This window comes from Lontra canadensis, unplaced genomic scaffold (genome assembly GCF_010015895.1).
Source record: "Lontra canadensis isolate GAN:19392208 unplaced genomic scaffold, GSC_riverotter_1.0 scaffold25, whole genome shotgun sequence".
Lineage (NCBI taxonomy): Eukaryota > Metazoa > Chordata > Mammalia > Carnivora > Mustelidae > Lontra > Lontra canadensis.
The window spans coordinates 22,933,279-23,075,472 of NW_022631019.1; the positions used below are offsets into that span (position 1 = coordinate 22,933,279).

Here is a 142,194-nt window from a genome sequence, read left to right on the forward strand (position 1 = left end):
CCTGTTGGTTCCTTCATTAATGACTTAAATAAGTCTTGGATGTGTGCTCCCTTAGAACTATCCTCAGTCTTACAATGAGATAAACAGATGATTCAGGTTTGGGAGCTCAATGTATAAACCATACACGTTCCAAACAGGCGGCAGGTCTGAAGACCTCTGTGTAGACACAGGAGGTTCCCAGAAGGCACACACCACGCCCCCGCGCCAGCTGGAATCCACCAGTGCCGGTGTGTGTGCGCTGGGCACAGTCACCCAGCAATCCAGGGAGACAGTGACCTGTTCTGAGGGTAGAAAGCAACTAACAGCGTTTCTCAATGTCCTTGTCAGTTTAGGAAGAACAAGGAAGCAGAAGCGCAAAAAAATCTCAGATGCTGTCCTAGTCCAGGTACCGCACAACTTGCTCCTGTTCCTTCTGAGCTGAGTCTGCTGCAGCATTCCAGCCCGCCACTCCTACCGGCTGAGGCTGCCCCCAATCCCGTGCCCACTCAGGGAACCTGACTGTAGGGACTGCTGCTCAGAACAGTGTTTTTGGCAGAAGGCAGAGTAGGAAACAGATCCTGTTCCTTAAAGAGCATGTCAAAGTGTACAGAAACTAGGTTCTTTTAGACTTTACACCTCTTGACTGCTATGCATCTAGTAGGTGAGAAACTGTTTCTTATGGATAATTATTCTCTGGGAATAAATCTTCATGGGAGTAAATCTAAAAAGAAGAAAAAGAGGGGAAAACCCTAGACATCCCTATAAACCTGTAAATAGCATCTTCCCCTGGCCACATCATGCCCAGCTCAGATTTACAGCGATCAAGCTTCAAAGGCAACAATAAGTCCAATCCACACGGCTCTTGTAAAAAGACATATTTGGTTTTTAATATAAAATGACTCAAAGAAACACAGAGAGAAAAATATCATACAAGCCAGTTATTGAATTAAAAAAAAAAATCCCAATAAACAAATTTCAGTCACATTCCCTGTTTTCGGTCTGGATTAGGAAACAGGAAACTACAAACCAATCCATGTCTGTCTCTTTGAAAAACTCTTACTTAAAAAAAAAAAAAAAAAAGGAAAAGGAAAAAACCCAAACAGTCCCTGAAATCTGGCCAGTGGTTTTTAGAGGCCACTGTCAGCTTGCCTTAATCATCCTGGTGGAATGGGATAGCAGTGGTTGCTGGAATATGGCCACCTCCTCCTTGCTTTTTGCTAGGAACGATCTTCATCCGAAGGGAGGCTGCTGGCCTGGGCACCGCTGGATGCCACTCACGCCGCCTGAGGTCTCAGGGTCAAGCAGCCGGTGGTTCTTCCATCCTGTGTCTTCACTGAATCTCCCCCATATACAGTCTCTTGTCGCTGGACGCTGAGAGGACTGGGGTGAGGAGAATGGAAAGATAACTGGAACTAATGAAGGCTCAAGGAGACTCGGTGCTCAAGGGCTCTTGTGTCAAGAGCCAATTTTGGTATAAAAGAGCAATTGGGTTTAGTTTAAATTCCCCTCCTCTTCAACACTGTTCACAGGAAACGGTAGCCTGGCTTTTCAATCCAAGTCCTCTTGAAACCACAAGGGTGGACTGTGCTATGGGAAATGCATTATCAGGGTCTAAACCCTGATGTCCCGTGTCAGCCAAACCTTGTGAAAAAGACCTTCTCAGCCATTCCAGGGAAGAATCAATGTCTGTGTCAGACATTCTGCAAATGTGTTTCCGCTTGTTATAGTTAGCCCGGGAGAAAGTTGCGCTCTCTCCTTAAATTCAAGGTCCACTGTTTAATTAGCTAGTCAATAAAATGTTAAATTGCAACTAATAGTTGAATATTAAGAAATATTATTTATCCAAATATATCACTGCAACAGACTTGAAGCACATAAACTCAAGAGAACTAGAAATAGATTAACCAGTCTCCCTTTGAGATTAAGAAGATGGGACGTGTTGTTCCTGTCACCATTTAAAACCATGGTGAGACTGTCAATGGATGGCCATAAAGCCCACATGGAAATTCACATACAACAGACACCCACCTCTGCCTTGGTATTTTCAGGGCCCCCTTAGGGAGGTTCCCATAGTTTCCCTTACCCCAAAGTCAGGACAGACTTACTGATGGGCTCATCCGGGTGAAAAGCCACTTCATTGATGGAGCCGGCATGTCCGGGCAGCTTGTACAAAATCCTCCGGCTTGTGGTGTCCCACACATACACGAACCTGCAAAGTACCGTGATGCATAATGCTAGAGCTTCCTAGAGCTCAGGGGAGGGCAGAGGCCCAGCTTTTTAAGAGAAATGGAAGCAAAGATTTACTTATTACCCTTATTTACTCAACTGTGTTTTGGAACTAGCTTTAGAATGTAGAAATTTAGAATTTAGAAACTAGAAATACAGATTTTGAATAAGGGATGGACCCTGCCTCCGAGTAACTGAACAGAGATACAGGAATAACTAAAATCATAAGCATTACTGGTATTTCAAATGTAAACTTTTGAGACAGGAAAGAACATGGAGAAGAAGGACAGTTTTTCCTATGGTCCCCACACAGAAATCTTCAAAGAGCACCTGCTATTCGTCCAGGAAGTCTTACAGGTAACCTAACTACGGCAGGCTGGGAGCCTAGGTTGCAAATCCACTAAAGCTTCTCAGTATTGCATTCAAATCACAGAGCCCAGAGAAGGGACAGAACATTTCTGCAGTATAACACAACCCAAGTATATACTTGACCAACCTTGCACTGAACTCATGGGAATCCCATGACCAGACCAGCTAGTCTGAACTCAATTTACGGATAAGAAGGCTAAGAACAATGACTCTTCCAAGGTGACACAGTTCATCAGTGGCTTAGCGACAGAACTAAAATGAGAACGCCAGTATTCTCCTTTCTCTTACCACCCTCACATCTTCTACTTCCCCTCACCCCTCAGAAGTTCTTATGACCTTCAGCTTTGCTTGGGTAAAATAAAGAGACATGATCTTCATATGACCATGCAAAAATGATCTGTTGGTAAATTTAAAGGGCTGGTGGTTTTCAAGCAGGTTATAAATATCATTTACATATTTGTTTTGTTCAGTCAACCCTAAAAGGGTATAGTCACCAGTACTTGATTATAAAATGCCTGGTGCTGATGTGACATTCCATTTTTGGTCTAAAATACAACTAAATACGAGCTTCTTACTTGCACTGTTTAGCTCTCAAGGACTCCACAGGAACTAAATAAAAGTTCCAAGCAAGATGGGGAGGAAGCAGGAAGCTCATCTGTCTCCAGACTCCTTGGCTCTGATGTCCATGTTCTTCCTACGGTCTTCTTCCTTGCTAAGAGCAAATAATGCCCCCAAGATGATATGGCAGAGTAACAAAGTCTGAGCTCAGGAGTCCGAGACCTGGGCTCAAGTCTCATGTACCCATTTACTCATTAAGTAACCTCAGACAAGTATTTAACTTAGCTGAGCTCCTCTCTCCTTCATTGTGATGATGGAGACTACGCTGAGCCCGCAGCGTGGTTGAGAAAAGTGATGAGATGACATACGTGAAGCACTTGGCACACAGAAGGACAGCTGCTGTCATGATGAGTACATTCATCATCACAACAGATGAACACCAAGACAATAGGCTGACTAACTCACGGCAGACAGACTGGCCAGTCTTCCCACAGTCCTGGATAGGAACTGTTGAAGGGTTTTGATTTTGAACATGAGGAGGGAGGTGATTTTCAAGTAGAGAGGGGAAAACTTGCCAAATCCAGGCCAAGCTGAAAAGCAATTTTCTGAGGACACATTTCCCAGGCACATAAAAGCCAGCAAGATCTCCAAGGGTTTACTTGAAGGCCTCACTCTCTATGGCCACCAGTTAGATGCTAAATTTAGAGGGGCTCCTTGTCCTCCCCTTACTTTGGCACGGCGACATTTGGCAGGAACCAGGTTCCTTATATAACAGAGCTGCTTGTTGACTTGGGGCTAACTGGAGAGGTGGCCTGTGAAACGTGGCCAACCCCAGCATGGAGACACAGGGCCTGTGCCCAGGCCAGAGCCATGAGGCCCCCATGTAAGGTTTAAAGGGACAGTGGGGAGGGAAAGAAGGAAGAGGACACTGAAAGTCAGAAAGGGTCAATGGCAGAAACAAACTGCTCAAAAGAAAAGCTTAGGCAAATATCATGTAAAAGCTTAACTACATAAAAAAGTATCACTGCTGAAAATGATGTAAAAACACTTAGATTGGTTCTTACTCTGTCAGAACGCACCTTAGGCTGTGGGTCGGTTTCTTAAGGTCTTCCTTAGCAACCTGCCTACTAAAAATCCCTCAGATTCCCTCTGCAAGGCAGCTTTCTATACCAACAGGATGCAAACCTGTTTGCATGTGGACCCTTGACCCCTAGAAAACACCCCTGGTTTTTCTGGTTCTCAGGACCCTGGGATCACGACCCGAGCCGAAGGCAGACACTTAACCAACTGAGCCACCCAGGCGTCTCAGCTTCCTTCTCTAATTCATCACTGAATGGCTGAGCCAGTTTAAACTGACAGCTAGGAAAGTCTCAACATCTCTGAATTCAGCCGGGGGCTGAAAAACACCTAGCTCACATGCTGACATAACCCGCATCTAGCAATCATGGCCCTATTGTACTCACACCCTGCTCTGAATCATCCTCAGCACAGGCAGCCGTTACCAATAGCTGAGTTGATACGCAGGCTAAGAGCTGACTGCTGTCCTAGAGCTAGGAATTCATTCATGTAATATTCACTAAGTGCTCAGAATAGGTCAAATACCGCTCTGGGTTCCAGATGACTAAGAGTCATTGCCTGACCTCTGGGAGCAAACAACTTAGTGAGGGTGCCCCGCTGTGTTTGTCTTACTGTAAGATGTGATGAATGCTGATAAAGGCTGGATGTGTAAGGTGTGACGACAGAGCAGAGAGGAGAGTGATTAGTGCTACCCCACAGGAAAGGGAGAGAGAGGGCAGGGGAAGGTTTACAGACAGAACACAGAGGCGATTTCTAGAGAGATACGCAAGTCTAGAGAAAGAGGGGACATGAGAGAGAAGCCTGGAGGCACAGGGGTGTAAGGACAGGGAGCGCTCCACGGGACTGAAGCGCTGCGGCAACGGTGGGGAGCCGAGTACACAGCCCGTGTTTGATGAACTGAAGCACCACGGAAGACTCTGAAGAGGGAAACGGGAGCCAGGTTAGGAGCCTAGACTTCACTCTGATGGCAGAGGGAATCCAGCAGAAGTGAGGAAAGTGTTTACCCTCCCCGCTGAAAATGCATCCACAGGCTGGCAACGCTGTGCCTGTCTGATGTGATGCTCAGGCCCCTCACACCGCACGCGGCTCCCTCTCTGAGCACAGCCGTAGCTCTGTGTCGGCTCCAGCTCGGATCACGCACAAGGGACCTGCCGCTCCGTCACTCCTCACCTCACACCCGGCAACCCTTACCTGTCAGCTGAACCAGCTGCTATCTTACTTCCATCAGGTGACCAAGAGCATCTCAGAAGATTCTACAAAGGTGAATAAGCAGGAATTCAACGAATACAGTAATGTACCAAGCCCCTCTTTACTAGACTATAAAATCACTGGAAGGCTTTTAATTTTTATTTTTAACATTTTTTATTTTTTATTAACATATAATGTATTATTAGCCCCAGGGGTACAGGTCTGTGAATCGTCAGGCCTACACACTTCACAGCACTCACCATAGCACATACCCTCCCCAGTGTCCATAACCAACCAGCCTCTCCCAAACCCCCAAGACTTTAAATTTCTTTCTTTCGTTTTTTCTGTTTTAAGGGGAGGGTCAGGGAAGAGGGAGAGAGCATCTTAAGCAGGCTCCACACCTAGTGCGGGGGCCCAGTGTGGGGCCTGATCCCACAACCCTGAGATTATCACCTGAGTCAAAATCAAGAGTCGGATGCTTAACCCGCTGAGCCACCCAGGTGCCCTGAGACTTCAAATTGCCATTATTTTATATTCTGTGGCCTAAGACCACATATTTTATTTCATATAACATACAAACCAATGTTAGAAAATGTTTAATTTATAGTAAATTAAGAGAGGACCTGGCAACAAAGTTTTATTCCGCCTAAAAATGGAGACTTCCTTTGCTCCATATTTATTTTGATCCTCATTAATAATTTTATCTTGAAGGAAAATAAAAATAAAACCAAATTCAACAAAAAATAAGAATTATTTAAAACAATTTTTTAAAGATTTATTTGAGAGAGAGTGAGAGCGAGCGAGAGAGAACCAGTGGGGAGAGAGGCAGAGAGAGAAGCAGACTCCCTGCAGAGCAGGGAGCCTGATGTGGGACTTGATCTCAGGATCCTGGGATCATGACCCGAGCCAAAGGCAGACACTTAACTGACTGAGCCACCAGGTGCCCTAAGATTTGATTTATAAAGTGAAACTGAATCAAACAGACTCTCAAAAGAAAACCATATGTCTCTATTAACAAATTATCTGGAGGAAAAGCTGCTATTAAGAGCTGACCTAGTACAGAAAAAATTCTCTCAAACTTTGGGCCATGATCCATACTGAGAAGAGGGATGTATTCTCAGGGCCCTAAGAGCTGGGCACTGGGAAGGTGAGGGAAGCCACCTGGGTAATAGCCAGGAAGGCTGGGTTCCATATGGAACACTGGCCAGAAGGTCAAAGTTGCCAAAGAACTAAAAGGATAACACTATCTTGTTGAAGTCAGAAATCTTAAATTAATCTTAAAATTTATAAAAAGGGGGTCCCATTACTACCTACCTATGGGCCTTCCTTCCTCCCTATGCTTCCATTAGCTTTATTTCTGGCAAGAACAGTTATTTATTTATTTATCTGACAGAATGAGAGGGCAGGAGAGCACAAGCAGTGGGAGGGGCAAAGGGAGAAGCAGGCCCTTCACTGAGCAGGGAGCCCCATGTGGGGGCTCGATCCCAGGACCCTGGAATCCTGACCTCAGCCAAAGGCAGTCACCTAGTTAACTGAGCCACTCAGGCAAGAACAGTTTTTTTTTTTTTTTAAGATTTTATTTATTTATTTGACAGAGAGAGAGATTACAAGTAGGCAGAGAGGCAGGCAGGAGGGGGCGGTGGGGGAAGCAGGCTCCCCGCTGAGCAGAGAGCCCAATGTGGGGCTCGATCCCAGGACCCTGAGATCATGACCTGAGCTGAAGGCAGAGGCTTAATCCACTGAGCCACCAGGGTGCCCTACAATAACAGTTTTGATGGAGAACAGTGTTAACTGAAATGTAGCCCCTTCTTAGTAGAGCTACCACCCTCTACCCTTAATGCCACCCCCTTTTTTGCCCCCTGAACTGAGATATAATTGACATTGAACATAGTTTTAGTTTTAGGTGTACAACATAATGATTTGATGTATGTAAATACTGCTCTTAGCACCATCTTAAATGTTATGTTTGAGTCAAATGGACAGTAAAAGTCTTTGCCATGCAGAACTTACCTTCTCAAAGTTGTGCACATTTCCTTGAAATATCTTCACACACCTCTCTTTAGGAGCAAATGGCCGGACATCCCAGACCCGCACTGCAAACAGAGCAAGAACAGTTATGGGCCAGAGGTCTCCTGAGAACTCTGCTGCAATCAATGTCATGTCAATGACACATGCTGTTTCCTGGTGAAGGAAGGCCAACACGGTATATTATAAGGTACATGATAAGGCTCTTTTTTCCCCCCTAAACAGGCATAAAATGCATTCAAATTTCATTAACAGGGTCTAAGCGCACAGTGGAAAGCTGAGCGGGCAGAAAGGGGAAATGCCAAGCGCACTGCTGGGGGTCTGCAACGGAAAGTAGCTGGGTGTGACATTAACAAAACATTGGCAGATGATTCCTCTGCCAACCCAAAAAAGCCACATTTAACAAAGCTTTAATATGACAATCTAAATACCACTGACTACTGTGACAATCAATCTATAAAAACCAAACACAGGACTAATTTTGTTCATAGGGACACCTGACAGTCTAGACTTGAGCAAGGTCAAATTATACTAAGAGAGTATTATACTAATAGTTAGAAAATGTGAACTCTGATTTCTCATTCTAGCTGTTATATGTATGGGTGGTATCAGGTAAAAAGTGAGGTTACAGTTTAGTCTCTGTAAGATGAGAATACCACTTGTTCTTTTTCTTTTTTACAAGAGTACATTAAGGACCAAATAAGATGATACATGTACCATGGCTCTAAAAGAATAGAGGCAATGGATAAAAATAAGGATTTTGTCATTTTATTATACAGCCATAACAAAAAATTCTTATTACTTTAATAACCATTTAGGGAACCTCATCATTCCTTACCGTGAACAACGCTAGAATTTGTCAATGGCAAATACATCAAAATCAGGATATAAACAGCACAGTAAGCAGTGGCTACAGCTGTTGGTAACAAATCCTTTATCAATAGTGGAATTCAAGGGATGTCATTTTAACTGCGTGTAATAAACAGAACAATCGGGATGCCTGGGTGGCTCAGTTGGTTGGGCAGCTGCCTTCGGCTCAGGTCATGATCCCAGCATCCTGGGATTGAGTCCCACATTGGGCTCCTTGCTCGGCAGGGAGCCTGCTTCTCCCTCTGCCTCTGCCTGCCACTCTGTCTGCCTGTGCTTGTTCTCTCCCTCTCTCTCTCTCTGACAAATAAAAATAAATAAATAAATAAACAGAACAATCCTAGGATTCAGATAGGCATGGAAAGTGAAGGTAGGTGTGAAAGTTTGTTATTAAGGTGAGAATACAGTTAGAAGGTAAGGGTGTTCATTCATTCAAGAACTACTTACTCAGCGCCCGCTGAGTGCTAGGCACTGTCTTCATTACAAAAATGTCAGTGAAAGCATGTCTGTTTCTGACAAGCCTATGAACTTGTACAGAGGCGGGGGGGGGGTCATCTCTAAATCCTCCCAATATTAAGCATATAATCCACCTTCTTTTTTGTTAATAGTAAACCCATCCTCCCATATGGCCACTCAAAAACAAGCAGAGAAGAGTCTATCTGTGTGAATGCAGAATGTTGCAATGTTTTACTGTTCAATTCCCATCCCACCAGTGCTTTGGAGCTGGGAGGGAGGACACACTGGTGGACAGAATGCAACTCTACCAGCAGCTCTACTGGTCATTCAAGTTTGGTGCTCTCTGTAATGCTCGAGAACTGCTTTGGATGGATCTCAACAATCTACTAATCACCAGGAGCTTCTCATACACTACCTGGCTCCACAGCATACCAGAGCTGAAACAGGTCTTAAAAGCTATAAGCAAAGTTGCCTGAGGATTAGAGTAGGCAGATTTGGGACTAGAATCCTGGCTTCTTGACTACATCTTCTAAAGGTTTTTCTATTACAACGTGTTCTCCCAGTTGCCCTGGCAGAAACCTGTGAACCACCCTTGACTCTTTCTTTTTGTTTTGTTTTTTAAAGATTTATTTGACAGACAGAGATCACAAGTAGGCAGAGAAGCAGGCTCCCCGCTGAGCAGAGAGCCCGATATGGGGCTCGATCCCAGGACCCTGAGATCATGACCTGAGCTGAAGGCAGAGGCTCAACCCACTGAGCCACCAAGGCGCCCTGACTCTTTCTTTGGATCCACATGTATCCCGGTACACATTTCTAGTACCCAATGCCCACTTTCCTTGCGGACCTTGAGGTCCACAGTGTCTGGACCCTTGGAGAGCTTTCCTTTCCATAGTTACCTGTATTATCCATTGCATTTGACAAGAGATAAGAGCCTTCAGAACTTAAACTCAGGCCAGTCACCGAATCTGCATGGCCTCTCATGGTGTAGGTTAGCTTGTTTTGGCGCAAATCCCAGACCTACAAAAACAAAAAGGTGCTCCCAGAAATCAAATTGAGAATAGCAAAGAAACATAGTCACCAAAGAGTCAACTGCTTGGAGAAACTGGTATCCCCTTTCCATCTGGCTGTGGGCCCAGTATTTAGCATAAAATAGAGGATTTCCGTCAGGAGGAAAAAAACTCATCTTTAAAAAAATTTTTTGAGAGAGAGAGGATGAGTGCGGGTAGGGGTGGGGCAGAGGGAGAGGGAAAGAGAGAATCTTTTTTTTTTTTTTAAAGGATTTTATTTATTTGACAGACAGATCACAAGTAGGCAGAGAGGCAGACAGAGGGAGAGGAGGAAGCAGGCTCCCTGCTGAGCAGAGAGCCGGATGCGGGGCTCCATCCCAGGACCCTGAGATCATTACCTGAGTCGAATGCAGAGACTTAACCCACTGAGTCACCCAGGCGCACCCCCCTTGTCTTTCTAAAAAAGGGAGTCAAACTTACTATGTCTGACTAAAGGGCTATAAACTTACATTACTTTTTTATATATGTAACTACATATAAATTACACATAATATAAACATATTTAATATATATAATACATAATGTTATTTATAATAGTATAATAAAATTTAACAAAAGTTAAGAATTTGCAGGGGTTATTCTTAAATCATAACAAAATATATTAGGAATTAAAAAACTAAGTGTCAACTTAAAATACTTAAACTATGATTCTTAGCAATTGTAACTAAACTATTAGAACTACAGAAAAACAAGTGAACACATCATTTGAAAAGGGCATTATGATTATACGTAAATATATATAACAAGATAATATACAAACACAGATGCTTAAAATTTTTCATTTAATGTTATATGCACACACATACACACATATACTATGGAAAAGCACATTTATTAAAAATAAAGATAAATTGTAGATTCACTGTTGTCTGGGTGGGAAAGGTAAGAAACAGTTTGACTAAAAATAACCTAATGTCAAACACAGAAAATAAATGGTTCATTAAGTTACGGCCCATAAACATACTGCAACACTATGGGATCTCCTGCTAGAGACAGTAGAGCATTGGCGCCTGGGTGGCTCAGTCAGTTAAGTGTCTGCTTTTGGCTCAGGTCATGGTCCCGGGGTCCTGGGATGGAGCCCCACATCGGGCTCCCTGCTCAGCGGTGAATCTGCTTCTCCCTCTGCCACTCTCTCTTAAAAATAAATCTTAAAAAAAAAAAAAAAAAAAGAGTACAGCAGAGTGGAAGAGTGAGGAGTTAGAGTCAGACTGCCCAAGTCCTAAGAGTTATTGGGCCACCAACCCTCTCTAAGCCTGTTTCTGGTCTATAAGATGGGGATAACAACATTACTTCCTATGGCTGTTGGGAAGATGACAAATAGAATGCGTAGCAGATGCCTGGTACACCGCAGGCCCTCAATACTTGGTAGCTGTTATTAAGCAACTCCTAAAAATAACTCTGAAGACCAAATGTAAAAGTGTTCCAATAATAAGCTATTAAGCTAATAGGAAAATACAAAACACTATATACATTTACATAGACTGCAACTATGTAAAAAAAAAAAAAATTAAAGCCAACAGAAATGGTGTGAAATGTCAAGGCAATTTTGTTAAGGTCATTGGTATTATTCAGAATTTCCTCCAAATTTGATTTAATACTGCCATGTAGTTTTTCTAAGTGGAAAAAAAATTTTTTTTTCCCTCCCTGTTTAAGGTACTTCTCTTACCTAGAAATGATTGGTGTTGTATGTCAAAGCAATACATAAGGCAGACAACTCCACTTTCCCCATCAATAACTCACTCATGTGTGGAACCCAACATACTTTATATACAGTGATTTTGGTGTCAGGATGTTTGCTGCCTCAATAATCAGGAAAGCTTGAAATGGCTGACGTTTTTGTTCAAGCTATCGTTCCTTCTCTTCAGAGAAGGCATTGTTGAAGTCTTTAGCTTTTTTAGGAGAGAATGAAATGTGCCATCCCTTACAACACTTGGGCACCATTTCCAGACCTTCCTTCTTGTGGCCTACACACATCATTTGTGCACAACCAATGTGTATCTGGGATTTGCGGCAGAGAAGAACTAATTTAAGCAAGATATTTTCCAAGCGCCCAAATCAGTTGTTCAGTGAATGTTTGGGTATCTGGTTAGTGGGCATCAACAATATGAGTTTTCATGCTAGAAACAGTTGAGCAGAGTAGAAATTTTCCCCAAATTTTTGGAGTACTGGGTACATTCTTTTTTTTTCTTAAAGATTTTATTTATTTTATTTGACAGGCAGAGATTACAAGTAGGCAGAGAGGCAGGCAGAGAGAGAGAGGAGGAAGCAGGCTCCCTACTGAGCAGAGAGCCTGATGCGGGGCTTGATCCCAGGACCCTGGGATCATGACCTGAGCTGAAGGCAGAGGCTTTAACCCACTGAGCCACCCAGGCGCCCCTACTGGGTACATTCTTAAAAAAAAAAAAAAAAAAAAAAAATTTCTGGGGTGCCTGGGTGGCTCAGTTGGTTGAGCGTCTGCCTTTGGCTCAGGTCATGATCTCAGGTCCTAGGATCAAGCCCTGCATCAGGCTCTTTGCTCAGTGGTAAGTCTGCTTCTCCCTCTCTCTGTGCTCTTGCTTTCTCTCAAATAAATAGTTTTTTTAAAAAATGATGTTATTTATTTATTTGACAGACAGAGATCACAAGTAGAGAGGCAGGCAGAGAGAGAGGAAGGGAAGCAGGCTCCACACTGAGCAGAGAGCCCGATGCGGGGTCGATCCCAGGACCCTGGGATTATGACCTGAGCTGAAGGCAGAGACTTTAACTCACTGAACCACCCAGGTGCCCCATCTCTCTCAAATAAGTAAATAGAATTTTTTTTTTAAAGATTTTATTTATTTGTCAGAGAGAGAGTGCATGCACGCACAAGCAGGCAGAGGTGGAGAGAGAAGCAGGCTCCCTGCTGAGCAAGGAGCCCGATGTGGGACTTGATCCCATGACCCTGGAATCATAACCTGAGCCAAAGGCAGCAGCTCAACCAACTGAGCTACCCAGGTGTCCCAATAAATAGAATCTTAAAAATTAAAAAAAAAAAAAAAAAAAAATCCTGGAAACAAAGCATTGGCAGAAAAATTTGAATATTTGTAGACAGAATAGACTTCCTATTTACTTATTACCCATTTATTTATTTATTTATTTATTTATTGGAGAGAGAAAGAAAGCATGCACACACACACATACTTGGGGGAGGGGTAGATTCCCCATTGAGCAGGGAGACTGACATGGGGCTCCATCCCAGGACCCTGGGATCATGACCAGAGCTGAAGGCAGACACTTAACTGACTGAGCCACTGAGGCATCCCGCATGTGACTCCTGACCTAGGAGTCATGAGTTTGAACCCTACATTGTGTGTAGAGATTATAAAAAAAAAAAAACAAAACTTAAAAAAAAAAAAAAGAGAAGAAAAAACCAAAAAAACAACACAGTTATAGTAAGTAGGAAATAATTCACCAAATTACATGAAACTAGAATCAGGGAACTTCTCAAAGAAATATGAAGGTCATTCATTCATTCATTCATTTTCTAAGTAGGCTCCACAGCCAACATGGAGTCCAGTGTGGGGCTTGGACTCCTGACCCTGAGATCAAGACCTGAGCTTAGATCAGGAGTCAGATGCTCAACTGACTGAGCCACCCAGGTACCCCTGAAGGACATCCTCTTAGAAAAAAACCTAGTGACATATGTTATTACTGTACTTATAGAACTTTATTTGCACATTCTCTGTGAGATAAATTCGGCCTTCAGAACAGAGTTGAGATTAGCTGTCTACAGAAAATGCCTACCCTGACAGAAGGTATAACATACAGTGCGTGTCTGAGAGGTCATGGAAAACCTTCAAATCCTAAAAAGGGATCGGGTACCCCTTAAGGACTATAGTATAATTAAATATATCTGTTTAGAGAAGACCCAGGAAGAGTCTAGGATAAAGAATGTGGAATAAGCCACACTGTATGTCATAAGAAGGCTTTCCTAGCACAAGAGTATTACTCTTAAGCTGATCTATCCTCATAGTGGAGATGAGGGCATCAAATTCTCAGACTTAAAGAAAAGAAGCCAGTCTCAAAAGGTTATACATACTGTATGATTCCATTTGTATGATATTCTACAAAAAGGAACTACGGGACAAAGAAGAGATCAATGGTTGGAATGAGTTAGGAATGGAAAGAGGGTTTGACACAAGTGAACATTACAAAATTTTGGGAATGATGTAAATTGTTCTGTACCTTGTTTGTGGTAGCTACACAGATCTATGCAACCATAAACATTCAAAAACTGTATACAAAACAAACTTGATTTGCCATATGTAAACTTTAATAATTATTTTATTATTAGTTTTTAATGGGAATTCTTTTTCTTTTTCTTTGTAACCTCTATGCCCAATGTGGGGGGCTTGAACTCATGACTCTGAGATCAAGAGTCACATGCTCTACCAAGTGAGCCAGCCAGGCACTCTTAATAATTTTAAAAGTATGAAAATTATAATAGCTTAATGACACTAACCTACTGTCATGTGTATGAGATGCCCTCTAGCGATTCTAAAGCTAATGGGCTCCCAAACTTCTCTCTGGGAAATACTGCATTAGCTATTAAGATGATCTAATTAAGTTCCCATGCCCTGATTTGACATTCTCCATACAGTTATAAGATAGAAAAAGGATGGGAAGTTAAATTTTGGAAATGGTCAATTTTCAAGTATTATGGGACATCTAAGCGGGGGAATGTTGAGAGGTTGGCTGTATACAGGGGTCTGGAGCTGAAGATCTGGGCCGGAAATATAAAGTCAGCATACAGATTATAAAGTCATGGAGTTAGGTGAGAACTGTCCAGGGAAAAGGGATATATGAGAAGCACCTAGGAAAGGACCTTGGGGAATAATGACATTTCAAATATGTATGGAGAGTTTGCATAGTATAGTGGTTATCACGTTCGCCTGACAAGTATATATAGAGATAATGGCTCTCAGAGGTATTTGAAAATGATATGCCAGAGGGGTAGGAGACTGTAGGTACTGTCACAACTATTAAAAGATTAAAAGAATCTACTGAATTTAGGAACAGGGAGGATTATTGGTGACCTTGAAGAGAAGGTCACCAATGAAACAATGGAGGCAGAAGCCAGACTGCTGAGGAGTGATCAGGAGACATGGAGTGGAGGAATGAAATGGGGTGGAACTGAAGACAGTGAGTGTAGAACAATCGTCAGGGGGCACTTCTCATAGGCATTAAGAGCAGGACTCTGAAACCCGAGTCTGGGTTTTACCGGGCTTCTTTTAATTCAGTTTCTTCATCTGTAAAATGGCATGAATAGCATTTATTTCATAGGGTGCTGTGAAGCTTAAATGAGTAAGAGAAAGCTCGAAGAACAAGGCCTAACACTGACAGTAAGGGTCCCATGGTAACGATAACATTATTACTGTCACCACCACGAAAGAAGTCTGGCTGTGAAGGGGAAGACGGACAAGGCAACAACAGGAGGAAGTGGAATGGAAGGAAGACTCCCCACCCTAACGCCAAGAGCTGAGCACAGTGGAGTGATGACGCGAAGACAGAAGAGCAGACTGGAAACAGGATCTGGGAAAACAGACGGTATGAGGGCCCAGTCAGGGAAAAGGAGCTGATATCCTTCCACTGAAGGGACTACCTTTAAACAAAAGCAAGGACATTTCATCTGTAGTAGCAGCAGAGGAGGCAGGGAAGGAAGGGCACACAGCATAATTTTTAGATAGGGACAGTAGGAAGCTGGATATTTACCTACAGTTATCACTCTAAAGGTAAAACAGAAGGTCAAAAATCTTTGAAACACTTAAGGAAGCCAGTATGTAAAGACAGATGCAAATTGTGTAACCCCCAAAACACTTCCCATCCACTGGCATTTGCTATGTCCAGAAACTGCAACGTGCTCTAATGCATTAGGTTCATTTAATCCTCACTACAACCCCATGAAGTAGATGTTATTATTGTGGTTATTAAGAGGCTGTTAAAGAACTTGCTTGCAGTCCTAAAAAACTAGAAAATGACAGAACTGGGATTAGAAACCAAGTTAATTGGTCAAAAGCACGAGTACGCTGTGCTGCTGTGTGGACCACTGCCACTCTCACAACATCACCGCCTTCCCTCTTTCTTGGCTGTGGATTCTCTGAAACTTCCTTTGTGCAGTCTCAAAGAGAAAGACGCACTGAGAGATCAGAGTTGAGAATCACAGGGTCATTCGACGCTATCTCAGCAGGCCAACAGAATGAGGGGGAAAAAAGGTTGCAAATGTCTTTAGCCAAGGAACACATTCTTCACGTTCACAGACTCCACACATGGGCCTCACTTCACATGAACTGTCTGGTCCCTGATGGCATTTATATGAGCTATAATGCAACCCTTGACTTAGAAGTCAATGAGGATAGGGCAGAAAGAAAACAAGATTTAAGTTACTATCTTCCTTGTAGTTGATATAAAGTACAAAGCTATCACAAACTCAGAAGTTTGAAAAGACTACCATCTGCGAATGGAGACAGGTGAAAGGAAGGTGTAACGCAAACATTAAACATACCTTGATATCATTGTCTATTCCACCAGAAATAATCTGGTCACTTGTGTCATTGAAGGTCACAGCTAACACCTGGTACGTGTTCTGAAATGTCTGGATGGCTGCTTTCTTCCGGATGTCCCACAGCTGAAGCAGAGGAATAGGAGGGTCTATGGTCAAATATCATTGTAAGTAATTGCAGAGTACATCCTGAAGTCTTAAGGATTTTGTAGAGGTAAATACATTTTTTTTCTTTTTAAAAAGATTTTATTTACTTATTTGACAGAGAGAGAGAGTGTGCGCACAAGCAGAAGGAGTGGCAGGCAGAGGGAGAGGGAGAAGCAGGCTCCCTGCAAAGCAGAGACAGCCCGATATGGGACTTAATCCCAGGACTCCGGGATCATGACCTGAGCTGAAGGCAGTGGCTTAACCGACTGAGCCACCCAGGTGCCCAGGTAAATACATTTTTAACAGTGACACCATTCAGAAACTTGTCTGGATATTCTACTAACATGGTGAGAAGTGACATAATTTGGCCAATGTATCTGAAAGTTGGGATAACAAATCACTTTGGTTGTATTTTCAGACACCTTTGTTAAAGTATGAATAATCATAGTTCATCAACATGCCTTAGAATGAAAATCCTCTGCTTGCTTAGTTCATATGGTCTTTGCACAGCAAGGATGTCAGACCAGTGCTTTCAAACTGCAGCATTAATGGGCTATGGCTCACATTAAAAAATATACAGAGAGAGGTTACATCAATGAAAACAGCAGAATAGGAAATGCTAAAAGGTTGCCCCTCTATAAAAGCAGAGAATTATGTGGCAAAAAACCTGGCAGAATTAACTTTATCAGAACTCTAGAAACTATTCAAAACTTTGTAGCAACCAGTAAAATGCTTATGAGGAAAAAAACCCTCCTGAGTCTTGGTAAGAGTTTTATAGTGTTTTAACTTACCCTGTCTCCCTCTCCTACTCAGCAAGAGCTCTGAAGACAATGGCCCATATTCCCAGTATAGGTTCCCATACCAGAGGGACCAGAATGGACCTTATTCTCAAAGAACTGTGGTTGTTTTTAACTTTCTGGTGGCTCCCTGAAGGATGAACTTAAAAGGTTTGACTTCATTTTGCATAACTTGGAACTCTGCCAGGGCAGAGGCATTCGTCTAAAACATTTAAAGGCAAATGCATTAGCCTCTGCTGTCTGGGGCCAGGGATGAGAGTTGGGGCAAACTGTACACAAACCAAAAAGCTTGGGAGAAAAGCTGAGGAATGACACAATTTGGAGAAAAAGAGCTTTGAAAAGCTGACGTATTCCTAGGACTCTAGAAGGCCGTTTGCATGCCCATGTCTGGCACACGTTCAGAAAAGACCTGAGAAGGTCCTAAGTGCTCTCACAGACCTGCAAGAGCTCCGCACAAGCAGGAAGTGAAGGCTAACAGAAAGTTGTAAACTGACACAAAGCTGTAAACTGTCTGGTAAAGACAGACCCCCCCAAACACACACAATGAGTCTGCAAAGACTGGGGAGAGGTTTTTATCCACAAGTGATTAAGAAAATCTCTGTCAAATCATTAGTGAGCCACCAAGCTAATGCAACAGAGATTTCAGTGGCTACACATGGCAAATAATACAGACTTTATAAAATTAGCTCAGAAAATTCACTTAATAGGAGTGCCTGGGTGGCTCAGTTGTGTGGCTGACATCTGGTTTCGGCTCAGGTCATGGTCTCAAGGTCCTGGGATTGAGCCCTGTGTTGGGCTCTGTGCTTAGCAGGGAGTCGGCTTGAGATTCTCTCTCCCTCTGCCTCTCCCCCTGTTCATGCTCTCTCTCTCTCTAATAATAAGTAAATTCTTTTAAAAAAGATTTTATTTATTTATTTGACAGAGATAGACATAGTGAGAGAGGGAACACAAGCAGGGGAAGTGGGAGAGGGAGAAGCAGGTTTCGCGCCGAGCAGGGAACTTGATGCAGGGCTTGATCCCAGGACCTTGAGATCATGACCTGAGCAGAAGGCAGATGCTTAATGACTGAGCCACCCAGGCTCCCCAAATAATAAGTAAATCTTAAAAAAAAAAAAAAAAAGAAAAAGAAAAAAGAAAGGTGGGGCACCTGGGTGGCTCAGTCATTAAGCAGCTGCCTTCGGCTCAGGTCATTATCTAAGGTCCTGGGATTGAGCCCCACATCAGGCTCCCTGCTTGGCGGGAAGCCTGCTTCTCCCTCTCCCACTTCCCCTGCCTGTGTTCCCTCTCTCGCTGTGTCTCTCTCTGTCAAATAAATAAATAAAATCTTAAAAAAAAAAAAAAAGAGCAAGATAATTTACTAAACAAGCAGCAACAATAAACCCTTGGGAGAAAATAATTTCCAGTTAACCACATTATAATATTCAAATGTTTTCAACAGGAAATTATGACACACACAAAAAAGCAAAGTATGGCCCCTACAGAAGAAAAAAAGAAATTAAGTCTTTTCAAAAAATGATGATGGGACAACTGGATAACCATACTCAAAATAATGAAAGCAGACCTTTATCTCATACCATATGGAAAAATGTACTCCATGTGGATCAAAGACCTAAATGTAAAAGTTAAAACTATGACATTCTTAGAAGAAAACACAGGGGTAAATTTTCATGGCCTTGGATTTGGCAATGAATTATTAGCTATGAAACCAAAAGAACAAGTGACCAAAGAAAAAACATAAACTGAACTTCATAAAAATGAGAAACTTTTGTACATCAAAGGATAGTATCTAGAAAATGAGATGAGAAGATAACCAACAGTGGTAGAAATATTTGCAAATCATGTATCTGATAAAGATCTAGTATCCAGAATAAAAAACCCATAGTTCAACAACATTGCAAATAGCCCCGAAAATGGGCAAAGGCCCTGAATAAACATTTCTTTTCAGGAGCTGTAAGCACAAGAAAAGAGGCTCAGCATCATAAATTAGTTGGGAAAGGCAAATCATAACAACGATTAGAGATTGCTTCACACTCACTAGGATGGTTATAATTAACAAAAAAACAAAAACAAAAACAAAAAAGGAATCACAGAAACTAACGAGTGATGGTGAGGAAAAACTGGAACCCTCGAACACCACTGGTGGGAATATAAAATGATCTGGCTGCTGTGGAAAAGCCTGGATGTTCCCCAAAAAGCTAAAGCAAAATTACCATACGACCCAGCAATCTTCCTCCTAGATATATACCCAAGAGAAATGAAACAAAAACTTATACACCAATCTTTGTAGCAGTGTTAAAAAGGAATGAAATATTAATACATGTTACAACAAGGATGAAGCCTGAAAACATTAAGCTGAGTGAAAGAAACTGAACACAAAAAGGCCACTTACATGATTCTATTCTATTTATATGAAATGCCCAGAAGAGGCAAGTACATAGAGACAAAAAGGAGATTAGTGGTTGCCAGGGGCTGGAAGGTAGGGAAAAAGTACTGACTGCTAAATGGGTATGGGGTTTCTCTTTTGCCCTCCTTATCTTTGTCAGTCCCCGTCTCCCTGTAATGGACTGCTCCCATCCTTTTCTAATTTTATTGGGGGGGGGCAGTTTTGGTATTGGATCATGGTGATGAGTACACATATTGTGAATGTACTAAAAGCCCTGAATTGTATATATTTTAAAATGGTTAAAATGGGGGGCGCCTGGGTGGCTCAGTGGGTTAAGCCACTGCCTTCGGCTCAGGTCATGATCTCAGGGTCCTGGGATTGAGCCCTGCATCGGGCTCTCTGCTCCACAGGGAGCCTGCTTCCCGCTCTCTCTCTGCCTGCTTGTGATCTCTCTCTCTCTCTGTCAAATAAATAAATTATTTAAAAAAAAATGGTTAAAATGGTAAATTTATGTTATGTGAATTTTACCCCAGTTAAAAAAATATAGAAGAAAATGTCCCCTATAGAAAGGGTTGATTCATAAACACAGATGTATTGAGGGGAGTATATTCTGGGTGATAGTATAAAATGTATTCCTTAATGCAGATTGTGATTTAAAAAATGTTTAAAAGTTACTATGTTTAGGCCATCTAATTTAATCTCAACTTTCATGGATGAATAAACTAAAGCACAAAGATAGAACTAACTTGATGAGAAACACCCAGTAGGTCAAGGGCAAAACAAGGACAAGAATTTAGTATTGTCTGATTCTATTACATTCATGTTGAATTTACTAAAAAGTGTTAATTTCTTATAAATACTAAACATATGTTTGTTTTAAAAAGTTAGTATTTATTTTCAATAGCTGTTTGACTTATTAACAATAGAAGGAAATAAAGATTAGGTACAACAATTCTACAACCCTATATTCTATAAACAATTAGGCTCTATTTAAGAAAAAAATAAACTTACATAACATGGATCTACATTAAAAAATTTTTTTTTTAAAGTTTATTTATTTTTAGTAATCTCTACACCCAACATGGATGGGGCTTGAACTCACAACCCTGAGATCAAAAGTCCCATGCTTTGGGCACCTGGGGGGCTCAGTCGGTTAGGCATCTGCCTTTGGCTTGGGTCATGGTCCCAGGGTCCTGGGATGGAGCCCTGGGTTAGGCAGACTCTGGAACCACGACCCGAGAGCTTCATCACTCCTAAAAACCTGAGTGTGTTTGTCCTATGAGATACATATAATAGCGGTGTCTGGTGGCTCAGGTGGCTAAGTGTCTGCCTCTGGCTCCAGTCATGACCCCGGGGTCCTGGGATCTAGCCCTGTGCTGGGCTCCCTGCTCAGTGGGGAGTCTGCTTCTCCTTCTCCCTCTGCTGCTCTCCACCCCCGCCCCCTGCCCCTGTTCATGTGCTCTCTCCCTCATGTAAGTAAAATCTTTGGGGTGCCTGGGTGGCTCAGTCCTTAAGTGTCTGCCTTTGGCTCTGGTCCTGATCTCAGGGTCCTGGAATAAAGTCCCATATTGGGCTCCCTGCTCATCAGGAAACCTCCTTCTCCCTCACCCTCTGCCCCTTCACCCCACTCAAGCTCTCTCTTGCTATCTCTCTCTCTCTCTCAAATACATAAAATCTTTAAAAAAATCTTAAAAAAAGAGATACATATAATACATACATACATATGTGTATATATGTGTGTGTGTATATATATTCCTATAAAATCTTAACACAACCTATCAAAATTAACACCAATACATTATCATCATCCAATCCTCAGGTTTCATTCAAGTTTCACAACTTGTCCCAATGTCTTTTATTGCAAAGAAATTCAGTTCAGATTCATGTGCTGAACTTATGGGTCATGTTTCTTTAGTCTCCTTCAGCCTGGAAGAGTGTCTCAGAATTTTCTTGACCTTGATGCTTCTCAAATAATAGGATAGTTATTTTGTAGAATGTCCCTCAGTTTGGGTTTGTCTGGTATTTCTTCATGATTAGAATCAAGTTATGCCTCTTTGGCAGGAATCTCACTGGAGTGATGCTGCGTTTTCATTGTATTTTATTGAGTGGCTCATGATTTTGATTTGTCCCATCATGGATAATGTTCAGTTGATCATTTGATTAAGATGTTCTTTTGACAAGCATTATTGCATAAGATGTTCCAGGTTCATCTTGTACTTTCCCTGCACAGTCCTGAAATAAGGAGTCCTGGTTTCTTTAGTGGAAAACGGTATTGAAAGACCAAGACGTGCCCAGTAGATGTGCTCACTGCTTTGGGGATTTTGTTCCTAAACGCTCTCAGTGGACAGTTGCCAATATATGCACACACAGGCACATGCACATCTGTTAAGCATACGCTTAATCTCTTGTTTTTTCTATACCTATCTGTTTTATGTGTTGAATCCCACGAGTTCTCACTGATACACCCAGTTCAATGCCAACAACACAAGATGCACTTTAGTCCTCTCTCCTGTATTGGTAACTCCTTTCTCTGACAATGAGAAGTATGCCTCCTGTTATACTTATTATACTTACCTGATGAAGATTCCTGTATGTAATTAATCTCCCATATCCTTTTCTACCCTTCCCCTGCATGAATGTCTTCCTTTCTCTGTTTGAACTGTGATTCACATTTCCTGTGTGGAACCCCTCTTCACCCCATTTGGGTTATCCCTTTGTATGAATGCTCCCTTCACTCTGCTCTGGCTCTAATATCCCTCTCCAGGCTGCCTTTCCTCAGGAATGCTATCCTTAGCCTCAGACTTTGGACCTAAACTGCTCTCATCCCATGTGGACACTCAGCTCAAGCTCATACCCATACTTTCTTCCCCACCAATGCACAGATGAAACTTTTACTCTGCTTAGGCACTGACTCTATGTTGGGCTGCTCTCCCCTCCAATTCCCCATACTGGGCTACCTACTCTGTGTCATGTGGATGCCATCCTTACCCTTGTCAGTCCCCATCTCCCTAAAACGGACTGCTCCCATCCTGCACGGATGCTTTCCTCACCTCACCTGGGCCCTGACACCACTTTGGGCCACGATGGCCCACCCGCACCTCTAACCCAAACACCTTCCCTGCTTTGGTCTGTGTAATGGCACGAGGACTAAATTGTTTATAAAAGGGAACAATCTTTATTTATATATATGTTTACATATATAAAAGATAATAATATGTATGCTTTAAACCTATATACAATATAAAAATGATTTCCTTTAAAATTTTTTAAAAGATTGTATTTATTTGAGAGAGAGCGAGCATGTGCACACGAGCATAAGCAGGGGGAGGGGCAAAGAAAGAGGGAGAAGCAGGTTCTCCCCTGAGTGGGGAGCGGACACAGGGCTTGATCCCAGGACCCTGGCATCGTGACTGGAGCCAAAGGAAGACATTTAAGTGACTGAGCCACCCACGTGCCCCTAAAAAATGATTTCCGACTTGCTTTATTAGAAAGAATGAATTGTTAAAAACAATATGAAAACTACTAGTATGGGGGCACTGGGTGGCTCATCTGGTTCAGCATCTGCCTTTGGCTCAGGTCATGATCCCAGGGTCCCAGGATTGAGTCCCGCATCAGGCTCCTTGCTCAGCGAGGAGTCTGCTTCTCCCTCTGCCTCTGCCCTTTCCCTTTCTCATGCTCTCTCTCTCTCCCCCTCTGAAACAAATAAATAAAATCTTAAAAAAAAAAAAACCCACACCAAAAAAGCCAACTACTAGTTTAGAGAATGCTCAGGCTGCCAATTCTAGACTGAAAATACAAGAATTACTGAAAGCTTTGTTTTCTATTGAGAATTCTGATGAGTAAAATGCAACACAATGTTTTCCCCCTTAGATAAGCAAAGGTTATTAAATTCCCACACTTACAAACCTAGAACAGAAAACAATAAAGCATTCCAATGTGGCAAGTAACTAAAAGGCATATGTAAGAGGCTGTTCAACAAAGAATTGTTTATAAATAATATGTTGAAATTAAGAATAAGGAACTGGTTAAAAAGCAGTCACTTCAGGTGATGTGACATACTGCACATTAAAATAAATATTATTTTCAGTAATAAAATATTTATTTCAAATCATTTTTTTAAAGACTTTATTTATTTGACAGACAGAGATCACAAATAGGCAGAGAGAGGGAGGAAGCAGGCTCCCCGCTGAGCAAACAGCCCGATGCAGGGCTCGACCCCAGGACCCTGAGATCATGACCTGAGCTGAAGGCAGAGGCTTTAATCCACTGAGCCACGCAGGTGCCCCTCAAATCATGTTTAATAAAGGGAGAAGAAAAGTAAGAAACTAAAAGGAGAATAAAAAAGACAGACATAGGGCGCCTGGGTGGCTCATTTGGTTGAGCGACTGTCTTCGGCTCGGGTCATGGTCCCAGAGTCCCGGGATCGAGTCCAGCATCGGGCTCCCAGCTCCATGGGAAGTCTGCTTCTCCCTCTGACCTTCTCACCTCTCATGCTCTCTCTCACTGTTTCTCTCTCAAATAAATAAATGAAATCTTTAAAAAAAAAAAAAAAGACATACAGGGGTGCTTGGGTGGCTCCGTTGGTTGAGTATCTGACTCTTGATTCTGGCTCAGGTCATGATCTCAGGGTGGTGAGATGGAGCTGCACGTAGGGCTCCACCCTCAGCAGGGAGTCTGCTTCTCTCCTCCTCCCTCTCACCCTGCCCCCCCCTTTTCCCCTCGTGCTCTCAAATAAATAAATAATAATAATAAAAAAGACAGATATTCACAATGGAGAGTAGTTGAAAAAAGAAAAGCCAAGTAAAGGCAGAAAGATAAACATGAGGAAAGAGATAAATACATAAAGAAATAAAGTCAGAGAAAAGGTAAAGGAAGTGAAGCCGGAAACAAACATGAGTAAGTTCCTAGGTGTTTATCATATAGCAGGCCCTTGATGAATATAAACAAAATTCCTTAGGGTATTTTCATCTCTTACTGCCTTTTTTTTTTTAATGTAAATTTTTATTTATTATTATTTTATGTAAATTTTTATGTAAATTAAAGTTGTTAACATACAGAGTTATATTAGTATGTACAAGATAGTGTCTTACTGTCTTTTGAAAAGCCAATGAGCAAATAAGTTACTGTTAAAAGACTCTCCAACTATGGCACATGTAGGTTAAGAGCTCCGGGCTTTGGAAACCATTCCTAAGCGGCAGCCTCTCTACCTAGTCAAACATCAAGGGGCCCCAACTGATTGGGTTTATTATAAAAATGATTTAGTAGAAAAAAAATGATTTAGTAGAAAAATATCCCAAAGCAGATGATTCAGTATGTTAGTGTCACAACCTTTAACTATGAAAAGAAAAAAAATTCATTTAAAAAGCAACAATCATAGGTTTAGTGTCGTTTCTCAGATGTACTCCTTCGAAATCCATCCTGATTTAATCATTAAAGACTACCCAAAGGGGCACCTGGGTGGTTCAGTCGATTAAGTATCTGCCTTTGGCTCAGGTCATTATCCCAGGGTCCTGCAATTGAGCCCCTTTTCAGGCTCCTTGTTCAGTAGGGAGCCTGTCTCTCCTTCTCCCTCTGCCTGCTGTTCCCTGTGCTTGTGTTCTCTCTGTCAAATAAATAAAAAGACTACCCAGAACCCAAAATTTGTGCCAAAGAAAGAATAAAATGATTGGTCCTACAAAGTAGTATGTCATTATGTGCCCCTGAAATAAAAGTCACTATTTTTAGGCCTCATTTTCCTCATTTGAAAAGGAGGGTGCAATGGTGAGTGTAGCATAATGCATAAATCTGCTCAATCACTATGCTGTATACCTGTATCTCATTTAACATGCATCAACCATACTCAAATACAAATAATGATAAAAGAGTAAAATGACGATGCTGGATGAGATCAATGGCTGCTGAACTGTCAGACCTGCTACATCAAATCAGAAGAGGAACAGGTTTAAAAATTCTGGTTCTTAAAAAGAAAAAAAAAAAAACCCAAACCATTTACATTAGCACCCAAAAAAGAGGTATATTTAGATATAAACTTAACAAAATATGTACAGGACCTAAATGAGGAAAACCTCAAAACTCTGACGAATGAAATCAAAGAACTAGGGGTGCCTGAGTGGCTCAGTCATTAAGCGTCTGCTTTTGGTTTGAGTCGTGATCCCAGGGTCCAGGGATTGAGCCCTGTATTGCGCTCCCTGCTTGGTGGGAGGCCTGCTCCTCCCTCCCCTACTACCCCTGCTTGGTGTTTCCTCTCTCGCTGTCTCTCCTTCTCTGTCAAATAAATAAATAAATCTTTAAAAAACAAAACAAAACAAAACAAAAACCCAAGTAGATGGGGTGCCTGGGTGGCTCAGTGGGTTGGGCCTCTGCCTTCAGCTCGGGTCATGATCTCAGGGTCCTGGGGTCAAGTCCCGCATCGGGCTCTCTGCTCGGCAGGGAGCCTGCTTCCTCTTCTCTCTCTCTCTCTGACTGCCTCTCTGCCTGCTTGTGATCTCTGTCTGTCAAATAAATAAATAAAATATTAAAAAAAAAAACAAACTTAAAAAAAAAAAAACCAAGTGGATAAATGAAGAGCTATTCCATGCTCATGCATAGGAAAAGTCAATATTGTCATTCTCAACTTCATAAATTCAATGCAATTCCAACCAAAATTCTAGTAAGTAGTTTTGTGGAAATCAACAAATTGATTCTAATATTCATATAGAGACAAAAGACCCAAGATTGCCAACACAATATTGAAGCAGAAACCAAAGTTGGAGGACTGATGATAACTGACCTCCAAGACTTACTGTAGGGGCACCTAGGTGGCTCAGTTGGAAGAACATGTGACTTGTGATCTTAGAGTCGTGTGTTTGACCCCAGGTTGGGTACAGAGATTACTTAAAAAAAAAAAAAAAAAAAAAAAGACTTACTATAAAACTACAGTAATCCAGAGAGTGTGGTCCTGGGGAAAGAATACATCAATGGAAGAGAACTCAGAGCCCAGGAATAGACCCCCATAAATACAGTCAACAGATCTTTGACAAAGGAGAAAAGGCAATGGAGCAAGTCAATTTCTTCAACCAATGGCACTGGAACAACTGGACATCCACATGCAAAAAACATGCATCTAGACACAGACCTTGCACCTTTCACAAAAATTAACTCAAAATGTACCACACAGAAGAAAACACAGATGACCTGAGGTATGGCAATGACTTTTTAGATACAACATCAAAGGCACAATTCGTGAAAGAAATAATTGATAAACTGGATTTCATGAAAGCTAAAAACTCTGCCTGAGAAAGACAATGTCAAGAGAATGAGAAGATAAACCACGAGACAGTGAGAAAATATTTGTATATCTGATAAGGGACTATTATCCAAAATGTACAAAGAACTCTCAAAACTAAGCAATAAGAAAACAACACAATTAAAAAATGAGCTAAAGGGGCACATGGGTGGCTCCAGTCGCTTAAGCATCTGCCTTCTGCTCGGGTCATGATCTCAGGGTCCTGGGATCAAGCCCCACGTCAGGTTCCCCACTCAGTGGGGAGCCTGCTTCTCCCTCTTCCTCTGCCTGCTGCTCCCCCTGCTTGTGCTCTCTCTCAAATGAATAAATAAAATCTTAAAAAAAAAATGAGCTAAAGATCTTAACAGACACCTCACCGAAGAAGGTACACAGACGACAAAAAGCATATGAAGAGATGCTCCACCTTATGTTATCAGGAAAATGTAAATTAAACTAACAATGAGGTATAACTACACACCTATTAGAGAAGCCAAAATCCGGAGCACTGACACCACCAAATGATGATGCGGAACAACAGGGATTCTGGCTCATTGCTGGTGGGAATGTAAAATGGTACAGCTACTTTGGAAGACAGACTTGTGGTTTCTTTCCTCTTTTAAGATTTCAATAATCTCTACATCCAACGTGGGGCTCAAATTTACAATCCCAAGATCAAGAGCTGCACGCTCCATCAACTGAGCTGGCTGGGCACTCAGACTGGTGGTTTCTCAAATATTAAATATGCTCTTACCATATGATCTAGCAATCGTGGTCCTCAGTATTTACTCAACAGAGTTGAAAAATTTAGGTCCACACAAAACTCCCACATGGATGTTTACAGCAATTTTATTCATAACTGCAACTCTGGGAAGCAACTGAGATGTCCTTTAGTAAGTGAATGAATAAACTGTGGTATGTCCAGACAATGGAATATTATTTGGCACTAGAACAAATGAGCTACAAAGACATGGAAGAATCTTTTTTTTTAAGGAGATAGGAATTTATTAGACACACTACAAGGTAGCAGTGGGCAGGACAACAGAGGAGAGGCTGTCTGTAAGACATCGAAGACTCTTAAAATGCATTATTACCAAGTAAAAGAAACCAATCTCAAAAAAGACAAAACTATGGAGACAGTAAAAAGATCAGTGGTTGTCAGGGGTGGGAGGGATGAACAGAAGGAGCACAGAGGATTTTTAGGGCAGAAAAAATACTCGGTATGATACCACTGTGATGGATACATGTAATTATATGTTTATCCCAAAGCACAGAATGTATAACACTAAATGTGAACCCTAATATAAACTATGGACTTGGGTGATTAGGATGTGTCAATGTAGGTTTTTTTTTTTTTAAAGATTTTATTTATTTATTTGACAGAGAAATCACAAGTAGGCAGAGAGGCAGGCAGAGAGAGAGGAGGAAGCAGGCTCCCTGCTGAGCAGAGAGCCCGATGCGGGGCTCGATCCCAGGACCCTGAGATCATCACCTGAGCCGAAGGCAGAGTCTTTAACCCACTGAGCCACCCAGGCGCCCCTGTGTCAGTGTAGGTTTATCAATTGTAAAAAATGTACCACTCTGGTGGGGGATCACAGGAGAGGCTATGCATGTGTGGGGGCAGTGGGTATATGGGAAATCTCTCTATCTTCTCAATTTTACTGTGAACCTAAAACTGCTCTTTAAAAGTCTTAATTTAAAAATAAAAATTCCCATTCTAGACCTACTGAACAAGAATCTTGAGGTTTTTTGTTTTTTTTTTAAGATTTTATTTTTTATTTGTCAGAGAGAGAGAGAGAGTGAGAGTGAGCGCACAAGCAGGGAGAGCAGCAGGCAGAGGGAGAAGCAGGCTTCCTGTTGAGCAAGGAGCCCAATGCGGGATTTGATCCTAGCTCCCTGGGATCATGACCTTAGCTGAAGGCAGATGTTTAACGGACTGAGCCACCCAGGCGTCCCGAGAACCTGGTTATTTTTAATAGGTTCTTCAGGCAGTCTGACGTGAAGACAAGCTGGAATCACTGAACTAAATGATCTTGTTACTAAACCATATACTGACCTTTATATATAGTGACTATACTTTTACAACAGCTTTGTAAGACATGTATATTGCTGTCACTGTTCTAAAGACTGAGAAACAGGTTCAGAAAAGTGAACTGCCTGAGATCACATAATTAGGTAAACAGCTCAGTCAAGAATCCCAGGGAATGCCTCGGTGGCTCAGTTGGCTAAGCGGCTGCCTTTGGCTTGGGTCATGATCCCAGTGTCCTGGGATCGAGTCCCGCATCGGGCTCCTTGCTCGGCAGGAAGCCTGCTTCTCCCTCTGCCTGTGCACATGCTCTCGCTCTCTCTCTCTGACAAACAAATTAAAAAAAAAAAAAAGGATCCAATTCAGGTGGTCCATTTTATTCCAAGTCATAAAGGTTCAACATGGTTCTAACATTCTACAGGATCCTTAAAAATACTGCCTGTTACTTTAAAAAACCTCTGTTTTTGGGGTGCCTGGGTGGCCCAGCCAGTCAAGTGTCTGCTAACTCTTGGTTTCAGTTCAGAGCATGAGCTCAGGGTTTTGAGACTGAGCTTTGCACTGGGCTCCATAAGCAGCATGGAATCTGCTTGTCCCTCTCCCTCCCGATCTGCTCCCCTTCACCCCCACTTGCTCTCTCTCTCTCAAATTAAAAAATCTTAAAGTAAAAACAGAAAGACCTCTGTTTTGGGAAATGACTGTTAAAACAAAGTTGTGGAGAGGAGGCTACGCCATAGATGGAAGGCAAAGTAAGTTCACATTATGGAACCTCTGAACCAGCAACAACATACAGACAGACAACACCCACCTTAACTGTCCCATCATCGCTGCCAGTGCAGACAAGCTGGGGGCCCCTCCTGGCTGGGTAACAGGAATTCACAAAGGAAGTATGTCCTTTCAGCCTTTTAACCCTCTCGCCTGTTTCGCTATCCCACACTGCCACCGTTTTATCTGTGGATGCGGAGAAGAGCATACTGCAAGAGGAAGAACAAAAAACAAGTGAGTGAAGACGAACAACAGCCATCCATCCTCCCCACTTGCCAAAATGTGCCAAACTCTTTAAGGCCACTGACACGTTGTACTGTTGCCGGTCTGACACATGACGTAGGCATGCCTCACCCTACCTACCAAATCCTACTGGTGCTCTAGACCGGGTTACGTGGTCTACCCCATGAAAATGTATAAAAAAGTCCTTCTGCAGTCCCCATGATATATCCCAACCTAATACAGCAGTTTCCCTAATCTCTTCCTCCTTTTTGAGAGATGACGCTTTAAACACTTTCCCATCTGGAAATGTTTAACCACTCCCTGCTACAGTGGGAAGACAGACTGTGGCAATTCTTTTTTTTTTTTTTTTTTAATTTTTTATTTCTTTTCAGCATAACAGTATTCATTGTTTTTGCACAACACCCAGTGCTCCATGCAATCTGTGCCCTCTCTAATACTCACCACCTGGTTCCCCCAACCTCCCACCCCCGCCCCTTCAAAACCCTCAGATTGTTTTTCAGAGTCCATAGTCTCTCATGGTTCACCTCCCCTTCCAATTTCTCTCAACTCCCTTCTCCTCTCCATCTCCCAGGCTGTGGCAATTCTCGACTCAGTGACTCAGTAACTTTAACCCTTTCTCTAAAATTCCAAGTTTCTTATTTCATCTCTGAAAATGATTTTTTTTTTAAGTTTTATTATTTAAGTAATCTCTACACCCAACAAGGGGCTTAAACTCCTTACCCCAAGCTCAAGAATCATATGCTCCTCGGACTGAGCCAGCTGGGTGCCCATGACAATGATTTCTAAGTTATAATTGATTTTATAAGGCTTTCTTTATTCAAATATTAACAGGAAAAATGCATACAGGGCTATGTACCAGTTGATTTAGGGACCTTAGGATTTTAAAAGGTCAGAGGTATAAAACTATGAATGTTCACTGAAATACCTAATGGATTAATTAACTTTGCATAATCACATTTCTATATTACATAGATATTGTAGAATTAGGCAGTCATTAAAATGTTTATGATAAACGTATGTTATAATAAATGATACATTAGGTGAATAATGTTAAAGGAAAAAAGCAGCAGAAAAGATCATACATGAAGTTCTAATGTACACGTAAAACCAAATAGTTTTAAGCAGGAAAAAAACTTGAGAAACACTAACAAAATATTAACAGTGATTATCTTTGGAGTGGTAGGAATATGGGCTATTTTTAAATTTATATATTTTTGAGTTTCTCAAAGTAAATATTTTATTGCTTATATAGTAAGAATAGCTGATTTCTGCATATAAAATTATGTTTTATGTCTTAAAAAAGAAATTGGGCTATTGATGTTAGATAGAGATGTATTTATAAATGCATACATGGAACAAGAGATTGGGTTGACAGTGATAGGATAATAAAGTAACTGCCGAAAATGCGGTTTTTGACAGCAAAGTCTCCAGAGAGACAAAAAACTTATGGACGAAATGTGAAAGGATGCCAAGAAAAATTAGTATGAAAGCAGCTGTCATTCTGTCATGCAGACTACTTACTCACCTGCCATCAGTGTTATAATGCAGCTCCATCACGGCCCCACTGTGTCCCTTCAATGTAGCATAGTTATCACAGTCACCATAGACATTCCACAACACTGTTAGGAAGACACGAGTTATATGATCATTACTACACAAAAGAAAACTCTTCATTAGCCATAGAAAAGGTACTTATAATTTACCACAATGGTTTTGAGATTACACTCCCTTGGAACACTATTGGCTCTACTGGCTGGACCGATTTTCCTGACACCAAAAACAAAAATAATGTAATATTTTCATATTTCATAAGATTGATAAAAATTAGTTAATAGATATAATTTGGAGGGGCACCTGGGTGGCTCAGTTCACTCAGCATCTGCCTTTGACTCAGGTCATGATCCTGGGCTCCTGGGATCAAACCCCACATAGGGCTCCCTGCTCAGTGGGGAGTCTGCTTCTCCCTCCGCCCCTCCCCTATTCCTGCTCTCTCTCTCAAATAAATAAAATCTTAAAAAAAGTAGGTATAGGGGCACCTGGGTGGCTCAGTGGGTTAAGCCTCTGCCTTCAGCTCAGGTCATGATCCCAGAGTCCTGGGATCGAGCCCTGTGTCAGGCACTCTGCTCAGCAGGGGGCCTGCTTCCCTGCCCCCGTCCCTGCCTGTTTCTCTACCTACTTGTGATCTTTCTCTCTCTGCCAAATAAATAAATAAAATCTTTAAAAAAAAATAGGTATAATTTTTAAAGTCTTAAGCTTTCTGTTGTAATTTTTAAAAAGTTGGTACTCACTACTACATGTTGATTGAGTGTAGAGGCTACAAAATGATGGCACTTACAGAAAACCCAGGAAGCTAGAATTGACTTGAAGGTCACATGGCAATGACTTTATACTACATTTTTTCATTCCACATGTACCATATACCTACAACATGCCAGGTGCTAGGATAAAATGAGATAACGAATAGACACAGTTCCTGCCCTCAGGGAACTTGGTCTAGCAAGGAATGAACTTCGATGAGTGTTATTAAGGAGCACCTCTATATATTATAAGGTACATACATATTGTAGTTATTTTTCTGTTGATAAACTGTTTTTTGCTTGATGAAATAAGTGTATCGATTCAAGAATGTTCTGCAAAATTGCAAGTGTTCCAGATGCTTGGCCACCGTTAAGTTTAAGGATCACAGTAGTAGAACATCTAAATTAAGACAGCAAAGACAGCTCTCATCTATTCTGAGGTACAGACTTATAAGCAAAGAACTAAAGGACTCACTTCATCCCATAATGCAACAAATGATGTCAGAATAAAAGACAGTCAGATGCTCCTGATATCTTCTCTCTTGCTTTTTTCTCATGACTCCTCTAAAGTGATTTTTTCAACTTATTTCTCAAAAACGGGTACTGTCAACTAGCAGCTAAGAATCTGGATGCAGAGGGTTTTTTTTGTTTTGTTTTGTTTTGTTTTTTAAGATTTTATTTTTAAGCAATCTCTACACCCAATGTGGGGCTTGAACTCATGACCCTGAGATCAAGAGTTACATGCTCTACCAACTGTTTTTAAAAAAAATTTTAAGTAGGCTCCACACCCAACATGGAGCTTGAACTCAGCCCCAAGATCAAGACTAGCATGCCCTACTGACTGGGCCAGCCACGTGCCCTGAACTCTTTTTTTTTTTTTTTTAAAGGATTTTATTTTTAAGTAATCTCTATGCCCAACATGGGGCTTGAACCCACAACCCCAAGATCAAGAGTCACATGCTTTACTGACTAAGCCAGCCAGATGCCTCTTGGATGCAGATCCTAATGACTTACAGGGAGATTATCCAACTGAGTTGTCACTTTACCATCCCCACCCCCCCTTCTTTCCGATATGCTAGGATTCTACGAGTGGATCAAGAGGAAGGTCTCACATCCGGGAAAAGGAAGCTTTCTCTCCCCTCATTACTTCCATTAACCTGGTATGCCTAGGTCTCTTATCTGGCTCAATCCACTCAAGATTTGTCTCCATGAGGAAGATATTCTCAAAGTAGGGCAACTCACTTTCCAACTAGTAACACAATCCCTTTTATATTTACCACATGGACCTTGAGGTCTATACCCAAGACCATTCAATATTCTTATTGTACTGTTTTAGCATATTAGCTATGTAGTTTGTGACATGACCGATTCAGACTGATAACCTTCTTCGGCACTGGAGGTTTTAAAAAATAATCACAACTTAGCAGACAACAATTATTCCAACTTCAGAAACTATTCTTACATATCAGTCGATCAAATCCTGCAGATGCTAAGGTGGATCCATTGGGGTGAAACTTGCAGCAGTACACTTCCCCTTCATGTCCTGAGAGCAGCATGATTGGGGCCTGAAGGGAGGAACACCTTGGAGGTCCCTGAACAAAAGACAGAAGTACAGAGTAGTCACTACATACAGGCAAAGGAGGGTGCAAAAGACATGGGTAACAATAATTGAGGAGATTTCTCCTGATTTAGAGAATGGCAACTCTTCTTATACTAACTTATGCCTCCAATTTGATCCCTTCCTGCTGTAGTGTCTAGTGTTTACCTGTTTACTAACTACTCGCTCACTCTCCTCTGGTCCCATAGCCAACTTTTAATTGCTCAAACATGTTAAGCTCATTTCTGTCCGAGGATCTTTACACTTGTTGGTCCTGATCAGAATCCTCTTCCCTTGATCCTCCTGTGTTTAGCTCCTTCCAATGTTTCCTCTTCAGAAGGTGTTTCCTTGATCACTCAAACTCAAGCAGCACCACATCTCCCCTCAGTATTCCATTACTCCTACTGTACTTCTTCACAGCACTTACCACTACCTGAAATTACCTTAAATATTTGCTCACACATTTTTTTTTCCCCCAGTAGAAAAACAGCCTTGTAAGTGTAGGGACCCTGCCTGTGTCATTCAATACTGTTTTCCCAGTCTCTAGCTCATTTAATGACTGGACTGTGCTTCCCAAACATCCTGCAGGGTACATATTACCCAGCAGTTTTGATTATGGTCTTGACACCAAGCCTAGGCTTGGACAATTCAATGAAACCCAGGCTGATACTCTTTTTCAGAGAGAAGGATGGGTGCACTATTAATGCCAAATATCTTTAGTAGTTTCTGGTTTAGTAAAAAAAAATATTACGTGCCGGGCTATTTTTCTAGGCACTGGAGAAGTAGTACTGAACAAAATAAACAATGGAGTTTGTGTTCTAGGAAAGGAGGAAGAGGAGAGAGGGAGAGAGAAAACAAAACATACAGCAGGTGGAAGGTGCTATGGAGAAAAAAAAGCAATGTGGATTAATGCATATGGGGTACTGCAATTTAAAGCAGTGTAGTCAGGAAAGTCTTCCCTGAAAAACGGGACATCTGAACAAAGATTTGCAGGAGCCGGAGTGTGTAAACCGTTTTGAAGAGCATTCTGGTAGAGTGCAGCAAATGCAAAGGCTTCGAGGCAAGAGCACGGAAGCCAGCGAAATGAGCAGCATCAGCAATGGAAAACAGGTAGATTTGAGAGATAAACGGAATATGGGCAAAAGATTTTAAGGATTTTGGTTTAACTCTGGCTGAAGTGGAAAGCCACTGAAAGTTTTCAGCTGAGGGAAACATGATCTGACCTTTAGCAAGGTTCTCCAGTCGCCGGACTGACAATAGACTGACTATACAACAGCAGAAACAGGATTACCTTTTAGGACCTCACTACAATAATGCCAGATGAGAAAATAATGGCTCAGACCACGAGTTAGTGGTGGAGGTGGCAGAAGGGGGTAGCAATTTGGTATATATATTTTGAGGATGGTGCCAGCAGGATTTGCTCACCCGCCAGTGGAAAGGTTGAGAGAGGACACACATATTTCTTGATCTGAAGCTAACAGCACAGGAAAAGAGATGTGATCATTACCTCTATCTTACAAGAAATGCAGTTAAGACTACGGATTTGGGGTTTAAAGTCTCTTTCTATCACTTACCGGGTAAATTTACAAGAGACTGCACGAAGAGTTCCTAACTCTTAAGCTGTAACCAAGATTAATGGAGTTTTCGCACACAAAGCCCTGGGTGCAGGGACTCAATGAATGTCAGCGATTGTTCGGTTGTCGTTAATAACAACACGAGTGCTGAGAAACAAAGGGGAGAGCAACTTGCCCAAAGTCCCAAAGCGAGCGGGTCTCATTCATTTCCTTCCTCCCCTCATTCATTCATTCTTTCATTCATTCATCCATCCATTCTACCACCTTTTCTGAATGTTTACTTTATGCCGGATCTCTGTGGAAGATTAAGTATGAAAAAGCCCTGGTATCGGTTTTGAGTTCAAGGTCTGTAACTTTAATTCTAACGCCCCCTCACAGGGTGGTCGAGATGCTGAAAACAGGCGTCCAACCCGGGAACGAAGGGAGCATCTGCGGGGTTGTTGACCACCTCCACAGTGCTCCCCTACTTTAACTGCAGGTAGCTATTCTCGTTCTGCCCTCGCAGTGCGGGATCACCGGGTGCCAGGCTCTCAGAGAGGAAGATGAGCGTAGGGCCGAAGGCTGTCTGCTACTTCACTTACCGCTTGCAGCAAAGCGCCAGGCGCCGTAGGCTGCTGCCCGGCTCCGGGGCCCGACCCCGCGGCTCCCAACAACAATTCATGCCGCTGCCGCTTGACTGGAACCAGTGGCAACTCTGGGCCTTTGCGCTTTTGCTGCTCTATCATGGCGGCAACCACTCTCCTCAGCGCCGCCACTGACCGCGCCGACACACTCAGGCAACGCGCGATTGGTTCCAACTTAGTTCTTCCCCTAGAACTTCCGGCTTCGAGAAACCAATCAACTTCCAGTATTCCCTTCTGCTCCGCCCCCTGAGTGCTCTCCTTTTATTGGTCAGATCTTTCTAGCGTCACGAGAGTACGGTGCCAGGATTGGTGGGTGGGGCTGGAGTCCCACCTAGGCGCGCTGTGTCTTGTGGGTGGGAGCGCTGTCTGGTTTCGGCGTTTCGCGCAATGCTGCGGCGGGGAGACCGGGAGCTGACACAGAGTAAGTGGAAGGAAGGTCGGGGGTGGGTGGCTGCGGCATCTGGAGGCAGCCCCTCGGTTGTGTGGCCTGAGTCTGGCCCTTCTCAGCTGATGGTTTTCAGGGGGCATAGGCGGGCCCCGAGGTCCCAGAGCCTGCACGTAGCAGCCTGGGTTCCCCTTCTTGGCCGAAGCAGAGCTTTGGGGTCTCTGCGGCCGCCTGAGGCCCTCGACCGCTGACTTGTTCGTCCAGCGCTTGCCTTGTCCAGCCCTGTGCCCAGGGAGGAAAGCCTTGTCTCCCGGCTGCACCAGGCTCCTCTCTGGCTGAGGAGGCCGACTTGTTTCTGGCAGCGATTGTGCAGTCTTTGACTAGGGCCTGCTCAGTCCTCTCAGAGAGACGGAGATGAGAGGAATATCCGACCCCTGCTTCTCCAGAGCACGGTCTTTTGAGAAATTTGAATTCATATCTGGGAACTAGGTCTCTCCTTAATTGTCCAGCTGGTACTGGAAAGGGCTTTGAGGATACATGGTGAACCAAAGATGGTCCCAGACCTCAGGGGTTTGAGTCCGGGAGGGCAAACCTGTTAAACGGTGATCTCACTAAAGAACTGTAAAAGACCTGCTGCTTAGGAGACGTGCCTGATGCTATGAGTGCCTGAAATAAGCAGAAAGGCGTCTGTGAGGAAAAGATGCCTGAATGGATACCTGAAGGAAGGATTCTAATTACTTGGGTCAGGGGAGGAAGGCAGAATATCCCATATAGAGCAGCATGTGCAGGGGCCCTGTGGTGAATCAGAGGAAAATGACTATAAGGCAAAAAAGAGGCCACTGTGGCCAGTACAGAGGGAAAGAAGGAGAGTCTCCTACAGGTTGCAGCGGGAGGTGGGTAGAGGTGCAGGACTTTTACTTCAAGACCGATGAGAAACCACTGCGGCGTTGTTGTTGTTGTTGTTGTTGTTGTTGTTGTTGGAGAGAGTGGTGAGGTGGGAGAGGTGGCTTGATCCCTCAGTCTCAGTAGCATAAACAGGTTGGAGGAATGATAAATGCAGATAGACCACTTAGGTGAGAGAGATAAGCAATGAGGACTGCAGAGAACTGGACAGATTCTAGAGATAAGGAGGTAAAATCAATAGAACTTAGTGATGGATTAGATTCAGGGAGTGAAAGAGAAATCAAACATAACTCCTGGGTTTCTGGCTTATGCAACAGGGTAGTTCTTTTTTTGGATGTGGAAGGGAGAGGTCATTCATGAGATCCAGGAGGCAGTTTGAAATACAGCTTTGGAACTCAGAGATGTTTTGGGAAATATTTAGCTGGGAGTAATTTGCAGATGGGTGATAATTGAGACATAGGTGTGGGTAAGATCAACTGAGAGAACCTCGCATGGTCCCAGCATGTGATGGCCAAGAACAGGAACAGGACTCCACAAGAGAAACAGAAGAGCTAGGGTAGAGGACCAGAAGAATGTTGTCTCAGCAGCAGGAAATTGTCTGTGTTAGGAACTCCTGGAATTCAGGGGTGCCTGGGTGGCTCACATGGTAAAGCGTCTGCCTTCGGCTTGGATCGTGATCCTAGGGTCCTAGGATCAAGTCCTGCATCGGGCTCCCTGCTCGGTGGGGATCCTGCTTCTCCCTCTCCTTCTGCTTCTCCCCTCTGCTTGTGCTCTTTCTCTCTCTCTCTCTGTCAAGTAAATAAATAAAATCTTTAAAAAAAAAAAAAGATATCCATGAACTGATCCCATTAAAAGAAAATCCTGGAATTTAAGTATCATCAGAATTGAAAAAAGTCTGTTGGCTTTATCTTCATGGAGCTTATGGTGTCCTTCATGAGAGTTGGTGTGATGGGACCAGAAGCCAGATAGGAGGCAAAAACTCAAGAGAAGGAAATGAAGCCAGTGAATCTAGGGAGTATTTTCCATACATATGATTGTAAAGGAGAGGAGAGGATGTGGAAGCTAAGGGAGATGAGAGGTCATCAAGGACCCAATTTAGAGGGCGATGGAGAAATTGAAAATGCAAGAGAGAAATTGAGTCATTGATAGTGTTCTGAGAACATGGGAATGGATGGGATCCAAAGTACAGTTAGAGCAATCTTAGGAAGATGGGAATGAAAGAAGTTTTTCCAGTTAATAGAAAGGAAGAAGAAAATGAAGGCAATAGGCACAGGTTGTTTCTGTGTTTTATACTGGTAAAATGAGTTTTCTCATGGCTTCTATTTTTTCTGTAAAGCAGGTGATGGGATCATATACTTAGAGGGAGAGGAGGTCAGAGATTTGAGATTGTAGAAAGGATGAAAGTCATTGTAGATTGTGGGAGAATGAGTAGACCAGAGAAACGTAGAATTTTCTTGCAGAATTAAGGGCCCATTTGAGGGGCGCCTGGGTAACTCAGTCGTTAGGCATCTGCTTTCGGCTCAGGTTACAACCCCGGGGTCCTGGGGTCGAACCCCACCTCGGGTTCCTTACTTGGCTGGAATACTGCCTCTCCCTCTCTCTCTCCCACTCCCCCTGCTTGTATTCCCTCTCTCACTATGTCTCTGTCAAATAAATAAAATATTTGAAAGGGAAAAAAAATACAAAGAGTGTCTTTATAGAATTGTAGTATGTACTTAAAAAAAGGTCCACTTGAGGTTGGAGATTGTATTTTTTTTTTCTAGGAATATTAGGCTGTTCAGTGTAGGCATGGAGAAGACATATCCAGGGATAGTGAGGACCGGGGATTTGACTTGCTCAGCATACTTTCCACCTCTTAATGTGCCTTCTCTTACTGAAAAGTTTGGGATGCTAAAAGCAATTTCCTAGACTCCTTTGCACCTAAGGTGAGAATTAAATTTGGAACTGAGTTAGATGTGGAGACAAAAAGGGTGAGAGCCATCCAGTTTCGCTGGCAAGTATCATAGCAGAGGCACTGGATTTCTTTAGTCAACAACTTTCTGGTTTAGTGACTTTCTGCAATGATAGCCATAACTTTCTTGATCATGGCAAAGACTTATTTTGTGGGTTAAGACTTGTTCCTGTAAGTTCTAAGGGAGCCTTCTCCTGTAGCCCTTCAAGTAATTTTGTAAGGCACATAATACCTGGCAATAACTCCTTTTCCACTTAACTTAGCTAGCATGGGTTCTGTTGTCTGCAGTTATACTCCACTCATGCCAGAAAGGTGAGCTGTAAAGACATGGAGTTAAAGGGAGGTCATTCTAATTATTAAAATGATGGGCCCTGGGATCCAAGCTGGAGAGGGCTAACAGGTTGGAAGAAAGTAGAGTTCAATAGATTAGGGTTCTAAAGAGGTCAAAGAACAGTATTCTCTGCTACAGGACTTCCATTTATCCTTTGGTTGTCACCTCTTAAACTTCCCTATGTCCTCCAAACCCTTGCTCTCTCTTGTTTTCTCAGTACTTTGAACCTAGCCACCATTTTTAGCGGTGATCACACTTGTAGTTAGCTAAGACAAGTAAAGCTTTTAGGTTAATGCATGGCAAATAAACACTGACGTACTAGCTGTTGTTATCAGAGGTCTTGGAGAACCTCCAGGATTATTGATTGTAACAATAGTGTGGGATAGAGTACTGGCCATGGGGTCTAGTGCCAACATGGTTAGCTGTAAGCAGCCTTTGTCAAGTCACTTGATGTCTGTTAACCTCATTTTCAGCTAAATAAAAATAACATGCTAAATGAACTTCATAATTCCTTTTCAGCTTTCACGTTTTATGAGACCATTTTTGTGTGTGGTGTGTTTTTGTTTTGTTTTGTTTCATTTTACTATTTTTTCTCTTTCCTGCTTTTGGACATTTTCTTAACTGATCCATGACTGAAGTTCAAAAAGGAAGAATCATCTATCTAAGATAGTCATTCTAGTAATTTGGTGGGGAGGAGGAATTTTGGCTCTCAGTCTCCCACCTTCTGAACTCACCAATATATTGGGTGGAACTAATTTCGTCTGCATTCTTTAGGGCAGAATGCTTTCTCCCTTCTTTCTTTACCTGTGTTTAGCACATAGTGAGGCTCTATTCACTCATTCAAAAAGAAAAAAAAAGAAAACAACAACAACAACAACAACTTTGAGTACCTATTGTATACCAGACACTGGGAAGAGAAAAACCAAGTAAGAAATGGTCCTTGGTTGCGTGTTTGGATGAATGAATCCAGACCCAGCTCATCATTACCTCCTCCAAGACTGATGCCCTTCTGATGCTGACTCCCCATTGGAATCTCTAATGTTGGGACTTAGTTTGTATTAGAAATTATAATAAGATTTAGGTGTGGGTTGCATATTCTTTCTGAGGCGGTGTAGAATAGTGGTTGAGAATGCAGGCTCTGGAGTCATTATTCTGTCTTTGTTGATACCCCAGTATTTTTACTTTTCACCGGATTCTCTCAATTCTTATATACAGGTTAAAGATAAATTAGAATTCCTTTAACTCTCAGGGTTTTTTTTTATCTAGTTAGTATTGTTCTGTAGCAACCACAACAAATCCAAATCCAAAGAAACAAATACAACGAAAAAATCATGGCCAGATCAGTAAGGTGTCACTTGAAGTTCCAAAGGTGCTTTAAGTATCTTACTGATGTAGTAATTGTTCTATGGACTTCTCATTGCTTGAGAGAAGAGAGAACAGGGTTTTTTAAAAATTTTTTTTCTTTTTTAGTTGCATGCACATTAAAAACAGCTTTTAAACGATCACAAAATTGTGGAAGTACAGTACAAATAACATTTTTTAATGAATTATTTGAGAGTTAAGTTGCTGACTGGATGCCTCATCATCCCTGAATACTTTAGTTTTCCTATAAAAAAGGACATTCTCTTATATAATCACAATATAACTCCTGTAATCAGAAAGTTAATATTGCATTACTACCTCTACTCTCCAGGCGCTGCTTCTCATTCTTGGCACTGATTCATCATTCTGGACAGCCCAATATGTGGATGTCGTCATTACCCTGCTCCTTTCCACACTGGGTTGCTCTTTTTATTTTTTAAGATTTGATGGAAAGAGAGACAGCCAGAGAGGGAACACAAGTAGGGGTGTGGGAGAGGGAGAAGCAGGCTTCCCACAGAGCTGGGAGCCTGGCGCCAGGCTTGATCCCAAGACTTGAGCCAAGACTTGAGCTGAAGGCAAACACTTAATGACTGAGCCACCCAGGTGCCCTGCTGAGTTGCTCTTCTTTGCAAATTTCCTCCTCACCCAACATAGGTTCTGTCCTCACTCTGGGCCACCATTTGTCTGCTACACCTCTCATTCCCACAGTGTATTTTTCTTGCTCTGTCCCTTGCTTTGGGAAGTGGGTGGCTAGTAATTGGGTCCATGTTGCATTCCTACATATTCTATTATTGTTTAAAACATTCAAAGAAAACGAAGCACTTACGGTAGATATTCTGTTTCTAGAATTATTGCAAAGCAGCTCCAAATGATGTACCTTGATCTTTATCAGTTTACTTGCTCTTTGACGTCTACAGATGTGGTCTTATTTGACTGGACTATATGTATCTCAATGTTTGTTCGTTTTTTTATAAGATTTTATTTATTTATTTGACGGAGAGAGAGATCACAAGTAGGCAGAGCAGCAGTCAGAGAGAGAGGGGGAAGCAGGTTCCCTGCTGAGCAGAGAGCCCGATGTGGAGCTCAATCCCAGGACCCTGGATCATGACCTGACCCGAAGGCAGAGGCTGAATCCACCGAGCCACCCAGGCGCCCCCTCAAATAAATAAATCTTAAAAAAATAAAAAACAACCTCGGATTAACTGAGGAGCTTCTGAATAACCACCATCAAACTCTAGTATCTTTCTTACTTTTTTTCCCCCCTAAGATTTTAGTTATTTGAGAGAGTGAGAGAGAAAGCAAGAGCATGAGCACACACACAGGGAGAGGGAGAGAGAGAAGCAGACTCTCCACTGAGCAGGGAACCTGGTTCGGGGCTTGATCCCAGGACCTGGAATCATGATCTGAGCTGAAGGCAGACATTTAATCAACTGGGCCACCCAGGTGCCCCCAGAACTCTAGGTTTCTACAGAATGTAATTTGAAAGAAAATTTTAAGTTCCATTTTTTAAAAATGGCAACCCTCTGCTTTCGTGAAATTGTAAACCTGTTACTGTTACGTTTCAGGATTTCCCTCAGTACTGCATACTGCTTTCTTTCCTGAAGAAATGCGCAGGGTTTCTCAGGGTAGTGTTCTATAGAAGGAGCCAATAGGAGAGCTTTAAGTTACGTGGTCATATACTTACCACAGCAGAAATCTGTAAGAATCAACTTAAGATTTTTTCTACTTTTATCGCTCTTCCCATGACCTTTGTGTAGAAGGAACAGGTGATCAACTAAGACGTTTGAGCTCAATTTAGGTGTCCTAACCGCTGATGCCTCTATGGATTCTATACCTGACTGTATGGATTCTATACTTCACTAGTGTTCCCAGAGCTGGAGGAATTAAGGTCTCTTGATAGAGCCACTGGCCTCAGGTCAATAACCTTTATTCTAGGATGTGAGGTGAGAAATGCTGGTTAGAGGGAGGGAAAGATTGGAGATGAGCCTGCATAGCTGGGAAGTGGAATAAGCAGGATCTAACCAGGCTGTGATACATGGATTTAACCTGTTTATCAGCCATTTCTCAAGAACTGACAAATCTGACTCCATTCTATGTTCTATTAGTAAAGTAATAAAAACCACCTATGGCTGATATAAGCCGAAAAGCACAAGTTTATTGCAAGGATACAAAGTTCTCTTACAGAACTCAAGGAGAAGGATGTAGGAACCTGGGGATGATACTAGGACCAGGATTTGGAAGACTGATAGGATTTTCTCTCATTTTTGTTTTAAGTGAGGCAGTTCAATTAATGGATGGTCCTGTAGATCAGGAAGACTTTGCAAAACTAGGACCCAAAGTCGTCATATGAAAGTGAGGGGGTTGAGGAGAGAAGAAGGTATTTGGATATGAAAATCTAAGGAAAACAGAGTTTCAAGTCTTATTGTCAGGAAGTGTAATTGGGATGAAAAAGATACCCGAGGGCAGTACCATTAGATTTATCTTCATGTAGCAGTGATTTATCCAGCAGAATAAAGTGGCATGGTTAAGAGCCACTAGACTGCAAGTTCCCTCTCTGTTTAAAACAGGAGACTGAGCAAGAGTATCCATAAGGTCCCTTCCAACTCCAAAGTGGTAACGTTTTACTCAGGCAGCATCACCATCATCCAGGAGCTTGTGGAAATGTACAATCTCAGGCACCACTTCAGACTTACTGAATTGCAGTCTGCATTTTAACGTGATTCATAAATAGTTAAGTAAATTTGGTAGGGGCGCCTGAGTGGCTCAGTGGGTTAAAGCCTCTGCCTTCGGCTGAGGTCGTGATCCCAGGGTCCTGGGATCGAGCCCCGCATCGGGCTCTCTGCTCGGCGGGGAGCCTGCTTCTACCTCTCTCTCTGCCTGCCTCTCTGCCTACTTGTGATCTCTGTCAAGTAAATAAATAAAATCTTAAAAAAAAAAAAGAATATCACCTACAGCTTAGAGTTTTGAGGATTAAATGAGATATTGGCTGTTTGGTGCTTAGCACGGTACCTGGACATTCTTGATAAGTGTTACCTCTTATTACTATTACTCCCTTTTTAAAAATTCAGTTTCAGGGCGCCTGGGTGGCTCAGTGGGTTAAGCCGCTGCCTTCGGCTCAGGTCATGATCTCAGGGTCCTGGGATCGAGTCCCGCATCGGGCTCTCTGCTCAGTGGGGAGCCTGCTTCCCTCTCACTCTCTCTGCCTGCCTCTCTGCCTACTTGTGATCGTTCTCTGTCAAATAAATAAATAAAATCTTTAAAAAAAAAATTCAGTTTCACACACACACATCTCAAAGCCTTCCTTCGACAAAAGAATAGTAACAATAGCGATTAGAAAAAAAAAAAACAAACAAAACAGACTAATGGCCTTGGGTAAGTATCAATTGGGAAAAAAAGGATCCAAGTTTCCACAACTCCTCATGATGACTGTGGGCAAAAGAGATGTGGATGAAAGCGCTTAGTGTTAAATCTAATGCCATTATTCTGTAGAGACTAGCAGGGGATTATGTGCACATTTCTTCTTTAATGCAGATGTCTTTCGCATGTTGTCGGTCTTATTTCTTTGTGACAGGACACTTGAATTAGCTTCAGCAGAAGAGAAATGGAGGAGCCATAGAACATTAAGGATGAATTCAGGAAGACCCGAGACCATGGAGAACTTGCCGGCTCTCTACACTATTTTCCAAGGAGAGGTATATTCTTTTTGGCCTTAAAAACTTTCCATTTGTGTTAAGCATAGTTGAGGGGTGAAAAGCAGCTGGGTTTGGAGCTTCTGTCCGCTTGAGAATATGTGGAGCATCGCAGTTCAAACAGGAAGGACTAGTGGAACATCTGGCTACTATTTATACCTCCTCTAAACTCCAGACTCCTAACTGCATACTTGACATCTTCATCTGGGTACCTCACAGCATGTCTACTTAATGTTTTAAACTGAATTTTTTCTTGCTTTCTTTCTTCTAAAATAAATTTATTTTTTAAAATAATCTCTACACCTAACATGTGGCTCAGACTCACCCTGAGGTCAAGAGGCAGATGCTTCACCGCCTGAGCCAGCCAGGTGCCCCTGAATTTTTTCTTTTCTTTTCTTTCTTTCTTTCTTAATTTTTTTTTTTAAAGATTTTATTTATTTATTTGACAGATAGAGATCACAAGTAGGCAGAGAAGCAGGTAGAGAGAGAGGAGGAAGCAGGCTTCCCGCTGAGCGGAGAGCCTGATGCGGGCTTGATTCCAGGACCTTGGGATCATGACCTGAGCTGAAGGCAGAGGTTTTAACCCACTGAGCCACTGAGGAGCCCCTGAATTTTTAGTTTCTAACCAGATCTTTTCTTTTAGTCTTTCCCATCTCAGCACATGGAACCACTGTCCTTTCAGGTACCCATGCTAAATGTCTGGACATCATCCTTCATTTCTCCTCTTGATTCGATCTTGATTTTCTCTCTTCCTCCAGTCCATCAGCAAGTTGTACTATTGCTTCCTCCCAGATATATCTTTTGAATGCATACTTCTTTATCCCTGTGGCACCCCATTAATTCATGCTCTCCATTTCTTCTTAAGCCACTGGGGTCTCTATGCCTGTCTCTGTGCCTGTAGACTATATGTCTGTAGTCCCTCTTTAATCTGGACTTGGCCTTTGCCTACCCTGTGTGGTTTTGTTCTATTCTACTCGCATACCAGCCACACTGGCTTCCTTACCACTCTGAGCATTCTAAGCTTGCTTCCTTCTCAGGACTTTTGTACATGCTGTGTCCAACTACCCCACTCTCCCACTAACTTCTTTTCATGTTTTAGGTCTTGACCCTAAGGTCTCCTCAGAGATATTTTCCCCACCATAAATAAATAGGCTCACCCTATATTTGTGTACTTGTGTAATATCCGTCTTTCTCATAAGACACTAAGCTCCATGAGGGCAGACCCCTGTGTGTTTTGTTTGTGGTTGTAGCTCTCAGTCCCAGCTAGTTGGATAGAAAATAACAGGTGCCCATTACATCTGTGGTGACTGAATGATCAGCCTTTGAAGAAGAAGGCATTGTATTTGTAGAGCACGCAAAACCTGGATTCCTGTCCTAGTGCTTTTACTTTGTGATTCTTTTTTTTTTTTTTTTTAAGATTTTTATTTATTTGACAGAGATCACAAGTAGGCAGAGGCAGGCAGAGAGAGAGGAGGAAGCAGGCTCCCTGCAGAGCAAGGAGCCCTATGCGGGACTCTATCCCAGGACCCTGGGATCATGACCTGAGCCGAAGGCAGAGGCTTTAACCCACTGAACCACCCAGGCGCCCATTACTTAGTGATTCTTGAGACCACCCCTTACTCTCTTCGAGTCTTGGTTTTCTCATTTGTTAAACAGAGATAATCATTTCTTTCATAGGATTGCCATGATGGTTAAATAAGCTATCATCTATAAAAACAATGCCTGAGATAGAGTAAGAATTCATTAACATTATCTTCCTCCTCTCAAAGCAATATTTTAACAGTATCATTCTTACTTGCTTTATGGTTGTTCATACTTGCTTTATGGTTGACAGTTTCATCTTCTGATAATGGGAGGTCTTTGAGGGCAGACTTTGTGTCTGTCAGTTGGCTATAGATAATTGTGGCTCTTGACTTCTGTTAAGTCAGTCCCAACTTGTAAAGTTAAGATACAAAGGATAATGTTCTAGCAAATAGTAAACACTTCTGCTCTTCAGAGCCTTTGTCTTTTTTCTTTAAGGCCTGTGGTGTTCCTAGAGATCAGTGAGGTACCAGGGCTCAGAAGGGGAAGTGGGTAGCACTAGAGATGAAATTGATTTTCCTGATGATGAAGTTTGTTTGTCAGGTGTTGCACAGAAGGCAAAGAAGAGTGCTGTGCCCTTCACAGACTGACTCAGATTTCTGAAGTGACTCTTGCCCGACAGCTGCTTAAATAAAGTGGGACTTGAACTAGTGTAGGTTTTATATGTTACTTTTAAGGATGGATGGTCTAGGGTAATGTTTGGGGAGAACTTAGTAGTCCTAGCTTAGTGTTTCAGGAGCACGTTTTGAAAAAAAATGATGGTTTAGGGCGCCTGGGTGGCTCAGTGGGTTGAATCTCTGCCTTCGGCTCGGGTCATGATCTCAGGGTCCTGGGATCGAGTCCCGCATTGGGCTCTCTGCTTAGCAGGGAGCCTGCTTCCTCCTCTCTCTCTCTGCCTGCCTCTCTGCCTACTTGTGATCTCGCTCTGTTAAATAAATAAATAAAATCTTAAAAAAAAAAAAAGATGGTTTAGAAATGACTGGAATTAGGGAGAGAGAAGTTGCTTGATATATCAGAAAGAAGAAACTATTTTTCAGAATATTCATCCACAAATATTTAATGAGTACCTGATATTTCAAAGAAGACTCAGTTACATTAAAATTCAAAAATTGTCAGCATCACATATGTTAGTACTTTCCTACATTCTGTGTCATTGACTCTCCAAAAAATTATTACCCTCGTTTATGGATAAGGAAACTCCTCTCAAAAGTTAATTAATTGCCCAGTGGTTAATAAATAACAAAACTGGGATTTTATTTTATTTATTTTTTAAAAAGATATATTTATTTATTTTAGAGAGAGAGAAAGAAGGAGAGTGGGAGAAAGGTTGCAGGGAGAGGGGAAGCAGACTCCCTGCTGAGTGTAGAGCCCCGTGCCACCCAGGTGCCCCCAAAATGGGATTTTAAATCAAGTCCTTTCTCCAAGTCTGCTTTCTGCTAAACTGCTCCTGGGGTGTCCAACTTATCAAAAATGCATGGAGGAACCAAAAGAACCTTAGAACTCTTCTAACTGAATTGAAATATAGAAAGAGGGTTGATCGTAAATCTAGTTGTTCCATAGTCATTTGGCTTTCAGTAACAGCATTTATCACAGTCTGTCTTGTATGATTATTACTTGTTTGTGTGTGTTTGTCTCCTCCACTAGAGTATGAGTTACTAGAGAGGAAGGGCCGTGGTTATCTCATATATCTTGGTAACTACATCAAATTTATTTCAAAATAGGCTGGACATTTTTTAAAGTGTTTTTATTTCACAGTACCTAACATGATATCTTGCATGTAAGTGCTCAGCAAATTTTTTTTTTTTAAGATTTTATTTATTTTTTTGATAGAGATCACAAGTAGGCAGAGAGGCAGGCAGAGAGAGAAGGGGGGAAGCAGGCTCCCTGCTGAGCAAAGAGCCTGATGCAGGGCTTGATCCCAGGACCCTGAGATCATGACCTGAGCTGAAGGCAGAGGCTTAACCCACCGAGCCACCCAGGCACCCAAGTACTCAGCAAATGTTTGAATAAAATTGAACCCAAGCCTCTTTGGACCAATCTGCCTTGAAGAAACCGGTGATATAGACCATAACCTAGCAGTTTTTCTCTTAGCAGGCTCAGCAAGGCTGGGGAGCCCAGTGACTGAATAAGTGAGAAGCCAGTATTCATCCTTCTCTCATCCTCTGAGAGGTTATCTTGGTGTTGGGGTTGATGAAGTGTGGTAGCAGGTATAAGCGTAGCTTATACCACCAATTGGGATTTGGCTCAGCCCAGCCATAGGCAAAGAAATGCTTAGGGAAGTTTGGTGTTGGTGAGGTGGAAATGGCATTGAACTAGAAGTGAAAAGACTTCTGTTCTTGCTACTTTCCACCTTTGTGACTTTGGACAAGTAATATAGGTCTCTGAGCCTCAAGTTGGTCCCTCACATTATGGAGTAACTACTTTTAAGGCCAATGCAGCCTCTACTCCAAAGATGATAAATTCATTTTGCCTGAGCCCTGAGTTTAGTTGATATAATTACTGAATTTTTTCCCCTGAGTTATTTGACTAATTATTCTTGGGACACCAGGCAGACTGTGTGATCCTCTACAGCAGGTGCCATTCTATTAATTTCAACTCTGACTGCACCCTAGGAGACACAGTGATGGAAACACCTGGTACTGGAAATAGGCAAGAATGCCTTTTCCTGACTAAACAGTTGAGTGCATCCATTCTGGAGCACATTAACTTTTCCTTTTGGGAAAGGCCAAATTAAGGTCTGTTAATGGTATTTCCTCAAAAGATCATAATGTGACACTGGAGTTCAGGATTGAAAAGTGAGATGGTGTTAATTTACAGCAGCAAGGTGAGTTGGGCTCCAAATTCCAGATGGTTCTTTTAAGTTTGTTAGATAACTCTGTCCTTAATAATGTTGTTATGCAGTAAGAAACACCTTAGTCATCTTTCTAGATCTGTGGAGCTAAAGTCAGTTACTAAATTAAAGCAAAAGCTGAGGCGCCTGGGTGGCTCAGTCATTTGGGTGGCCGACTCTTGATTTTGGCTCAGGTCATGGTCTCCGGGTCATGGGATCTAGCCCCAGCTGGGCTCTGTGCTGGGCGTGGAGCCTGCTTGGGATTCTTTCTCTCCCTCTCTCTTTTCCTCACTTCTTGCTTACATGCGTGCATGCGCATGTTCTCTATCTTTCTCTCTCTTAAAAAAAAAAAAAAAGTTTAAAAGCAAAAGCCTTTAGTTGGTCCAGAAAGAAGGGATTTGCTTTTATTATAATTAAAAATTTACAATCTTGGGCACCTGGCTGGCTCAGTTGGTTAAGTGACTGCCTTCGGTTCAGGTCATGATCCTGGAGTCCCAGAATCAAGTCCTACATTGGGCTTCCTGCTTAGCAGGGAGGCTGCTTCTCCCTCTGACCTTCTCCCCTGTCATGCTCTCTCTCTCTCACGCTCTCTCTCTCTCTCTCTCTCAAGTGAATAAATTTTTTAAAAAAATTTAAAAAAAAGTTACAGTCTTATCTGTATCCATGTAGCCCTGTTTTGTAGAAAACAACTTGCTTTGTGTACTTGGGTAAGCACTTTGTGTCTCTGGTCTTCCTTTCCTCATTTGAAGTATGATAGGATCACACCAGCTAATCTCTGACAACTTTCCTCCAGTTTCACCTTACCTTGATTTTAAGTACTAGTATCTGCCTCATTGTACTGTTTCTTTGGGACTGTCTGGTCCCTACCCCAGTACAACGTATTCATCAGAATAAAAGAGGACTTTTGGTTCTTGGGGCACCTGGTTGGCTCAGTCATTTAGGTGTCTAACTTTAGCTCAGGTCATGATCTCAGGATCCTGGGATTGAGTCCCTCTCCTGGCTCTGTGCTCAGCGGGGAGTCTGCTTCTCCTTCTCTCTCCACCCCTCCTCCTGCTCATGTGCACTCTCTCAAATAAATAAAATCTTTAAAAAAAAAAAAAGAAGCTTTTGGTTCTTAACCCATTAATGCTGTGTCATAGAGTTATTTCAAGTGTTCATTTAAAAATATGAGGCAAATGGAAGTTTTTGTTTCTTTCCATCCTAACATTGAGATGAGTAATGATGTTTGGTGGAGTGAGAGGCACTGGACTAGGCATCAGGGGATCTAGGTTCTGTGCCTTGTGTCTAGGTTAGTTGTGTTTCCATTAGTCACTAACTGTTTTTTGTGCATTAGTGTCTCAAACTGTAAATTATCAAAATGCCACAATTTGGGGTGCCTGGGTGGCTCAGTTGTTACGTGTCTACCTTCAGCTCAAGTCATGATCCCAACATCCTGGGATCGAGCCCCATATTGGGCTCCCTGCTCAGTGGGAAACCTGCTTCTCCTTTTTCCTGCTGCTCCCCCTGCTTGTGTTCCCTCTCTTGCTGTCTCTCTCTGTCATAAATTTAAAAAATCTTTTTTTTTTTTTTAAAGCCACAATTTGTTAAATGTACTTTAGGTGCCAGGTATCACTGTGAGGCACTTTGTGTGCATCATTTGTTATCTGCTGGAGGAAAGTGACTATACTTGGATACTTGGGCCCTGAAGGGCAAGCTGTGTTCAACATCTCACAGCTAAGGAGTGGCAGAGCTGGATTAGAAGCCACATCTTTCACTCCAAAGCCTGTGCTCTTTCTAAAGCTACACTATTCCACCTCATCTGCAGCACGGGCCCTACCATGTATACTTCTGAAGATCGTTCCCAGGAGCAGATAAAATGTCAAATGTCACATTGCTTCTGTGTTAAAAATTTATTTATTTATTTATTTATTTAAAGATTTTTATTTATTTATTTGACACACACAGAGAGAGATCAAAGTAGGCAGAGAAGCAGGCAGAGAGAGGGGGGGAAGCAGGCTCCCCGCTGAGCAGAGAGCCCGATGCAGGGCTCGATCCCAGGACCCTCAGATCATGACCTGAGCCAAAGGCAGAGGCTTAACCCACTGAGCTACCCATTAGCCCCTGTGTTAGAATTTTATAGTTCAAGGGAACTTATGAGCAGTTCTAGTGTAGTTAAGACTCACTGGGTTCAGATCCCAGCTGTGCTGCTTGACTAGCTTTGAGTTTTGGGTAAGTTGCTTGGTCTGTCCATCAGTTTGTCATCAAATGAGAACAATAACAGTACCAATATCATATGGTATCACGAGGAGTATGTAAAAGAAAAGCACTTTGAGGGGCACCTGGGTGGCTCAGTGGGTTAAAGCCTCTGCCTTCGGCTCAGGGCATGATCCCAGGGTCCTGGGATCGAGCCCCGGATCGGGCTCTCTGCTCAGCGGGGAGCCTGCTTCGCCCTCTCTCTCTACCTGCCTCTCTGCCTACTTGTGATCTCTGTCTGTCAATAAAAATAAATAAATAAATAAATAAATAAATAAATAAAAGAAAAGCAGTTTGAACAGCGTTTCACACATAGTGAGTAGTCAGTGTGTATTAGTGAACAGCGGTGCAGTGGGGCTTGACTCGTCCTATTCACTCATCTTCTCTTAGTTTTGGTGAAGCTGATACAGTGAGTACCTGAGATGAAACAACTAATTAAAGTCACTGAAAAAATAAAGCTTATGTCTGTAAGATTATATTGAATACTTTATAAATAATAATGAATTTAGTGATAAATATGGAATTTAGTGACAGTTTTAATCCCACTCCCCGGGTTGAGGAGTGGGCTAGAGGATGGATGGGAGGCAGAGATAGAGTTTGGGATAATGTTTTATCTGGCAGGGGTTCTGGGCCTTTCATTACTATTGCCTGTTACATAGACCCATTAAGCCTCTAACTTCTCCATCTTAGGGCACCTCCACAAAAGACTCAGGGACAACTCTTTTTCTCTCTCATTACATCTTTCTAGGTTCTGTTACATATCTGTATTGGTATTTTCTGTAGTTGTCTTGTAAAATCTAAGACTGGTTTGGAGTTAAATAGAGCAGGCTATATCATCAGTTTTGACTTGAAGTTTAGGAGAAAGGACTGTCCTATATAATCCATCCCAAATTATTAAAGTTCTCTGTATTGGGATTGGGGATCTCAGCCCTAGCTAATAGAAGGTGTAACTTTATTACCAGATTTTCTGCTGTGTGTTCCTTTTCTTCAAATATCTCCTTTGGGGATTTCAGTACGTGTGGGATTTGGACATCCCTAGATTTTGTCATACTATCTGACAACACTCCAATCTCAGCAGTGTGTTTCATGTGTTCAAAAAGAACAGAAAGAATATTTGACAGAACATAGTTTTTTTTTTTTTTAAAGATTTTATTTATTTATTTGACAGACAGAGATCACAAGTAGATGGAGAGGCAGGCAGAGAGAGAGAGAGAGGGAAGCAGGCTCCCTGCTGAGCAGAGAGCCCGATGCGGGACTCGATCCCAGGACCCTGAGATCATGACCTGAGCCGAAGGCAGCGGCTTAACCCACTGAGCCACCCAGGCGCCCCGACAGAACATGGTTTTAGGGAGCTCTGCAACAGTCAGTGCCAAGTAGAAATTCAGGGAGACTAGGTTAAATGCTATGGAAGAGAGATTCTCATTTGTGTGACATTGATTCTTTTTTTCTTTCTTTCTTTCTTTCTTTCTTTCTTTCTTTCTCTCTTTTTTTGTCTTTATAGGTTGCTATGGTGACAGACTATGGAGCCTTCATCAAAATCCCAGGCTGTCGGAAGCAAGGTGGGAACCTGTCACTTGAAAGTCAGCCCTTCCATTCCACTGTCTTTTGTCACCCCTCCACATCCTGATTATAGACTCTTTTTCAGACAGTACTTTGGTTTTTGTCTTTAGTGTAGAGATATGGATATAGACAAATGATGACAGTCAACGTTTTTGTTGGTCTTAACTCAGAAGAATGATGCTCTCTGACTTGGTCGGGGGCTGGGTATAGCTACTTCTGGAACCAGCTCTTGTCTAAATTTCACCTGTGACCCTAGGCAAGGCCCTTGACCTCTTTGGTCTTAGAATTTGGGGTAGGGCAGTCTAATCCCTCTCTGATGCTGATGTGGATTTTCTAGTATATGGCATAGGGAATGGGAATAGTTTTGTAACCAATATGAATATATTATATGTATTATGCTTTAATTTTTCTATTTATTTATTTATTTATTTTAAAAAGATTTTATTTATTTATTTGACAGACAGAGATCACAGGTAGGCAAAGAGGCAGGCAGAGAGAGAGGGGGAAACAGGCTCCCTGCTAAGCAGAGAGCCCGATGCAGGGCTCAATCCCAGGACCCGAGATCATGCCATGAGCCGAAGGCAGAGGCTTTAACCCACAGAGCCACCCAGGCGCCCCTAATTTTTCTTTTTAAAGTGATAGACATTAGTTGAATATTTCTTGAGAATCCCCTTAATATCTATAATTTATTTGTTTCTTAAAATAATTGTGTTAAGTAGAAAAGACAGGTTCTATAGACTGGTGGCCTGCTCAGAGTGATTTAGCTAGGTAATGGCATAGCTAGGTCTAGAACCTGAGCCTTCTAATTCTTAGCCTATAGGCTTTTTACCATACCGCAGTGCTAGTAGATCCAAAATCTCAACTTGCTTATTCCTTGTGCTATAATAAATTAAGGATTTATTGAAGATGTTAATGCAAAAAAATATAACTACAAGGATATTAGAAAAATATGGAATGGTATTTTACTTCATAAAAGTAAAAAATTTTATTTTAAAAATCATAAGCAAAGTGTATTGGGAAAAAGAATTTGTAGGACACATGATGGAAGACTAATTAAAAAAGGGGAAAGTAGGAAAAGGTGCCAAGAACATGGAAAAAATTCATAGGAGAAAGAATAACAATTGATTGATAAATGTCTTAAAAGATGCTCATTCTCCAGATTGATTTAAAACTAATGTAAAGCCTGCTGGGATTCTCTTTCTCTCTCTCCCTCTGCCCCTCCCTGCTTTATGCGTGCTCTCTCTCTTGCTCTCTAAAATAAATAAATCTTTAAAAAAAAAACAAAACTAACTTAGACTGTGGCACACTATGCAATGAACACTACTTGGCAGTAAAGTGAAATGAGATGAAGCATGGATGTATGCAACAATCTGGCTCAGTCTCCAGAGAATTATGTTGAGTGAAAAAAGCTAATCCCAGAAGGTTGCATACCTTATGAATCCTAATTCCTTTTGTGTAATATCCTGTTTTGGGTTTTTTTTTTTGCAGTTTCATTGAGAAGTAATTCATATACCATGCATTTCACCCAAATGTACAAATCAGTGGATTTTTATATATTCACAATTTTGCAACCATCACTACAATCTAATGTGAGAACATTTTCATCATGTTCAAAGAGAAACTCTGTACCTATTAGCAGTCACTCCAAATTACCATCCCGCCTGCCCAAACCTTAGGCAGCCACTAGTCTATCTTCTGTCTTTATATGTTTGCCTCACCTGGGCATTTCTTATGGTTATACAACATGTCTTTTTGACTGACTTCTTCACTCATTATGTTCCCTAGGATCTTTTCTGCTGTGGAAAGTGTCAGTAGTGCAGGTGTTTATTGCCATTGCCGAATGTGGCGGGTAATTAGCCAGTTCTCCAGTTCTTTGATTCTCTGACACCAGCTGGGTATCCTACAGTTCAATTCAATTTTGACTGTTAGTGCCCAGAGGTAGAGCCCTCCGTTACTCCACAGACTTCAGGGCTGCGTTCCACAAGACTGCTCTCACTTCAGACTCCAGTTACAAGCATCAAGTCCCCAGATTACCCACACTTCTGTCAAACTTGGCTACACATTTGAATGTTCCCACACCACCCACCCCACCCCCTCGTTCTGATAATTTGCTGGAACAGCTCAGAGAACACCAGAAGTGCGATACTTACTGTTACAGTTAACAAACTGGGTAAAGGGTACCCAGGATTTCCCTGCATTATTTCTTTTGACTACATGTGAATCTAAAATTATCTCAAAATGGTTTTTTAAAGTGATTTAAAACACTCATAAGATTTTTGAGATTAACAAATGCTAAAGACATTGCTGTTACCTTGTATGTTAACTAACTGGAATTTAAGTAAAAACTTACCAAAATTACTACTAATAACAAATTTTGGAAATAGGCATTTCCAGTAATAGTTTTACTTACTTTTAGGAACATAAATTGTTGTATATTTTGGCAATGCCTATTCACATTTTTAATATGCTTCTTCTTTAATCCAGTAGCCTTTTAGCAGATTGTTTGTAGCATAGACTTAGATAAATTACGTACATTTATGCAGTGAGCTATGCAGATGATAAGCATGATACTTTGATGCTGGTGCCTTCTTCATTTCATTTATTTATTTATTTATTTGACACAGAGAGAGAGAGTGAAAGAGGGAACATGAGCATGGGGAGTGGGAGAGGGAGAAGCAGGCTCCCCACTGAGCAGGAAGCCCAATTCGATGCCTTCGGGGCTAGATTCCAGGACCTGGGGATCTTGACCTGAGCCGAAGGCAGATGCTTAACAACTGAGCCACCCAGGCGCCCCTGCCTTCTTCATTTTACCAGAAAGGATCTCTGAAAACTCCCCCCACACTGCTGCCTTACTGAGAGCCTCTTTAAGATAGCACTGGTTGTAGGAAGCATTTTTATTTCAGAGATGGTAAAGTGAGGGCAGGAATGTGCCTCTTAGAATTGATGAAATGGGTACATCCCAACTTACTGAAATGGAAAGATGCACAAGGTAAGATGAAAAAGCACGTTGCAGCAGAGTTTGAAGAACAGGACCCTCCCTATCCTCCCTGCATACATTTTCAAAAAACTTTATTTGAAGATTTTATTTATTTATTTGTCGGAGAGTGAGAGAGAGATCATAAACAGGGGGAGAGGCAGGCAGAGGGAGAAGCAGGCTGCATGTTCAGAGACGTGCTTGATCCCAGGACTCTGGGATCATGACCTGAGCCAAAGGCAGATGCTTAACTGACTGAGCCACCCAGGCATCCCGTCCCTACCTACATTTTAAAGCATGTGTACATTAGCCTATGTAGTTTTGGAATTACTGCATATGTTTAGAAGAAAGCCTAAGAAGCATACTCAACAAACTGTTGACAGAGGTCACCTCTGGAGTGTTCAGTTTGCTAGGGGAGACATGGACATGGAATAGGGACTTCTTCTTTGGACAGTTTTTTAAAACAAAATTTTTCCTTTAAAATAAGTCCAACAGCTGATCTTTCAATAATAGAGCCCTGCTCCCAGCCTTGGAGACTATGCCACAAATTGCATCTTGATTAGAAAGGGCTCACCAGTAGTTTCCAAGCTAGCAATAGCAATCTATTATAAAGTTTCTCATTTTCTGTTGTTTGGATTCAATGGGAGGGAACTCATCGCGGTCCCTCTAGACATCTACCTTTTCTGGTCTGAAGACAGATTTTCTTGGTATACTCGCCATAGCTCCCAGTACTTGAAAGTCCCATCCTTGCTTGTGCATTTATGTGGCACTTTGGGGACTGTATGGAGATGAAAGACCTGCCACCTCTTAGCAGTCAGTTTTCCACTCACTCGTGTCCATGCCCTGTCAGGGGATGCCTCCGACTGTGGCTTCCTCCTTACAAGTGATGTTAGTCTGACAGCTGGTGAGAAAAGCCTCAGAGGGAGAGCTCAGGAAGCCAAGTAATTAGGTGGGAACTCTCTAATCCTGGGCTTTTCTGTGGGTTTACTGTATAACTTGAACAGTTGTATTTTGGCTTCTCTGCTCTCGAAGGGGGAAGATCATTAAGTTCAATGCCAAAAGGACTGAGCTATAAAATAATTCTGGTCTCCAGATTTTAACATTTTGATTCAGGAAAGGAGACTCTTGGGTTGTTTTTCTCTGCCTTCTATTCTCAGAACTTTTACCATTACTGAGTTGAAGACCCCTTCCTAGTATTCAGATCTAAACTAGATTTCCCCCCATCTATAGTGGTGTCTAATAGAACCATCTATGATGATGGAAATGTTCTATATCTGTTCCAGTGTGTTTTCTGACACTAACCAATTCTCCAGATTCCAGTAGCAGGTATCTTAATTCAATTCTGACACTATCTAGCTGGAGTAACTGTCAGATACCACAAGTTAAAGGGGCTCAGACTTGCAAGACTGCCTCTGCTTCAGATGCTGGTCATAAGTCCTGAGCCATTTGTATTTCTGACTGGTGTGCTATGAAGCAAGGGTTCCCACGACCCCGTCCTCAAGTTTCTTAATTTGCTAGAATGGCAAGGTGTGGGTGGTGGGTATACTCTAAGCTTATATGTCTTCTCTGGCACATCACCCTCCCAACAAGCTGATGTTTTCACTAACCTGGAAGCTCTCTGAATCTCATTTGTTCAAGAGTTTTTATAGAGCTTAATCTCTAGCCCGTTGCCCTCTTTCCTGGAGACCAGTGGGGCTGAAAGTTCCAACCCTCTCATTTGATCTTCTGGAGACTTGGCCCATCCAGAGACATCTAGGAGCCCTACCCTAAGTGACCTCATTAGCACAAACTGGTGTGATCAGAAGGGGCGTATGAATAACAAAAGACTATCCTATCACAGGAGAGATTCCAAGAGTTATAGGAGATGTGTACAGGCTGTGTAGGAACCAGGGACAAAGATCAAATATATTTTTGTATTATAGCGCATCTGTGCTATCCAATAATGTAGCCACTGACTTTTAACTTCATTTATTTTAATTTAAACTTAAAACAGCAACATGGCTAGTGACTATCATAGTGTCAGTGCAGTCTTCTGTGAAGTTCTTTTATTTTTTTTCTCAACTATCCTCTGCCCTACCAGCACGTGAAATTTTGGGATCAGAGACTGTTTAATGTTATACTTTTTTTTTTTTTTTTTTTTTTTTTCCATTTAAGACAGGGAATACTTTATTCAAACCCATCAGAGAAATGGGACAGCTTGGGTCTGTAACAAAGCGCTGTGTTTTAAAGCATAGGTCAGTAATTGTATATGAGAGTATACACTGCTACATACAAATTAACTGATCAGAGCACAACTTTTCAATATTCAAAACAGAATAAGCTTCCCTGTAAAAGCAGCACCTTTGTGACATTTTTAACTTTAGTATTCCTCTCCTTCTTCTTCACCCTCACCTTCAACAGAATCTACACCAACCTCCTCATAATCCTTCTCAAGGGCAGCCATGTCCTCACGAGCCTCAGAAAACTCTCCTTCCTCCATGCCCTCCCCCACATACCAGTGAACAAAGGCACGCTTGGCATACATCAGGTCAAACTTGTGGTCCAGGCGAGCCCAGGCCTCAGCGATGGCTGTGGTGTTGCTCAGCATGCACACAGCTCGCTGGACTTTGGCCAGGTCTCCACCGGGCACCACAGTGGGAGGCTGGTAATTAATGCCCACTTTGAAGCCAGTGGGGCACCAGTCCACAAACTGGATGGTACGCTTGGTCTTGATGGTGGCAATGGCGGCATCGACATCTTTGGGAACCACATCGCCACGGTACAACAGGCAGCAAGCCATGTATTTACCATGGCGAGGGTCACATTTCACCATCTGGTTGGCTGGCTCAAAGCACGCATTGGTGATCTCTGCTACAGAAAGCTGTTCATGGTAGGCTTTCTCAGCAGAGATGACAGGGGCATAGGTGGCCAGAGGGAAGTGGATACGGGGATAGGGCACCAGGTTGGTCTGGAATTCTGTCAGATCAACGTTCAGGGCTCCATCAAATCTGAGGGAAGCGGTGATGGAGGACACAATCTGGCCTATCAACCTATTTAGATTAGTGTAGGTTGGGCGTTCGATATCGAGGTTTCTACGACAGATGTCATAGATGGCCTCGTTGTCTACCATGAAGGCACAATCAGAGTGCTCCAGGGTGGTGTGGGTAGTGAGGATGGAGTTGTAGGGCTCAACTACAGCTGTGGAAACCTGAGGGGCTGGGTAGATGGAGAACTCCAGCTTGGACTTTTTGCCATAATCGACAGAGAGACGTTCCATCAGCAGGGAGGTGAACCCGGAACCAGTTCCCCCTCCAAAGCTGTGGAAAACCAAGAAGCCCTGAAGACCTGTGCACTGGTCAGCCAGCTTCCGAATTCGGTCCAAGACAAGGTCAATGATCTCCTTGCCAATGGTGTAGTGCCCTCGGGCATAGTTGTTGGCAGCATCTTCCTTGCCTGTGATGAGCTGCTCAGGGTGGAAGAGCTGGCGGTAGGTGCCCGTGTGAACTTCGTCAATGACTGTGGGTTCCAGGTCTACAAACACGGCCCGGGGCACATGCTTGCCAGCGCCCGTCTCACTGAAGAAGGTGTTGAAGGAGTCGTCTCCTCCCCCGATGGTCTTGTCACTTGGCATCTGGCCATCGGGCTGAATGCCGTGCTCCAGGCAATAGAGCTCCCAGCAGGCATTGCCGATCTGGACACCAGCCTGGCCGACGTGGATGGAGATACACTCACGCATGGTTGCTGCTTTGCGTCTGCCGAGCAGATGGCGGAGAGGAAGAGGAGAGGTTGTTGCTTCTTACAGCGCGACTCTTAGGCGGTCGATGTAAGAGAACCTCTAATGTTATACTTTTAAGGTGTCTTGCTTATGGTACAAGCTCAAATATTTTTACTTCATGGAGCTCAACACAAAGGCCAAGATCAAGCCCTGAGCTGAGATCAAGAATCACACACTTTACTGACTGAGCCACCCAGACACCCTGAAGCTCAAATATTTTTAGCAGTTAATTCAGTTTAGCAAATAATTATTGAATTCTATTATCTGGTCAGTATGTTAGGTAGGAACACTGAGATAAGAAAATAGTCCCTGCTGCTCTCAGATTGTTCATATGCTAGAGATATGAACAAATTACAATGCAGTGTAGTAATATAAGTGAAGTTGCAGTTATCCACTGAGCTGTGAAATGTTGGGGCCTAGAACAGTATTTGAGGAATAGTGGGTATTCAGTACATTTTATTAAATGAATAAATTCTAGGGGCGCCTGGGTGGCTCAGTGGGTTAAAGCCTCTGCCTTCAGCTCGGGTCCTGATCCCAAGGTATTGGGATTGAGCCCCACATTGGGCTCTCTGCTCAGCAGGGAGCCTGCTTCCTCCTCTCTCTCTGCCTGCCTCTCTGCCTACCTGTGATCTCTGTCTGTCAAATAAATAAATAAAATCTTAAAAAAAAATGACAAAAAAAAAAAAAAACAGCTCTGCCTGTTACTGGCTTTTGACTTCAGTTGCTTCAGACTTGAGCGTTAGTTTCCTTATCTGTGAAATGGGAATGATGTGTTTATTTTCGAGTTTCTTGATTGGCAGGATCATGTCTTATTTGTCCTTGAATCCATTTTGCCTATAATACTGTGGATATTTAATAACTATTTGAATGAACCTATAATTGCGACAAGATAAAGGGTGTGAAAGCACTTTAACTTGTGGACTTACATTATTGTCATATACCATGGATTGGCGATAACTTATTATTTTTTTTTTTTAAAGATTTTATTTAGTTATTTGACAGACAGAGATCACAAAGAGGCAGAGAGGCAGGCAGAGAGACAGGAAGGGAAGCAGGCTCCCTGCTTCGCAGAGAGCCCGATGTGGGGCTCAATCCCAAGACCCTGGGATCATGACCTGAGCCGAAGGCAGAGGCTTTAACCCACTGAGCCACCCAGGCGCCCCACTTATTTGAAAATTCTAGAAAGGGAATTCAGATCCCCCAAAGATAAAGGGAACCTTTTATTTTGACATTTTGGGGCTGTAGCTCTAATCGTTTAATTTTTAGAAACTCTTTGTAGCAGTGGGAGTTGTGAAAGAAATTGAGGTTGAACAACACATTTGGGAGAATATTTTTAAGCGAACAATAAATAGGCTACTTCTGTTTTTTTTTTTTTTTTAATATATAGTGATTGAGATGCTAGCTCTTTCCATGTTGTCAAAATTTCTTTTACCAGCAGACACTCAGATGGGAGTCAGTCTGTTTAAGTGTCATGTTGGGTTTACTGAACATGATGATGGACTTGATATGCCCTTTGGGCATTTATGGCTTCATGTCAGAAATCGAGGCACAAACTGCTCTGAAGAGCTCCCTTCCATGTAGATGGACAAACAAAGCATTTTTGTTGTTCTTGTTCATTTTGGAGTGTATGCTGGAGCAGAATTAGTTGTGTTTCTACTTCTTATAGATGAGACCATCTTTTTTTCTTTTTTAATGGAAACATAGATCAATAAAAAAGAAAAAATAGAGAAATATCAGTATGTTGTAGAAGACCCTACAGACTCACATTCGAATTGCATTTCTTAATTAGCTTTGTAATCTTGCACAATGTATTTAACATCTACAGTATTTCCTCAGGTGAACTTATATCACAGGGTTGATACAAGGATTAAATGAATGGGTGGATGTTCGGTATTTAAAGAGGTATCCAGCACAGAGTAATGTGTTATTTCGTGCCCTCTACCATATCCACTTAATCCAATTCTGGGTGGTTTATGTGGCTGGCAGTGAAATACCTCCCAGGAATATAGACTGCCCTCTGAGAATGCAGCTGGTAATGAATCCCCCATACAGAGTATGGGATTAACCATAGATATATGCCAGGTAATTGCCTATAAATCTGTGACTAAAGAGATGAGAGCACTCAAGACGGTGACAAGATAATCTGGGTGTGATTCCAGAGAAAAGGGATTGGAAAGAAATTATAATTTAGGAGACTGAAATCCAATTGTATCATTCTATCTATCTATTCCAAGAGGAAGTGATAGTCCCTTAAATTTGTGGACTGGAAACCTATCTTAAACCATGTGTCTCCATTTTGTTCTGATTCTGTGTTAAAGCAATTTGTGATCACTTACCCAATTTTTTAGGTATTTGATACTGGGAGCAGTGGGTAGTTTAACTAATAGGCAAGGACTGGGGATTTAAAAAAAGTATATCCTCGGAACTGAGCCTGGGTGCCTCAGTCAGTTGAGCGTCTGCCTTTGGCTTAGGTCATGATCCCAGGGTCCTGGGATGGAGCCCTGAGTCAGGCTCCCTGCTTGGCGGGAGGCCTGCTTCTCCCTCTGCATGCAGCTCCCTCTGCTTATGTGTGTGTGCGCTCTTTTTCCCTCTCACAAATAAATAAATAAATCTTTAAAAAAAAGTATATCCTCTGTTGTAAATTAATAAATTGGTGAATTGTCTTTCCCTGTACCAGTCACTAAGTTCACAATCTGTTTAACATGTTAATATAGCAATTTGTTATTTATTTTAAAAGAAGTTATTATTGGAGAGAGAATGTGTATGCACATGAGAGCACAAACAGAAGGGGGAGGGGCAGGGGAGAAGCAGACTCCCTGCTGAGCAGGGAGCCCCACACAGGCTTAGTCCCAGGACCCTGGGATCATGACCTAAGCTGAAGGTAGACACATAACCAACTGAACCACCCAGGTGCCCCTAGTTTGTTTCTGATTTTTTCTGTTTTCAAAATACATCGAAGGGGACAGAAACGCAGTTAAGAAATGTTTTGGCCATTCTCACTGTGGGTTGCAGGATAAATTAGCTTCCCTATGACTGTATTGGCTGCTCAGATTACACCCTTAGGGCTTTTTCTTTTACCTCTGGCCAACTCTTGCCACCTGGTGGTAAAGATGGGCATTGGTAAATTTTTGTAGTTTTATTATCCTGACAAATGTCTTGAAAGAGATGAATTGATTTAGCTAATCCCTCAGTGGGGTGAAGTATCTTGATTGATAAAGCATGTGTCGTGTGTCTGCAGTTGGGGGTTACGTCAGCTTCAACCAAATCAGATGGACCAGACTTATTTTAGAAAGTAGGGAAGGTGATGTTGATTAATATGTTAATAATTTTATTCATAAAAATCTGAAATGGTCTATTAAAGAAGTAGGGAAGGTGGTTCTCCCACGAAAGGATTTTGGACAGACAGAAAAGTATATCTATTGTAAATATTTAAAAAATTACTTAATAACTAATCCATCATTTAACTTTTAATTAGTTTTATTAAATATTTTTACCACTCTTGTTAGTGAGTGCTAAATGATTTGTAAAATTTTATACTAGCCTTAGGAATATTTCTTATTTTACTACACTCTCCCCCATGGGTGTTATTTTCTAAATATGCTGTTAACTTAATAGATTAAAAATGGCACCTTGTTTCGATTTTCTTTTTTCACTTAACATCTATCATAATTATTTTTTGTAATTGTAATTTAGTTGGCTTCTTACTCTTCCGTTTGATTGATTTACCATAGTTTACCAAGCTAATTTTCCAATTATTGGTCATTTACATTGCTTTATATCTTTTTTTTAACCTTTGTAGGTAATAATACTACAAGTACTTTTATATACCCATAGGTTTTTGGTTTTTGCCTCTGTTGAGTTTTTTCTTTTGGAAAAATTCTAATGATGATATTCTTGCATCAAAGGTATAAACATTTTGATGCCCTTGCTTTCAAAGACTTTCACTGACTTGTGTTTTTACTAATGTGTTGTTCTTGTATCATGTTTGCTAACATAGAGCATTATTTTTAAACAATATGTGTTAAGTACAAAAAATGATCTCAGATTGTTTTAATTTACAGTTTTTTTTTAAGATTTTATTTATTTATTTGACAGAGACACACACAGCTAGAGAGGTAACACAAGTAGGGGGAGAGGGATGGGGAGTGAGAGAAGCAGGCCGCCTGCTGAGTGGGCAGCTAGATGTGGGACTGAGCCACCCAGGTGCCCCTTAATGTACAGTTTTAAAGTAACAGACATTTTTCAGTGAATCCTCAACTCCCATCTTCTCCTTACCTCATTAGAGTATAAATACCAGATATACCCCCTGTGCTTTATTTCATTTTTTCTTGTACCCAGGTCTGGTCCATCGAACTCACATGTCATCCTGTCGTGTGGATAAGCCCTCTGAGATAGTAGATGTTGGAGACAAAGTGTGGGTGAAGCTTATTGGTCGAGAGGTAAGGCTCCATGCAACTTTCATGTTGTTAGACTGAGGAAAAGCTGGGGGGTGCGGGGACAGTGTTGGTATTTAATAATGGCAAATGTGTATATATTGTTAACTATGGCTGATGATCTTATTTTTGAATCCTGCCATTATATTCTGTCCTGAATTGAAGTCTTCTGGTTGCTGTCCTGTAAACTCAGAAGGGATGTGGTATAAACTATAATAAGTGTGGTGCAATAAGTACATATTTATAGAACTTTCCTGAAGTGGGGAAAAAAGAACCAAAAAGAGAAAAGAAAACTTAATTTATGGGACTAGTTTTTGTCGTAAATTTCAAAAGAATAGCTGCCAGGTACACTTTAGTTTGGACCAAAACAGTAAAAAGCAGAGTTTCCCGTTATTGCTCCGAATACCCAGCACCATGCAGTGTGAGGCAAGTGAGAAAGGTCTGAAGGAGCCAGTTAACAGCAGCTCACTTGAGGGCATGAGGGCTGTGGATGTGGGCAGCCTGCTCTTGTACCGGAGAATGGCAGGGGAGATAGGTCTGAAAGAGATACTATTTGAGAAGATTTGAGTGCTTAATATGTACTAGTCTGAGGGATGTAAGAGTGAGCCAGACCTAGGTCACCTCAGCTGTTATGGAGCTTATATAGAATGTAACTGGATGAAACAAATATAAAAGTAAGCAAACAAATATATAAAATAATTATAAATTATAATAAGTCCTATAATGGGCTCAAGCATTATCAGCAGTAGATTTGGTCAGGAACGGGCTCTCTCTGGAAATGATGTGTGAGCTGAGGCCTAAAGAAAGAGGCACTGGTTATGTGAAAAATTAGGATAAGCATGTTCTAGGCAGAGAGAATGACTGATGTAGAGACCCCAAAGTGGAAAAAGGAGTCAGGTGTTGGAGGAAGCAAAAGAAGACCAACATGGCTAACAATTGCCTTCATGTTTAAAAATGCACTAGACTAAGTCCAAAAGGGGATCTAGTCTAGTCTGGAATGTTTAGGAAATGAGTTCTGGTCTCATGGATCTCTGAACCTATCATTATGCTGAACTTACCTGGAAAAACCAGGTTTTATATTCTTAAAAGGCCTTGATTTTGGTTGGATTTTGGTTACCTCCATAAGCCTTGAATTTCTTTCTTTTTTTTTTTTTTTTTAAGTTTTTTTTTTTTTATTTAACAGAGAGAGAGAGAGAGAGAGAGATCACAAGCAGGCAGAGAGAGGGGGGGGGATCCGGCTCTCTGCTCAGCAGGGAGCCTGATGTGGGGCTCGATCCCAGGACCTGAGATCATGACCCGAGCTGAAGGCAGAGGCTCCAACCCACTGAGTCACCCAGGCTCCCCAGCCTTGAATTTCTGAGCTACCATTTCTGTCTTTCCTCCCCAGAAGGAGCAGAAAGATAAAAACCATTTCCTAAAGTAAATTTGCCACAAGATCTATTTATAATGCTCATTAGTACCCCCGGTGTTTCTAGTACAGGACCTCAGCCATTAGAGGAGCTCAGTGTTTGTTATGATGATAAAAGCTTTTGATGCTTAGTTAGATAATTTTAGACCAGCAGTCTAAATGGTGTACTCTCAGCTGTTGGTGACTGTTTTTGTCTTTTACAGATGAAAAATGATAGGATAAAAGTGTCCCTCTCCATGAAAGTCGTCAACCAAGGGACTGGGAAAGACCTCGACCCTAACAACGTTATCATTGAGTAGGTAAAAGTTTTGAAAAGGCTACAGTCCTACTTCTCAAACCATAGAATGCTGTAGTGAATCAGGCTGACCTAGGAACTCTACATGTATAGTCTGTGATATTGATGACTTCTGTAGCTCTTGTGATCCTTGGATATCAATAACATCATACTGCATAGAGTTCTAAGATTGGATGCTAACATGCAAAGCATAGAGATGCGCCATCAGTGGTTTTGTTACCTTCCCCTTATTCTTTGTCTGCCCTTTAACCAGTTAGCCAACAAGTACTCCTGAAGCTTCTGCTCCTTGTTTCTCTCAGTACGGAGGCTCAAAAAAGGTAAAGACCATGTGAAAGAGTAGGGTAATCTAGAAGCAACTCCAGTGGGGTTTAATGTTTCTTGGGATAACTGTGTTCTGAATATGACATCTTACTTTCATTGGCTCTTCTTACCTTTCATTTAGGAATGGAAGATTTGCTATCCATGTAGGCTGGTGATATAAGGAATTTGCTCTCTGTCTCACAGGCTTTCTCTGATGTATGCCAGTGATTTCTGATCAGGAGTTCATAGTGCTCTAAGGTTCTGTGAAGGGTTTCTGAACTGTTTGCAGTGTTTCAGAAAGCCAACCAAAATCATGCATTTACCTTCAGGTTAACCAAGACTTTATGGTATTGCTTTTGTTGTTAAAATATCACATTGTTTATCTCATGCTAATCAGGTGCTCTCAGTGACAATTATGTTATCGGTTAATTTATTTTATTTATTTGTGGGTTTTTTGGAACGATTTTATTTAGGGGTGCTTGGATGGCTCAGTTGTTAAGTGTTTGCTTTTGGCTGAGGTCATGAGATCAAGCCCCACGTCGGGCTCTCAGCTCAGTGGGAAGCCTGCTTTTCCCTCTCCAACTCCCCCTGCTTGTGTTCCCTCTTTCTCTGTTAAATTAAAAAAAAAGAAAAAAAAAGATTTTATTTATTTGTGAGAGAGAGAAAACATGAGAGGAGGGAGAAGGGGACAGAGAGAAGCAGACTTCCCTGAAGCGGGAATCATGACCTGAGCTAAAGGCAGACACTTAACTGAGCCACTCAATTGCCCCAGTTATTGATTAATTAAAAAAAAAAAAGAGAAAAATAAATGTTTGAGTGGGATCTTGGTGGGTAAAAGTTGGGAAACCCTTATATTTATAGTTCTAAGCAAAATCACCGTGGATACAAAGTAATTTTACCTAAAAGGGAGGGAATTGGTATTTATTGGATATATACTATGTGCCAGGCATTATGCAAGATGCACATTTGTGCGTCTGATTCTCTTAAGAACCTCCATTGTGGGTATTATCTCCATTTTACTTTATATTCTTAGTTTCTTTCTTTCCTTTCTTTTCCTTCCTTTTTTCTTTTCTTTTCTTTTTTTAAGAGATTTTTTTAAATTTTTTTGACAGAGCACAAGCAGGGGGAGCAACAGGCATAGGGAGAAGCAGACTCCCCACTGAGCAGGGATCCCGATGTGGGGCTCGATTCCAGGACCCTGGGATCATGACCTCAGCCAAAGGCAGACACTTAACTGACTGAGCCACCCAGGCGCCCGTCCCCCCGTTTTTTCTAAAAATTTTATTTTTGGGCGCTTGGATGGCTCAGTTGATCAAGCATCTGACTCTGATTTCAGGTCAGGTCATGATCTCAGGGTCCTCAGATTGAGCCCTTTGTTGGGCTTCCTACTCAGGGAGTTGTCTGGTTGTTTCCCTTTCCCTCTGCCTCTCCCCAAGTGTGCACTCTTTCTCTTTCTTGCGTTCTCTTTCTAAAATAAGTAAATAAATCTTAAAAACAAAGAAAGATTTTATTTTTAAGCAATCTCCACACCCAGTTGTAGGGCTTAAGCCCACAATTCCAAGATCAAAAGTTACATGCTCCACTGATGTGCCAGCCAGACATCCTTATATTCCTAGTTTCTATCTTGATGTTTGGTGATAAGTAATTTCCTTGTGGTTAATGACAAATTATAGTAGGTCAAGGACCTGAACTAGGGCACAGAAGCTAGGGCCCTTTTTACCACATGATGCTTCTAGCTGTTGCATGTGACTTTTGAGTTTTTCCATATTTCTGTAGTTTCATCTCTAAATATTGACATGTTTGTAAGTCTGATTATTGACAAAACACCTTTCATAGTAGAAAGTGTTTTATAACTCAGAGCTCAGTAATTTTATTTAAGTCTGGCATTTACTGATTACATTATAATAAATTGCTTCTGCTCCAAAGAATCCTGTACTATATACAGACTCATTAAAAAGGAATGGAATTTCCCAAAGTCCCTCTTGTAGGGGTAAAATGTGAAACAAGTAAAATGAAAGTGCTACTTCTCTGTCTCAGAATGAGGTTAGAGAGGGGAAGGGGCTCTCTGGTTTTGTGCTGTACAGGTTTCTATGTATAGGCATTTTCTAGTAATAACCAAGTGGCCAAACCGAAGTGTTTGTTGTAAACTATTTCTAGAGCTGCATCCAGGAAAGAAACACGATATAGTGGAATGATGTTGAGAGTTTTTAGAGTAAGACATAAATCAGAAAGAGTCCTAGTTCTGCTGCGGACTAGTATATGACTTTGAGCAGACTCCTCTTCTCTGACCCTCAGCTTCTTACTATCAGATAGAGGGGATGATGCCTGTGTCTCAGAAATGATGGAATGATTTAAATACAGGCTTATTTGTAAAGAGCCAGATTCATGTCTAGTCTATGGTAGAAACTCAGTATATGATAGCTACTTTAGTTACTGTTTTTTTTTTTTTTTAAGATTTTATTTATTTATTTGACAGACAGAGATCACAAATAGGCAGAGAAGCAGGCAGAGAGGAGGAAGCAGGCTCCCCGCTGAGCAGAGAGCATCATGTGGGGCTCGATCCCGGGACCCCCGGACTATGACCCGAGCGGAAGGCAGAGGCTTAACCCACTGAGCCACCCAGGTGCCCCAAAGAGCATTAATTTTTTTAAAGCCCTGGAGCATTTGCTTTCTGCTCAGGTCATAATCTCAGGGTCTTGGGATCAAGCCCCACATTGGGCTCCCTGCTCAGCAGGGAGTCTGCTTCTCCCTCTTCTCCCTGCTTGTGCTCTCTCTTGCTATCTCTGTCTCTCTCTCAAATAAATTAAAAAATATATGTTAAAAAAATTTTTTTAAGCCTTTTAGGGGGAGAGGCAGCTGATCAGATTAATCTCTCCTTGTACCCCATTCTCTGATCTCACCCTGTTTTGGTTAGTGGCTTAGTGCTGTCTCCAGCCTCCCACATTTCCATCAGTATCTAACTTTCATTTACCATCAGTATCTAACTATCTTATATTTCATCCCCCGAGTCCAAGAGTGTTCAAGGGAATCTGTAAATGGAAAGGGGGAAAGGCAGTTCCCAGGTAGGTTTAGCCAGCATAGCATAGTCTTTTAGAAGAGTGTGGTTCACCACTATAATTATCACCACATATAATTATTATATGTCTCCTTCTGCTGCTAGACTGTAAGCTTCTTGAGAAAGACTGCATTCTGCCTTTTTGACACACTCATCATTGGCACTGGTGCTTGCCACTTAATAGTTGAACAAAAGAAAGGTTAATTCAATTGTGTGCCTTGCTTGGAGGGACTGGAGGAAACTTGTTACTATGTAGCTGCAAAGTAGCCAGGCCTAAACCAGCATGGCAGTGAGCACAGAAAAGGGAGGAAGGCAAGTGATTCATTTGTTGAGTATTGGATAGGAGTTATGATTTGGCTTGTCATATGTTAGAACCCCCAGAATATTGGAATTGATTATAATGAGGGTTTGTTTAAGCTGTGACTCATAGCCACTTGAAACTCAGCTCCACAGATAAGGATATCTGAATGCCATGGAGTTTGTGACTTGCTCAACTTATGTCCCCAAGATCCTGCCCTGGTTTTTAATTAATTAATTTATTTAAAAGGATTTTATTTATTTATTTGAGGGAGGGAGAGAGTGAATGCACAAAGGGGAGGGAGAAGCAGACTTCCTGCTGAGCAGGGAGCCCAATATGAGACTCGATCCCGAGACTGAGACCATAACCCAAGCTGAAGGCAGACACTTAATGGATTGAGCTACCCAGGCATCCCTTCTCTACCCTTTTATTTAAAAATTATTTTATTGTGGTGAGAACACCTAACATGAGATCTACCCTCTTAACAAATTTTTAAGTGTACAGTATAGTATTGTTGACTAGGTACAATGTTTATAGCAGAGCTCTAAAATTTACTTCTTATTTAACTGGAACTTTATGCCTGTTGATAAGTAACTCCCATTTCCCTCTGTACCCTCTTTCCCGCACCTTGGTTTTTCTAACTCAAGCTTTATTCTTTGAAATGACCCTCTCCCATGACCATACCAGAGTGTTGACCCCTGTCTTTTGAATAAGATTATGCTAGGGCAAAACCTGGGAATTGGAGCAGACATTTTCTTTTTCTTTTTCTTTTATTTTCTTTTTTTTTAAGATTTTTTATTTATTTATTTGACAGAGATCACTAGTAGGCAGAGAGGTGTGGGGGGAAGCAAGCTCCCTGCTGAGCAGAGAGCCCGATGCGGCGCTCCATCCTGGAACCCTGAGATCAAGACCTGAGCCAAAGGCAGAGGCTTTAAATTCTGAGCCACCCAGGCACCCTGCTTGAGCAGTCACTTTCAAAACTTAAATCATATGCTTGTTTACACTGTCCCACTGGATAGCCACTAAGTTACATATGGTTATATATGGTTATTTAAATGTAAATGAAAATTAAATAAAATTTAATCCAATTCTTCAGTTACAATAACCACATTTTAAGTGCTCCATAGCCACAGATCAAAATATTAGTCAACAGTACAGACATAAATTTATAGAACTTGTCCATCGTGGCATTCTGTTGGACATTGGTATGCTAGATGGAATGTGTACTGTCCAGATACAGAAAAAAATAAAATATAGACTTTGTTTTTTTAAAGATATATTTACTTATTTGAGAGAGAGCCTGAACACAGGGAGGGGCAGAGGGAGAGGAACAACGAGAATCTCAGGCAGACTCAGTGCTGAGCTTAGAGCCCAACATGAGGCTGATCCCATCACCCCAGGATTGTGACCTGAGCCAAAATCAAGAGTCAGATGCTTAGCCAACTGGGCCACCCAGGCACCCCAAACATAGTCTTTTTTTTTTTTTTTTTAAGATTTTATTTATTTATTTAACAGACAGATATCACAAGTAGGCAGAGAGGCAGGAAGAGAGAGAGGAGGAAGCAGGCTCCCTGCCAAGCAGAGAGCCTGATGCAGGGCTCGATCCCAGGACCCTGGGATCATGACCTGAGCCGAAGGCAGAGGCTTTAACCCACTGAACCACCCAAGTACCCCAGACATAGCCTTTACCTTTGATGGTATCTTTCATGGTACAGAGGGTAAGCCAAAATATAAGCAGATCTAACAAAACGACCAGATGTTCTGGGAACACAAAAGAGTAATTGACCCCGCCTCTGGGGGTAGGGAACATCTTAGCGAACACGCAGTGTGTAAGCTGAGCTGAAGAAGGACCAGGACGGAATATGGCGTATCTTGGTCTTTCTGTTTCCTCCCTAGAACCAGTGCATCCCATGAAACTATTAGCTAAAATGCATCAGGTGGGTAGTTCTGTTCTGATGCTGTCATCCTGGGTTTCTCTGGCTAATGCGGCTTTTTTGGCGAAATATTTCTGGCTTTGCTGGACTCTATAGACTTGGTGAATAGTTGGAAAAGCTTAGGTGAAGTCAAAGTTCAAAGTTAAAGAGGTTCCGGTAAGGAAAAATATTTGGAGGCAAGAGCACAGAATTTTTTAAAAAATTTCTTTGAGAGAGAGAGAAAGAGAGCATGAGTGGAGGGAGGGGCAGAGGCAGAGAGAATATCAAGCAGAGTCCCTTTTGAGCGCAGAGCTCGATGCCGGGCTTGATCCCATGATCCCAAGATGGAGATTTGAGCTGAAACCAAGAGTTGGATGCTCAATCAGGTGCCCCAAGAGCATAGAGATTTCAACAAACATTTTTAAGTTTTACTTTATTTTATTTTTAAAAAGATTTTTATTAATTTGTTTGGCAGAAAGAGAGAGAGGGAGAGTGCACACACAGGGAGAGTAGCAGGCAAAGGGAGAACCAGGCTCCTTGCTGAGCAGGGAGCCCATGTGGGACCGGTCCCAGGACTCTGGGATCATGATCTGAGCCAAAGGCAGACGCTTAACAACTGAGCCCCCTAGGCGTCCCTCAGCAAACATTTATTGATGCTGTTGCTTGCCAAGCTTTGGGCTAAGGTGTGGGGAAACAAACATAAGTAAGATACTGCAGAAAGGGCTCACAATCTAGAGAAGAAACATTAATGTATCAGGCAATAAAGGGCTAGGGCTTTATTTAGGCAATATGTGCTAGGACTGCAGTGTGTATAGACTACAGTTTGAGTTTGAAAAAAAGAGTGATCCAGAGTGACATTCTTCTGTCAAACATTTCTGAGTACCTACTCTGTGCGGGTACCATGTGTTATGGTAAAGGTCAAAGAGAGACATCTGGGGTGTTTAGGATCTGCTGCTGGCAGGAGTGTAATTGGTAAACATTATAGAAAACTGGCTGGCAGTGCTTGCTACCTCTGATGCCCTACAACCCGGTATAGTGTTCCACTCCTACCGGGAACGAGGCATTTCCCAACAGAAATGCGTATCTATATCTGTCACCGAAAGATGTGCTAGAAAGTTCATAGAAGAAGTACTGATCATAGTAGAAGCTACTCAGGTACCCATCAACAGCAGAATACTTTATGGCAATGAGAACCCGTTATCTACAACTGCACATGGCAATATGGATGGATCTCACAAATGAGTGAAAGAAGCCAGACACAGAAGGGTCCATACTGTATGATTCCACTTACACAATTTGCAAAAACCAATACAATTAATCTATGCTGTTAGAAACCAGCATTATGATTACCCTTGGAGGGGCCTTGGAGGTGCTGGCAATGTTCTGTTTCCTTATGGGAGTGAGGGTTTCCTGGGTATGTTCAAATTGTGAAAACCAATCAAGCTGTATGCTTATAAACACTTTGTGCCTATATTATACTTTAGTAATAAACGTAGAATTTTTAAGAAATGATAGAGGAATGTGAACTAAGAGATGAATTCTGGCTGAAGTCCTCAGGAGACGACTTGGTAGAAGGAGAGGTGGTGACTAAGCTGAGCTTTGAAATGTTTGGGGGTGGTGAGGTGGGAGGAAAGAGGGGAAGCAGCATTTCGGAGAGAGGGAACTATGAGCAAGGGCATTGAACCATCTGGAGAAGGTCAACTAGTCCTCTTTGGCTAGCAAATCTCATGCAAGTAAAGTTGGGGCTGGAGAAGCAGGTTGGAGACAGACCATGGAAGGCCTCAAGTACCACAGTAAGGAATTTAAGCTTGATGGTCTAGGAAGTCTTTGAAGGTTTTTTAAACCCGGGGTTGACTGTGTCAGGGTTACTGGGGGCTTAGCGAGGTAATTATATCTTCATGCTCTGTGCATTGGTGAGCTGAAGGCATCTCATTCATAATTATTAATTCAGAGCCTGTCCTGAATGAAAAAAAATACCTGTTTCATGTTGTTGCTTTCCCCGCTTGTCTCCCCATGCAGGACGCTTTTCCTTCTTCTCCCTTCTACCTGCCAAGGACAGAGCTTGTCTCCCCATGCAGGACGCTTTTCCTTCTTCTCCCTTCTACCTGCCAAGGACAGAAAAACCTAGCGTACAGCATTACCTTCTAGTATCTCTGGCCCCATCTCTTAAGAGGGCCAATAGTCAGTATCCTTTTCGTTATAGGCAAGAAGAGAGGCGGCGGCGGTCCTTCCAGGATTACACTGGGCAGAAGATCACCCTCGAGGCTGTCCTGAACACCACCTGCAAGAAGTGTGGCTGTAAAGGTAAGGTGAAGCCTCTGCCGGGCCAGTCCTTCCTCCTTGTGATGGATCTTTACTAGGTGGGGAAGGTCGCCTGGTTTGGGTGTGGCTCACCCTGCTTTTTAGTCAGTGATGGCCTCACCTGCTCGTGCTGTTAATCCTCCTAGACTCTTACCAGAGTTCATGCCCTTTCTGTGTCCTCTTCTGAATGCTGGCCGTGCCGGATACTCTGCTGACAACCCCACCCCCACCTGTGGTTGATGCCCTGTGTGGGCAAGATCCCTATGTACTGCAACCGAAGGGGGGAGAGTGTTGGATTATGGTTAGCACTGTAAATTGTTATCTCCAAGGACCATTACTATTCTGCAGCAAAAATGAAGTGATTTGGAAATATATTGCTCAAGGATTCAAGTCAGACCCTTTCTTGCTCTTCCTTGTTTAACTTCACACTTGTGAATACAGTCTCCTTTTAGTACTAAAGAACACAGGCTAGCTGCTCGCTCAGGTTTCTGCTGGTCTTACTCAGGTGATCGAGAGCGCTCTCAGTCTGACTTCCCTCGTCAGACCTATCATGAGAGGGATTGCCAGCGTCTCATTTTCAGAGTGACCTCAATTTGTCACCCCTTCTTCCTTGCCTTCTATTTACCTGGCTCTCTTGATTTTTCTATAACAGTTGGTAGCGGATTTGTGCCCTGATTGGTGTGGGAGTTAAGCCCCTACTTACCATTAATGTAGAGGGAGGAAGGAAAAAAGAAAAATGGAAAGAATACCTCCTCAGGGGAATTGTGTAAACATTCCAGATATTTGAAAAACTATGCTGTATTCCCCTTCCAGGCACCATCTAGTTTCTGGATCCAGAGTTGCAAAGCAGTTTACGCATAGCTTTTTGATGATCTCATGGGATCATCTGTGCCCCTGAAATAGGGTCTACACAGGCTTGGATAAAATCAGCTCTGTAGTAGCTGTTAAACGGCCGCTTGATAGCACTGAAGGTTCAGGGAGGGTGGGTACTCTTACCTTCAGCTTACGTCCAACCAGGTGTGACATGAGGCAGAGAAGAATAATGAGAGATGGAATTTGGCTTAGTTAGCCAAGGTCAGGCCCTAGGTCGTTGGTTTCGGTGCAGCAGGAACAGCATAGAGCAGGGAGGCACGAGACCTGGAGTAAGTTTGAGCTCTGCTGCTCTTTTTGTGACCTTGAGCTACTTCTCTACTCCGGGTCTTTATATCTGCACATGCAGTGCTGGATTTGATGATCTCTAAGGCCCTTGCCAAACCTGACAGTCTGAGTGTTGAGAGCCCCAGGTGACTGCCTGTCTCTCAATGTGTTAGCTTGGATGTGAATGCCACCTTCCTGCCAGCTGCCTAAGAGCTCTCTTCCTGTAGGGCTTGGCCTGCCACTCGGCTCCCTCTGCTAAGCATTCTGCTCTCTGGAGCAGCCTTTCAATGTCAGGAATAAGTTCCAAGCAGATCTTTAAAAATTACTAAGCCCCATTGCTAATGGGAGGCAGCACAAGCCTGCTTCCTCTGCCATTTCCAAAGCAGTGCCAGTGTCTCCCACAGCTCTAGGACCAGCTGCTGGTCTGGCTCTGATTGAGTGGGCAATGCCATCTTGAGGTGATAGAAAATCTGCTCAGAATCCAGCAGCTGCTCTGAATGAACTCAGTAATACTTCTTCAACTAACCAGCCCCTTTCAGGAGCCTCTGGGGAAGCTCCACCTGCCAAGAGGAAAGGCTGCTTCTCCCTTCCCTACCTTTTCTACCTCTCTTCTGCAGGCCACTTCGCAAAGGATTGTTTTATGCAACCAGGAGGGACCAAATATTCTCTGATACCTGATGAGGAAGAGGAGAAGGAAGAGGCAAAGTCAGCAGAGTTTGAGAAGCCTGACCCCACGAGGAATTCTTCTAGAAAAAGAAAGAAGGTGAGTGCTGTCTTACTTTTATTTATCATATTTTTTTAGGGTTTTAAAATAAAAATGTACTAAAAAAAATAGAATAAAAATGTACTTTTTGCAGAGATTTTAGAAGTCCTGAAAAACATAAAGAATATTAGGATCTCCTGTGATCTTTCCATCCAAAGAGAATTACAGTATATTTGGTACATTCCAATCTTTTTGCTTGGTAATGATGATAGATAGCTACATCCACATTTAAACACAAAATTATGGTTATACTAGGTCTAGTTTATATTATACTTTTTTCATTATACGTATCAAAATAATTTACCAATATTTTTAACTGTTCAAAAACTTAATTTAAGAACAACATACAATATTCTACCCTATGGCTGTATGATGGTTTATTTAATAATTTTTCTATTGTTGGATATTTTTGTTACTTCCACCCGAAGTCTTTGGCCATATCTCTTACTGTTTTCTTTGGATAAATGCCTGAGTAAGATTACTGAGTTAGGGCTTTAAGGCTCTTGACACATTTTATCAAATTGTCTTTCCAGAAAGTACTTCTCTGTGCCCAGTGGTGGATAAGAGTGCCTGTCTTACAGAGTTCTGTCTCCTGTATGCTGATGACAGCAGAACAGTTCATAAAACAGACATTATTATGGTGCTGAAAAAGACAGGGCATTTGTTGCATGCCCCCCAGAGAGGGAACGGAAAAAAACTGTGCTGTAGTTTGGTCAGGAAATAGTTGTTCTCATATTGTGTATTATCTTTCTAATTGTATCCAGCTATTGGGTTTTTGTTTCATTTTGTTTTTTTAAAAGCTTCAGCAATTTTTTGTTGAGTGGTCTTTTTGTTCCAGGTAGTGCAACCCTAGGAATAAAAAAACTATGATCAGGTCCTTGTCCTCAATGGGCATTCCCTACAAATTAAGCGTTACTTCATTTTATAGGGGAGGAAAAGGCCCTTTATAGCATTGTAAGAACTAGCTAAGTATTTGAATAATAGTTTCTTGATCTGTATATTCTCTCCCTGGTAATCACGTCCCTCGTAAGACTTTAACTGCCTTGATGGCTCCCACATCCCTAACTAGTATCCCACAGGTACCTCAGACTTTGGCTTAGAGTCCCTCAGACCCAGGTTTGAGGCCCTCTGTGTTATAGACCACCTGTGTAACTTTGGGCCCTCCTTAATTTTCAAAGGAGGGTTGTTGTGGTCTTTGATGACAGTGTTCCTTGTGAGGGCATGCCCAGCTCCCCAAGATACATAGAAAACACTGACAAGTTAAGTGCTTAATGAATGTTGGCTGTCATGACTACCATTCTGTCTTCTTCAGCCCTCCCCCACCCCCACGCACACACACCCACCCACTATGAAAACAACACCATCCTTATATCTTGTATTACTTGTTTCTATCCTTGTATCTTGTATTACTTATTTTAAGGACAGTAATAATCTGCCGGAAGGAAACCAGCATGTCATTTATTTTCCTCTCCTTTCCATCCAATATCTATTCAGTCACCGAGTCCTGTTAGTGGCGCCATCTAAGTATTCTTTTCTTCTCCTTCCCATTCCTTCTACCGTGTGCTGCACTCTCTCCTGTCTCTCACTCACAGACTATTGAACTAGCTGAGGGACATTTCATTTGCCTTTCACCTCTTAGTTCCAAGTTCCCAGGAGTTGGGTCTAGGCATCTGATTTTTTTTTTTTTTAATCTCTGCTTTATCTTTATCTCACTGCTTGATTCTCTTCATTATTATGATTTTTTTGCTCTCTGCTTTAACTCTGAATGTTGGGGTGCTCCAAGGCTGTCTTGGTACTCCCTTCTGTTCTCTGACCACCTCCTCTTTGGGTAATCTCATCCTGTCCTATGGTTTTGAATACTACTTACACGGTAATAATATCCAGATTAAGTATTTGTATCATTATTTTTATCCAAATCTGTAATTCCATCCCTGACTTTCTTTGGCACTTCAGATTTAGAACTCCATCTGCCTACTTGACATCTTCATCTAATTGTCAAGTTTGCATCAGGTTTAACACACCCCACAGCTCTTTAATTTTTCTATCCAAAGCTGCTCCTTCCACATTTTGCCCTCAGTGAATAGATCACCATTCTCTGAGTTGCTCAAGCCAAAATCTATAGGCTTTGCATTTGGTGTTACTGTTGTTTTCTTTAAATTGTGGTAAAATATCCATAACATAAATTTTACCATCTTAACCACGTAAAAATTTTCTAAGTTTTATTTATTTAAGTAATCTCTACAACCAACATGGGGCTCAAACTCAAGGCCCCAGGATCAAGAGTCATGTGCTCTTCCAACAGAGCCAGCCAGGTGCCCCCCCATCTTCTTACTTTCTTTTCTTTTCTTTTCTCTTTTCTTTTCTTTTCTTTTCTTTCTCTCACAGAGAGAGAGAGAGAGACCACAAGTAGGTAGAGAGGCAGGCAGAGAGAGAGGAGGAAGCAGGCTCCCTGCTGAGCAGAGAGCCCAGTGTGAGGCCTGATTCCAGGACCCTGAGATCATGACCTGAGCTGAAGGCAGAGGCTTAACCCACTGAGCCACCCAGGTGCTCACCCATTCTTATTTTTAAAGATTTATTTATTTTATTTTAGAGAGAGAGCATGTGCACATGTGTGCATGTGTGGGAGGGGCAGAGGAAGAAAAATCTCAAGCAGACTCCCTGCTGAACTAGGAGCTCTATGCAGGGGCTTGATCTCACCACCCTGCAATCGTGACCTGAGCTAAAATCGAGTCAATACTTAACCGACTGAGCCACCCAGGCATCCACCATCTTAACCATTTTTTTAAAAAGATTTATCTATCTATCTATCTATCTATCTATCTATCTATCTTAGAGGGGCTAAGAGAGAGAGAATCGCAGCCCAGAGCCCCACATGGGGCTTAATCTCATGACTCTGAGATCAAGACCTGAATGGAAACCGAGAGTTGGCACTCAACTGACTGCACCACCCAGGCACCCATAACTTTTTTACGTGTGCAGTTCTTTGGCATTAAGTAAATTCACATTGTTGTGCGGTCATAACCATCGTCCACCTCCAGAACTCTTCGTTTTGCAGAACTGAAACTCTGCCCATTAAACACTGACTCCTCATTCTTTCTCCCTGGCACCTGGGAACCACCATTCTACCATCAAGTGAGAAAAGGAGATGAACATGAAAAAGAACACAGGCCTTTATTTGGGATCTCGCAATTGCAATTAGTAGATCACAGATTTGTGTCACTCATTTACGGAAAGCCAAGGGTTTTTCTGAGAGAGAAGGAAAGATGTAATTACACGATGTAGCTGAAGAAGAGAACAGACCCTTCTAGTTTGGTGCTGACCAGCTGAGCCACTTCTCATGACTGTCTTCTTGATTATTTTATCAGTGCTATCAAGTGGAACTGTCATTGGTATGTAATAATTACCTTCCCTGTCCTCATGTGATCAAATACCAGTTGGTCTGTTAGAGTGTTATGAGCAGCTGCTTATACAGCAATTGCTGCTTCTGTCCCTGTTCAAGAGTTCATTAATTTGGAAAGGAAAATAGAGCTTCAAAATGGAGTCTCTTACATCCAGAAATTTTAGACAATTCCACATGACTTTCTGTCTATGATTTAGACTACCTAGGTATCTCCTATAAGTGGAATAACACAGTATTTGTCTTCTTCTTTTTTTAAGATTTTACTTTTTTGTCAGAGAGGTAGAGCACAAGCAGGGGGAGCAGCAGGCAGAGAGAGAAGCAGGCTCCCCACTGAGCAAGGAGCCAGACCCTGGGATCATGACCCAAGCTGAAGGCAGACACTTAACCAGCTGAGCTACCAGGCATCCCAGTATTTGTTTTTTATGACTGGCTTATTTGACTTAGTAAACTATCCTGAGGATATATAGCATGGGTCATTTTCCTTCCCTTTTAAGACTAAATAGTATTTCATTATGTGTACACACTACAGTGTGCTTATCCATTCATTTGTTGTTGGCCGTTGGGTTGCTCCCACCTTTTGGCTATTGTGAATAATGTTGCTATGAACATAGTTGTGTCAAATATTTCTTCAAGACCTGCTTTCAGTTCCTTTGGGTATATACCGGGAATAGGAGTTTCAGGATTATGTGGTAATTCTGTTCTGACTTAATTTTTTTTTCTTTTTTTGAGGAACCGCTGCACTGTGTTTCATAGTGACTGCATCATTCCTACCAGTAGTGCACAGGATTCCATTAGGGAGTAATGTTTGCTAATTGTCATTTAGGTAAAAGTAGGTGATGGTGTTGTTCAGTTGTTCAGTTCTATGTCTTTCTCATTTAAAAAAAAATTTCCAAGAGAGCGTTGTTAAGATACCCAGTCACACCACATGTCTTCCTATATAAAACCCTTCAGTGATTTTCCACAGCACTTAAAAGAAAATCCAAACTGCCTCCTGTGAAAACAAACTCTCTCAGCCTACCAGCTGCTGCTTTTAGTAGGCAGTAAATTATATTTAGCCAAAGCATTGTGTTTTTTTTTTTAATATATTTATAGTTACCTTCCACTTAAAGCATGGGATTCAGGCTTTCTATTTATAGTTGTTGTTACACAGTTTCCCTTTTAGTAAAGCATTTTTGTTTTTTCTTAAAGTGGAAATAAATCAAATTTTAAGAACAATTTTAAGGGGTGGGGCGCCTGGGTGGCTCAGTGGGTTAAAGCCTCTGCTTTCAGTTCAGATCACCATCTCAGGGTCCTGGGATCGAGCCCTACATCGGGCTCTCTGCTCAGCAGGGAGACTGCTTCCCTTCCTCTCTCTCTGCCTGCCTCTCTGCCTACTTGTGATCTCTCTCTCTGTCAAATTAAAAAAAAAAAAAATTAAGGGGTACCTGGGTGGCTTGGTCAGTTAAGCGTCCAACTCTTGATTTCAGCTCAGGTCATTGTCTCAGGGTTGTGGGATTGAGCCATGAGTTGGGCTCCTCACTCAGTAGAGATCGAGATTCTCTCTCTCCTACCTCTCCACCCCCACCCCCACGCGTGGTCTCTTTCTCTCTCTCTCCCTCAAAACAAATACATAAATCTTAAAAAAAATTTTTTTTAAGTAAAAAATTAGCAGTTTGTAAACACATGGGCTAAAAACTGTGGCAAGGGGGTGCCTGGGTGGCTTAGTGGGTTAAAGCCTCTGCCTTTGGCTCAGGTCTTGATCTCAGGGTCCCTGGGATGGAGCCCTGCATCCAGCTCTCTGCTCAGCAGGGAGCCTACTTCCTCCACTCTCTCTCTCTCTGCCTGCCTGTCTGCCTACTTGTGATCTCTAATAAATAAATAAAATCTTAAAAAATTTAAAAACTGTGGCAATATTATAGGAATGGCACTTGGAAAACACTGATTTTGAGCAGTGGGGATATTATTTTAGTTTGGTACTATTCTCCTGTGAACCAAAGAAATAGAAATTTATAAACCCTACCTGCTTCAGGCACTGCCTACCAGAGGCAAACCTTCAGCATTGCCAGACTTAGCTCAGCTCCCTCACAGAGGCAACAACCCCAGACCCGTACTGCTGGCAGGATTGCTTCTTTTGAACACAGGACTTAGACATACCACTATTTTTCGTGCTAGTGTTCTTAGGGCCTTTTTCATAGAGGTCTGAGGACTCATTTAAAGAGGGAAAAGAGACGTTTCCACTATTTATAACCTCATTATTGAAATATACAACAAAAGAGAGGAAACCCATAACCTCACTACTTTACAGGGGTCTATACTGTTGGGGCACGTTTTTTTTTACCGTTTTCAGATGCACATTTTACCTAGATACGGTAAAGATGTATATACCGTTTTGTTTCCTCCCTTTTTACCTTGTCATGAGCATCTTTCCATGTTTGCCACACAGTCTTGTAGTGCTCATTTGCAGTGCGATCTAGTATCACGTCAGGTGGATGTGGAGGGATTAGGGGAGGCAGTGGAGAGTGGCACTTCAGAACCCGGGCTGTGAGACACATTGCCTGTGTTCTGATCTCAGCCACCTCCTTACTGTGGAACTTAGTGTAATTACTAACTTCTCTGAATCTGTTTCCCTGTTTGTAAAGTGGGAGTAATAAGCATCTACTTCGTAAGGTTGTTAGGATGAGGTGATGCATGTGAAACTCTGAGCACCGTGGTGGATACGGCACCGCCCGGCACGTGTCAGCTACGATGGCTGGTGCTTAAAAACGGGCTTTGTGATCAGAGACTGGGTAAATAGACACTAGATTCAAGTAGTTCATTATATATTCTAGATACCAATCCTTAATTAGATGTGTGACTTCCTGCAAATATTTTCTTCCATTCTGTGAATTGTCTTACTCTGTTGATAGTGTCCTGTTTTTATTCCAGATTTACATTTTTATTTTTTTTTAAAGATTTTATTTATTTATTTGACAGAGAAAGATCACAAGTAGGCAGAGAGGCAGGCAGAGAGAGAGAGGGAAGCAGGCTCCCTGCTGAGCAGAGAGCCTGATGCGGGACTCGATCCCAGGACCCTGAGATCATGACCTGAGCCGAAGGCAGAGGCTTAACCCACTGAGCCACCCAGGCGCCCTACATTTTTATTTTTAATTTTATTTTTAGATTTTATTTATTTATTCATGAGAGACAGAGAGAGGCAGAGGGAGAGACAGGCTCCCTGCTGAGCAGGGAGCCCAATGTGGGACTCGATCCCAGACCCTAGGATCATGACCTGAGCCAAAGGCAGACACTTAACCATCTGAGCCACTCAACTGCCCCCAGATTTACATTTTTAAAAAACACACCTAAAACTTACCATATTAGCCACTTTTAAGTGTATGGCTTTTCACCGTGGTGTGAAGTACGTTCTTGTAATCATGTGTGTTTGTGTGTGTGTGTGTGTGTGTGTGTGTGTGTGTGTGTGTGTGTGTTTTAAGATTTTATTTAGTTGACAGAGATCACAGGTAGGCAGAGGGGCAGGCAGAGAGAGAGAGAGGAAGGGAAGCAGGCTCCCTGCTGAGCAGAGGGCCCAGTGTGGGGCTCCATCCCAGGGCCTGGGATCACGACCTGACCCGAAGGCAGAGGCTTTAACCCACTGAGCCACGTAGGCATCCCTGTAATCATGTGTTTTGATGCACAAAAATTTTAATCTTGTTTAAGTCCAACTTACCAACTTTTTCCTTTTGTTTCCCATAATTTTGGTGTCATACTCAAGAAACCGTTGTTAAATCCTGTCATGAAGCTTCCCCCCTCTGTCTTCCTCTAAGAGTTTTATAGTTCTAACTTCTGTACTTAGGTCTTTGACCCATTTTAAGAGTTTTTTTCGTATATGGTGTGACTCCCAACTTTTTTTTTTTTTTGGGCATGTGGATCTTTCCAGTTTTCCCAGCACCAGTTTTTCAAAAGACCTGTCCTTTCCATACTGACTGGTTTTAGCATCATTGTTAAAAATCATTTAACCATATATGTAAGGTTTTAGTTCTGGCTGACTACTCTATTCCATTGGTCTGCTCATCTCTCTGTATGCTCTGCCACACTATTTTGATTACTCTAACTTTGTAGGAAGTTTTGGAATTGGGAAAGGTCAGTCCCCTAACTTTGTTCTTCTTTTTCAAGATTATTTTGACTGTTTGTGGCCCCTTGAGATTCCAGATGAAGTTTAGGATGGATTTTTTGATTTTTACAAAAATATTATTGGGATTTTGATAGGGTTGCATCAGATCTGTAGATTGCTTTGTGTGGTATTGGGATATTAACCATATTAAGTCTCCCAGTCCACGAACGTGGATATTTTTCTATTTATTTGCGTTATTCTTAATTTCTTTCAGCAGCGTTTTGCAGTGTTCTGTGTACAAGTCTTTTTGCCCCCTTGGTTAAGTTTATTCTTTTTTAATGCTATTGCCACTGAATTGTTTTCTTTATTTCCTATTTGGATTGTGCATTGTTAATGTATAGAAAGAAATATACACACACAGACACACACACACACACAAATATATGTATACATACAAATGTATATGTATATACACATATATACACATACATACACAAATGTGTATGCATATACACACATATATACACACATATACAAATATATGTGTATACAAATGTGTATATATATAGTTAATGTATAGAAATGCAACTGATTTTGGGGTGTTGATTTTGTATCCTGCAACTTTGCTGAATTCACTTAGCAGTTCTAACAGTTGTTTTATGGAATCTTTAGGATTTTCTGCATTTAAGATCATGTCCGCAAACAGGTGATTTGACTTTTTAATAGAGCTGGGTATTTAACAGCTATTCTGTTGATATGTTTCAAGGATTGTTCTTTCTCTTTCAGCCTTTTAGTTAGTAAAAAATATATGTCAGATTCCTAAAGCAGTTCTGTGGATATTTCACTTCTGTGGGTCTTTGGTTAAGTTGGTTTGCACTGCTTAATACATATGGTACAATAAGTTATTGCTTTGTTTCTAAAGCTGCTTTGAAATATGTATTTCATTTCACCAAAACAGTTATTAAGGATCTGCTAGGTATGAGGCTCTTATATGAGCTGCTTAGTCAACCTGTTATCTTACCCCCCATCACTCTTCACTTAGTAGAGGAATGGTCTGATGAACCATGGCAGTAATAATCATCATACTTTATTATTTATTAATTATTATTATTTTCTAAAGTGCCTTTGTGTATTTGAACTTCTAACTCATGAGTTGTCTTTGATTAAAAAGTAATCTAGGGAGTTGAAATGTTTAAAAGTTCCCCCTTGATCTTCTCTGCCCCCTGTTTCTACCAGGGTTTCATCTAGCATCATTGTCTTTTCACCTCATTGTTAATCCCTTCATGATCTTAGATGCCTTGTATTTGTTTAGTGCTGATGGTTTGTAAAATATCTTCATGTTTTTTATTTTGTTTTATCCTTATATACTCCAATGAAGTAGCCAGACTAGGTGTTACTGTTCCATTTTACATATTAGGAAAATGGAGAGGAATGTCTCACCCGAAGCTACACAACTACCAGAGATAGAGTCAAAATAAGAACCCAGACCTTCAGATTGCTAGCCCTGTGTTCTTTTTTTCTCTACTGCGCGTCAGCCATTAGCTCACAGTGCCCAGTTATTTACTCAACAGATGTGTATTGAGTGCTTCAGCATGTCTGTTGTGCACTGGTAGGTGCTTGACTTATCAGGACTCCCAAGGTCAGTTTTACTCTGTCGCCAGCTACTCTTAGCGACCGTTTGATATTATCTGTTGATCTATTTCTTTTTTTCCCCTATGGTTCTATTTCTGTTCACAACAATAAATCAAGATTCCAGGCCTCCTATCTGTTTCCTATTACCCTCTAAATCTTTTTTTTTTTTTTTAAATAATTTTTGAAACTTCCTTAAGTAATCTCTAAGACCAATGTTGGGCTCAAACTCATGACTCTGAGATCAAGAGGTGCATGCTCCTCTGACTGAGCCAGACAGGGACCCCTACCCTTTAAATCTTTGACTTCAATAGGAGATTGACTTTCCTTACCAGAGGAAACTCCTTCTGGAAATGGATGTTTTCAGTCTGTGAGATTTGTGGCAGATTCAGACACCCGTTCCATCCCTGGTTGGCTCTGGGAACCACATGTGGAACTGAGTAGGTTCATCTGAAAGGAAATGCCTTCAGCCGTCCATGTTGCCAAATAAATTAATGGGTAGCAAGCGTGCCCAGTGTGTGGAAGCCTATGTGATGGGCAAGTCCCATGAATTAAAGGTTGTATACAACACCTACACTCAAGCAACTAAAAGCACAAGTAGAAAGATGAGCACCCAGGGCATTTCTGGGGGCATAGGACAGACACCCACTCCAAGGGTTTTGATGGATCACATAGAAATCCAGCAACAGGAAATCAAGTGTGGTTGGGCCACTCAGAACTGGAACCAGAAAGTCAGAAATGAGCTATTGAGTTCTCACCTCTGCTTCTTTACTAGACTGCTTCATTGTCCCACTTTTTTTTTTGCAGTCTGGTGAAGAGAATATCTAAGGTAAAGGAGAAGGTACTAGGCATCTTGGGAAACCAGGAAATGGCCCCAGATAAAGAAAGGATGTCACCTGTTCCACATAATGCCTAGCACTGCATTGCCAGCTACCTTTGAATAGGCAGCGTCCACAAGCTCTGCCATCTGTAGCTCCTTAGTTCCTTTACTCAGTGAGACCTGCCCTCAGTTGAGAGAATAACAGAGACTGAGTCCGGTTGCTCCTGGAAGGTAATAATGAAGGGAACAGGGGTAGGAACATGGGATCCTTGTAGCCCTGAGGCCCCCACCTTTTTAAATCAAACATACACTTAGTGAATGCACATGTTGTCCACATACCGAGTATGCATTGGTTTGGTCCTATATACCCATTCAGTACCATGACAATTTTTGTCCCAAGTGTCTGAAAATTCTAAGTCATTTTTGGGGGCATAATTAGAACAAGAGGAAACTATGTATTGAAAATGGAAATGGGCTATGAAGTGGTTGGCAAAACAGAAATAGAGGTTTTTGTAGTGAAGCCCTGGATGATCTTTCCATGAATCTATGGTCTATACTTTGCTGGCTTCTTCCTTTCACTTATCATATGCCATCATGGATTTTTCTGAATCAGTGCTGTATAAGAAAGCATGTGCACTGAGGATCAGCCTGCCTACAATTATAGTGAAATTTAGCCATACTTGATCCAGAATATAATTTTCTTCTTCTGATGTTGCTACTGTATTTACTCTCTGATCTACTCTATATAAAAGAACAGATCAAGGGTTGTCATCCCTTGGCTGCAGTACTGGATTTTTCCCCTTTTCCAGAGAACTTCTTCAGGCCTATTTGAGATAGAGAGGTTGCCAATCCTGGACCCATTCTGATAGGACACAGGGTTGTCCAGGGTGGTCTGCTCAAAAGCCTTACATGATTCCCATTCTATGGAATAAAGTCTGAGTTCCTTGAAGATTCTTCACAATCCCAGCACCGTCTCTGACCAGTTCCTTCCCACACACAACTGTTCTTTAACCTCCTTTGTTAAAAGCGTCTATGTGCCAAACTCTGTTCTAGTCACTGCAGGTACAGTAGTGAACAAAACAGGTAGAGTCCCTACCTTCATGGCACTTACACTCTAACAGGGGTCACAATGAACTGGTAAACAAATACAAAATAAGACTAATATGCCAAGTAGTGGTACGTGCTATGGAGAAAAATTAATTTGTTGATGAAAGATAGGGAGTGCTGGAATGGGGGTAGTAGGGAGAGGCTACTCACCATCGTAGATAGAGTGGTGAGGGCAGTCCTTTTTTAGAGTGTCATTGGGTGGATGTTTGAAGAAAGAGAAGAAGCAAGCTCCTCTGATAAGTGGAAAGAGAGTGTTTCACCAAGGGTAGTAGCCAGATGTTCAGAATAAGCTTGGTATCTTTCAGTAACAGTAAGGAGGTTGGAGTAGGTGGAGTGAAGCGAGGGAGAGGAGAGGAAGTTAGGGGAAACTGAATCATGGAGGGCCTTCTAGGAGAATACGAGGATTGCAGCTGTCCTGTTAGAGGGAAATGGATATCGTTAGAAGTCTGACCAGGGGGACGATGTGATCTGGCTTCCCTTTTAGGAGAATTAGTCTGGCTTCTGTGTGAAAACTGGGCAGTCAGAAGGCAAGGTGGAAGCAGCAGGCTAGTTGGTAGACAATATTAATAATTTTGGTAAGAGATGGTAGTGCTGGAGGTAGTGAGGAGTCAGCAAAGCTGACAGAATTTGTTGAGGGATTGGATGTAAGGTAGGAAACAGAATAGTTGAGGATAACCTCACAAAGTTTTTAGACTGAGTAACTGGAAGATTTGCGTTGAGAGGAGAAGGGATGCAGAAGTAGGTAGGGGTGTAGGGAGCATTTGAGCTTTAGTTTGAGGTGCTACCTATGAAGACCGGAGGGAAGCGGAGGTGGGAGGGGGTAGAGGGCCTGTCATATCCATGTGCACCTACCAGGGGAGGCAGCTGGATGCGTAGTTTGGAGTTCAGAGGAGAGGCCCACGTAAGAGATACAAATTTAGGAGTCAGTACATACAGATGGTATTTAAGTAAATATCTGAGGTCACCTGGAGAGTAAATACAGGGAGAGAGCAGGGCTTTGAGGACTTGAGCCCCAGCGTGTCCCAACTTTTAGAGTTAGGACTCCAACTGGAGGTGGGGACAGACTAGCAAAGGAGACTGAAACGGAACCGCTCGGGAAGTTAGCAGAGAAGTAAGAAAATGTGGTGGAAGTTAGGGAGGAGTGTGTTCTGAGGCAGATGGACTGTCAAGGTACCACTGATTAATCAAGTAAATGAGAACCACGGATTTGGCCCTGTGGAGGTCATTGGTAACTTGGACAAGAACCGTTTCAGTAGTGATGGGGTGACGGTGTGGTTAAGGTTGTTCAGGAGGTTTTTTTCAATGGGAACTATTACCGCATATTTGTTTATTGGGGGGGATGAGTCGGTGAAGGAGGGGGAGATGATACAAGAGAGAGGGGACGATCCTCAGATCCAGGGCTTTGCATACAAGAGAAGGGATGGATCTGGTACATAGTAAATAGCTACACAGGATGTGGTTTGTCGCTTGTGGTGGCTTGTCGCTCGTTGAAAGATATTTCAAGCATTTGCCTCTTTCTGTCTTCCATCTAGCTGGAAGGCCCCCACTTCCTTCTTCCATCAACACTACCACCACCATTCCACCAGCCAAGACCATATTCATGCTTCAGAAGCATGACACCTGCATATCTTCCATGAAACCAACCTCAGATTCCTCAGACATGATGGCTTTTTCCCTTGTGTTTCAATGGCATGGTTTTTATACTTTTCTTACGTTACTGTCATGAACTCCCTAGTATCTTAATTAGTTTTTATCTTAGATTAGATAATATGTTTCTTGAAAGCTCATTATCCCTGATTTCTGACCTCACTCAACTATTTTGAGAGATTAATTAACAGATATTCCTGGCTCTTAAAAGGTACTCAATAAGTATTTGTTGAATGAATGTACTATATAGTTACAAGGAGTTATTCTTTCCCTGGTTTGATGAGGTTGGCTCAGGTTTGGAGGAAAGGGGCCAGGCTCCACTACTTAGTGGGTTAGTAGGTACTCTGAATTATATTAAAAATTGGTGTGTTCTCCTTATCTCCTAAGCAACACTGTATGTAACTCGTGCTCTCCAAAGTGCTTTGTAGGTAGTAAAATTAAATACATATTTATGAGTTGATTGATAAGCCTTTTTCTTCTGGTCTTATCTTTTCCAAGCTATGGTAAACTAACTGCTGAATTACAGGTAAATTCTATCCAGGAATTGCACTCTATCTTACTTCCCATAAGTTTACCTCAGTGAACTTCTCAGTTTGAAAATCAATCATTTCTCAAGAGTAATTCTTTTTTTTTTTTAATTATTTTTATTAACATATAATGTATTATTTACCCCAGGGGTACAGGTCTGTGAATCGTCAGGTTTACACACTTCACAGCACTCACCATAGCATATACCCTCCCCAATGTACGTATTAGGAGTAATTCTTAAGAACAGATAAAGAATAAATGCTTGCTTGGTTGATTTTGGGCCAAAATCAGAGCCTTTTGGTTGGGAGGCGCTAAGTTAGTGCTGCCCATAATGCAGATGGGGTGAAAAGAACATCCACTTTGGGACCCAGCCTGAGTCAGATCCCAGTTCTATCATGTGGGCAAGTCACCTTGTCTGTCAGCCTCTCTGAATTTACCATTTTCTTTCCTGAAAATATAGGGATAATTATGTCCACTGAATGGATGTGTTGTGAAGGTTAGAGGAGGTATGTGCAAAGTGCCCAGCTTAGCATCTGGAAAATTAGGTACTTTATAAATGTTTGCTGTTATTCCCCTTTCTCAGTTTTTGTTTGTTTTTCTCGTGCTGGGCTGCTGCTGACCTATTGCAGAATGAGAGAAAATGGATGGGCCAGCTGCTGTCACCAGACATTGGCTTTTCCTGGAGAACATTTCTGAGCAGTGGCTTCTTTCCCATGTCCCCTCCTGCCCTGTCTGCCAGTGGCTTATGCCCAGGGTAATTTTTTTACCCTTTATCTTCTGTTCCACTTCCCCCTTGAATGAAGTCAAGGGACCAGAAGCGAGTGTCACTTCTGGTACTCCATCTTCTCCCGTCCAACCGCTGAAGTGATCGACGCCACCTGCTGGAGGACGACTAGATTTTCTTTGTTCAGAGATTGAGGTCTAGAAGACTAACTACCCCTCAGCCCTCTCTGTATTCTAGCGGGAGTCCACCTTACAGCCTGTGAATTCTTCTTCTTCTTTTTTTTAAAGAGATATATATATATATCTTTATATATTTTATTTGACAGACAGAGATCACAAGTAGGCAGAGAGGTAGGCAGAGAGAGAGGAGGAAGCAGGCTCCTTGCTGAGCAGAGAGCCTGATGCGGGGCTCAATTCCAGGACCCTGGGATCATGACCCGAGCCGAAGGCAGAGGCTTTAACCCACTGAGCCACCCAGGCGCCCCAGCCTGTGACTTCTTACAGCCTGCATTTTTGAGAGGGAGGAAAGTGAAATAATGCCAGACTCTGAGTTAGAAAGCACAATGACCTTATCACCTGAGTGGTCACTTTACTTTACTTCTCTGAGTTATAGTTTTCTTATATGTAGAGTGGGAATAATAATTCCTGAATTTTTGGCCTTACCAGATTCTTATTATAAGATAAAGGACTCAGAAAGCTTGAAAAGTGCTCTTTGGACATAAAAAAGTATTCCTACTGTCCTTCCTCATTTATTTATCCAGGGCAGGCCAGGCTTGGAGGGGAGGGGGGCCACACTCCACGTGTGCTTCACTTTCCCAGGACCCTGTCCTACCCCAGGGGCAGGATCTGGTGAGGCTCCCCAGCCCTTGTATCCCGTGATGGGCTTCCATGATCTTGTCATCTGAAAGGTGCAGCCCCATAAGCCAAACGAGTGACTTGCCAGTTCTCAACTGCCTCTAGCTTGGTTCCTACTGCTTGGTAATGGGGGTCTGGGAAACTTTGGTCCCCTCTCTCTACTCCACTGGAGACTTCAGGAAAGAATTCTGGTTAGGGTAATCTCTCAACACTTTGACTCATTTGCTGTGGATACGTGGCTAGACTGTCAGAACATTCTGGGAGTTCTCTGAAATGACAGAATAATACTTACAGCTGCAGCATACTGCCTGCTGTGTATCAGGCACTTAGTGCCTGGTAATTGGTATTTATCTTGTTTAATCCTCATAGCATCCTTTGAACTAAGTATTTATTATTTGCAGTTTACTGAAAGGAAAACTGAGGTTCAAAAAAGTTAAGTCTCTGTTCTAAGTTACACAGCCATTAAGTGGCAGCTGGAATTTGAACTTTATTCTGTCTTATTCCAAAATCGTTGGCGCTGAACACTGTACTGTGAGGCCTGCCACGGCTCTGTAGAGGGAGGGGCCGGTCATGTGCTTCCGAGGGAAGCTCAAGAGATTTCCAGGCATCCAGTCTGCGTGCAAACCCCTCCCTGTGCGATCTGGGGCAGGCGGCTCTCAGCTGGAGCTGTAGATACTCCCTCATGACCCCTTCACCACAGACAGGCAGCCTGGGTGCTGTTCTCCTCTCCATTTCACACACTTGAGGCAAGTACGCCTCAGGAGATAAAGTGACTCGTCCTGAGTTACAGAGGAAGGATCGGAAGTGGCAGAGCCAGAACTTGAGTCTGGGTCTACCGCCTGCCTCGGTGGTCCGTCCCTCTCTCACGGCCGGCTCCTGAGGCACACGGCCATCTGCCAGCTCGAGAGCCTGTAGGTGGAGCAGGAGCTGCGCCTCTTCAGCACCCTCTCTTCGTTCTCCCTCGGTCTCTGCTTCTTAGAAACCTTCCTGAGGCAGTAGGAACATTTGAAATTCAAGGAAAAGGTTACCTGTTGCTTAAAAACTGCTTGAAGCCCTGCGCACAGAAGCCTGGGAATCTGCTGCCCATCTTTTGTGTGAGTTGGTGTTGCTACTTCGGCAGCACTCTGTGGTGCTTGTAATTCGGAGAAAGTTCTTTCTGGGCTTTTCTCTTTATCCTTATAATCTTACAAGGTTGTTGTGTTGGAGATGATGCACACCAAGGGCAGCAGCCGGAGCCATACTCATTGATGGCAACTGTTCTCGCTGGCAGCGGCCTCTGCTGGAAACCAGAGCAGGAGTCCAGGGCCCTGGAGCTCCCACCCAGTACGGGCCCGTGGGCATGTGAGGCACTGTCTCCAGGCAGACTGGGTGACCTCTTAGACTCCTTTCCTCCTCAGTATCCTGTGCTTTTTTAAAATAAAAGTAAGGATGCTTTTTTTTTTTTTTAACCTAACTGGACAGAATTACATGAAATAAAAAGTAGAGGACTATGTTCCCCCACTCATTCATTCCTGATGTAACTTGTTGCCAGTGTCTTTTCCATTGTTCTCTGTGTATTTTAAATATATACAGGTACATGTAAATGTATGTGTGTGTGTATATTTATTATATGCACACACTATATAGTATGGTAAGCACCCCAGAATCTGGAATACATACTATATTATGACTTGGTCCTTTCACCCATTGGGGGCATTTTGTCTTATTAATACTTGAAGACTTTACTTATTCTTTTTAATTAGTGCTTTGTAATTTTGTAATTTTTATTTTTTTATATTTTATTTGTCAGAGAGAATGAACACAAGCAGGGGGAAGGGCAGGCAGAGCAGGCAGAGGGAGAAGCAGGCTCCATGTTAAACAAGGAGCCTGATGCAGGACTCAAACCAAGGACCCTGGGATCATGATCTGAGCCAAAGGCAGTCACTTAACTGACTGAGCCACCCAGGTGTTCCTCCTTTATAATTTATTAAATGATCCCCTATTGATTATATGCCATGATACTCTAAAGCAAATGTATACATGCAACATTGCTTTTAAATTTTCTTTTCAGGAAAAGAAGAAGAAAAAACACAGAGACAGGAAGTCGTCTGACTCGGACAGCTCAGACTCTGAGAGTGACACAGGCAAGAGGGCAAGGCACACATCAAAAGATAGCAAGGCAGCAAAGAAGAAGAAGAAGAAGAAGAAGCACAAGAAAAAGCACAAGGAGTGAGAGTGGAAAGAGTAGAGGGGGTGGTTGAGAGGAGGAGGTACCAGGAGCCTTGTGTCTTAAGCCCTGGCTCCCAGAAAGACTCAGTAGTGCGAGTACGACCTCCCACCCCACTGACTCCTCGTCCACAGGAGATGGCTTCCCCTCGTGCAGCAGGCAGGTTTGGGAGTTAGATGTCAAAGCATCTGCCTGAATGACTTGTTAACTTATCATTCCTGGTCCCTTTGCAAGTGACCCCTACAGCTCACCCATTCATTCACTTAAACTTCCTTCATTCGGCAGGAGGTCCTGTTACCCTCTCCAGCTGCCACTGCCAGAGCCAGATTCCTGCACAGGAGTCCAGGCTGCAGCCACAGGTACTGCTGTGGAGGCAAGTCTGGCTGTAGTTGGAACAGGGATGGGCCCCTCCCTGTTGGGTCTGCCCTGGGCTGACTGGTGAGTGATCCCTGCGGCGTCTAACACGGGCCAAGGGAGACCAGCAGGAGGAGGGAGAACATGGTAAGAAGTGGTGCTCACTTTTTCCATTCCCCCTAACGTGATTCTCCCATGCTACAAGTGACAGCCAGAAAACCGTTGTTTGCAGTGACTGAGCTTGTGTGTGACATTCTGCCAGACCACTGAACCAGACAGCTAAAGCCAAGTTCATTGCTTTACTTTGTATTTACTACTGTGTGAGTTACTTGGTTCCACTTCAGGTCTCTGCTTAAATTCCTGGCACTAAATGGAAGTGTGTTTGGTTTTAAACTTGCTGAATGTTCTTATTACTATAATCCCTCTTCCTGGTAATTTAGACTTACAAGTCACCAAGTCTGCATTAGTTGACAGAAAAATAGTTAATATGTTATTTCAGACCTTGGAGAGAGGCCCAGCTGGGATATAGAGCCAGAGGCACTGACAGGTCACAGCTTTCTTAGGAGATCACTTATAAGCCCTCTCTTCTGTAATGATTAGATGACCTCTTCCCCCAGAGCTGATTAGAGAACTGGTTAAGATTTGTAACCATGACTGACTGGTCCAGGGCACAGGCGGGAGCTTAGCTGTCATCTTGGCCAGTGGGCATTGGCTCCCACCACCAGGCACAAGCCTGCATGCATTCTGTGTCCTGAGCCTGCGTTCTGGAAAAACAGACCACAGCATCCCACAAAGAGTAACTTTCCAAACCCAGGGGCCTGCAGTGCAGGATGCGCCTGATGTGACAGTTTAGTAGCCAAGCCTAGGGAAGTCCTGCCACTGGTTCATTATTCCGGACTGGACTCACTCACGTGGCCTTGGGGAGGGACAGTGTAGAGCCCAGGTGTGGGAACAGCTGTTTTATGACCGAGTTGGACAGGTGACCCGCTACTACTGCCCCTGAGACGGTCCGTTTCAGTCTCTCATCCAGTGCTGCTTCTGAGTGACCTTCAGGCAGTTGTTCCTGCCTGTTCTCCAACACACAGGGAAACTGAGACTCCCAGAATCATGTCACCAAAGGCAAAAAGGCAGTCTGGTGACCTTGGCTCTGCTTTATTGACCTTAGAGCACCCTCTGGATGCAGTTAAAAAAAAAAACAAACATACACAATGGGAGCCAGAAGTGGATCCAGGCTGGTGCCACCTGACCCCAGACGTATTTCCCCAACCCAAACCAAGGTGGATTTATACAAAATGCCAGAGGAAAAAATGAGGCAATCTGGTGCTGAGTCCAGGGCTAGCCGACTGGCAGAGAAGCAGACAGTGAAGGAGTGGGCAGGTCATGCCTCTTTCTCGTAAGTACGAGTGCAAACTGCATTTCCATGGGTGAGTGTCTGGAAGGAAAGACAGAGCCAGATTAGGGCAGGGGTGAGGGCACCAAAGGTACTGGGGCAGTCTCCATTCTGATGGGGAGAGCCTCTGCCTTCATCCCAGGAGTCTCCCTGGGATTTGTCACCTACTACGTGCCAGGTTCTTTTTTGTATTTTTTCCTAATACACCAAGTTTTTCATTTAGTTAGGCACTTAATTCCTCTGCTAGAATTTTGGGGAAATGACCTGTGAGAGGGGAAGTGACTAGTCACTGTCCCAGGCCGTCTCTCTCTCCCTTGCACCATTCCTCTAGTGCCTCAGATGGTGCCTGGCACATCGTAGACAAATAGGTGAATAAGAATGTCCAGACACTCTTGGAGGACTGACCTAGGCTACCAGTTCTCCATTCCTTCCCTGACAAGCCAGAGACTTGAGCCACCATCGTCCATCCAGCCTTGCATCGCGGAGCAAGGCCCGTGGCTTCACCATAGTCCGGTTACTCAGTGAGTGTTTGGTCCTGCACGGCACACGCCCACCAAAGGCAGACACCTCTTCTTAACTCTGCAGGGACCCCTGCTCACCATGATGGCAAGAATGCAGGGAGCAGGTTATAGCTGACCCAAGGTCTGCAGTGAAGACACTGCTGGGGTGAAAACCTGAGGTCCTACAGTTAGGAAGCAGAGACCACGGGGGCTGCTGCCTCTGCCCTGGATCTAGGGGTGTTCAGTCATGGCAACATTCTTCTAATGAAGTCTCCAAATTTGTCCTTAAATGGACTGATGGGCCAGCCTGGTTGTCCCTTCCTAGGCTGTCAGGTACTTGCAGGCCAGGCATGCAAGATACTGGGAGGCAGCAGGGCTGGAATGAGGTGGAAGGGACTGCACTGTCATTGCCCCGCCATCTCAGTCTATCCCTGCCCAGAGGCTATGTGGCAGCGCAGTCCCAGAAGAAGAGGGTATTAGGAGCCAGGATCTAATTTGGCTCTTCTTTCTACCTTTCCCGGGGTGGGGCAAGGTGGCAACACAGGAAGAGACTAAGGCTGTGGAGCACCTGAGCCCTCTGCCTCGCCTCTAGGATGCTCTACATTCTGCATCAGGGTCAGGGTCTCCTGGCATCCCAGCAGCCCACAAGGTTGGTGGTGTTAATGCCCATTTTACAATAGGAGCTGGAGAAGGTGACTTGTCTGAAGTCATGTAGCCTGTAAGCTGAGATGTGAAACTAGGCCTGTGTGAGGCCAAAGCTACCACACAGAATATTCCCACCTAATCCCACCCCAGCCCTGCCTCTACCCCCACTGATCCCATGGGGGAGACCCTGGCCTTCCCAACAGGCTTGACTAAAGGGGCAGTAATGGTAACCAACTGGGGGAGGCTCCAAAGTTATCCATCTTACCAAGATAAGTTTCCCATCAACTAGCTCCCGCACCAGTGTTGTCTCTTGCCCGTCCCACTTCTGCACGTGGACAAGTTTGCCTCCATCCAGCGTCACGGTGGACTGTGGAGAGAGGTAGAGGCCTGAGCTGTGATCTGAGCCAGGAGTGAGGGACAAGATGGTATCTGGTCACTGGGGCCACAGAGGACTCCGCCTCTGCCCCAAAATGATGATGGTGCTCAGGTGGCCTGCTTCGGGCCTGGCCCTGAAGGCTGTCTTGTTCACCTCCAGCCTCTGCTCCACGATTACCTGGCTGGGCCCTTCAGGTGTTGGGTAGGTAGGCAGAGGCAGGCAATATGGTGAGCCAGACTGCCTGGCTCTGAGAAGTGCTGCTAGCCTTCAGAATGGGCACTTATCCCATCCTCACATGACACCTACAGCCCTAGAGCCCCTAGGAGACAGGGGCTTGTACCATCCTACATCCCTGGGGAAGACTGGTGAGGAGTCCTGAGACTCTCCAGCCTAGTGGTGATCACACACAATGTCTAACAGACCTTGGGGTGGAAGGTATTGGAAAATGAGCTTCCCACTTTGTATTCCTACCTCTTCTTGCTCTACATCACGTGGCCCCTTCAGCTGACAAGTAGACAGCAAATGCCAGGTCCAGGGACTGGGTGCCCTTGGAGTGTTCCAAAGCCCTGGTCAGATGCCCACTTAAGGTCTTCTGGGCTCTGCCAGCCTGCATCAGCTGGTTCTCATTTGGCAGCTCTCCCAGATCTCTTTTCTTTAGGAATTTGGGGGCACTAGTCAGGCTAGGGGACCCTGGCTGAGCAGGGTTGAGTACAAGAGTCTGAGAAGGCTGTGTTTATGTTTGGGGCAGCATGAGGAGTGGGTGTGCATTCTTGCTCCCACTTCACTTCTCATGCCCATCCCCCAAGCTTTTTGCCTACTTAGATTATGTTTAGCTTGGGCATCCCAAAGCACTATGGTTTATTAGGGTTCTTGTCCCTCAAAAAGGTGGGCTAGTCAAGGAAGCAGACGCACGTGATATGGCAGCCACCTATCTCCAAAGTAGAAAGACATCTTTGGGCACCACCTCAGCTCTGCTGCCAGCTTCTCCACAAGGAGACCAAACCCTCTTTTCTGGGGGCAGTTGTCAGGAAGCAGAAACAGCTGAGGGGCAAAGTGATAGGGTCTGCTGGAGGATACTGCTATCGGGACCCTCTTTAGAGGTCAAAATCCCTTAGTTCTGTCTCTGCCACGCCTGGCCCAGGGGCTGGGAGGCCTGAGGCAAGCAGCAAAGACAGCCATCACAGGGTGACAAGCCCTGAGACTGCTGGTACATGTCCCCTCCCTACTTGGGAGGAGAGGGGCTACAGCTTGGTGGGAAGACGTACAAACACACCTTAGAGGATGCCCTATCCAGAACATAGCTTTTCCTGACTGCGGGCTGGCAGAACTGGAAATAGTTCCTCAGGCTCACTGGCCAAGCCTGGGAGGCAGAGGTTGGAGAAAAGGAAGCATCTTGAGTAGGTCTCCACCTCTTGTCCCTTGCTGCCTCCTTTGCTGCTGGAGGCCAGAATGACCTGTTCACTCAGAGAAGAGCTCTGAATTCTCCTGGGCATTGTTCCTAAAGTACTTGAAATCATAGCCATGGCCACATAACTCTCCTGTCTGCAGATTGGAAGGAAACCCAGAGCTCTTGGATGCCATGCACAACGTCATCCAGCTGGAGCTGGAGTCCACACTGAGGTCAGAAGAACATCCAGGCTCTGTGCTGCCCACTCCCAGAGGCACCAGATACTCCCCAAGGAGGGAGGGAGGAAGCCCAAGGACAGGGCTAGCATGCTCCTAACACCTGGGACATCACCGCACTGCACAGGCTTTATGCCCCTTTTTCATTTCAATCCCCCCAAATCACCTGCCCCCGCCAAGGTACAGTAACAGGGTGCCAGGTCTCAATGTCTCTTAATCCCTAGACTCTTAATGACTCACCTTGACCTTCCTGTCATCTGCTGTTGTCTCATCGAACTCCACCCCTAGCTTGAAGCTGATCTCTGTGTTCTTGAAGGTGCTGTGTGTTTTTAGGATGATAGTGTCCCCATTCATTTCGATGACTGTGGTAGGCTTGGTCATGTTGGCCACCTGCCTGGTAGCAAAACCCACACCTGAAGGCAGGGGGAAGATAATGAGCATGAGTGGAGGGGAAAGGCAGGGTACAACGACCTCAGGGAACAACTCTCAGGCCTGGATGTGGGGTAGAAGGAAAAGCACGAGAACTTTCAGAGACTCTGTTTTTTAAATTCAGTTTTCTTGTTAGCTCTGTGCAGTGAAGAGACCCTTGATTTCATGGGGCAGATGAGAAGCCTAAGGGATGCAGGCATGCCACAGCAAGTCACAGCAGATCTGAGATTAAGTGGTAACAATGAATGTGTGTTATCTCATTCAGCCCTCATTCTCCCTGAAGGCACGATGCTATTATGTCCACTCACAGATGCAAAGACCTAGAGTTCAAGCCCAGGCTCACAGGTCTGGAATTCGAACGAAGAACTGTTGTGAAGAGCTCACGGAACTGCTCAGCTACAGTCTCCCAAGGCTGGAGCACAGGGCTCCCTTCCAGGGGACCTGAGCAGCTTTCCAGCCACGGGCTGAGGAAAGACAAGAAATGTGGACTTTGCCTTCCAAAAGCCTGAGGGACGACAGGCCTTTTCCACCTTTGGAAGTTTTTGCCCTGAAACACACCGGTGCACTTGTCCCCTGTATATGGCAGAAGGGATTTTCAAGCCCTCTTCTCCATGACCTAGGGAGGACGTTGGCAGAAGGGAGAGTGTCTCAGTGTACAGGTTTAGGAGAGGCCCGAGTGCTAGTGCAGTTAAGGACTTGAATCCAGGTATCCTGGCTCCTGGTCTAGGCCCTATGGGGAGTCCCCCACTGACCGCAGCACAGCTTCCCTGAGTGTCCTGCAAGAGTGTGAAACAAAAAACTCCAGCAAAGCCTTAACCCCTTCAGGTTACAGCTTCCCCCGAGAGCTGGCTTTTTGCTTCCAACCTCCCATCATGACTGCCTGCCCTTGTTCCCGCAGCAACAGTGGTGAGGGGACTTGCAGGGCAGAGGCGAGACACAAGCTTGAGGCTCAAGTGGGGGGAGGTGGTGTGCCCACCTACACTGCACTTGCTGGGAGCTAGGACTTAGCCCATGGCCTGTATGGGTTGTTTCATTTAATGCTCATAACACATAACAGATCTGAACAGTAGGTTTTATTATCCACTTTACAAATGAGGCTTGGAGAGAAGTGACTTGCCCAAAGTCAGAGAGGTGAATGACAGATCTGAATGTGAATCTAGACTCCAAAATCTCTGGTTAGCCCCTGCTATCAGCGTGAGGCAGGCTGACCCCAGTCCCCAGAAGAGAGCAGGGCCTTGTCACCATGTAAGGAGCTGTATTTGCTTAGGACCTGCCCAGAGGTGTGGTGTGTTTGAGAAAGGGAACCGCTGTGGGGTGAGTGAGGGACTGAGCCAAGAGAAACTGAGACCAAAATGGGGCCGATTTTGGAGGCTCAGAAAGAGCTGGGTTCTACATAGGAAGTGGACGCTATTTAAAGAGAGAGCTGAAGATGCTCTTTCCCCCCCCATGGACCTCTCTCATCCTTTCCATCTGTGTATGGAGAAAAGCAGGCTGGATGGATTCTCAGCCCTGTAGCCCAAATTTGCCCCTTATTTGGGGCAAAATAAGGGAACAAGTGGTAAGGATGTTGAAGCTCACTTCAGGGACACAGGTGTTCTTCAGCTGGAATGTCTGCTATGGGAGGCTTGGAAGGAGGGGCTAACTCTGGGCATTTCAACTTCCCAACAGCTGCCCAGGGCCCACCGCTCCAAGAGGGGCTAATTTCCTGGAGTCAGTGGGCGCAGTACCCAGCATACTATGGCAGGGCATGAGAACTCTGGCCCCAAGAGCCAACACTTGTGATCCCTATTTCAGGAAGGGGTTAGGAACAGAAGGGAGAGGTTGGTACCCGCCCCCCCCAACCCCTGATTTCGGTAACTGCCAGTATCAGTCCCCCTTCTCTAGTAGGAAGGCATGGAATGTAGCTCAGCTGTGAACAATATTCTGGTTTCCCTGTCCCAACCCGGGAGACTAGGATAATCTCATAGCTGGGGATTTAAGAGAAAGGGTATCCACCTTCTCCATCTAAGCCCCTACTAGGAGGGGAAGAAGGGCCGAGGTCAATCATTAGCTAAGCAGTTCCTACCACTCCCACCCCCAGGGTCCGTAGTGGAAACTGTTGTGGGTTGCGCATCTAGAAATCCAGGTTTTCATATCTGATGTGGGACTGATCTGACCAGTTTCTACTCTTTCTGGGTCTCAGTCTCCCCATCTGTCAGACTAGGCAAGGCATGGGGTATCTCCAAGGACCTCAGTTTATAAGCACTCTGAATCTTTATTCTTCCCCGTCTGAAGAATCACACCCTCCTAGACCGAAGACCCTCTCTGCATCTCACAGATCTTGGCCTTGCTCCAGGACCCTGCCGCATCCGGGAAGTCCAGCGGTTTTCTCCACCAGACCCTTCTCCCAACAAGTGGCTGAGCCAGAAGGGGATGGGTCCTCTTGCCCCAGCCTACCACTAGGCTCACTGACAGTGATTAAAGTCTAGTAACACATCACTGCAGGATAAGGTCAGAGACTCCATGACCAGGGGGAGAGCATTCTCCAGCAACCATGTTTCTCTAGTTCAACATGGAGGGGCAGGGGTTGTTGCTAACTGTGCAGAGCCCCTATCTCGCCTTCTCCTCATATCCCATTCACCCCCTTGTTCCCCTCTCTTCCCATCTCCCTCCTCCTAGGAGTTTCCTCCTCTTTAAGCTTTGCCACAGTACACTCCCCACCTGCCCCGTTCCCTTTCCCTATTCACACTTTCCAATCCCTAAACCACCCATATTCCTGCTTTTCCTTCTCCAGCTAGCCTCCCACCTTATGCGATGGATGCTCTCTTCTTACACAAACTCACCTCTTTCCAGACACTATGTATAACCCTCTTCCTCAAAAGCGCATCCATGCCCCAACATCAACAGATACATCTTACCTCCCTACAGCTCCCTATCTGGGAATCCCTCTAGCCCGGTTCAGACCAGAAAGTCCCCTTCCGATAGGCCCCCTTCCAACATGCGTGCCTTAGACCAGGCTGCCACCTTCTCCGCGTCCCCCTGTTCCCCAGCGCTGAGCAGGAGGGATGCAACAGCCCTGCCGGCACTAGCCCTCGCTCGAACGCTGTGCACGGCTGCGCACGCGGCCAGGCCCTCTCCAGCCCAACATCCCCGAGTTGCGCTCACCGAGTGACTTCATGTAGTCATCGAAATTCTTGCTGTCCACTAGCTTCCAGGTGCCTACGAAGGCGTCCACCATGGTGAGGCTGGGCTGGGCCGAGCAAGGGCAGAACAAACGTGCAAGGACTCCGGGACCCACGGTTCCCAGCCCGCGCTGCCTCTTTAAATAGCCCTTGTATCACGTGGTGAGGCGTGGCCCACACCCCCAGCTCCCGAAATAGGAAGCCGGCGGCTGGCGCTCACCCGCCAGGAGCTGGCTGCCCATCCCCCAACCCGCCGAGGGGGAGGGGGCAGCCAGCGGCGCCGGGCTCGCACGCGTCAGCTCGGGTCTCCGGCCTCCGAGTCCCTGCCCCACGCGGGCAGGACCTGCTCCCTTCCCTGGCCTAAAGGCGCTCTGCGCCATCTGAGAAGGAAACAACTGGGGGCACGGTGCCCGCGAGGGTGGGGTGCGCGCCACGGACATCTTCGTCCCCCACTGTATCCCCGAGTCTGGGGTTAGAGCAGAGATGAGACATTAGAGGAGAAAGGAAACGCCCTTGGGCTAATGCCCACACCGGGAAAGCTCTCGCCGACTCTTCGTGGCGCAGGCATCTTGGTCCTCCTTTTGCAGGTGAGGAGTCCTAGGCTCAGCGGGGAGCTAACAAGGTCGCAGGAAATAAGGCGAAGGTTCTTTGGAGCTCAGATTGCAAGCGGGTCTAGGTGGCCCTGGTAGCCGCACTCTCCCGCCACTTCCACTCGCCGGTTGCGGGCAGAGTCACCAGGGGCACCGTGGGCGGAGGAGCCGATGAGCTGCCCCTGTGCCCTCCGCCTGTTCAGGGCGAGAGCGTGACCCACCCCGCCGTGCCCTGCGCACGTGCTCGCCCCTCCCTGTGGAATGTCGCCTGCGCGCGTCTTTCCGCCCGGCGGTGCCCCTCCCCGTCCACCTTGCCAGCGCTTCGGGCTCCTCTGACCTCTACGCGGGGCTCTGAGCATTTCATCAGGTCATTTCCCCCCTCTCCTCCTTCAGAAATTCTGTCCGTCCAGCCAGCTCTTACAGGCCCCCGGGCAGCTCCCCGACCCGCCGCCCTTCTCTGACCTCTGAACAAGCAAGCAGCTTGCACTTTCACAGAATGTCACTCACCTTCTTGAAAGAGACTCCTGTGTGGTTGACGCTTTACAAATCGCTTTTAATAGATCACCCTGTATTGGTATTTATTTCATGCTGAGGGCTTCAGGTGCATTCTAGCGTTGAACTTTCGGAACGAAGTCCACGAAGTAGATTTTACAATCACTCCTCTTTTATAGATGAGCCGACTGAAGCTCGGAGGAGCCCATCCTTTTCTTAATCCAGCTGTTATTAAAGCGGCCACTTTTTGCCAGGCCTTGGGCTAGGCTCTGGAGAGACAACCACGAATGAGACACACTTGCATCGCTCACTTGGGTGGACCCACACAAGACTAGTGTGGCTCTGAGGGGAGGCCTGTCCTGATCTAGCAATTCAGGGGAGACTTCCCAGAGGAAGTGAGGGGTAAGCGAATGTCTAACTGATAGGAGGCCCTGCCTAAGAGTGTGGTGCCCAACAGAACCTCAGCCAGGAGAGGTCCACGGGGGTCGCGATGGGGGTCAGCCTGCAGGAGCCGCAGCACACTAGCCCCAGGGTCACACAAGTACAGCGTGGCGGACCCTCCTTCCTGGGCCTCTGTTTCTCCATGTGGAGGTGGAAAGCATCTACCCCTACCTCTGTCTTTCTGGGAAGAAGCCAGGGAGGAAGAGCCCTCCCTTGCCCAAGGTCCTGGTTCTTTGGGGCAGGTCCACTTTCCAGAAGACAGGGGCCTATTTCTGCCAAAGCTGCAGGAACAGGCCTTAGGGCTGGGCATGGAGCCCTGGTGACCTCATTGCCGGAGCAGGTGCAGAGGAGGGTTGGGGGGAAGGGGGATGGTTTCTAAGTCAAGGTCACAACCTTTAGACACTGAACCTCCTCGGTCAAGGACTGTGTAGCTGGAGACCCAGGGGCCAGAGTTGTCTTCCTACATGGTCCTCACAGTGCCGCCAAGGAGAGCTGGGCTGGGGCAGGTAGATCTGTGTGTCAGTTCTGATTCCCGGGGGTACTTGCTGTGTGGCTGTGGCCAATTCACTTAAGCCACTGTGAGTCTCAGTTTCATCTTGAAAATGGAGGTAATGACAGTATTTACCCCTTAGAGGTATTTGGGGATCAAATGAGATAATGCATTTAAAATGCTGAGCATGGTGAACCTCGTGCTGGCTGCCGCTGCTGTTACTGTTCCTCTTATCCATGGACTGTGCAGGAGTCTCAGACCTGCTTTCAGCCCTAACCCTCACCTGTGGGCCCCCCCACCCCCCGCAGATTGCTTGGCTTCTCTAATCCTCACTTTTCTTACTTCCAAGACAAGATTAGAACCTGCAGCAGCGGTGAGGAAGGGGCTGCAGTAATCTTTGGGATGGGTTAAGGGGGACACTGCCAGAAAGTCCTTGCGACCTATCTCTAGGGCCCTGCCTCGGCTGAGCAGCATGGAGACCAAGCCCAGACCCACTAGCCTTGCTGCCCTACCACCGTCCCCCCACCAGGCCCAGACCCGGGTCACCAACGTTGACTCCTAAGCCACACCCTGTCTGCTTTCCACTGGGCTTTTGTTCGTATCCCTCACAAGTGTGCACAGCTTCTCATCTCTCTTGTTACCTGCATCCTTCTTGCCCTGTTCTACTCACCGCCTTTGGGGAATGAGGGGCAAGGGGAGGGAGCATGAGCCCTTCCCTTTTCCTTCCTCTCTCTCTCTCTCTCTTTATTGCCCTTGGTAGATCCAGATGTGAACACAACATCTGGCAGGCAGCAGGACCAGTCCCTGCCAAGAGCAGCATCTCCCCAGCCCTCACCCTGTGGTGATGTCAGTGTTCTGTGTTTCCACGGCAACCACAGGCTGGGAAGATGGAGAAGAGGAGAGCTGAGTAACCATGAGAGAGCCAATGAGAGGGGCCAGCTGTACCGGGTGATCCATGGGGCCATGAGGCGGGGCGAGGGGAGTGTGGGGAGGCCTACTCAGCATCTCCAGCTCTTCCCAGGACCCTCCCTGCCATCTGGACGCCTCCGATAGGGGATGTGCTGCTGGCCTGGGGAGAAATGTGGGAGGTAGAGGCCAACGAGGCTGAGCTGGAACCTCCACTGACCCAGGGACATAGAGACCCTCCCCACAACCCCCGCTTTGGCCCTTCAGGGCCTAAGTCTGTAGATGCTGACTGCCCCCACCCCACTCCACCCCCAGTTCCCGCAACTGGGAATTTTTCCTTTGGATGGTAATGGTGGTGTGGCTCTCTGCGGTGGAAATCAAGTTCTTAACCCTTCTCTCCACACCTTCCACTGCCTCCCCTGGGGCATGATGGGTTCAGAAGCAGCATCTTTGGAAAGAAATCTGGTTCTACGTCTCAAACCGAGTGAGTCTCACTCCAGAGTCCCTAAAGCTAGAGAGGAGATAGATTCCCTCACTCATTCAGTCATTCATCTCTTCATTCAATATTCCATATACTCATTCATTCATTCATTCATTCAATAATCCATATACTCACCAGCCACTTAACTAGCTAAAGACTAAGAGCCAGTCCCTTCCCCTTCCTCTCCTTTCCTCCCAAATGGAAAAAGGCCATCTACTCTCAGGGTTGGCATGAAGATTAAAAGAGGTAACCTAACACACACAAATACTCAATGAAGGGTGAGTCCTTTCTCCCTCTGGGTCTCCCCAGGGCTGCTGTCCCAGAGATACACATGACCCAGCCAAGGCCCTATGAGACATTGAACCAATAGCAAAGTATCCAAGTCTATCTCTGTCTCCTCACTTCGGTCACTGAGTGCCTCTAGCGACCATAGAGAGGTTTCCACATCTCTCCCCTTCTCTCTCTTTAAATAATGCATCCATTTCACCCATCTTGGTTGAGCAATCCCTGTGCTGGGTGCAGTGGGGACCCAGAGGAGAGCCACGGCCCCCGCCCTCCCTGAGCTCACTGCGTAGGGGGATTGCAGCCACTGTGGCAGGAATGCAGTGTTCCTTCTGCCACTAGGAAATCACTTCCTCGTTCCCCAAGAGTTCTAGCTACTCCAAGGCTGAGGGAACAAATGATGGTTAAAGATAGGGATTTACTCAACATCAGTTTTGCTTCTGAGAAGCTGGTGCCCCTGGGACCTGCTACCTGGAAGGAGAACAATGGCCTTCTCTGCATGGGGTGGAGAGGGGCCAGCTCAGAGTGGCCCGGCAGGCTCCTCTGCTTTCCCAGAAACCGGCTGTCCTCCGTTTTAGCACAGTAAAGGCCAAACTCTTCCGCCTTGCTCCATGTGTTTCATTAGTCGAATTTATTACTGAAATCCTGTTCTAAGAATAGTGGCTGGCAGATAGTAGGTGTAAATGAATAAATAGTGAATGAATGAATGAGTGAACAAATGAACTAGTATATGGGATATTGGATGAATGAATGAATGAGTATATGGACTATTGAACAAATAGATGAATGAGGGAATCTATCTTCTCTCTAGTTTTAGGGGCTCTGGAGTGAGACTTGGTTTCTGGTCCTGGGCCTTACTTACAGACCAGCTGTGTGACCTTGGGCAAGTCATTGCCTCTCTGAGTCGGTGTTTCTTATCTGAAAAAAAGCACATCACAATTCCTACCCGCGGGCCTCCCAAGGACTCTGAGAAGATAAGGTAGGATAAGCTTGGGAATGCAGTCCGAAGGCTCATTGTTTCTCTGCTCAGCCTCCCTCTGGGTAGGCTAGGCGCATGATCCTCCACAGCCCCCAGGCTCTGCCTGCCACCCCCCCTCCCCCCCACCCCCAGCCTCTGCACACCCTCCACACTGCAGGCATTCTGCTCTTCTGTATCTCAAGCTGGTGCATGTTTGGGTCTCGTGTTCGCGTGGAGTACTCTTTCTCCTGAGCTGTTACTCCTTTAGTTACTCCTGCTCACTCTTCAGCTTAAGAAGCCCCATCCTCCCTATTAGAACCCTGACCCTATTTTCACATGGTCCACTCAGCTCCAAGTCTGCCTTAACTATTAACACCGGAAGCCCTGCGACAGCTGGGACCCAGTCGGTGTGGCCGTCTGCCATGTCCGCAGAGCCTAGTACAGGGCCTGGCACGAATCTGGGGAGCGGACACACAGTCTCTCCAGAGCAAAGAAAACCACTTGTCCTCTTCAGAGCTCTGTTTGAAAATTCTGCCCCTGGCCCTCCTTTCCTATGACTCTTAACTTTTCTCCTGTTGAAGTATCCTGTCTTCTGTCCTCTTTTTCACTCCATCTCTTAGGATCATGAGACTGGGTCATTTCCAGTGGGGGTAGGGCTCCAAGTGCTCCCAAGTGAGAACTGCCTTTCTGGGCATATAGGTATAGCCAGAATCTCAACTGTAGCGTGTGCGCTCTCTCTCTCTCTCTTTTTTTTAAAAAAATAGCATATAATGTACTATTTGTTTCAGGGGTACAGGTTTGTGAATCATCAGTCTTCCACAATTCACAGCACTCACCATAGCACATACTTTCCCCAATGTCCATCACCCAGCCACCCCGTCTCTCTCTCGCCCCTCCCCTCCAGCAACCCTCAGCTTGTTTCCTGAGACCAAGAGTTTCTTAAAGTTGTCTCCCTCTCTGCTTTCTTCTTGTTTCATTTTTCCCTCCCTTCCCCTATCATCCTCTGTCTTGTTTCTCAAATTCCTCAAATCGGTGAGATCATATGATAATTGTCTTTCTCTGATTGATTTATTTCGCTTAGCATAATACCTTCTAGTTCCATCCATGTTGTTGCATATGGCAAGATTTTGGGGGTTTTTTGATGGCTGCGTGGTATTCCATTGTATATGTATACTACATCGTTATCCATTCATCTGTTGAGGGACATCTAGGCTCTTTCCATAGTTTGGCTATTGTGGACTTTGCTGCTATAAACATTCGGGTGCACGTGCTCCTTCGGATCACTACATTTGTATCTTTAGGGTAAATACCCAGTAGTGCGATTGCTGGGTCGTAGGGTAGCTCTATTTTCAACTTTTTGAGGAAACTCCATACTGTTTTCCAGAGTGGTTGCACCAGCTTGCATTCCCACCAACAGTGTAGGAGGGTTCCCCTTTCTCCACATCCTCACCAACATCTGTTGTTTCCTGACTGGTTGATTTTAGCCATTCTGACTGGTGTGAGGTGGTATCTCATTGTGGTTTTAATTTGTATTTCCCAGGTACTGAGCACTGTGGAGCACTTTTTCATGTGTCTTTTGGCCATTTGGATGTCTTCTTTGCAGAAATGTCTGTTCATGTCTTCTGCCCATTTCTTGATTGGATTGTTCTTTGGGTGCTGAGTTTTTAAGTTCTTTATAGATTTTGGATACTAGCCTTCTATCTGATATGTCATTTGCAAAGATCTTCTCCCATTCTGTTGGTTGTCTTTTGGTTTTGTTGACTGTTTCCTTTGCTGTGCAAAAGCTTCTTATCTTGATGAAGTGACAATTCTTCATTTTTGCCCTTGCTTCCCTTGCCTTTGGCGATGTTTCTAGGAAGAAGTTGTTTGGCTGAGGTCAAAGAGGTTGCTGCCTGTGTTCTCCTCAAGGATTCTGGTAGATTCCTGTGTCACATTTAGGTATTTCATCCATTTAGAGTCTATTTTTGTGTATGGTGTAAGGAAGTGGTCCAGTTTCATTCTTCTGCATGTGGCTGTCCAATTTTCCCAACACTATTTGTTGAAGAGACTATCTTTTTTCCACTGGACATTCTTTCCTGCTTTGTCGAAGATTAGTTGGCCATAGAGTTGAGGATCCATTTCTGGGCTCTCTATTCTGTTCCATTGATCTATGTGTCTGTTTTTGTGCCAGTACCATACAGTCTTGATGATGACAGCTTTGTAATAGAGCCTGAAGTCTGGAATTGTGATGCCACCAACCTTGGTTTTCTTTTTCAACATTCCTCTGGTTATTTGGGGTCTTTTCTGGTTCCATATAAATTTTAGGATTATTTGTTCCATTTCTTTGAAAAAAGTTGATGGTATTTTAATAGGGATTGCATTAAATATGTAGATTGCTCTAGGTAGCATAGACATTTTCACAATATTTGTTCTTCCAATCCATGAGCATGGAACATTTTTCCATTTCTTTCTGTCTTCCTGAATTTCTTTCATGAGTATTCTATAGTTTTCTGAGTAAGGTTCTTTGCCTCTTTGCTTAGGTTTATTCCTAGGTACCTTAGGTTTTGGGTGCAATTGTACATGGGATTGACCCCTTAATTTCTCTTTCTTCTGTCTTGCGTTGGTGTATAGAAATGCAACTGATTTCTGTGCATTGATTTTATATCCTGACACTTTACTGAATTCCTGTACAAGTTCTAGCAGTTTTGGGGTAGAGTCTTTTGGGTTTTCCACATAAAGTAGGAGAAAAGAGGGAAAGTTTGACTTCTTCTTTGCTGATTTCAGGTGCCTTTTATTTCTTTTTGTTGTCTGATTGCTGAGACTTTTAGTACTATATTGAATAGCAGTGTGATAGTGGACAGCCCTGCCGTGTTCCTGACCTTAAGGGAAAAGCTCTCATCAACTGTAGGTCTCTCTATTTTTAAGTTATTATTATTCGTAGTAGTGTTTTTATTTTTATTTTTTTAAGTAAACTCTACCTCCAATGTGGGACTTGAACTCATAACCCCAAGATCAAGAGTTGCATGCTCTATGACTGAACCAGCCAGGTGCCCCTACCGTAGTTCTCTTTAGGGACAACTTCATTCCCTGGAAGTAATCAAACCAGATCCCAGCCTTGGGGCTGTCCCTGGCTCCTTCCCCACTGCTCCTCTGTCAAGTGGAAAATTTACCTCTGCAAAACTACAAATAATATTAGATTAAAATAATTAGGAAGGGAAACATAATGCTTGTAAAACAGTGCTTCACCCTACCCTGAGGTCGGGGGTGGTGGGGTGGTTCTTGTGCCACGTGACCTGGCACCAAACAGATGGTTCAGTGGTCACTCCCCAGAGCATACTTCATTCAGGAACAGTTTGCTCAAGATTCTGGAAAGATTCTGGAAAGATTCAGACAGCTCCAGACCACCTGATGAGCCTGGTTGGTGTGGACAGGTGACCACTGTGTGTCCGTAGGTGAAGAGAGCTGGTTAGCAAGCCCTGGCAAGAGGCCTGGAAGAGAATGGATCTTGGACTCAGGAGGCTGGGGTCAGGTGCTTTCCAGAAAGCAAGTATACACAGGCAAGGCTGTCAGCCTGGCTTTGGCTTCTTCTTCTTCTTCTTCTTTTTTTTTTTTGGACCTGGAATCTTGGGGTTCGCTGCGGCCAGTGGGGGACAGCATCTTTGGGCTCTGCAGTAAACAAAGACACCAGATAAAAAAGGAAAGAGGAACTGGGTGGACTTGGGGATGACCAGGACTGGAGCCTATGGTGAGAGAGTGGGGGATGGGAAAACCAAGAGATTAGAAGGATGGGGCTAGGGTCAGGGGGGTTTGATGGCAGATGAATGATGGGATTGTTCAGTCCGGGGTAAGAAGAGCCCAGCATGGCATCAGGAGCCAAGGACTGGCTTATGCATGGTTACTCTCTCCACCTGATGAGTCATTGGATGAGCTGTCAGGAGCCAGGAGGAGGAGAAGGTGGAAAGACCACTGACAGGGCAGTTGGGAGACCTAATACCAGCTGTGTGAACTTGACCCGTCCATCTCTCCATGCCTGTTTCCTTTTCTGCGCATTGGAGATAGTAATGTCTGTCTTGCAAGGGTGGAGGAATGAGATTGTGGGGGGTAGGAGCCTTCACGTGCTGTGCAGCATGGTGCAGGAAATGATTGCTGTCTTATGAAGTGCTGGCACTGGGTTCTGCAACTTGTGGCCTTTAACGCTTCTAACTCTGACAGTAACCCAGTGATGCAGGAACTTTCATTCCCATCCCCTGTTTGCAGACGAGAGCCAGGACTTGGACCCAGGACCCTGGCCCTAGATCTTGTTCGCCTACCACTATTCCACACTGCCCTTCCCCGAGGCAGTCTTTGCCCTGTCTTGCTCTGTGACCTTGGGCCAGTCTCTTCCTTTCAGTGACCCCAGCTCCATGGCAGGGGGTTGGGCCAGATGAGCCCTTTAGTCCTTCAAGCTCTGGCACTTGGTTGTTCAGGAAGGGAACTTCCAAGTGGGGAAGAGGGTGAGGTAGGGCAAGAACCAGGAGAGGACAGACTTTTCCAGCATCCCTGCTCCAATCCTGTCGCCTTCTCAGTGGGTAGGCTGGCAGGCTCCCCTTTGCCCTACAAGCTGTGGGGCCAAGGGAGCAGGTGATCCTCAGCCCTGCCTGAAATACTCACTGGTCACTGAGGGTCACTGAAGTCTAAGTGCCAGGACTGTCCACTAACAGGCAAGGCCCATCTGCCTTGGCTAGCAGACCCCAGAGGTCAGTAGGGCTGCCTGAGTCATAGCCCTTGGTCTCCACCCCCCCCCCCACCTCCTCACTCAGGGTCAGTCTATCTGGGGACCCGGCCTGGTCTGGACCCAGGGATGTGGCTATTTCTAGATGCCCTCCCTGTCTCCTTGGCCTGGGCCTCCAGCCAGCTCAGGACATGCACATATATTCTCTCTCTTACCCTTTCCCTCATTGAACTTGACGGCCGCTGGCTTGGTTCCTCGACCCGTGCTGGGTACCAACAACCAGCAGACGGCCCAAACTTGGTTCCCACCCTTACAGAGAGAGGGGAGAGGTGGATGTGTCTACAGATGATAATACAGAAGGCCTCTCATTGTCCCACATGCAGACTGCCCATGGACCCCGGAAGGCCAGAGGAGGGAACCACCCACTCTGCCAGGATAGTGAGGAAAGGCTTCGCACAGGAGGTACCCTTTGGACTGGGTCTTGAAGGTTACATAGGAGTCTGCCGGGTGTGGGATGAGAAACTGTGGAAGCAGAGGAAGAAGAGACAGTTAAGGAAGGATGAGCTTTTTCCTGGTGACTGATCTGGAACGAAGGCAGAGGATAAAAATGCCAAGTGCTAAGATGGGAAGGTAGTTTCAAGCCAGATAGGAAAAGGCCTTGCCTACCATCAAGGAGGCTGGCCTTTCTTCCAAAGGCCATGGGGAGTCATCGAGGCCTTGAGCAGGGGAGCATGAGGACCTGACTCAGATTATGCTAAGAGTTCTCGGCTGTTGTGTGAAGGCTGGACCGGACACTGGTCAGTTAGGAGGTTGTGGCCGCTGTCCCAGGCTCTCCCCATGCCAGCAGCCAGCAGGTGGGGGGAGGGGGCTGGACACACCTCTCCTAATTAAAGGCATGACCTGGAAGCCAGACACATCTTCTCTCTTGGCCAGAAATTAGGCACAGGGCCACATCTAGCTGCAAGCAAGACAGGGAAACATGGTCATTACTCTGGCCGGCCTGCAAGTCTGGAAGAAGGCGAGGACGGCCATCCGGGGATGGGAGGTCCCTGACACAGTGGTTACTCTTTCTGAAATCAGGTTTCCTGAGCTGAAGTCCCACCTTACCCCTTACCTGCTTCGTGGGCATGTTACATACCCTCTCTGTGCCTCCGCTGCAGGCTTGAGGTTCCGTGAGTTAATGTGCCAAGTCTTAGAGTAGAGCCTGGTACATAGTGAGGTCGAGCTGTCTTTAGGTTCTGAGAAAAGAGGATGTTCTGGGGACAGGTTCTGCCTGAATCCCCCGGTGGAGCCCAGATACTGAGGCCGATGTATGGCTGGGGCAGCTGGGACTCTCCAGCCCTGGAGACTGGGCCAGGGGTCTGGTTTAGCTGAGGCACAGGATGCTGGGAGCATGGAGGTCCTGGGAAAAGAAAGGTTGACTTCGGAGGGAATTCAAGAACAGATGGCCCAAGAAGAGATACCCCTTGGACTAAGAATTTGCAGAGACAGCCCAGCCCAGAGCTCCTCACAGGACAACAGGAGATGGTGGTTAGCTTGGGGTCAAGGGCACTTGAAGCAGGGCCCAGACGGATCGCTGCTCTGTGGCCCCGGGCCTTCAGCCGCTATCACCCCACTCTAGGCCAGGGTCTTCCCACCCAGAAGTGGGGGATCCCTTATCCCTGCTTCCTGCCACATGGCTCTGGAGATTAGACTTTAGTCCTGGCTCTGAAATTGGGCTGTCTCTGCAGGGCTGATTGGCCAGGAGGGGTGGATCATGGAAGGTGACCGTGGGCACCCCTCCCAGGAAGGGGGAGCATTGTAGCCCTGTCCTGCTGAGCCGCTTGCCTGTCCTACCTTCTCCCTCCTTTGGCCTGTGCTCCTCTTCCCAGGCCCCTGCTAGCCATAAAACAGGGTGGGACCAGAGAGCTAATGTGGGCAGGGCGAGGGTGGGGTTGGGGGGGGTGGGGGGTGGTGGTGGCAAAGAGCCCAGAAGAGTTTGGGGGATGGACAGAGCAAGCTCGGGGGAAAGAGGGAATGATAAGATTGAGGGAAGATGCGGAGTCTAAAGTGAGGGGCGAGGTGTCTAGAGTTCGCCCGGGAGGGACCTGTTATTCTCCCCACAGTGAGGCCTGGAGGGGGACCTTGCTGAGGGCAGGCTCTGTGCCTTAGGCATTTCTCTGTCCCTTCACAGGGCAGCACCTAGGTGCCCCCCAGAAAACTCCAGACTGAGCCCCCAGCCTCAGGCCTAGATGAAGCAATTCCCCCATGTCTTACTTAGGGGATGATGTGAAAGGCAGCCTTGGGGGGATAGAGATGCAGCTGGGCCCCAGGCAAGGCACCCTCATCTCACTACCTTGCTCTGTGACCTGGGACAAATCACCTGCCCTCTGAGTAATAAGGGGGTGAGGGGCGGGCGGGCCAATGAACTACTTTTACACCAGAAAGTCCAGTCTTCAAGCAAACTTTTCGAGGATGTCCAGGAGATTAAAAAAAAAAAAAATTGAGAGGGAGCCTATTGTACAGGGGGGAGCTGAGAGGGGCCTGGTCCCTGCCCGTGTGGACCTGGCAGGGCCCGTGTGAAGAGTGTCGGGCAAATCTCTGGATCTCATTGACCCTGCTGTCCCACCCCTGCCTGCTCTAGCTGCAGCCTGGGGGTCGGGGTGGAGGAGGGGTGGGGGGGTGGAGTGGTGGGGACTGGTGTTTAGCAGCTGGGCACACAGCAGGCAGAGCCCCACCCCAGGTTGCCCTTCTCTCCCTGGGAGCTGGCATCACCCACGAACCCACCTTGGGTCCCTGCGCTGGAGGGAGCGCCCCCAGAGAGAGCCCTCAGTTGCCAGGCTTGGAAGTGCTGAAGAGAGGAGAAATCAGGGGGAACCACGAGACTTGAGACTTGGGGTCAGGAAGCTTCTGGTGCCACCTGGCTAAGCGATCTGGAGCAGCCTCTGTACCTGCCCGGGTCTCAGTTTCCCCCTCTGTATGAGGAGGGATGAGAGCGATGATGTGGGTGTCATCAGACCCGTTCTCATTTGTAGCCAGAAGGAAGATGGGGGCTGGTGGAGACTTCAGAGGCAGTGATAGTGGTTGCAGCATCCAAGGCGTGGAGATGGGGTGGGGGGCAGGGTCGGCAGGATGACAGTCTGAGCTCAAGCTCTGCTGCTGAGTTGGTGTGAGTTGTCCCCTCTCGGGGCTGCACTATCTCCATTGGTCTGAGTGGACCAGATACTCCCAGATCTAGGAGTCCCAGACTGGAGTCAGAGACTGGGAAGGGGTCTGGAACGGCCGCCCGGGCCAGGGTCCCATTGTGTGGAGCTAGGAGTAGTCATCACAGGCAGGGCGGGTACTGAGGGTAAGGTGGGATGGTGCAGAGGGGAACTTAGGGGTTACAACTTCTTTGGTTTACAGATGGGGAAACTGAAGCCAAGAAGGGCAACCAGATGTCCGAAGTCCCAGAATGGGTTGGGGGCAGAGCTGGGGCCAGAAGCAGGTCTCGTGGCTATCTGTTTCAGCTTTGCCTCACAGGAAGCCCTGATCAGGAGGTGCAGGGACTAGCTTTGTCTGGGAAGTGGGAGACGGACACCTTCCTGACCCTGGGGGTGGGGGAGGGCAGAGATGTCTCCATGACACCAGCTGGAGATTGTGGTACGCAGCGTGAACTCAGCCAAATGGGTACCCCTTCCTCTCCTCTCCCTGCTCTCTCACCAGGACTGGTGATTTTGTTATTCCCATCTTTCTGCAGGGGCAGGGCTAGGATGCTGTGGGGCATTTGGATTTTGCAGAGACAGTGGGGTGCTGGGGTGAACGTGTGTGGTTAGGCTGGCGGATGTAGGGAGGACCTGAGGTTGGAGGCTTTCCCTGGTGTCTTGGGTGGGGGTGGGGTAGCATTCTGGTCCCCAAGTCCAGAGGAGGACACACCCCAGACGTGCTTATGCAAGCACACACTTACATACATACACGTAAAACCCCATGTGCCCTCCCACACACCCAGACACATATACACATATACCCTACCCGTGATTGGTTAGATAATGGGTGGGCCCACTGCAAAGTGAAAATATGGGCCCCTTGTTAAGGAAAAAAACTAAGAGGGGCACCTGGGTGGGTCAGTGGGTTAAAGCCTCTGCCTTCGGCTCAGGTCATTATCCCAGGATCTTGGGATCAAGCCCCACATTGGGCTCTCTGCTCAGCAGGGAGCCTGCTCCGCCCCGCCCCTCTGCCTGCCTCTCTGCCTATTTGTGATGTCTGTCTGTCAAATAAATTTTAAAAATCTTTAAAAAAAAAAAAAAGAAAGAAAAAAAGAATTTCAAGATGATGACAAGTAGAGCCTTAAACCAAGAGCAGAGCCCTTCTGGGCAGAGGGCGTATCAGGCTACAAATCCCTGAAGTTGGTCCCGTCTGCAGCACATTCAAACCACTCCCTCAGGGACCCACAGTCCCACAGACATCTGGCCAGAGCCACACTCACCCACAGACAGACATTCCCACCCCAGACACGCCACTGCCCCAGCCCCTGTGCTGCTAGAGACTTTCACTGAGCCAGAGCCTGTCCCAGCTGGCCAGGTCCAGCCACCCCTAGGCCCTTACACTCATACCTTATCTGGGCTGCCCGCTCTCTCCTGCCCTTTACCCCACACAGCTCCTCCCCCTACACGCACCAGCCTGTCTGCCGGCTTGGGAGTGGATGACAGAGAGGACGGTGCTAGCCCGTCCAGACGCTCTGCATGCCTGTCTGCAGGGGTGCAGCAGAGAGTAGAATGCTAATAATAACCATATAATAATAATAATAATACTTAAGATATGAACCTTTACCACGTGCCTGGCACTGTTCTGACACTATAAATACAAACTCATTCAATCCTAACAACCATATGTGGTAGGGACAGTGATTTTTCTCTGTTGGACAAATGAGGAAACTGAGGCACACTAGAGTTGTCCGTTGTCTGACATCTCACTAGTAAGGAAGCCGGGATTTGAATCCAGGCCCACGGCTCCAAAGAGCCTGTTTCGTGGGTGGTTCTGTCTGTACCAGGAGTGTGTCAGTCCTGGGGACATGGTGGTTCTGGGGCCCATCCCGGGGAGCTCAGGGCCTCTTGTGAAATGAAGGAGAGATGTGACCTTGACCGGGATCCATGGGCCACCCTGGGAGCCAAAGGATGGTCACCAGACTGCAGAAACAGAGAGGAGTGTCTTCTATTACATCTCAGTATTTAGAAGATGTCTTAGGGGGAGACCTACACCTGTGTTGCCTCTTTACAGACAAAAATGGTCAATTTTATCTTAGAGAAAGAGGCAGGGGAGGGAGAGGGAAAACCTAAAGCAGACCCCGTGCTGAGCTTGGAGCCCCTACTGGGGGCTGGATCCCAGGACTGCGAGATCGGGACCTGAGCTGAAACCCAGAGTGGGAGGCTTAACCGACTGAGCCACCCAGGTGCCCCAGTGACGTAAGTAAGGCATTTTCAGTGACAGCAGGGTAGGCGGTAGGAGAGTGTACAGTGCACGGGGTGGCCTGTAATCCAGAGGACTTCCTCCCTGACGGGAATGAAGAGAAATCCGCCCAGCCGGGGAGTCCTGGGCATCCGCCTGACCTCTTGGGTGATCTCCTCTGATACCCGAGCTGCAGAGCGCTGCCCAGTTCATGCCCCACCCTCCTCCTCCCCAGAGTTGCCCCTCCTGCCTCCGTGGCACTGCCAGCTGAGGCCAGACTGCCTCCTATGACCCCGATACTCCACGCCCATGGCCATGACGGATTGGTCCAGGAGTGCCTACCTGATCCCGGCGGGCCAATCAGATTCTTCTCGGATTATGGATCGGCACAGCTGGCTGGAGGCAGTCCCTGACCTAAGAACAGGTAAACTTGTTGACTGTAAAGCAAATGCCTTTACCCTCCCTGCTGTTTGAACAGAAAGAGAAGAATAGGGAAGCTGCGGACAGGCGAGGGTAGGGTAGGGAGGAGCAATGAAGCTTTGCAGAGGCGAGCTCTGGCACTCTGCCTCCCCTACATGGACACTCTGGGTAATTCCTGCTTTGTTTCAATGAGCCTGAGAAACTGCTCTTCCTTGTAGTCAGATGGCCTTATTTAAGTACTTAAGTTGGGAAACGTAAGAAGAAAAAGTGGCACAAAGCCCCTGAATGGATTGATTTTACTGTCATTGTTGGAAGTGGTGGACCCCGAAGTCCCAGAGCCACCTGTGTCGGGGGCGTGTCCACAATGGGAGCCTGAGGTCATCCGTCTCTTTGTCGGGAAATTACTTCCCCCAGTACCTACAACGTTTCTTCCCCAAGAAGAAATCCGCTTTGAGAAGGACTTTACTAAATTTGGATTTGGGTGTGTTTAGTGGTGTGCTGGCCAATGTTTGACAAGCGGTTCTGCAGAAATCCCAAAGGCATGCTTTATGTATGTATGTACATTGAGTGTAAATGTCACTGATAGTAAAGGATGTGTAGCACACAATTTACAAACTACAACACGCTGCATGAACTCTGGACTGTAAACTCCAGATAGTCCACTGATTTCACAGACTGCTTTTGTCAACTGTTGCCAAAGTCTTATGTCTCTGGTCCATCTATGGTTGCAGCTTAATCAAAATTTGGGGTGGGGTTGTATTTCAGCCTACTAACTCTACTCCCAATAAATTATTGTTATTAAATCTGATGCGTGAGCTACAGTTACATTTTATCTCACTCTCCTATGAATGTATTCATTGAACCGAAACCTCTTAGAGCAGTCAGCCCTTCAGTGTCATCTGTGCTGTTAACATTTTGTGCTTCACTTTCTTTTGTCTAGAAAGTCGAGACAGCAAGTCGAGCCCTGATGTGCAGTGTTTACCAATTCCTCGGTGGTAAATAGTCCCACCTTGACCAATTTCAAGTTGCTGCTGTGATATCACCAAACACGGAGCTGGGAAGCAATCCATTAGGTCAAACTTCCCTTAGATACCATGGAGGTGGACACCTCAAGAGACTAGATAGTGGTAAAATGTAAAATCATTAGGAAGGGAGGAGTTTTGAGCATTATTTTTATTTTAACAAAATGTATTTGAATGTAAATGTAGGTAATTTAAAATCATAACAGTGACTGTCCAACAACCGGTTCGCAAAATTCCTGAACCTCCAGCAACTGGTTCTTGTGAGCTGGTAAGACAGTTCCCGAGCCCTGCAGACTGGTCTCCACCCAAAGGCATCCCGTGGGACGCTGTCAACAAGAGAGACTCCATGGCTAGAGGGACCACAGTGAGGCCATTTGTCTTGGGAAAGTCCAAGCTGGTTTATGTCTTGGAGCAGAGGAAGAAACTTGAAGAGATTTAAGGGCAAATTTGAGGGCAGGACACACCATCCACATGGCTGGTCCATTATGGCCGTTTTTATTCCTCCACGCTGAAATGTGAGATGATATTTTTTAATATATTTTTATTTATTTATTCTTAAAGATTTTATTTGGCAGAGAGAGAGCACAAGTAGGGGGAGAGGCAGGCAGAGGGAGAAGCAGGCTCCCTGCTGAGCAGGGAGCCCGACATGGGGTTCGAACCCAGGATCCTGGGGTCATGACCTGAGCTGAAGGCAGACCCTCAACCAACTGAACCATCCAGGCATTCCAATTGTCGGTTTTTATTAGTTTGTGTTCAGTGGACATCTGTGACCCTTGGCTTCTGCCCATCTCCGCACCCCACCCTGTGTCTCAAACTCACCCCACTCATCATGATCGATAGTTGCCGGTTCTCAGCCCAGAAGCCCAGAGGAGCAGCCTTGCTTGTTGGTTAGGTTTTTCTGCCCACATCACAACTGGCTGGCCCTCCTCCCCAGGGAAAAGCAAGCTAGCCCCAAGTTTGGTATCTTTGTACAAGCCCATGTGGCAGGAGGGATTTTTTTTTTTTTTTAAGATTTTATTTATTCACTCGACAGACGGGGATCACAAGTAGGCAGAGAGGCAGGCAGAGAGAGAGGAGGAAGCAGGCTCCCTGCTGAACAGAGAGCCCGATGCGGGGCTCGATCCCAGGACCCTGAGACCATAACCTGAGCTGAAGGCAGAGGCTTAACCCACTGGGCAATCCAGGTGCCGCAGGATTGTTTAATTTTAAGAATGCAGTGGTGGGGGCGCCTGGGTGGCTCAGTGGGTTAAGCCTCTGCCTTCAGCTCAGGTCATGATCTCGGGGTCTTGGGATCAAGTCCTGCATGGGGCTCCTTGCTCAGAGGGGAGTCTGCTTCTCCTCCTTCTGCTGCTTCCTCTGCTTGTGCACTTGCTCACACTCTCTGACAAATAAATAAAGCCCTAAAAAAATAATAAAAGAACACAGTGCCTGTTATACTCCTCTCCATTCTTCAAAACCCCACTCATGTTACCCCTGTCCTGCCATCTCCTCTCCCAACAGCGCTGTGGCCGGGACTTGTCTGTATTCCTCCTGTAACCTGTTCAGACAAGAAGGTGAATGTTTGCTTACTGATCAGCGCCCTTGACTAGGCTGTGCATTTTTCCTTAAGGGCAAGGACTGTTACTCTGTGGACAGTGTCTAGTGCAGGGTCTGGCACTGAGTATTTTCTCAATATGTCAAATTAAAAAAAAAACAGAATATATATTCAATGCCATACAGACTCCTATTTATCCAGGAAGAAACGATTTGGACTCAGTCCTTCCCTCAAGGACGCTCCTCTTGAGGCCTCTTCTACCCCCTCTTTATCTCCCTAAATACATATTTTGCTCTTGGACCCCCGAATATCAGAGCCAGAGGGGTCCTGAGTCCATTGTAAGGTCCAGAGAAGGGCAGGTCCAGAAGTTGCCTAAGCTCACACAACTCTTTCCTAGGGTGAAAACCAAAAACCTCCTGTCTCCCAGATCAGGATTCCCTTCTTGGAGGTAGGAAAATAGGCCTGGAGACAGGAATGTGAGCACAGACTCAGAGCAAGTGAAGGGCAGAACCAGGGTCCTAGAATTCTCCTGGCCTACCCAGACCTCCTTGGGACTGTCCTCCTCCTCTTGGGACCTGGAAATGAAACTTGAGGGTGTCCCCTGCATGCACTCAGGGTGAAGAGAGGCAATTCTGGGGGTCCTTGTTTTAGAACTGACAGGTGAACGCACCAGTTTGTCCACCAGGGGGCGCCACAGAGTTGTCTGCTCACTGAGCCTGAAGCGGTGGTTCCTCTGTACCCGGGCCTTGCGGCACAGCAGAGGTCTTGGGAGGAGAGGGACTTGCCAAGGTCATCCTGAGAGCCAAAGACAGAACTGGCACTTGTCCTGGGCCTCCTGACACCAGGCCGATGGATGGCTGAACATGGCCTAGGGGTGGGTCTTTGGCCCTCAGAAGCCCCTCCTGGACTGGGCTGGGCTGGGCTGAGCAACACCCCCCGCTGGGATGGCATCGCACCTCTCCCTGGCACGCTGGCTAAGCCACACCCTGCCTCCTCCCTGCTGTGCCCAGTGACGCCCCCACACCTATCTGCCCTGGTCTGTGGTGTAGGGGACACGGGCCCTCTGCGTATCTGCTTTGTCTCTGCAGGGAGGACAGGGTGGGCCTGGGGTTAGACCCGGAGGGCGGCAGGCAGACCAGCTACTGGGCCTCAGACCAGGCCACCCATCTCTTTGTGCCTCTGCTTCCTGAACTATAAAGCAGAGATCATAGTAGTTCTTTTTGTGGCTTTTTTTTTTAAAGGTTTTATTTAAATTCAAGCTGGTTAACATGCAGGGGTGATCGTGGCTCTTATCTCAGAGTTGGTGGAAGGATTCAAGGAGAGGCACGTCCTCGGGAGCTTTTTATCACGACTGAAAGCTGCACTGGCGTCCTGGGACGGGAGCGAAACCACTTCCGTCTTACTGGTGACACCCAAAGCACAGAGATATCCACGGTGAGCAACAGTAATGCAATGTCCTACTGGGCGCCAGGTATGAAGGACAGCCGCCACCCAAGGGTAGCAAATAGAACTTTCTGTTTCCTCAGTGAGTTCTGTCTAAGTTGGGGTGGGAGAGGAACTCATGCAGAGCTAAGGCTTGGGTGAGCCCTTGTGTTCCCCAGTCCTGCGTCTACACAGGTCACCTGGGTGACATGGATGTCCCTTTTGCTTTGAATGGCTGATGTCTCTCTGCACTTCTAGGTTGTACAGGAGGACACAAGGATCGTTCTGCTGAGCTGGGGGGTCGTGCTGAGGCTTGGGGTCATTCTCTTGGGTTCCTCCTCTGGAGTCTGGCAGCCCTCCATGGGGCGACTGATGTCTCTGTCCTGCACCAACTCCAGACTTTCTCCTCTTCCTCCCTGGGAAGCCCTCCTGCCTGCCTCACTGACTACGTGCTTGCAGCCGGAGGGGTAGCTTAGGAAAAGGGCAACATACCAGGAGAGAAAGAAACTGATGGGTTACATCAGAACATTTTTCTGGGGTGCCTTTTATAGGTACCAAGCACAGTTCAGGCCCTGTGGTTGCAGCTATGGGCAAGCAGACCCAGTGCCTTCTCTCAAGGGGAGTTGCAGGGGCCAGACAGTGGCGGTCATAATGGCTGTGATTTATGGAGTCCTACTGTGTGCCCTTATGTCCCATTTACTCCTTCCAACAACACAGTGATGTAAGTGCTCTAGGTATCCCCACTTCGCAGGTGAGGACATAGAGGCACAGAGAGGTTTGGTACTTGCGTAAGCTTGGAGATAATAGGGGTAGGATGGTGGCCCAGGCAGTCTGGAACTTTAACAAGGTCATGAGGCCAAGAGGGGCTGGCTATGCGTCCAGCTGGGGAGGACGCTTATAGTTTCCCTGGTAAGGAGGTGGTGTTTGAGCAGAGACCTGCCTAATGATAAGGAACCGCCGTGCTAGAGCTGGGGGACCAGCATCGCAGGCAGGGAACAGCAAGTGCAAAGGCCCTGGAATGAGAATGTGCGTGACTTCTCCAGCTCATTGGAAAGAAAGCCCCCCGTGGCCAGGAGGAAGGGAATGAAGGAGAGAGGGTGGTGGGAGATGGGGAGGAGTGGAGGGACCCAGATTGGCAGTATAAAACCCCTTGAGGGTTTGCAGCCAGGCAGGGCCAAGCCCTAGGCCCATAAACCCCAAGAGGTCATTATTTCTCTGCCTGGCAGCTGGGTACCCACAGCTGGGGCCTCTTCCAACCTCTTACTTGTTCTGGGGTGCTGGTGACCACCAGTTTCTAGGGGAAGGGGACCAAGGTGGGGCTTGAGGCCTATAGAAGCCTTTTTACTCATGGGGTGCTAGGCAAGGGGTGCTGACCCCTGAGTCGCAGGCCCTGAGGTCTGGCCCAGTGCTGGCAAAGGCATTTTGATTGGAGCCATGAAGATCACCCAGGCTTGAAGTCCTGGCCCTGAGCCAAGCTGTCCCATTGGCTCCCCTCAACTTCCTGGACTGATTTCTCCTATTCCCCAGTGCCTGTGAAGGCTCTAATTAACACTTCCTCTTCTGGATTCCAGGGCTTTCTCTCTGCCCACCGACAGGGAAACAGCTCCTTCCAGAGAACAGGTATTACCTGTATCCCTCCCACTTCCCCTAACTCCTGGGGGTTCAGCTGAGGTTAACAAAAACCACATTTCTTGGGTCATCTGGTTCTGCCCGTGGGTAATTTTCACCCATGGGTGCCTTTCTCATGCTGTTCCCTTAGAATGCTTGGAATGCCCTTTCCACTCCTGTTTGCAGTGAAAATGCCCCCTACTTTATTCCACAAGGTGTAACAGACTAATTCTTTTTGTTCTTTTTCCTTTCTCTCCCCCTTCTTTCCTTCCGTCCTCCCTCCCTCCCTCCCTCCCTTCCTATCCATTCATTCATTTCATTCATACATGGTGGGCATCCGTTCATCTGGTTCTGCCAAGCACTGGGGGCACAGAGAGGGTAGGACAGACCCTGAGGTCAAGGAGTGTAATTATCCTGGGGCACCTGGCTGACTCAGTCAGATGATGTGCGACTCTTGATCTCGGGGTCGAGAGTTTGAGCCCCACGTGTAGAGATTACTTAAATAGATAATTTTTTTTTTATTTGACAGAGAGGGAGAGATCACAAGTAGGCAGAGAGACAGGCAGAGAGAGAGGAGGAAGCAGGCTCCCCGTCGAGCAGAGAGCCTGATGTGGGGCTCGATCCCAGGACCCTGGGACCATGACCTGAGCTGAAGGCAGAGAGGCTTAACCCACTGAGCCACCAAGGCGCTCCTAATTTTTTTTTTTTTTTAAGGAGTCTATTATCCTGTGCAAGAGGCAGAAGGCAAACAAGTGGGACCAGCTATAGAGTTGGCGGGTGTCAGTACAAATAAAAATGTGAGATCCCAGGGCACCTGGGGAGCTCAGTCGGTTAAGTGCCTGACTCTTGATTTTGGCTCAGGTCGTGATCTTGGGTTCCTGAGATCGAGCCCTGACTCAGGTTTTGCGCTCAGCAGGGAGTCTGCTTGAGATTCTCTTTCTCTCTCCCACTCTGCTCCTCTACCCCCCTCCCCAAATAAAGAAATCTTAAATAAGAATGCGAGATCCCTTGTTTAAAAATTATGAAGAATTTTAAAACAGGGCATCTGGGTGGTGCAGTTGGTTAGCCATTTGACCCTTGGTTTCAGCTCAGGACATGATCTCGGGGTCTTGGGATCGAGCCTCCACTCAGGCTCGGCGCTCCGTGCGGAGTCAGCTTGAGATTCTCACTCCCTCTCCCTCTGCCCCTCCTGCTTGCGCTCTCCCTCTCTCTCAAATAAATAGATAAATCTTAAAAAAAGAAAAGAATTTCAAAACAGTCACGGCAGAGCATTCAATCAGTGGAGAGGTGCTTCCTGATGATAGGGCCCTTCTGCAGAGGTCACGTGCCCGTGGAGCTGGCCCTGTGTAGCGGCAGGTGAACCTGGGAGTCACGCAGAACAGGGTGACACCCACAAATAGCCAAAAGCAGGAGGAGAGGGGTTGAAGGACTCTGTTCTGTCCAGTCATTCCTTCCTTCCCCACTAGAACATAAGCTCTTTAAGGGCAAGGGGTTTTGTCTCTTTCGGTCACGGTGTACTTGCAGGGCCCGGGACTGTGTCTGGCACTCACTCCATTGATGTCTGTTGAGGGGACCTGGGTGCCTGGTACCTGGGTGTGTCAGTTGCACTTTCCTGGAGCTTAACCTGCCCCAGGGACAGTGTCACCGGCAGAACCACAACACGCTAGTGGGCAGATGAGGGAATAGGAGAATTTCAGATATGAAAGCATCATGATGTGGTTGGAGAGCTCATTTAGCCTCAGGGTCCCCAGGAGCCTTGCCAAGACAGTGACTTCTGAGTGGCTGATGTGCGCTGATGAGCCACTCTCTGTGCCGGTCAGAAATCATCGTAAGGGCAGGGAGAGGTGCGCACGGTGACATGTGAAGGGCGGGACGCAAGCTGTTTATGTAGTGTGAACCCAGATGGTGTTCAGGAAGTGTCTAAGCACTAAAATAGATCAGAATAAGATATGTATATATTTTTGTAGCTTTTCTTTTTTAGAGGGAGCGTGAGTTGATGGGGGAGAGGCAGAGGGAGAGGGAAACAGAGTCTCGAGCAGCCTGGGGTCTGAACAAGGAGCCTGATATGGAGCTTGATCCCATGTCCCTGAGATCATGACCTGAGTTGAAATCAAGAGCCCAACACTCAACTGGCTGCACCCCCCAGGTGCCCCAGATATATGGATATTTTTAAGTCATCTCTATGCCCAGTGGGGGGGAGCTCAAACTCACGACCTGGATATCCAAAAATTGCATGTTCCACTGACTGAGGCAGCCAGGCACGCCTAGAGGAAGATATACTAAAGCACGTAGAGGGTGGGAATCCACCAGCGATTTCTTTTTATTTTTTAAGCTTTCCCATATTTTCCCAGTTTCCTAAGATTCATATACTCCGCCTGCTCAGTGTCCCCCGGAAGCACACACGGCAAACTGGACAGATGAGGTCCCTGCTCTCAGGGAACAGGTATGATTTTACAATTGGGAGAAATGAAACCCGGAGTAAAGGAGAAAAGTTATTTTTTAAACCAACGAATAAAATTATGCAGGTGGATGTGGCAGGGAACCTTCTGGAAGCTTGGAGTCCTGTTGGGAGGCCGCCAGGCTGAGCAGGGTGTGGGGGCTGGGCTTCCTTAGGAAAGGGCAGTGAGCCAGGGAACACAGCTGCCACTCACTGTGTCAGTCCTTTCCCCTGGCTTGGCCTCAGCTTCCCCATCCGTTGAATGAGAAGAGATAGGAGATGTGGGTTTTTTTTGTTTTTATAACCCCCTTCCCTTCTACCCAGCAACTACCCTTCTGTTTTTTTGTCTCTGTGAGTTTGATCACTCTTAAGTGCCTCCCATAAGTGAAATCACACAGGTCTGTCCTTTCGTGACTGGCTGATTTCACGTAGCGTAATGTGCTCACGGTCTATCCATGTTACTGCATGGGGCCGAATTTCCTTCCTTTCAAAGACTGACTTGTATTCCGTTGTATGCATGTATGTTAGGTGGGTTTCAAGCTTTCTGCGGCTCCGACATGGTAGAGTTCTCAATGCCGAGCCTCTGTCCTCCTGTAGGAAAGTTGCTGCCTGGTGGTTGGGGGTGGGGGGCTGTCCTGCCTCCAGGCAGACTTTCCCTCCCTCCTGAACGCAGTGACCCTGGGGAGGCCCCTGGGGATGAAAGGCTTTGGTTAAATACATGCTACCTTCTCTCTGGGGCTTCTGCAGCCCGGACGAGGCCTGGGTCAGGGCAGGGGTGGGGGAGCTAATGATGGCCTGCTGGGGGCTTGGGTGTCCAGATGAAATGGGCCCTTGCTCCACAGCCTGGCCTGATTACAGGGAGCCCTGTGCTTCCCCTCCCCAGGGCCCGGGCCTGGGCCTGGCCTCCAAGCAGCCTCTGCGTGCCCAGCTGTTCTGTAACAGCTGCAGAGACAGATGGGCTGAGGCATTTAGGGTCGCAGCTGCCAACTGCATTGGCTTTGGGGTCCAGAATGACAGATGCAACTCATGGTGAAGACGTGGAGCTCGTGTGTGATTTTCATCTGGACTAATTTAGTCACAACAGCCACTCTTGCTCCAAGTCTGACTCTCTTCTTCATGGGCACGCACTGGAAGTGAATCGTTTAATCTTACACAGCCTTAGGAGGGTGGTATCCTTACCCCCATTTTACAGAAAGGCAAACAGAGGCCTGGAGAGCCTTGCCTGAGATCACAGAGCTGGTAAGCGGCACAGCCAGAATTGGGCCATGGTTCTGTGCTGAAGTCTGATCTCTTATCCCCTGGTTCCTCCATTGGGTGGGACTGCCTTTGGCAAGCTTCTTGGGGGAGGACAGATGAAGGGCCTCGTGGGGGGAGATCTTCTCGCCCTCCCTACAAGACTAGGGCAGCGGCTCTGGTAGCTGCCTGGGGGTTCGGCTTCAAAGCACAATGTGAAAGCCCTTGCTATAGCTCACAGGTTACAGGTGGAGAAGCCGAGCCTGGGAAGGAGCCAGGGAACTGTCTAGGGTCTCTCTGACAGAGCTGGGATTAGAACCGAGGTTTTGCCTCCCAGCTGCACACTCTTTCTAGTGCCCACATGGCCTCCTGGATCCCATATGTGACCTGCATAGGCAGGAGGACACTCTGGGGCCTCCTCTGCTGGGGCTGCTGGGCCTGGAGGCCCCTCCTACCATTGACCAAAGGAGGGACACAGAGAGGCGGCAGGCGCCAGGTGCAGAGAATAGAGCCCAGGCTGGCTTTCCATTCTGACTCTGCTGCTGATTTGCTGTGTGGCCTGGGTGGCTCTATTCTCTTCAGGCCTCAGTTTCTCTATCTGTACTATGTGTGTGTGTGTGTGTGTCGGGGGGTGCTGACAGTTGGGCCTCCAGGCCCTGGGCAGGGGAGGAGGAATGGCCAGATAGGAAAGAACTGTGTGGGGAGGAGGGGAGGAACCGCAGAGCCCCAGGACACGAGGAGTGCCCCAGCTCCTCCGGGAAATGGCCCGGTTTCTGCCGCCCACACTGCCACCGCTGGTTGGACGACGCCGCTTGGCCTGAGCGTGTCCAAGCTTCAGATGACAGAGCTCTCGGTGCCCAAAGCTGCCCTGGGGTTGCCGGTGGCCCTTCCTCAGCCCCAAGACATCCCCTCACCCCAGGGACTGGTGCCGGCCTCCTCGGAGGGTGGAGGAGGCTGAGCTCTTAGGTGGGGGTGCTCCCATGGGCCTTGGTGTCAGTCACCCACGTGGGCTGTCATCCCTTCATATGAACGTACGCTCAAACCAACACACCCCGCAGGCAGCAAGGACTCCTAGAGTCTAAAAGAGGCCTGAGAAGCTCTGTTTTTTTGACGATCCCCGTGAGTTAAAAAGGAAGAAATGCTTAAGGGGGCTGGTGATATTTTATGTGTTTTAACTGAACAAATTAACCTGTTAAAAAAAATTAACCTCTTTAACATACATGCACTCACAAACCCAGTGCAGTGCACCTGGGAGATTCAGATCATTGGAGGAATTAGGAAAGCCAGGAGTTCACCATGGTGCGCCGTCCAGCGGTGGGACAGGAGTTTAAAATTGTGCGATGAGAGGGTCGCCTGGGTGGCTCAGTGGGTTAAAGCCTCTGCCTTCCGCTCAGGTCATGCGGGCTCTCCACTCAGCAGGGAGCCTGCCTCCCTTCCTCTCTCTCTGCCTACTTGTGATCTCTGTCTGTCAAAGAAATAAATAAAATCTTTTTAAAAAAAATTGTACGATGAGCAGCCTGTTCTTTTCATCATGTGCATGGCTCTCCCGGAGGGGACATCCAGCCCCCTGGCCATGTGCACTGTTTTCTAACATTTTATAATGGAAAATGTCAAGCGTCCAGAAAGTTTGAAAGAGTCGCACGGTAAATACACATACCCTCACCACCTAGAATCTCCAATGAACACTTTGCAATATTTGCCTTATGACATTTTCGTGGCTCTATCCCCTCCTTCTGTCCACTTGGCCATCCATGCATCTGAACCCATCCTTCCGTCTACGGATCTCTCTAGCCCTCCATCCATCCCGCTGTCTTCTGATGCACTTCGGAGGCTCGTGAAAGTGAGATCTGGGCCAAATGGACATTCTTCTTTCCTCTTGTCCCCAACAGTAACAGGCCCTGCTGCACACACATCCGCACGTGTCACACACCTACACGTAAGCCCCGTGCACACACCATGTGTGGTTGATCCATGCCCCCGTTCACACTTGTCTACTCCACACACGAGTCCGTGTGTGCAAACAGCACACATAATCATGCATGCACACGCCTGTAAAACCACACACACACACACACACTACCTACATGGGCATTAACAGCACACCCTTGATGTCTGTGAGGGAAGCATCCAGAGACCTTCTAGAATGCTGGAAACTGTACCCCTCTTGGAGTCCACGCCAGGTTCCAGCTGACTCCCCGCCCCTCATTTCTGCCAAGGGTTGGGGCTCCCCAGCAGCTCCCACCCTGCCATGGCCCATCTTTGCCTCTTTTCTCCATTTTCTCTCTCACCTCCTAGCCACATCTCACGGGGAGCACCTCGCACAAATATTCCCTCCAAGTGTTACTGCCTGTGGGTGCACAGCCCCCCCCCCCCAGCCTGTCCATCTAGGGGGGGTGGGGACTGTGTTGGTCTTGTTGACGGCACATTCCTGGCACTTGGCACTCAGCAGGCTCCCGCCAGGCGTGGGAAAAGAAGGACCAAACGCAGCACAGCAGTGCATACACTGAGCAGCCTCGAGGACACCCTATCACGCCCTCATCCGTGCACACACAATACCCGATGCTCACACACGCATCACTCACGCGTCTGCACACGAGTGAACGTGCACTGTGGACACACACCTGTCTGCCAGTTTCCCTGCTTTCCAGATGGAGTCAGTTCCAGTCCCTGGGGCCTTTCCCCAAGCCTTGGTCACCTAAGATCACGATGAGCTCATGTGCTGGGTGTGAGATCCAGATGTGGCCCCTCGATCATGTGTTCAGGGCTCCTAGCTTGGTCCCGTGCATCTGTATGGCGGGGGTTAGGAGTAGCAGCTCTGCTGTCCGACAAAACCTGGGTTCCGCCCTTGCTCTGCAGGTAACCACTCTGTACATTCTACGTCTGGTTTATGGGCGCATTACTTAACTTCTTGGAGCATCAGTTTTCCTATCTGTTAAATGGGGAGAATAGTTTCCACCTTTAAAGCATCATACAGGAGGTGCTCTTAGTAGGGTGCTTAGCGTGTCGTAGGCATTTAAAGATGGTTGCCGGGAGTCCTATTATTTTTGTCACTTTAGTCTTTGTCCCAAACTCCCGTGTACCCTTTGGGAGGGAGGGCAGCCTTAGTGGGGGACTGTGTATGGGGATAGCAGGTGGATGGCTCCTAGTGAATGTCTCTCCCCACCTCCTCCCCTAATCCCAAGCCCTCATTATCCTACATGCATATTCATAAGAGATAGCCTCAGCCCCACGCTGTAAATGGGTCAGAAGCAGGAAGTGGAGGCCAGTGTGGAGACCGAGGCCCTGTGGATAGGAGGCTCCAAGCCACAGTGCATCTGAGTCCTCATGGACGGGAGGATGGTGAGTGGAGATGGGGCAAGAACGGACTGGGGAACACTGGGGGGGGCACTGGAGGGCTTGAGCAGGGGGTTATTGCTATACTGAGATTTGAAAACCGAGGCCTAATGAGATCAGATTGGTGAACTCTTGGGGTGAGTGGCCAAGAAGTAGCCAAGAAGCCAGAGACTGTTTCCTTTGGGATCTGGAGATCTGTGCGCCTGTCTGGGCTGGTTGATGGGCACAGAAGGATGGACTAGATGACTCTTGCAGGTTTCTCTCAATGGGTATAGTTTACATGGTATGATGTAGTTGAAAGAATGGCGGTGATCCTGAATCTCAACCTCCAGTGGGGCTCAGAGAGGCTGGGTGACTTGCCAAGGTCATGCAGCTGCTGACTATGATCTCGCCTCTGGAGGTGTGACAGAGAGAGTGACTCTGGTCCTTGAAGGAGGTTCAAGACTGGGAGACAAGTAGGTGGGATGGGCAAGAGAGAAGTAATGAAGCCTCTTTATCTACCTCCTCATTTCATCTCTCAATAATCCCCTGAGGTAGCTCGAGCAAACACGATGGTCTCCCTTTTACAGATGAGAAGCGTGAGGCTGAAGGAGGAGGAGTCGTCACCGGGACGAGGCAACCCGGTGAGTTATCTGCAGCTCGGTTGGCCCCTCCGTGTAGGGTGCCATGGGGGCCTCAAGAGGCCTCGAGGGCCACTTGCTTAGGTCTTGGATCTTGGGCGGGGTGGTGCCAGGACAAGGGCAGTGCGATGCCCTGCTCTGGAAAACTGCAATCAAAAACCAGGTAGGGGGGCACCTGGGTGGCTCAATGCATTAAGCCTCTGCCTTCGGCTCAGGTCATGATCTCAGGGTCCTGGGATCGAGCCCCGCATCGGGCTCTGCTCATCGGGGAGCCTGCTTCCCCCTCTCCCTCTGCCTGCCTCTCTGCCTACTTGTGATCGCTCTCTCTGGCAAATAAACAAATAAAATCTTTAAAAAAAAATACTTGAGATCCTGTTAAACCCATCCTTTCAGACAACTGCCTTTTTCTTCCAGTGCTTTCTCCATGTTCCCAATAGTTCTGGGAAGTTAAGCAGGATAAGCATCCCCATTTCAGGGGAGGGGAGGGAGGTGAAGTGACCCCCAGGATGGCCGAGGGTGACAGAGGCTCTGACAGAAGAAGAGTCTCAGCTATGGCTTGTCTTGATTTTGGGTGCTTTCTCCTGGATCAGGCCGTGGGAGGGGAAGGGGCTGAGGAAGGAAGAGTCTGGCCCTTGGGGCACAAGTATCAAAAGATGCTGAACTGGGTGGGGTGGGCGGCTGTGGGAAGAGTCCCTTAGACTGCGTGGTGGCATTGCAGACCGCAGAGGATTTCTGGAGAGAGGAGGACTGTGGATGGGCTGTTTTGGGATCAGACCATTGGTCACAACCAGTTGAGGAAACTGGGCTTGGGGCGGAGGTTCAGACATGCGTTCATTCCGCAAGACCACTTCCCGTGTGCCAGGCTTGGTGCTGGACCCAGGTCAGGGGAGGGGTGGCCAGACTCGGACAGTCCCTGCGGGGCTCCTAGTCTCGGACTAGGGAAGGACTGCACCTATTCTTGCACAGAGAGAGGATATCTTCCGCTCTGTTTTCCAAGAGAGGCCGTGGGACGTCAGGGACAGGCCTTGGGTTCCAAGGTCAAGGCCAGGCCAGGTGGTCTTCCAGCTCTGCCCTTCCGACCTGTGTGGCCTTGAGCAACAGTAACAGCAACCACAATAATCACAGCCAATGTTGATTCAGGGCTGGGCTTATGGGAGGCACGTCACTTTACTTTGCGCCTCAGTCTCCCCATCTGTAAACTGGGTGGAGTGGGGAATGAATCTACTTCTTAGGGTGATTGTGGGGTTTGGATGGGACCATGTAGGTGAAGGAGTTCGGCACCTGCTCCAGCTTTCTGGTAACTTGAGTTATTTGTGAGACTGTAACATAGGTCCATGTGGTAGAAACTCAGGGAAGTTAGCGGATATTCATTCCTAATGGGGCCAGGTAGTGGTTTGGGGATAGTAGTGGTTCTCTTCACTAGGATATGGGATGTGAGTGAGGCTTCCGGAGGCAGAAAGCGGGGGGGCGGGGGTAAGGAGAATAAAAGGACTTTCCAAGGGGAGGGCATCATGTGGACAAAAGTGGGGAGGAGGGAAGCTGTAGGGTGTGTTTGTGGAACAGTCTTGGGCACAGTTAATAGCCTGGCTCCATGAATCACCCAAGGGGCAGTCAGGCCGGATCTCTGGCCCCAGGGCCAGCTGTGAGGCACTTAGACTTCCTGCCCTAACATTATCTGTCCAGGGTTGAGCGAGGAGAGGGCTGGAGGGTAAACTGAGAATAATTACAGAGCCCCAATTCTGGGTCTCCCTCACCTACCTGTATGGGACATTTGGCTGGGAATGTGACCCACCCACCCTTCTGACCTCCTTAGCGTAGCTGGGGGCAAGCGTTTGGGCATCTCTGGGGAGCAATAAACCAGCCAGCAGGAATGGCTCAGGGGGACGTGTGGACCAAGACAGGAGTCAGTAGAGCTTGAAGAAGGGGTGGGTGGAGGGAAGGATGGCTGACGGAGTGTGAGGCCAGGGTCTTAGGAGAAACAGGGATGATGAGGAGCTCACCTTTGTCAGGCATTTACTATGTGTTGGAACAGCCCCATGAGGTGGGTATCTTCATTTTACAGATGGGGAAACTGAGGCTCCGAGAGGTGAAGTGAATTGCCCAAGTTTCTTTATCAGATCATGCACCATACAACACCTATGTATTGGGTGGAGGCTCTACGCCAAGGAGTTTGGGGTGACCATCACTTGGCTTCTGCCCCTTGTGAGGGGACAGTGTTGTAGGGTCGCGCTGTGGCCTCATTGGGGTTCGAACCCAGGTCTCGGTATTTCCAAAACCTCGCTTTGTAACAGGGTTTGAACCTGGGGCAGAGTCGGGTACCGCTGCACGCCTCACATGGCCGCGGGAGTCCCAGGCCCTGTCACTTTCCCTACCGGTCTTTCCGGGAGCACCTGCCCCAGGTGAGTCCCCGGAGGCTCCGAGCGTCGCCGGAAAGCGGCGAGAGGCTTCGGCAGGTGGGGCGGGGCGGGGCGGGGCGGGGCGGGGCGGGGGCGGGGCTCGACCGGGGCGGGGCGGGGCCAGGACCGGGCACCCGGAGCCCCAGCGATCCCGCCGCCCGTGCCCCGCGCCCCGCACCCCGCGCCCCGCACCCCGCGCCGCCGCCATGGGGGCCTGCCTGGGGGCCTGCTCCGTGCTCAGCTGCGTGAGTCCTGACCCACCCGCGCGCCGCCCGCTCCTTCTTCGGCCCCGCACTTTTGTCCCGTCTTCTTCCTCCACATAGTTTCTTCTTTTTCCTTCCTCCAAACTTGTCTTTCTGGGCCCGCACCCCGCCACCTCGCCCCTCGGGTCCCCCAGTCCCTCGGTCCTCCCACCCCCATCCCAGACCAGCGGGCGCCCGGGACAGCTGGTGTCCGGTGCTCGAGTTACCGCGGGGGAGGGGTTGGGGCGCGCCCGGGTGGCGGGGCGGGGGGAGGGGCGGGCCTTGGGAAGGCTCTCCTCCCGGGGACTGGGGAGACTGAGGCCCAGAGCCCGGGGTGGGGGTGCGCGCTGGGGCCCCACCTCGCCCAACTTGGGGACATCCTCGCCATCCGCCTGTCGTCTCTCTCAGACGTTCTTACTTCTTTGTGTGGCCCGCCTAGTCCCTGACCCACTCTGCAGTGTCTTTTTCTGTCCCTCTGGCAATCCGTCCGTCAGTCTGTCTCCCGGCCCGTCTGCCTCATTTTGCGCATTTATATTTGTCGGACATTTGTTTCTGTCCGTTTGTTTATCCCGCTCTCTTTGTCCGTCCGTGGCTTCTCTATCAGTCATTGCCTGACGGGTGTCCGTCTGTCCTATCGTCCAGCCTGTCTTTCTGCATCCTGGTCTCTGCCTCTTTCAGACTAGCTCACTCTAAGTCCTGGGGACTTCCCCAGTGAGCCCCAGGCCTTTCCCCTCTAGGCCCGGGAGCCTGAAATGGGGGTGGAGAGGAAGCCCCCATCCGCCTTCCTAAGCCACGCTTGAGTGAGATGGGTTTCGGTTGCCAACTGCCAGCAGGCCCAGCTCTGGCTTGGAAGACCCAGGAATTGAGGGAGGCTAGAGTGTGCGGGTGGTGGTGCTGGTGGTGGGGTACTGCTCTGGGGCTGCAGCCAGCAAAGGGGAGGAGCTGGGAGGCCCCTTTTCCTTTCCTTTTTCCCAGCCCCCTCTCCTTTCCCTCTTCCCCTCATTAAATCTGAGGTTCGTGCAGGCAGCTCCCTCCCCCTCTGCCCTACACAAAGAGAAGCAGAGAGAAGAGGGGGGGGGTCTGGTGGCTGCAAATCTCAGGACTCGCTTTCCTTTGTCCCTGATTCCTGTGTGTGTGTGTGTGTGTGTGTGTGTGTGTGTATGGGCTGTAGGGTTGGTGAGCTTAGGGATCTGGAGATTACTTTGCAGCCATTTTCTGAAAATGATATATGCACCGAGAGTCTCTAGAGTGGGCCCCTGGACTGTCTCTTGTCTTCTCTGGGCCTCCACTTACCTACCTGTGAAGCGTGTGTGCGCATGTGTGGGCCCGTGCCCACAGGAATGAAGAACAGGTCTCCGAGATTCCTTTCTGCCCAGCGAATTCTAGGTTTGGGCTGGGTCTGGCCAGGAAGGGTTTGCTTCCTGGTAGGGCAGAGAGCGCTTCCTTGAGGTTGACCAGTTTTCCATTTGGCCGGGCTGGCCAGGGAGTGGTCCATGTTGAGAGGCTGAGAGGCCACTTGCCAATTCCCTGTGCCTCTGTCTCCCCATCTGTCTCCTCCACGGTTCTGTTTGAGGAAGATGGAAAAGTGCCCCACCTACTTCCTGGCCACGGTGAGTGGCGCTATTGTAACCTCCTAGAGAGTGGGTGGAGAATTCCCTTTGCAGCCTAAGCTGGCCACTGAGTCATGGAATCTTACAGTGCTGAGACCAGAAGGCACCTGACAGGCTGGCTCAAACCCTCAACAAACTGCGGCTCAGAGAGGTTAGCTGACTTCCCGTAGGTTGCACAGACAACGGATGGGAAGATGGACAGTCAAGATTAAAATCTGATTCGTGGTCCAGGCTTCTGCCCACACCTTCCCTCCCTTCAGATCCCGGGTGCCTGAGGGACAGCGCTGGTCCAGGGTAGAACTGGGAGGTCCACTTAGCGAGTATCTAATGTCTGCAGGGGACCTGTCCCTCCTTTCAGTGGCCTCCCTGGGGCTTCTGACTTCGGACATTTACTGATTTCCTACCACATGCCAGGCACTGTGCTGAGCCCTTGCCATGCTGTCTGGTTGGTTCTCTTGCCTGCCCTCTGACACAGTTGCCTTATCTCCGTTAATGATACCAACAGCAGCCATGACCAGGGTGTCCTCACTCAGGGCCCAGTGCTGTTCAGTGGTGGCACAAGCCAGCGTGTGGTGAGCTCTCTGTGTGTGTCTTCTCGTTCACTTCAGCAACGGCCCCGGTGAGGCAGTTCTCGTGATTTCCATTTCACAGAGATGACAGACAAAATGACAGACAGAAATGATCCAGACAAAACTGGATCAGAGAGGGAAGGTGATTTCCCCACAGCCACACAGTATTAAGTGGTACAGTTGGGTGTTACTGGACACTGGTCACAACCTATTTCAGGGGCGCCTGGGTGGCTCAGTCAATTAAGCAACCGACTCTTCATCTCAGCTCAGGTCTTGATCTCAGGGTTGTGAGTTCAAGCCCCGTGCTGGGCTCCATGCCCAGTGTGGAGCCTACTTAAAAAAAAACAAAGAAACAACAAACCAAAAACAACCTGTTTCAACAGAGATGTGCGCCATAGGAGGAAAGTTCTAGTAGGGGGTTCCTGGGCATCTTTGGGGGAACATTCTGGAGTCTGTGGATCCAGGGAGAAGACTTCCAGGCATGACCCATTTGCATCTGCCCATCATGCCTTTCGGTCAGCATTTGTATTGGGCCAAGGGTGAGCCCTGGCTCAGAGGAGATAAGATGGGTCCAAGATACAATGGGAGTCACCAGGCCAGCCAGCACTTGGTGGCCTGGATGGTGAGCAAATGCCTAGGGAGGGCCTTGTCTAATATCTGAATGCCATTGGATCTGTCTATGCTCTGCATTCAAGGAACATGGAAGGGCAGAGGATGGGACTCAGATCCTGGCGTGGCCTCTCCCGGGTTGTGAGACTGTGGCCACAGTCCCCTCGCCCCTCCCTCAGGGGCAGAGAGTGAGGAAGTGGAGAGAGCAATGGTGCCTGTCTCTCAGCACGTTGTGAGGATTAAGCAGGATGGAGAGGGGCACGCTGACATACTTAGCATGAAGCTGGCCTGCAGTGGCTGCTGTAAGAACCCCAAAGTGGGAAAGTGCTCCAGATCACATTCGAGGAAGTGGGGGATCAGGGACACTGGGACTGATGGTAGAGCCTGGGCTCTGAGCCACTTCACTGCCCTGCCCAGCAGCCCATCTTATGGCTGAGGAAACTGAGTCCCGCAGCAGGGAAAAGAGACCTGTCTAAGGCTCTCCTGCAAGCTGGTGGCTGCGCCCAGACTAGGTGATCTATTAGTGCTGCCCGCAGTGGTGCGTGTGCCCTGAGTAGTTCAGGGGCCGACCTCGTCTCTGCTGGGTCTCCTCTGTTCCCCAGTTGGCTTGGCCAGTATTGGAGCTGTTCACAGAGTCTGCAAGGTGCACCCCATCTTTGCTGGGACCATTTTTTTGTCCAAATTGTAGCAAAATGTATGTCACATAAAAATTTACCACTTTAGGGACACCTGGCTGGCTCAGTCAGCAGAGCATGCGACTCTTGATCTCAGGACTATGAGTTCGAGCCCCATGCTGGGTGTAGAGATTACTTAAAAATAAAATCTTTAGGGGCGCCTGGGTGTCCATCAGTTAAGCCTCTGCCTTCAGCTCAGGTCATGATTCCAAGGTCCTGGGATGAAGCCCCACATCGGGCTTCTTGCTCAGCGGGGAGCCTGCTCCTCCCTCTGCCTGTCGCTCCCTCTGCTTGTATTCTCTCTCTTTCTAGCAAATAAAAAAAAATAAAATAAAATCTTTTAAGAAATTTGCATTGTAACTTTTTTTAGTTTTCAAGAAGCTTGTAATTTATTTCATGACATATATATGATGTACCATGACATATTATATATATCAAATATATGTGTGTGTGTGTATATATATATACATATATATACATATATATATATGTATATATATATATATTTTTTTTTTATGGTTATCGAGGGCGCCTGGGTGGCTGCCTTAGGCTCCAGTCGTGATCCCAGTGTCCTGGGATCGAGGCTCCCTGCTCGGCAGGAAGCCCGCTTCTCCCTCTCCTACTTCCCCTGCTTGTGTTCCCTCCCTCTCTCTGTGTCTCTCTGTCAAATAAATAAATAAACCTTCTAAAATTTTTTTTAAATGGCTATCGATTTTCATGATATCGAACTGATATCATCCCAAATGAACGGTAGTATCCAAAAGGGGAAATATTGTGGGTTGAAACACACAAGAAAAGCTCTAGGCTCTGCCTCCTTTCCCTTGGCGTCTGTTCTGCTAGCTTGCTCTCTCTGTTCCTAGAGGTACTGGGCACCGCCCCCTGCATCTGTCTTCCATCTGTGGCAGAAGCGTCTCCCAGTAATGCAGATCTGATGCTCTGCTTCTCCTGCGCGATGCTTGCTCATTGCCTTCAGGAAAAGTGCAGACTCCCTGGCGCGGCCCGTAGAGACCTTGGCCAACACTTGCATCAGCCTTCTGCCTTCTTCTCTTGATAGCTGCCCCTAAGAGAGTGTTTCTTGCAGTTTTGCCCGTGCTATTGTTCTCTTTGTAGGAACATCTTTCCCTTCCTCACCTGGCTGCCTTCTTACCCTTCCTTGAAAACAGATCCCTCCTTTTTCCCGATTGTGGTAACATACACATAACATAAAACGGACCATTTTAACCATTTTTAAGCATGTGGTTCAGTGGCGTTAATTACATTCACGTTGTTGTGCAAATATCTCCACCATTCATCTCCGGAACTTTCTCATCCTCCCCCAATTGAAACTCGCTACCCGTTCAATGATAACTCTCCATGCCCCTGTCCCCAGCCCCTGGAAGCCCCCAGTCTACTTTCTGTCTCTGTGAATCTGACTGCTCTAGGTCCTCATATCAGTGGAATCAAAGGACATTTGTCCTTCGGTGTCTGTTTATTTCATTTGCCACAATGTCTCCATGGTCCATCTGTGTTGTAGCAGGTGTCAAAATGTCCTTCCTTTTTATTTATTATTTATTTATTTATTTATTTATTATTTATTTATTTATTTATTTTATTTGACAGATCACAAGTAGGCAGAGAGGCAGGCAGAGAGAGAGAGAGGAGGAAGCAGGCTCCCCGCTGAGCAGAGAGCCCAATGTGGGGCTCGATCCCAGGATCCTGAGATCATGACCTGAGCGGAAGGCAGAGGCTTAACCCACTGAGCCACCCAGGTGCCCCCAAAATGTCCTTCCTTTTTAAGGCTCAGTAATAGTCCCTTGTAAGGGTATCCCACACTGTGTTTATTGATCATACACAATGCACACACAGAGCAGAGGAAGAGGGAGAAGCAGACTCCCCGCTGAGCAGGGGGCCTGACTCGGGACTCCATCATGACCTGAGCTGAAGGCGGGCACTTAACCAACCGAGCCACCCAGGAATCCCTAGGTCAGTTTATTTGAAACAAAACAACTTTTAAACTGTGGCCCCAACCCTAGCTGCTTCCCCCGCCTGCCTGGTGCCCCAGGAATGGTCCCGAGAACCCACATCCCTGGCTTTCGGGGCAACCAGAAGAGAGTGTGAGTGATCGGTGACAGCCTGTTCCCACCAGGCCAAACCACACATGGCTCCAGAGCTGTCCAGCTTGCCTCAGGGGGTGGTGAGCTCCTTGTCCTTGGTGGTGTGTAAGCAGCAGAAGGCTGCCTTCTGGGTGATTCTTCATTAGAGAGAGGCCAGACCAGATGAATGCCAAGGAGCCTTGCAGCCTGAAAACTATAAGACCCAGGGCTTTCTAAGAGCCGATTCCCCATTCCAAGAACCAGGCTACTGCGAAACCGTGCCCAGTGTTTCGGTGTTGTTCTGTTGCTGCTACTCCCGAGTCCCGTTGTGGGTGGGAGCGTAATCTTAGCACAGGAGCAATGTCATGTCTGCCTTGGCCTTTCACCTTGTGTCATAAATGTTAGTCTGTGTTGCCCTGTGTCCTGGTGACTTGTTTCTTTCCTGCCCCTGTAACGTTCCATGGAGTAAAGGGACCACCACGGGCCCCTGGCACGGGACATGTAGGTTATTGGCAGTCTCTTGAGATTCTAATAAGTTCATAAAACCCAAAGCTTTGTGCCTATTTTGGTTTTTCGTCTTAATCTAAAATTTTTCTAAATTTTTTAATTTTCTAAATTTCTTAATTCTAAAATTTTTCTCTTTTAGCAATAAAACCAGCTTTATTGAGGTAGAATTGATATTTCCCTATACTTCGTTACATGTACCCCTCTAAGTGTTACCTACACTTCTGCAGCATTCAGCGGAGATCCCTTGTAGGGACCACGATATACGGATGGGCATTTAGTTATTTTAAGTTCCCCCCTAGTACTTTCTGGGTGTGAGCAGTGCCACAGTAAACTTGTGTGTGCATGTGTGTGTGTGCATATGCACGCGTCTGTCCTTACCCTTGTGGGCTGGTACTTCTGCAGGAAGAGGTTCTTGTAGGACTGATGCCCGGGGGGTGCATCTTGTAGGATGATCTCTCTTGTAGGAGAGACTGGGTCAGAAGGCACGAGGGATTCCAGCGATGCATCAGCAGCCGCTGGTGGGGGCGGGGGTGGAGGGGAGCTGCTGTGTGTTTTTCTCTTCCTGACCTCCTCTCTCTGGCTACTGGCCCTTGGAAATCCCGAGGTTGGAGGTTGCGGATGTCAGGAACACCTGGCTTTTGATCTCCAAGAATCAGGGTGAATTGAAAGGCCAGGCTCCCCGAGGGCCGTGGGGCCGTTTTTCTTATGTGTCAAATGTCTCAGATTGAAGTGATAACAAGTCAGAGCCAGGCCCTGACTTGGGCACATGGGTCCTGAGACCGGTGCTCGAGGGCCTCCAGGGGTTTCCTCTGGCAGCCGAGGGATTGTTTCCATCCCTGGGATGTTTTGAAATTAAGTGAGACTGCCATCAGTGAGCTGGTGGGCCCTTGATACAGACAGACATGAGCTCGAACCCCAGCTCCTTGGCTTACCTGCCCTGTGACCTTGGTCATGTCACTCTTCTGAGTCATTTTCCCCGTCTGTAAAGTGGGACGTCAGTGATGGGGTCATGTAGATAAGGGGCTTACCACGGGACCCAGCAACTCCTAAAGGGATGCTGTCCCTCTTCTTGAACCTTAGTACTGCTGTCCACTTGCTGGGTGACTCTGGCATCGTCTTAACTTCTCTGATCTTGGTTTCCTCATCCGTAAAATGGGGCTGATCGCTAGTCTGTCTCATAGCCAGAATGTTCTTTACGGTTTATAAAATACGTTTCTGGCATTTGCTTATCCCTTCACCCCCAAGAGGCAGCCAGGGGTGGGGGGCAGGGCTTGGGGTGAGAGCTGCAAGATGTAACCAGGAGTTGCTGGGCCAGTTAGGATTTGAACCATGAAGAGGAAATTCATTCTGCAGGTGTTTCATTTAGCCACCATGTTGTACTTGGCCTTGTAGGTGAGAGAGATGGGTAACAAGGAACATTTCCAGGGGCGTTTCCGCTCTTGGGAGGAAGGGAAGGGGAGACGGGAAGGCAGCTACACCTCAAGCAGAGTGTGTTGCACACCTTGAGACCATTCCAGAAAGCTGAATGCCGCAGGCTCTCTGAGGAGGAAGGTGCCCCTTTCAGCCTGCCCTCCACAGAGGTGGTCTTTCAGCGTAAGGCTGTTCCTGTCCCTCCCAACTTCAGACCCTCGCTGGATGCCCTCTGCTCCCAGGATCAACCCCAGGGATCTGCACATGGCTACCCGGCCCCGCCAGCCTGGCTGACCTCCCCACCTGCCACTCGCCACCTGCCCCCAAAGCTTTGGCCACAAGGGGCCTCTTTCTCTTCCTCCATCGCCCAGCTCCTGCCCGCCCCAGAGTTGCCCTCCACCTGGGCTCCCTCTGTCTGGAACACTCTTTCTTCCCCCTGCTCGGGGGAGGGCCCCCTCATTCTTCAGCTTAGCTCAAATGTCACTTCTTCAGGGAAGGGACCCTGCATCCCCAGTCTGAAGTAGGCCCCTGTCAGTGACACTCAGGGCAACAACGACCATGACCAGGGGAATGGTTGTTGGGTGTCTTTCCTGAGAGCTCTTGACTCCTACATACCTCGGTGAAGATCTGGGGTTGTCTCAGGGAAGAGAAACTGGTGACCGGATGTGTTTGCATGTAGGTCTGGTCCCCAGAGGGGTCAGTCTGTTTTGGGATGCCAGCTGGGAATAGAGTGGCCTCACCAGGCCCCACATGATTTTAGCCGGCCCCAGGGAGGGTAGGGGCTGACGGCAGCTTGGGCAGCCGAGCTGGGAGAGGGGGAGGAGGCAGGGGAGAGGGGAAGACCGTCCCTGCTGTCCGGGACAGGGCCAGCCCCAGAGCCGGAGATCACAGCCCCTCACGACCCTGTCTTCCATTCCTTCAGCACATGGTTATCCCAGGCCGACTGTTCCTTGCGGGCTTTACATGTGTCTGGGTCCACGCCAAACACATGTTCAGTCCATAGTCCCTGAGCTCCTGCTGTGAGCCAAGCACCGTTCTGATCGCTGGGTCTACACAGCGAACCAAACCCCGGGCCCCGGAGGAGCTCACATGCTGGAAACGGGAGGTGGACAAACCTGAGTTAAAAGGGAAAGCCAGTCCCAGGGAAAAATGCTAAATCGCGAGGGGGAAAAGAAAGCCTGAGCGCGCTGCAATTTAAATTTCCTGTGAAAAGTTGGTACTGTTATGATTCCCATCTTATGGAAGAGGAAACTGAGGTTCAGAGAGGTTGAGTGAGGTGTGTAGGGCCACTGCACAGCTTATCCATGTTGGAGCTGGTCTGGAGCCATCCATCCATGCATCCATGCATCCAACCATCCATCCATGCATCCATGCATCCATCCATCCATCCATCCATCCATCCATCCATCCATCCTTTACCATGCTGCCTCCCCCTACATAAGAAACAGTGTGACCCAACCTTTTCAAAGCTTGGTTTCCTCGGAGCCCTTTGGGGCTTGAACCTTCGATGGGATAATGTCTGAGGAGGAAGAGGGCACCCCTGCCTGGTCCAGGGGGGACAGGCTTGGCAAAGATCTGGAGACATGGAGAGGGCAGGTGGGGGGTGCTCCTGCTTGGCTGGGGAAGGGGAAGGGGGAGGGGGAAGAGGAGAGGAGGCAGGGAGTAAGGGGACCGTCCTCACCCCCCCATGGCCCTGTCCTTCCCACAGGTGTCCTGCCTCTGCGGCTCTGCCCCCTGTGTCCTGTGTAGCTGCTGCCCCTCCAGCCCCAACTCCACCGTGACCCGTCTCATCTTCACGGCCTTCCTCTTCCTGGGGGTCTTGGTGTCCATCATCATGCTGAGCCCCAGCGTGGAGAGTCAGCTCCACAAGGTGAGGGGGTCCCGAGGCAGGCACGGGGTGGGGCAGCCCGTGGGACCCGGCTCTCAAGTGCAGGCCCAACTGCTCCAGGCCTGGGGCGGAGGAGGGGTGCGATTTGAGGTCCCAGCTCATCGAGAAGGCTGGGCAGGAGTGTCCTGGGGGTGGTGATGGGGGCATTTCTTCACGTAGGGAGGAGAGTTTGTTTCTCATAAGCCTGGGGTCCTTTGGAGATCTCGTGGATCATAATTGTCCCCCACCTGGATGCTGGCCCTGGGCTGTGCTTTTCCCTCCTTAGTCTCGAGCCCTGTTTGGGGTCCTCAGTCTTCCCTTCATCCCAGCATCTCAGAGCCTGGCATAGGCCCGGGACCATATTTGGGCCAGTGGCTCTGACATTTCAGTGTACAGGGAAGTAGGAATGCCCTTGGGAGTGTGCTAGAAATGCAGACTCTTGGACTGCACCTCAAACACTGGTTCTGTCTGAGAAAGCCCTGGAATCTCACCTTCTCCTGGAGTCCCCGGGGGTTCTGGCGTAAGTGGTGGAGGGAACACTCAGTCCTGCTTCCCACAGTGCCGTGCGGTCCGGAGGCCGTGGGGGCGACAGCAGGGAAGCAAGCAGAGAGTCACGATCTGTCACTGGGCCACGTGTACCCATCTGTCCCCAGGGGCCACTCACAGGACTTCAGCCCCAGGGCTGGGAGGGGGTCCAGATGGCGGGGAAGTGGGGAGCCTTGGTAGAGTTGGCCCAGGGTTCTGCGGGCAGGGGGCCTTCAGGCTGCTCTGTCTCCCCACAGCTGCCGTGGATGTGTGAGGAGGGGGCCACAACGACGCCTGTCATCCTTCAGGGCCACATCGACTGTGGCTCCCTGCTCGGCCACCGCGCCGTCTACCGCATGTGCTTTGCGACGGCGGCCTTTTTCTTCCTCTTCACC

The 142,194-nt window shown here is 46.0% G+C and overlaps 5 protein-coding genes across 5 annotated transcripts in view; 2 read left to right on the plus strand and 3 right to left on the minus strand.

Annotated features, from left to right (window-relative positions):
* Positions 1-860: 860 nt before the first annotated feature.
* Positions 861-36,188, minus strand: SNRNP40 (small nuclear ribonucleoprotein U5 subunit 40). Its single transcript, XM_032864011.1, has 10 exons — positions 35,998-36,188; positions 33,708-33,837; positions 31,474-31,567; positions 29,749-29,914; positions 16,333-16,455; positions 9,642-9,762; positions 7,408-7,490; positions 5,401-5,462; positions 2,085-2,188; positions 861-1,359 (listed from the first exon to the last, which is right to left on the minus strand). The coding sequence occupies exons 1-10, from the start codon at positions 36,139-36,141 to the stop codon at positions 1,310-1,312; spliced, it is 1,077 nt and encodes a 358-aa protein (XP_032719902.1). The 5' UTR covers positions 36,142-36,188; the 3' UTR covers positions 861-1,309.
* A 175-nt stretch (positions 36,189-36,363) lies between these two features.
* On the plus strand, positions 36,364-93,225 carry ZCCHC17 (zinc finger CCHC-type containing 17). The gene is made up of 8 exons (XM_032864013.1): positions 36,364-36,460; positions 44,543-44,663; positions 52,805-52,862; positions 63,930-64,030; positions 65,636-65,727; positions 73,497-73,597; positions 75,349-75,494; positions 92,323-93,225. Exons 2-8 carry the CDS (start codon positions 44,598-44,600, stop codon positions 92,482-92,484), a joined length of 726 nt encoding a protein of 241 aa, XP_032719904.1. The 5' UTR covers positions 36,364-36,460; positions 44,543-44,597; the 3' UTR covers positions 92,485-93,225.
* Positions 57,958-59,645, minus strand: LOC116871315 (tubulin alpha-1A chain-like). Its single transcript, XM_032864012.1, has one exon. The coding sequence runs from the start codon at positions 59,550-59,552 to the stop codon at positions 58,197-58,199; it is 1,356 nt and encodes a 451-aa protein (XP_032719903.1). The 5' UTR covers positions 59,553-59,645; the 3' UTR covers positions 57,958-58,196.
* Positions 93,226-93,962: 737 nt separating the features above from the next.
* Positions 93,963-101,091, minus strand: FABP3 (fatty acid binding protein 3). Its single transcript, XM_032864014.1, has 4 exons — positions 100,940-101,091; positions 97,607-97,779; positions 95,633-95,734; positions 93,963-94,264 (listed from the first exon to the last, which is right to left on the minus strand). The coding sequence occupies exons 1-4, from the start codon at positions 101,010-101,012 to the stop codon at positions 94,211-94,213; spliced, it is 402 nt and encodes a 133-aa protein (XP_032719905.1). The 5' UTR covers positions 101,013-101,091; the 3' UTR covers positions 93,963-94,210.
* A 30,793-nt stretch (positions 101,092-131,884) lies between these two features.
* The window catches only part of SERINC2 (serine incorporator 2), an 18,659-nt gene continuing 8,349 nt past the window's right edge, over positions 131,885-142,194 (plus strand). The window contains exons 1-3 of the mRNA XM_032864015.1: positions 131,885-131,959; positions 141,116-141,277; positions 142,057-142,194. The exon at positions 142,057-142,194 is cut by the window's right edge and continues 56 nt beyond it. Of these exons, the coding sequence (XP_032719906.1) occupies positions 131,921-131,959; positions 141,116-141,277; positions 142,057-142,194 (339 nt within the window). The 5' untranslated portion in view covers positions 131,885-131,920. The remainder of the gene's footprint in view (positions 131,960-141,115; positions 141,278-142,056) is intronic.

What these genes read in the sequence shown, in the direction of transcription:
- SNRNP40 (XM_032864011.1), bottom strand. Translation starts at nt 36,141, where the DNA reads ATGATAGAGCAGCAAAAGCGCAAAGGCCCAGAGTTGCCACTGGTTCCA. An exon ending in CTGGCGCTTTGCTGCAAGCG is followed by an intron (nt 33,838 to 35,997) that starts GTAAGTGAAGTA and finishes TCTTTTGTTCAG; the next exon opens with GGACCTCCAAGGTGTTCCTC. An exon ending in GCGATGATGGGACAGTTAAG is followed by an intron (nt 16,456 to 29,748) that starts GTGGGTGTTGTC and finishes CCTCTGCTTCAG; the next exon opens with CTGTGGGACATCCGGAAGAA.
- FABP3 (XM_032864014.1), bottom strand. Translation starts at nt 101,012, where the DNA reads ATGGTGGACGCCTTCGTAGGCACCTGGAAGCTAGTGGACAGCAAGAAT. An exon ending in CAGATGACAGGAAGGTCAAG is followed by an intron (nt 95,735 to 97,606) that starts GTGAGTCATTAA and finishes CTCTCTCCACAG; the next exon opens with TCCACCGTGACGCTGGATGG. An exon ending in TTGATGGGAAACTTATCTTG is followed by an intron (nt 94,265 to 95,632) that starts GTAAGATGGATA and finishes CTTTCCTTCCAG; the next exon opens with ACACTCACCCATGGAAATGC.
- ZCCHC17 (XM_032864013.1), top strand. Translation starts at nt 44,598, where the DNA reads ATGAATTCAGGAAGACCCGAGACCATGGAGAACTTGCCGGCTCTCTAC. An exon ending in ACACTATTTTCCAAGGAGAG is followed by an intron (nt 44,664 to 52,804) that starts GTATATTCTTTT and finishes TTGTCTTTATAG; the next exon opens with GTTGCTATGGTGACAGACTA. An exon ending in CTTCTAGAAAAAGAAAGAAG is followed by an intron (nt 75,495 to 92,322) that starts GTGAGTGCTGTC and finishes TTTTCTTTTCAG; the next exon opens with GAAAAGAAGAAGAAAAAACA.
- LOC116871315 (XM_032864012.1), bottom strand. Translation starts at nt 59,552, where the DNA reads ATGCGTGAGTGTATCTCCATCCACGTCGGCCAGGCTGGTGTCCAGATC.